This window comes from Capra hircus, chromosome 20 (genome assembly GCF_001704415.2).
Source record: "Capra hircus breed San Clemente chromosome 20, ASM170441v1, whole genome shotgun sequence".
Classification (NCBI taxonomy): Eukaryota; Metazoa; Chordata; class Mammalia; order Artiodactyla; family Bovidae; genus Capra; species Capra hircus.
In genome coordinates, this window is record NC_030827.1 from 18,574,507 (window position 1) to 18,718,685 (window position 144,179).

A 144,179-nucleotide genomic window follows, 5' to 3' on the forward strand; every position below is an offset into this window, starting at 1 on the left:
AGCTAATACATATTTAATGCGGGAAATGGAGGAAAGGTATTAATAGAGCATGGGCATCTGATCCCTGCCTTGTCTCTTTTTCATTATATCTCATCCAGAGTGATCGCTGATGGGACCAGATTTGAACTTTGAACTCGAGTGGTAGGTAGAGAATGACCTCAATCGTCCCTTTGAACAGTTGAAAATCAGATCATCAAGTCCTAGGGGGAAAATCCTGATAAACAAAAAACACCTCACAGCCCTGCGGCACAGGACTGAAAATTTCGGTCAAAGTTCCAGGGAAAGAGTACGTCACCAAAAGAGCAACACAGGAAGCTGAATGGGGCTCTTCTCCAGCTCTTTATTGTTCTTTCACGCTGTCGATACTCCCTGTGGGCAAGTGCTTTTATCTAGTTTTCACACGTCCCTCCACTTGAAGAGGCTGTCCACTCGCTCCCTTTCACTACCCACTTCTCCCAATCTGAGCCGCAAACGCTAGGTTCAACCGCGCACTGAAAGGGTGTACAGGGATTTGTCTATCCAGCCTAGCCGGGTTTCGGTCTCTGAAATACACAAGTTCAGAGCGACCCCTCAGCGGAGTCACCTTGCGTGCGCGCAGGCTGGGCAGGCGTGGGCACAGAGTCGAAAAGAGTCGGTTTCAAGCTTGTGGTTGGCTCCGCCGCTGGAGGTTCGTGAGGAGCCGCCCACCGCCCCCTCCTTGGGGCTCCGACAGCCCCGCCCCGCAGTTCCCGTCACGTGCCGCTGCGCCGCCCAATCAGCGCCTGCAGCGCGTGGGCTCGGGATTCAAACTGCGGCGCCTGGGACTCTCGGCGCTGGTCGCCGCCGTGGCGTGCGGGCCCATGGAGCACCGCATCGTGGGGCCCGGGCCATACCGGGCCACCAGGCTGGTGAGTGTGCGTGCGGGGGTCTGGGCGAAGCGAGCCCCCGGCCTTGTGGGCCGACCGCTGGCTCGTCAGTCCTCGCTTCTCCAGAGCTAGTCGGGCCGAGTTCTGGAGGCGGCGCTTGTTTCTGCTTGTGAGGCCAAATTTTAGATGATGCCTAAAGAAAGGCTAGCTCGGCCGCGGGCCCAGCCCGTCGAGGGTGGGCGCAGCTTGGATGCCGAGACGGTGGCTGGGTTCTCGCCAGTGAACTGCGACTCCGGGTTTAAAGCGCCCGGAAGAGCACGACGGCACCCTCCTCCCCTTTCCTGGTCCCCCTGAACCCTACGTCCCCCGCCGGGAGAGGAAAGACTCAGTCAGTCCGTCACTTTCGGGCCACCCGCCGCCTGTTACGGGCAGGGCGTGTCATCCTAAGTGTCACTTGTGGTGACACTTGAGGCTCTTTGCAACGGTACCCAGAGAGGTGGATCTCTCTGGCCACGTTTCCGGCTCCTGATGTTTCGTTTTCTGTCAGTACCTACCTAAATGAAGGGGAAGGGTGGGCCGGGACGGATGGCTTGAAAGAGCCTTTACAGCTTCCCTGGTGGCTCAGACGGTAAAGCGTCTGCCTGCAATGCGGGAGGCCCGGGTTCCATCCCTGGGTTGGAAAGATCCCCTGGAGAAGGAAATGGCAACCCACTCCAGTACTCTTGCCTGGAAAATCCCATGGACGGAGAAGCCTGGTGGGCTACAGTCCATGAGGTCTCAAAGAGTCGGACACGACTGAGCGACTTCACTTTCTTTCAGACCGCAGTGGTTCAGGGTGCTGCTTTCTTTTTCCTGGGAGAAGAGCGTTGATAATGAGTTCTGAGGCATACTTGATTTCTTTGTGACCTGAAGCAAGTGATCTTAGCGATTTCATAATGGAGTAAGTGGAGATAATTTGGTAATGTCCAGGGACGGTTTGGAAGAAAAGTTATGAGCAATCTAGATAGTATATTCAAAAGCAGAGACATTACTTTGCCGACTAAGGTCCGTCTAGTCAAGGCTATGCGTGGTCGTGGATGTGAGAGGTGGACTGTGAAGAAAGCTGAGTGCGGAAGAATTGATGCGTTTGAACTGTGCTGTTGGAGAAGACTCTTGAGGGTCCCTTGGACTGCAAGGAGATCCAACCAATCCATTCTGAAGATCAACCCTGGGATTTCTTTGGAAGGAATGATGCTAAAGCTGAAACTCCAGTACTTTGGCCACCTCATGTGAAGAGTTGACTCATTGGAAAAGACTCTGATGCTGGGAGGGATTGGGGGCAGGAGGAGAAGGGGACGACAGAGGATGAAATGGCTGGATGGCATCACGGACTTGATGGACGTGAGTCTGAGTGAACTCAGGGAGTTGGTGATGGACAGGGAGGCCTGGCGAGCTGCGATTCATGGGGTCGCAAAGAGTCGGACACGACTGAGCTACTGAACTGAACTGAACTGAGGGTCGGTTTTAGACGACTTTTTATGAAAGCTTATAGGTGATTTGGGAGGAAGAGACTGCACTCCTTGGTCTGTCACCACTTCTGGCCACAGCTAACTTGAGAATTAGACTTATTGTTTCTGGTACCCCTAAGGGATATCCAGGAAAAGATAAGAGGATGGAAGAAGTTATTGCCCTCATTTTTGCAAATAATCCACTTCAGACACCCATGAAAGGAAAGTGAAAGTGAAGTCGCTCAGTCGTGTCCGACTCTTTGCAACCCCATGGACTAGTAGCCTACCAGGCTCCTCCCTCCATGGGATTCTCCAGGCAAGAGTACTGGAGTAGGTTGCCATTTCCTTCTCCAGGGGATCTTCCCGATCCAGGGATCGAACCTGGGTACCCTGCATTCCAGGCAGATGCTTTAACCTCTGAGCCACCGGGGAAGCCCCATAATGATTTTTTAAAAATTTGTTAATTTTTTCATGTCAATGTATGGCAAAACCAATACAGTATTGTAAAGTAAAACAAAGTAAAAATAAAATTAAAAAAAATTTATTAATTTTTAATTGAAGGATGATTGCTTTACAGAATTTTATTGTTTTCTGTCAAACATCGACATGAATCAGCCATAGGTATACATATGACCCATAATGATTTATTCATTAAAAAAATTCATATAAATTTAGGTTTTCCTTTGGGCTCTGATAGCCAACTAGTCCATTCTAATGGAGATCAGCCCTGGGTGTTCTCTGGAAGGAATGATGCTAAAGCTGAAACTCCAGTACTTTGGCCACCTCACGTGAAGCGTTGACTCAGTGGAAAAGACTCTGATGCTGGGAGGGACTGGGGGCAGGAGAAGAAGGGGACGACAGAGGATGAGATGGTTGGATGGCATCACGGACTCGATGGACGTGAGTCTGAGTGAACTCCAGGAGTTGGTGATGGACAGGGAGGCCTGGCGTGCTGCGATTCATGGGGTCGCAAAGAGTTGGACACGACTGAGTGACTGAACTGAACTGAGTCTCTAAGAGGTATGGATGGTGGTGGCAGGGGACAAGTAAAGTTTTTTTTAAATAGTGTTTTAAATAGTGTTTCTTATCAAGTTCCATTTCACAGTGCCTCTACCACTTGAAACCATCTGGGGTCAAGGCTATTGGTTGGTCCATCTTTAGGGATGAGATGCAGATTGTGTTTTATCAGGGACATTCAAAAACTTGACTCTCTTTGGGACTGCCCTGGCTGTCCCGTGGTTAAGACGTTTCCTTCCAATGCAGGGGCTGTGGGTTTGATCCCTGGTCAGGGAGCTAAGAGCGCACATGCCTTAGGTGCCCCCCCATCCCTGCCCCCCCCAAAAAGGAAAAAGAACAACACCCTACACTCTCCAAACAAAAAAACATAAAGCAGAATCAACATTGTGACAAATTCATAAAGACTTTAAAAATGGCCCACATAAAAAAAAAATTAACAAAAAAAGCAGAAAAGCTTACTCTCCTTTGTGGAGGGAAAGTAATATGCTCATACTTCAGAAAGAGAAGAGGACAACAGTGGATGAGATGGTTGAATGGCATCACAGATTCAATGGACATGAACTTGGGCAAACTCCCAGAGATGGTGAGGGACAAGGAAGCCTGGTGTGCTGCAGTCCATATGACTTGGCGGCTGAACAACAACTGCCAATTTATTCACTGCACAGGGGAAACAGAGATGCTGGATCTTGGGGTGACTTGTTCACATTCTTCTAGCTTTAGACTAAAAAATAAATTACATGATAATTGAAACTTTTAAAATCTCATATTCACAGAATTGTATGAAGTAACTCTATAGATGGAGCCTGCCTATGTGAAAGACATTCTTGATTCTGAGTCACATTAAAATATTATCAAAAGAATTTATGAAGAAAAGTACTCTGTTCTTCAGAAATTTTCAGTTCCCAAGAAGCGATTTTCAAGTCACATTTAGCCAAGACTGATCAAGTTAAACAGGAAACTAAATTATGTCAATAATTGAAGAAAACACCTCAGTTTCACCAGAATTTTCTAAGTATCAATCAGTTCTTGACTTTATTCTGTTTGAGAATCTTGAACTTAAACTCAGGTTTTTGAAAACGCAGAAAGCGATAGGCTTTTTTTTTTTTAAAGTGAGAATTCCTGATTTATTGGTGATCTCTGTAGTCATTACAGGTACTTTTCCCCCTACCCCCCACTGTAAAATCTCTAAGTGTTATCAGCTTTTATCAGTTAAATCAGTTAGCCCTCTTTCTCTGCCTCAGCTCTGCTTACCTCCCTGGTTCCCAGTTTACCATTTCCGTCTTCTCCCACCATCACACTCAACCTAATCTTCAGAAAAGCCTGGGAAAAACCTAGTGGTACACAGTGAGCTGGCCTTTGCTTCCTCCTTTCATGGTTCACTATACTTTCTCAAACCATGTACAGCTCCATTTTCTAAGGTACCAAAGTCTTATCTGAAAACAACATTTTATGGACTAGGTAAATTTCTATGCTCAAAATCAAATGACAGACTCTGTAAGTCAATTAATGGTAAATATGAAAGCTAATTAGCAACGTACTCATCTTCACTGAAATAACTTTCATTTTTGTAATCCATGTACTAAATAGTTCTATAAACATTAGTTAACAAGAAATGAGAAAGAAAATTGATTTTTCTGAAAACAGCATAAATCTACCAGTCCTTTCTTTGAAGTTAATTCTGAGTTGTCTGTATCTTCTGATGTAACAGGTAAACTTTAAAAGACTTACAGGTGTTATTGAATCTGAGCGTTTGAATGGGCTCTAAAGATCCCAGTTCTCTCATTTTGTTGTTATTGTTTAGTCGCCAAGTCGTGTCCAACTCTTCGTGACCCCATAGACTGCAACATGCTGGGCTCTCTTGTCCTTCACTGTCTCCTGGAGTTTGATGCAATATTGTTCTTTACAGTATTGGACTTTACTTTCACCATCAGACACATCCACAACTAAGCATCGTTTCTGCTTTGGCCCAGCACTTTCATTCTTTCTGGAGCTATTAGTAATTGCCCCCTGCTCTTCCCCAGGGGGACACCTTCTGACCTGGGAGAGCTCCTCTTCTGGGTCATATCTTTTGTCTTTTTTTGTACTGTTCATGGGGTTTTTGCGGCAAGAATACTGGAGTGATTTGCCATCCCTTCCTCCAGGGGACCACGTTTTGTCAGAATTCTTCACTTTGATCTGTCTGTCTTGGATGGCTTTGCACAGCATGGCTCGTAGCTTCATTGAGTAAAGTAAGCCCCTTCACCACAACAAGGCTGTGATCTGTGAAGGGGACTCTCATTTTATTTAGGCCTAAAGTGGTGAACTGACATGGTCAAGTTCACACTGCCAGTGTGTGGCAGGTATACCTATATCTAGCACTTGTTTGTCTCTGAAGTGCTGTATTATAATTCCACTATCATAATATTTTTGATTCTAAGAAGTAAAGAAATGGAATAATGTTCAAGGGAAAAAAATAGGAAGCGCATTTCAATACTCAGAAAACTAAGATCATGGCATCTGGTCCCATCACTTCATGGCAAATAGGTGGGGAAACAGTGAAAACAGTGAGAGACTTTATTTTCTTGGGCTCCAAAATCACTGCAGATGGTGGCTGCAGCCATGAAATTAAAAGATGCTTGCTCCTTGGAAGAAAAGCTGTGACCAACTTAGACAGCATATTCAAAAGCAGAGACATTACTTTGCCAACAAAGGTCCGTCTAGTGAAAGCTATGGTTTTTCCAGTAGTCATGTATGGATGTGAGAGTTGGACTATAAAGAAAGCTGAGCGCAGAAGAATTGATGCTTTTGAACTGTGGTGTTGGAGAAGACTCTTGAGAGTCCCTTGGACTGCAAGGAGATCAAACCAGTCCATCCTAAAGAAAATCAGTCCTGAATATTCATTGGAAGGACTGATACTGAAACTCCAGTACTTTGGCTACCTGATGCAAAGAACTGACTCATTGGAAAAGACCCTGTTGCTGGGAAGGATTGGAGAAGGCAATGGCACCCCTCTCCAGTACTCTTGCCTGGAGAAACCCATGGACGGAGAAACCTGGTAGGCTGCAGTCCATGGGGTTGCTAAGAGTCGGACAGGACTGAGCGACTTCCCTTTCACTTTTATGCATTGGAGAAGGAAATGGCAACCCACTACAGTGTTCTTGCCTGGAGAATCCCAGGGGCAGCGGAGCCTGGTGGGCTGCTGTCTGTAGGGTCGCGCAGAGTCGGACACGACTGAAGAGACTTAGCAGCAGCAGCAGCTAGGAAAGATTGAAGGTGGGAGGAGAAGGGGACAACAGAGGATGAGATGGTTGGACGGCATCACTGACTTGATGGACAGGAGTTTGAGTAAGCTCCAGGAGTTGGTGATGGAGAGGGAAGCCTGGTGTGCTGCAGTCCATGGAGTCACAAAGAGTTGGACATGACTGAGTGACTGAACTGACTGACTTCAACCCTCAGTGTTGTGTTTTGTAATTTGTCTCATGTTGTGAAGCGAAAACAGTTATCAATGACATTTTATCTATGTTATTCATCTATGTTACTGCATGTAGCAGTAGTTTGTTTATTCTCATTACCTTACAGTATTCTGTTTCATGAATTTGTTTATCTATTCTTGTGTTGATGGACATTTGGGTTGCTTTTAATCTATTAAGTAAGAATAGTGCTATTTTGAACAGTGTGGCTTTTGGTTATCATATTTCTGCTGAATATGTATACACACTTAAGAATGGAATTTGTGGGTTATACAGTGTGCATATAGTTTCTGGTTGCTCCATGTTCTGATTGGCACCTAGCATTGCCCGTCTTTTTCATTTTAGTCATTCTGTAGGCATGTATATTATTGCATTGGGGATTTATTGCATTTCACTGCTAATTCATGAGATAGAACATCTCTGCATATACTATGGTAAATTTGGAGATTCTTTTATGTGAAGTGCCTGTTTAAGTGTTTTTTTTCATTTTTCTATTGAATGCCCTTTCTTGAGTTGAATTTTTCATTTTGTCTTAGAAATTCTGGTTATATGTTATCTTACTCTACAGATTGCATTGTTTTTGTGTGTGGTTTTAAGAGTTTAAAAATAGTTTAAATCTGGACCAACTTAATTTGAAGCATGGCTTATCATAGTGTCAAATGAAGTAGAAAGATTGATATGCAGAGGGCATAAAGATATTTGAATTTGGCCAGGAGGAAGACATGATTGAGAATCAGAGTAGAATTAAATTGCACGAAGTTAGGAGGTGGTTTAATAAAAATAGGCAAAGGGAAAGCCCAGTTGGGTGTTTTGTGTGTTGAGTACCTGCTGTGTGTTTGCGGTGCCCTGCGCCGCACGTCCAGGGAGCATGCGTGAATAGACCCGACCTGGGCCCTTGACGCACCTAGTGCTGTGTACTCAGGGACGGTTACTGTGCTTGTGAGAGGCTGTCTATCAAAGGGAGAAGTGAAATGGCCCATAGGTGCAGAGGTGATCGGCAGTGGAGAGTATAAAGAGAAACTCGGAAGAGAAAAACAAGGTTACAGTGTTGGGCAAAATAAAAAGAATATGTTGGGGTTAGAACTATCGTTGAAAGAAAAAGGAAGAACTGATTTCAGTAGGAAGGTAGGTAAAAAATAAGGTTCAGAGTCTGTAAATTAATAGACTTGAAAGAGGAGCATGAAAGAAGAGAGAATGGTTGTAAGAGTAAGACTGAGTTTTTGGAGCTTGCAGGACTGGTGGGATGACAGGGGTCCTAAGGAAATAGAGTAATTATGTAGGAAGAACATCACATGTGAACATTTCATTTAATTTCGGGATGACTGATAATGGCGTGGATATCTAGATTAAAAAATTTTTTTTCTTTTTAAAATTTGGCTGCATCATGTGGCATGTGAAATCTTAATTCCCTGAAAGGGATCAAACCCCTGGCCCCTGTATTAGAAGCTTGCTTGTATTGGAATAGGAAAGTATTGTGCAGAATTTTTAAACGTGCTTTGACCAGGCACTATATAAGGTTACCTTAGCATTTAAAGGTCGTAAATAGAAAAAAAAAACTTCGACTGCTTCTGTTATTAAGGCAGTCTTTTAAATGGAAAAACAGCATTCGTTGTCCTAAATATTTGGGATGCAGTAACCTTTTAAAAAATTCACTAAATGCTTTCCTCTGTTTTTGCCCCAAGTGGAATGAAACAGTTGAACTTTTTCGCGCCAAGATGCCATTACGGAAACATCGCTGTCGTTTCAAAAGTTACGAGCATTGCTTCACAGCGACTGAAGCTGTGGATTGGCTACACGAGCTGCTGAGGTGCAGCCAAAACTTTGGCCCTGAAGTGACCCGCAAACAAACGGTCCAGCTGCTAAAAAAATTCCTGAAGAACCACGTTATTGAAGACATCAAGGGAAAATGGGGCCAGGAAGACTTCGAGGACAACCGTCGCTTGTACAGGTAACGGCATGTCAGCCCTGATGGGGAGGAGCACGGGGAGCACGCATGGATCTGGTCAGTCTGATGAAATTCCTCCTGTGAGAGAACTTGCCTTGTCCCCAGGAGGGATGCTTGTACTTGTGATTTGTTGGGTGGAGAACTGCATCTGTTGCTATGAGAAAACTGATTGTGCTTGTTCTTGGCTTCATAGAGCACCCGTAAGTAGTCTTTTGTTGCAGTGGCTTTCAGTAATGGAACCTTTTCGTGCCTTCCGTAACCTGGAAGGATGGCTATCGTAGCAGAGTGCCTCTCCTGGGGAATCTGAAAGGGTGGAACAGTAGCTCTGGCTTGCACCTTTCTGAGCAACGGGAGGGTGTGTGTTCAGGGGGTTGGTGGCAGAGGCGTCTGATCTGCAAGTAGAGCTCAGGCTTATGAAGAATGGTGCTGGAATTCCCCCATGTCTCAGATTAACTCTGCAGTGCATGGCTGCTCCCCCCCATGTTTCAGTGCCCTTATGTGATTGCTTACTTACTATGTGATAATCTGAGGGCAAGGATGTCCCTCTGTTGACACTGCCCTTCTTTCTCATTGCACACTAGGCTGGTTTATTCCTGGAGGTGGAAAGGGCCTGCCTGAGATTCAGGGAATGGGGGAATACTTAAAGAAGAATGAAAAGAGGAATCGTTGAGTTATCTACATAGAGGGCTACCAGAACACCATGAACCTGTGAGGGATTAAAGGAAGAAATGAAGATGACGAGCCTTTAATATTTGCTGTTGTTTACTCCAACAGAAGAATAAGGAATGGTCTTATAGCACTTCAGTGAGGCATTTCGGGGCCACTGGGACACCTGGCTTTGAGCAGAGAAAACGTGACTGTTCCCTACCTGAGTCATGTCTTTGGTTCCTTTGGGACTAGCTGCTGAGGAAGGCTGTGGAGCAAGTGGAGGGTGGTCAGCAGCACTCAGGCTAACACCAGACAGTGGTGTATGTTTAACATCTAACTTCCTCATGGAATTTCATCAGCAATCTCCTCTTCCAGGCATCAGGATTGTCAGCTGGGCAATTATTTGTCTCTCCATTTGGCAGTTATTTCTGGCTTGGCTGATCCAACTTTTAATTAGAATCTTGGGTGGTATTAGCCTGTTCTGAGACCATAGTGCTTATTAGTATCAGGCAGTGGAGACTCTAGCCCTGGTTCCACATGACACACTTCATTGGGAATGCTTAAGTGATTGTTTCTCTTGGGAAGCTATACTTGCTTGTACCCCATCAAGAGGTAGCTCACACTTCTAGAAGGTTGTCTGGAGGAGTAACTTAGAGTCTGTTTTATTGTGACCTTATATTGGGTACCATCCAGTGAGTCCCATGAGGCTTTCAGAGATGCCAGGCGAGTAAAATAGGAGCCTGTTCTAGGAGCCAGTCCCCCAGTAGTGACTGTCAGAGCATGTTTCACCTCAGTATGAAGACTTAATCATTTGTCCTTTAAAAAATAAAGTGCACAGATAGATTACATTCAACCATGAAATAATGATTTTTTTTTACCCAGTTTCTCTTATAAAATACTTGTGAGTTGTAAAGGGTGTAGTACCTCTTTCATTATTTACCACTTGAAGACGCATAGCTTTCCGTTTTTCTAGTGTTAAGTCCTGTACGTTAACAACTGGTGTTTGATGTTCTCAGATTAATCAGTGGTGAAGTCTATTTAGACATTCAACGGTTTGTTAAGGGACCCATGCCCTGAGTTGAGAGTCAGCTCACTCAGAAGTGCAGAGGTGCCTGTCGGCATGAGGCAGCTTCCAGGACTGAGCATACAGCTCGGGATGGCATGCTGGCTCGCCAGTGCCCTGGGGAGGACTGGGGACAGGCTGCCCTCCCTGCTCAGTGCCCACCTGCTCCTTGTGGTCGAATAGTACCACTGCCAAACCACAGTAAGAGCCCTTGAGGGACATCAGGAGCTTGAGGCATATTAGATTTGAAAAATAGGTGGAGACTCTATAAGGTAAATGCCTACAATGCTTTGTGGAGGAGGAGCCTCTGTAAATAGTGTCAGAGTTGGAATGGGCAGCTCAGAGTTCTTGCTGGAAAGAAAGGAGCTAGCGTTGTGGAGTGCCTGTGATGGATCAGAGTCACTGCATCGTCATCATTTACCTCAGCACCTGCAGATGTCTCTTATCTAATCTTAAAAATAAGGGAATTAATGAGACCAAAGGTACCAACTTGTCCACAGTCACTCAGGTGGTAGTAAAAGAGAATTTGAACTGAGGGCTCTGCGTCTGAGGCCTGTGTTCTTGCCGTGTGCCAGACTGCCTCATTTCCACAGCATGAGGTTGACTAGCTTGTTAACTAATTTAAGGACTGAATGAGAAAACAGACAGAATAGGAAACAAAGAAATAGTTGGCGTAGTCAACATGTGTTCATATATTCACAGAATTCCAGGAATGTGTTAAGTACTATGTAATACATACTGAATGATCGACTGTCTTCTCAAATAGAGGAGGTAAGGTAAACACAATCAGCTGAAATACTTATGTAAATGTAGGGATGGGTGGTTGCCTGGGCCTGGGTTACAGAAAGGCATAGTTAGACAAAGCAACATGAAATATAAAGACTCTTAGAGTATTTTTTGAAGACAGAAATTACACACACACACAGAATTTTATAACAGAAATGATGAGTTATGTTTTTATTTTGTAGAGTATTAAATCTTATAACTAGTTTAAAAATGTATTTGTGTGATTGCATTCACATGTGTTTACTATGATTTTATTTTTCAAGAATCTAAGAATTAAATATCAGTTCAGTTCAGTCGCTCAGTCGTGTCCGACTCTTTGCGACCCCATGAATTGTAGCACGCCAGGCCTCCCTGTCCATCACCAACTCCCGGAATTCACTCAGACTCACGTCCATCGAGTCCGTGATGCCATCCAGCCATCTCATCCTCTGTCGTCCCCTTCTCCTCCTGCCCACATTCCCTCCCAGCATCAGAGTCTTTTCCAGTGAGTCAACTGTTCGCATGAGGTGGCCAAAGTACTGGAGTTTCAGCTTTAGCATCATTTCCTTCCAAAGAAATCCCAGGGTTGTTCTCCTTCAGAATGGACTGGTTGGATCTCCTTGCAGTATAGGAAATAGGATATAGTGAATTTTTGTATGTTAAAAAGAAAAATAAGATCCTAATATGAGAATGTCCCTAACAATCAGAGATGTTACAGAGAAAGGTCCAGAGCTATTTACTGAACCACTTCTTTGCTGTTGGTAACACGATGACTAGAAAGAGTGGCTAGATTTGCTACCAGTGAAGACAATTACATCATAGTCATTGGGGTCATCGTAGGGTCATCATTGTCCAGCCAGACAGATGCTATCATCTGTGTCTAACCAAGCTTTGTGGCCCTCGACTTCAGATTAAGAGAACCTGCACTACCTTGTATTTTTATGAGAAATTTCAGTTTATGTAGCAGTTCTCTTTTTGATCTCATTTGATCTTCATGACAACCCTGTGAAGTAGACAGAGTGGATATTTCATCCTCAGAGAACGAGACACTTGTCTCTTTGAAACATCTAAACAGAACACCAGGAAATTCCATGCTGATCCCTGAATTGCCCATTTATGTATGTGAACAGATATTTATGTGGGATTATTTGAACCTAATGCCAACAAAGGTCCATCTAGTCAAAGCTGTGGTTTTTCCAGCAGTCATGTATGGATGTGAGAGTTGGACCTTAAAGAAGGCTGAGCACCAAAGAACTGATGCTTTTGAACTGTGGTGCTGGAGAAGACTCTTGAGAGTCCCTTGGACTGCGGGGAGATCAAACCTGTAAATCCTAAAGGATATCAGTCTTGAATATTCATTGGAAGGACTGATACTGAAGCTCCAATACTTTGGCCACCTGATGCTAAAAACTGACTCCTTAGAAAAGACCCTGATGCTGGGAAAGATTGAAGGCAGGAGGAGAAGGGGACGACAGAGAATGAGATGGTTGGATGACATCACCGACTTGATGGACATGGGTGTGGGTGTACTCCAGGAGTAGGTGATGGACGGGGAGGCGTGGCGTGCTGCAGTCCATGGGGTCTCAAAGAGTCAGACAAGACTGAGCGACTGAACTGAATGTAGTGGATTATATAAAAATAGAAGTGTATACTGTGATCATTGCTTGTTTGGACTATCTAATAAGGAGAGCATTTGGTCTGTTTTAGATTTTTAGCAGGATAGGTCCTTGATCTGGAGCCTCCACCTGGCCCTCGCCCTGCTCTCATTACCAGTGCTAGCTCTGGAATGCAGTTGTAACTGGATGCTCATGGTTTACAGAAAGGAATTCACTAGTTCCAGCATAGTGTGTGCGAGCTAATGTGTTGTTGTTTAGTTGTTAAGTCGTGTCTGACTCTTTGCAACCCCATGGTCTATAGCCCACCAGGCTTCTCTGTCAGTGGGATTTCCCAGGCAAAAATACTGGAGTGGGTTGCTATTTCCTTCAGGGGATCTGCCTGATGCAGGGATTGGATCCTCGTCTCCTGCATTGGCAGGCAGTTCTTTACCACAGAGCCACCAGGGAAGCTCTGATCTAATGTGTAGTGGCGGGGTCCAGCCCAGGTGGATCCAGGGAATTCGAAGCGGGGATGGAGTCGGTGAGGAGAGACTTGTTTATTAGAGATATAAAGAGAGATTAGGAAAGAATAGTGTAGTAGGAAAATTAGTGGAGAAAAGAGGCTGAATAACTTGGTTTACGCGGAGAACCAATAAAACTCCAAGATAAGGAGTTTGCACCACGTATGTAGGCCACAGGTGTCTCTCCAGTCTGCCGAGGGAGTGGAGACACAAAGTGCCCCGCCCCCCTGTTCAGATCTTAGAAGCCCAGGCAAAATTAGTAGGCTTGGCGAGCCTCCGCACTCCAGATGGGAATTCAGCCTGAAAAGGGAGAAAAGAACGACATGGGGGAGCCAAGCATTGGTGCCAGACCCACAACTTTATTTTCAAAAGCAGCTTATATACCCCAAGTTGTACATAAAGAAATAATGGAACATGCAGAGTTATGCAGGGGCAGCAGTGCTGACCCTTATTGAGACCAGGCTTTCTTTTTGCATACCTTCCCATATACAAAAGGTCTTAGGTGGTTTTACATCATCTTCTGGCCAGGGGCCCTGTGAACATTTTTATAGCTCTTTTCCTAGATAAATGTTTATCAACCAGAAAACCCATTTTCCCTTGAAGTGTTTTTTCTTAATCTGCATCACCCTCAAAGTACTAAGTAAAGTTACATTCCTGTAGAACAAAGGTGCAGTGGGTTATAACAAAGAAAGTACTTAACTCAAAGATCTAATGTTGCTAATGCCAGGGCTACTACCTGTTTTTTCTATATACCAACTATAACTACAAATATAAGATATGAAAACTTGGCAGCAAGTATTGGCTCAACAAATGAAACCCTTAATCAGTCCTATTCTAATGATTTTGACTCCGTGGAAGCCCCTACATTCCTAGGATGTTTTAAGCTTCCTGTGCCTCTCGCGGTCAGGAGGCCGCAAACAATCACATGCGCAGCTTTAAGAGTCCAGACACACCTGTCAGGCAGGCTAGAAAGCCATCAGAGGGGTTTTTGGATTGAAACACTCTTATTATGCCCAGGAGACCTATTATCTAAAAGCTCTGAATTAACTTTTTCTAGAAAAAGGTGGTGGGGGGACAGCCCCCCTGTTAATGTCAGAAGAGTAGGTGGAAAGCATAACACAGTAAAGCAGGCAGACTCTGGTTTTGGAGGTAGATGCTCGAGAAAATACAGGGGGGACCCCTGAGGCCTGATCCCGCCTTTGCGTTTTGTCAGGCCCCCTTCCTCATGACCTTTGCCACGGGCGGGATTCCCCATGCTGGCTCCTGGCAGTGTGGGGAACCATTTTCTTTTTATTCTACTTTTGTCCCTCTGTCTCTTTATGTGTATCATCTCATGTTCCCAATTCTTTCCCCCTTTCTTTTCTTCTACTTAGTTTCTCCTTTTCTTTCTGTCTTTTCCCTTATATTTGCTTTTTTTCTGTTCTGGCTTATTTCCAACGTGGTTATTTTAATTTGAACCTAAAATTTGTCATGTAGATTTTGTCAGCTTTCTTGAATATAAGTTTCACAGTTCTTAATTAAAAAAACAGGAATCATGCTATGTAGTTTCAAAACTTACCCTATAAACCACAGTAATGAAGACTGGTATTGGTGAAGGAGTAGATGGATGCTTGGATCAATGGAACAAAATTGAGTCCAGAAACACACTTAAGAATATGGCCAGTTGACTTTTGATGAAGATGTAAAAGCTCCTTTAAAGGAAGAGATCAGTCTTTTTGTCAAATGATGTTGGAAGAATTGGAATGCAACTGTGCTCACCACTATACCACCGGCAGTCACAACACTGGAACAATTAAACATCTGTTTGTCTACATGCAAAAAAATGAAGCTCCACCTAAATCTCATTTTTTTATACAAAAATTCATTCAAAGTGAATTATAGATTTCAGTGTAAAACTATGAAAATTTTAGAAAAACAGGAGAAAATCTTTATACCCAAGGGTCAGAGAAGGAGCTTTTAGACATGACATCAAACGCATGATTTATAAAAGTAAAAACATGATAAATTGGACTTCATCAAAATTAGAGACTTTGCTGTATGAAAGGTGCTAGTGAGTCGATGAGAAGACTAGCGACTGTTGGGGAGAAAATATTTGTAAACCACGTGTAAGTGGACTAATATCAAGAATATATAAATGATTTGCAAAACTCAACTGTGAAAAAACAACTCAAAAAATAGATTTGAAAGGACACTTCATCATTAGAGCACTAGGGAAATGCAAATTAAAACCCTGGTGAGATACCTGTATATATCTAGTAGAATGGCTAAAATAAGAATACTGATAATGCCAGAATCTAGTGAGGGTGCAGAGCAATTGGAAATCTCATTCACTGATGGTGGAAAGTCTAGGCTGGTAAACACTTTGAAAAACAAAGTCACTTTGGGAACAATTTTTCAGTCTCTTTTCAAATTAAACATGTATTAGTTACATATGACTCCATATTCTGCTCCAGAGCATTTACCCTAGAGAAATGAAAACTTATGTTCACACAGAAACTTGCATGTGAATGTTTATAGCTGCTCCATTAACTCAACTTTTCCTCCTTGGGTGAATGGATAAACACTGAACATCTCTTTGGAATGCTGCTGTGTATATCGGGTGCAGTCAGCGGTATGACTAGACAGTCCGAGCAGGAGAGAGGTTCTTTGGTGAATAATGGAAATGTTTCCTAATTGGGATGGTGGTTACACAAGTGTCTGTTGATAGAGCAGTATACACATAGACACACACAATGGAAAAAATGATCAATTGTGCTATATGCTAATAACATTTTTTTAAAATATTGGAGATTTGAAAAGTTTTTATTTGTACCTCTAGTGAAAGAAATCCAAATGCTCCTGTGTTCCTGGAAAAAGTCTTCATTGGTACCATATGGACAGAGGAGCCTGGCGGGCTACATTCCTTGGTGCCACTAAAGAGTCCGACATGACACGATTTAGTGACTAAACAACAGCGTCTTTTGAAGGGGCAGATAAGAACTTCAAGTTAATGGACTGTTGGCTCCCTCTAGTGGACACCTTTTGTTCTTACAGTAAATTTCAAAATTGTGATTGTGATTTTGTTGTTCTTTTCTTTTTATTCATTTCCTCAAGTCTTGTGTTCTTATCCTGTGATGGCTAGATAAATTTTGTACCCTTCCTATGCATCAGTTATTTCATCCATAAAATGACAGGACTGGGACTAGTTCTTAAAACATGTATTTATTTTGGCTGTACTGGTCACTATTGCTGTGCACAGGCTTTCTTTGGTTGCAGTGAGTGGAGGCTACTCCCGTTTCGGTGCGTGGGATTCTCATTGCTGTGGCTTCTCTTGTTGCGGAGTGTGAGCTCTTGGGTACACAGGCTTCAGTAGTTGGCACACGGACTTGGCTGCCCCACAGCATGTGGGATCTTCTCAGTGTGTGTGCGTATGTGCTCAGTGGTGTCCAGCTCTTTGCAGCCCCATGGACTGTAGCATGCCAGGCTCCTCTGTCCATTGGATTTCCTGCAAGAATACTAGCGTGGGTAGCTAGTATTTCTTAGTCCAGGGGATCTTCCTGATCCAGGGATTGAACCCGCATCTCCTGCATTGGCAGGCAGATTCTTTATCAGCTGTGCCACCAGGGAAGGTGATCTTCCCGGGCCAGGGATCAAACCGATGTTCCTTGCATTGCAAGGCAGATTCTTAATCACTGGATCATCAGGGAAGCCCCTGAGCTAGATCTTTAAGGTCTTTTCCCATTCTAAACTTTCATCATCCCAAATATTGAGTGCTTATCACAGGGGTTTTCCAAGGCTTAGGTGATGAAGAAGGTAAGAAATAAATACGACATTCTTTTCCTCCTCAGTTTTGCAGTCTCTCTTAAGAGAAAGTATATACGTATGAAAAAGATCAGTGGCAGAACCAAGGCAGTATTGAGTTTAACCAAAATAAGAGGCACTGCATTGACAGTCCTTGGGTTAACATAGCTATTTTGTTTGACTAGCATTATGTTTTCAGTCATTGAAAAATTTTTTCTCATTTTTATTTTTCAATTTTGTGAAGGTGATGCATTCCTGTGTTTCAAAATTTACAAAGTACTGAAGAGTATATTCGAGGAGGGTGTGGTAACCCACTCCAGTATTCTAGCCTGGAGAATCCCATGGACAGAATCCCATGGACAGAGGAACCTGGTGGGCTAGTCCACGGGATCACAGAGAGTCGGACACAACTGAAGTGACTGAGCACAGCACAGAGAGTATATTCAGTGAAAATCTCCCTTCTACTTTGCTTCCCCAAGGTGGGGTTCAAGCCTTGAACTTGCATTGAATCTTTCTTATTTTTATTATTTATTCTGAAGTTGTGTTGGCTTTTTATACCCTAAATTACAGTTTGACCTGGATGTTCAGTTCAGTTCAGTTGCTCAGTTTTGTCTGACTCTTTGTGATCTCTTGGACTGCAGTATGCCATGGACAGGCTTCCCTGTCCATCACCAGCTCCCAGAGCTTGCTCAGACTCATGTCCATCGAATCTGTGATGTCGTCTAACCATCTCATCCTCTGTCATTCCCTTCTCCTCCTGCCTTTAATCTTTCCCAGCATCAGGGTCTTTTCCAATAAGTCATTTCTTTTGCATCAGATGGCCAAAGTATTGGATCTTTAACATCAGTCCTTCCAGTGAATATTCAGGACTGATTTCCTTTAGGATTGACTGGTTTGATCTCCTTGCAGTCCAAGGGACTCTCAAGAGTCTTCTCCAACACCACAATTCAAAAGCATCTGTTCTTCAGCACTCAGCTTTCTATATAGTCCAACTCTGACATCTATACATGACTGCTGGAAAAACCATAGGTTTGACTAGATGGACCTTTGTTGGCAAAGTAATATGCTTTTTAATATGCTGTCTAGGTTGGTCATAGCTTTTCTTCCAAGGAGCAAGCTGCAGTCACCATCTGCAGTGATTTTGGAGCCCAAGAAAATAGAGTCTGTCACTGTTTCCATGGTTTCTCCATCTATTTGCCATGGAATGATAAGACTGGATGCCATGATCTTAATTTTTTGAATGTTGAGTTTTAAGCCAGCTTTTTAACTTTCCTCTTTCACTTTCATCTAGAGGCTCTTTATTTTCTCTTTATTTTCTGTCAAAAGGGTGGTTCATCTGTGTATCTGAGGTTACTGATATTTCTCCTGGCAATCTTGATTCTAGCTTGTGGTTCATCCAGTCCAGCATTTTGCATGATGCACTCTGCCTATAAGTTAAATAAGCAGGGTGACAATATACAGCCTTGACATACTCCTTTCCCAATTTGGAACCAGTCCGTTGTTCCATGTCCAGTTCTAACTCTTGCTTCTTGACCTGCATACAGATTTCTCAGGAGGTAGGTAAGGTGTCTGGTATCCCTGTCTCTTGAAGAATTTTCCACACTGTGTTGTGATCAACACAGTCAGTTTTCGGCATAATCAATAAAGCAGGAGTAGATGTTTTTCTGTAACTCTCTTGCTTTTTTGATGATCCAGCGAATGTTGGCAATTTGATCTCTGGTTCTCTGCCTTTTCTGAAACCACCTTGAACATCTGAAAGTTCACAGTTCACATACTGTTGCAGCCTGGCTTGGAGAATTTTGAGCATAACTTTGCTGGCGTGTGAGACAAGTATAATCGTGTGGTAGTTTGAACATTCTTTGGCATTGCCTTTCTTTGGGATTAGAATGAAAACTGACCTTTTCCAGTCCTGTGTCCACTGCTGAGTTTTCCAGATTTGCTGGTGTATTGAGTGCAGCACTTTCACTGCATCACCTTTTAGGATTTGAAATAGCTCAACTGGAATTCTATCACCCCCACTAGCTTTGTTTGTAGTGATGCTTCCTAAAGCCCTCTTGACTTCCCATTCCAGGATGTCTGGCTCTAGGTGAGTGATCACACTATCATGGTCATCTGGGTCATGAAGATCCTTTTTGTATATTTCTTTCTGTGTATTGTTGCCACCTTTTAAAAAATGTCTTCTGCTTCTGTTAGGTCCATACCATTTCTGTCCTTTATTGTGCCCATCTTTGCATGAAATGTTCCTTTGGTATCTCTAATTTTCTTGAAGAGATCTTTAGTCTTTCTCATTCTGTTGCTTTCCTCTATTTCTTTGCATTGATCATTGAGGAAGGCTTTCTTATCTCTCCTTGCTATTCTTTGCAACTCTGCATTCAAATGGTTATCATCTTTCCTTTTCTCCTTTGCCTTTACCTTCTCTTCTTTTCTCAGCTCTTTGTAAGCCTTCCTCAGACAACCATTTTGCCTTTTTGCATTTCTTTTTCTTGGGAATGGTCTTGATCCCTGCCTCCTGTACAGTGTCATAAACCTCCGTCCATAGAAGTTCTTCAGGCACTCTATATTAGATCTAATCTCTTGAATCTGTTTGTCACTTCCACTGTATAATCGTTAAGGGATTTGATTTAGGTCATACCTGAATGGTCTAGTGGTTTTCTCTACTTTCTTCAAGTCTGAATTTGGCAATAAGGAGTTCATGATCTGAGCCGCAGTCAGCTCCCAGTCTTGTTTTTGCTGACTGTATAGATCTTCTCCATCTTTGGTTGCAAAGAATGTAATCAACCTGACCATCTGGTGATGTCCATGTGTAGAGTCTTCTCTTGTGCTGTTGAAAGAGGGTGTTTGCTATGCCCAGCATGTTCTCTTGGCAAAAAATCCTTTGCCCTGCTTCATTTTGTACTCCAAGGCCAAATTTGCCTGTTACTCCATATATCTCTTGACTTCCTACTTTTGCATTCCAATCCCTTGTGATGAAAAGGTCATCTTTTTTGGGTGTTAGTTCTAGAAGGTCTTGTTGGTCCTGTTAGAACCGTTCAGTTTCAGCTTCTTCAGCATTTCTGGTTGGGGCATAGACTTGGATTACCGTGATATTGAATGGTTTGCCTTGGAAACAAACAGAGATCATTTTGTTGTTTTTGATATTGCACCCAAATACTGTATTTAGGACTCTTTTGTTGACTATGATGGCTATTCCATTTCTTCCAAGGGATTCTTGCCCACAGTAGTAGATATAATGGTCATCTGAATTAAATTCGCCCATTCCAGTCCAGTTTAGTTCACTGATTGCTGTTTGACTAGTTCTAATTTACCTTGTTTCATGGACTAACATTCCAGGCTCCTGTGCAGTATTACTCTTTGCATTGGACTTTATCTCCATCACCAGTCATGTCCACGACTGGGTGGTGGTTTTGCTTTGGCTCTGCCTCTTCATTCTTTCTGGAGTTATTTCTCCACTCTTCTCCAGTAGCATATTGGGCACCTACCTAGGATCTGTCAGTATCATGTCTTGCCTTTTTATACTGTTCATGGGGTTCTCAAGGCAAGAATACTGAAGTGGTTTGCCATTCCCTTCTCCAGTGGACTACATTTTGTCAGAACTCTCCACTATGACCTGTCCATCTTGGGTGACCCTACATGGCATGGCTCATAGTTTCATTGAGTTAGACAAGGCATATTCAGTGAAAATCTTCCCTTCTACTTTGCATCCCCAAGGTGGGGTTCAAGCCTTGAACTTGCATTGAATCTTTCTTATTTTTATTATTTATTCTGAAGTTGTGTTAGCTTTTTATAACCTAAATTCCAGTTTGACTTGGATGAGAAGAAGTTAAATAACTTTCAAATGTGCAATAGCAGTAGAGGGGGAAGAGCAGATTAGAAAATACTTTATTGTTTCTTTTTTCCATATAAAAACTTTAGCAAAAAAATACAGAGAAGTCATAATGTTAACCGTAGCTATTTCTGGATAGAGGGTTTAAAGACAACACAAATTATTTTCTCTCTTTTTAATATTACTCATAGAATGTATATTGCTTTTATTTTCAGTTTTTTAAATCATAGCAGTAAAACAGGGATAAATCCTATTGTGTGAAAGTTTATAATGACATTTGTTGAGTCGCTAAGTCGTGCCTGAATCTTTGCAACCCCATGGACCCCAGCATGCCAGGCTTCCCTGTCATTCATCTCCCAGAGCTTGCTCAGTCTCATGTCCATTGAGTTGATGATGTCATCCAGCCATCTCCTCCTCTATCACCACCTTCTCCTCCTGCCCTCAGTCTTTCCCAGCCTCAAGGACAGAATGAATTCTTTTTGGCACCCCTGCTCCACACCGTTATCCCACTTGCTTCTGTGGACTAAGAAAGCCTCCTGCCATTGTCAGTAAACAGAGGATGTTGCAGCCATTGAGACTCAGGATGAGAAAGCAGAGGATGCTGGTCCCAGGTAGCTGAGGTGCATATCAGAGGAGTGAGTTCCATAAGCCCAGACTCTTGCATCTTCCCATATACATAAAAGTGCTAAATTAACTTGAGATATGTGATTCTCTTTAATTAACATGAATCTTTCATCATTTTCACTATCTGGACTTTGTCACAAAATTCCTATATCTTGGCTTTCCCCTAACCTCTTTGGAACAGTCTCTCAGAATAGTCTCTGAGAGTTATGGGTTTAGCTGACAAGAGTGAAAAAATTCATCCAGAAGAGAAAAGGCACAAAAGTAGCCAAAAAATCTTGGACAGGACTTTTTGCTTTATCAGAAACTAAAATGGCATGGGGCTGAACAGTGTGATAATAGACCTGGAATAAATAAATATGGAACTGAATAGAGTAGAGAAAAAGACAGACTCTCCACCCAGTTGCCTTTGCCACAGGCACCTAATATTATTAGCTTCTTTCAGCACAGGAAGAGGTTGTGAGCCAGTCAGTGTGGATGGAAGTTGTGCAGCCTCTTGGAATAATGAGTGGAGGACATCTGTCTGGGTCCTGAGAATGGGGTAGGGTCTGGATGATCAGATGGGAAAGGGAGGGGGTGGGTATTACAGGAGACAGGGATGGTGGTCAGGTATGCCTAAGGCAGCTCTACTGGGAGAAGAGGGAAGAAGGAGTTTTATTAATAGGAAATCATAAGGCCAAATTTGGTGATGTTTCTTAAACACCTGGCTGTGGCATTGATGTTTATGTAGAAGGAAAAAGTAGCCAAGGCCCATGCTTTGAGTAGAAATGAAGTCTGTGTTCTAGAATAGAGTTAACTGAATAGGAGAAGGCAACGGCATCCCACTCCAGTACTCTTGCCTGGAAAATCCCATGGATGGAGAGCCTGATAGGCTGCAGTCCATGGGGTCGCTGAGGGTCCGACACGACTGAGCGACTTCACTTTCCCTTTTCACTTTCATGCATTGGAGAAGGAAATGGCAACCCACTCCAGTGTTCTTGCCTGGAGAATCCCAGGGACGGGGGAGCCTGGTGGGCTGCCGTCTATGGGGTCGCAGAGTCGGACACGACTGAAGTGACTTAGCAGTAGCAGTAGCAGTAATAGAATAGTTAAGGCAGAGAAACTGGTGAGGTTTTCAGGTAACGGCAGTGGGGGAGGGTGTTGCCCAGATGAGAATGTCAGCAATGGGTTGAAGGGAAAGGAAGGACCCTTCTTTTATAGCCAAATTCCAAGCGAGCCCCTAACTGCTCTGTAGACCTTCAGGCTTGCCGGAAGTCTGATACTTTTTAAACGTGTTATCCATTAGTCTAAAATCGTTTTTGTTTAGAATCTTTGTGAATATTTAACATTTTCTTTTACTGATAACTGGAATGTAACAAAAGTTTTTCAAGGCAACCGTCAATCCATCATACCTTGTAGTTCTTCAAACACCTACAGTGTTCATTGGGGGTCTGAGTCTTTGGAATGGCTTTGTTCCTGTTTCCGGTCTCAAGGGCTCTGGGGCCTCAGGTACTGGATGAGCATCTCAGGGTGTCTGTCCCTGTGCCTCCCACACGGGTCAAGAATGAACGTCCAGGTTGTGGTGTCATAGTTGGGGAGCAATGATGGGAAAATATGCAGTAGGCATTTGACTTTTTTTTGCTGCCACACATTCTAAACTCCTTGTTTATTTTGCGGGGGGCCTTGTTTGTGGGAGCTTTGGTGGGAGACAGGCCCTTCCCCCCCGCCAACCCTAGTGGAAGCCTAGGTGGGTGAGACACTCTCTCCCAGCTCCTGAGTGGTTGGCATGCAGGCATGCCACCTGTCCTTGGTAGTTGGTGTGTTTTTGCTAGGACTTTAGACAGCTTAGAATTTCTTGAGATGGCAGTGGTAGCTGCGGGAGCAAGGACAAGCCACCATGGTGCTAGTGGCGCCTTTCACACTCACCTGTCACTTGTGGTTCCTACTGTGTGTGCTGGGGGACTTTCTTTTCTCCCTTGTCCTAGCTTTTTAAATTTTTAAAATTTTCTGATCCCAGTTTTCCAGACTCAAACTGATACAACAAGCAGTGCCTATGGAAGTGACAAAACTGGGGCAGCTTTCTGGGCCTAGGAAATAGTGCCGTACTTTCCGTGTGCCTCAGAGCCCAGCACTGGATCAGATTGACTAGAAGCCACCAGAGACTTGGGCACAGAGCTCAGGATCCCTGCGGCACAGTTGCAGAGTCTAAGAATGATGGTTACGCGTGGCCCGAGGGCTGAGAGTTCTGTATCAGTCTCGCTCAGTCTGAGGTTACATTATCACTGCCATCTTTGAATGTAAAAGATGCCAGCAGGGTGTGTGACACAGAAGGTTGAACTGGGTTGTCCTAACTCACGAAAGGCAACTCCTGGTAACTGATAAACTTTTGTTTTGTAATGTCCTTTTTTTAGGCTTTTGGTGATTAACTCATGCAAATTTTAAATTTGTGATTTATTTTTCTATCTTGGGTCTTCATTTTTGGTCATAGCTACATGTTCCCTGTCAGGTTACTTTATATCCCTTCCCTTTATATTTGTTTGTTTTATCCACTTGGTCTTCATGGACTTGCTCTTGAAATTTTTTCTTTTTAAATCCTTGCCCAGATTTCTTTTCTATGAATTTATGATGCCTGGTTATTATCATTAATAGGGAATGATGTGTCATTAATAGGGAATGGAGCAGTGGAATCTAGAAAAATCAAAGGTGCTCAGCTCACTGAATGCTCCCATTTCAGATGGGGAGAAAGCTCTTTTCAGTCAGAGAAGGTAGATTGAATAGTAGTTCTCAATACAGTTGACCTTGAGACAAAATAGAGTTAACCCTTGAACAACGTAGGGGTTAGGCGTGCAGACCTCCTGCACAGTCCAAAATCTGAGTCTAACTTTTGATTCCGCCTCTACCTGTCCCCCCCAAATTTAAGTACTGAGAGCCTACTGTTGACTGGAAGCCTTATTGAACTGTCAGTTAACACATATGTTGTATGTTATGTATCATACTCTGTATTTTTACAATGAAATAAGTTAAAACAAAGTGGTAAGAAAATCTTAAGGAAGAAAAAATGCATTTATAGTATTAAACTATATTTATAGGTTATATTCATTCTTTTTTTAAAAGATTCTACATGTACATGAAAACAAACATTATTTGTCTTTCTCTGTTAGACTTATTTTGCTAAGCATAATACCCTCCAGATCCAACCATGCTGTTGCAGATGGCAACATTTAATTTTTAATGACTGGATAATATTCCGCTGTGTGTGTGTATATATCCATTCATCTGTTGATGGACGCTTAGGTTGCTTCCATGTTTTGTGTGTTGTAAATGATGCTGCTATGAGACGGTTGGATGGCATCACTGACTCAATGGACATGAGTATGAGCAAACTCCTGGAAATGGTGAAGGACAGGGAAGCCTGGAGTGCTGCAGTTCATGAGATTGCAAAAAGAGTTGGACAGGACTGAGCAACATTGTGAACATTGGGGTGCATGTATCTTCCTTTTTAAAACATTTATTTATCAGGCTGCCTTGGGTCTTAGTTGCTGCATGTGGGGTTTTTGTTGTGTCATGCAGCATGTTCTGTTTGTGGCACACAGGCTTTCTAATTGTGGTGCTCAGGCTTCATTGCTCCATGGCATGTGGGATCTTAGTTCTCTGCTGCTGCTGCTAAGTTGCGTCAGTCATGTCCGACTCTTTGTGACCCCAGGGACGGCAGCCCACCAGGCTCCCCCATCCCTGGGATTCTTCAGGCAAGAACACTGGAGTGGGTTGCCATTTCCTTCTCCAATGCGTGAAAGTGAAAAGTGAAAGTGAAGTCGCTCAGTTGTGTCCGACTCTTAGCAACCCCATGGGCTGCAGCCTACCAGGCTCCTCCGTCCATGGATTTTCCAGGCAAGAGTACTGCAGTGGGGTGCCATTGCCTTCTCCTTTAGTTCTCTGACCAGGGATCAAACCCATATCCCCTGCATTGCAAAGTGGATTCTTAACCACTAGACCACCGGCGAAGTCCCCATATGTCGTCTTGAATTGGTGTTTTTATTTTCTTCAGAGATATACCCAGGAGTGGAATTACTAGGTCATTTGGTAGTTCTAGTTTTAGTTTTTTGAGGACCCTCCGTACTGTTTTCTGTAATGGCTATACCAATTTACATTCCCACCAGTAGTGCGTAGGGTTCACTTTTCTCCACATCCTCAATAACATTTATGTTTATATTTATAATTTTTATTATATTTATAGCGTTTATATTTGTTGCCTTTTTGACAGTAGCCATTTTGACAGGTGTGAGATGATAATCTGACTGTGGTTTTGATTTGCATCACCCTGATGACTAGCAGAGTTGAACATCTTTTCATGTGCCTGTTGTTTATAAAACTCCTAGGAGAAGGCGATGGCACCCCACTCCAGTACTCTTGCCTGGAAAATCCGTGGATGGAGGAGCCTGGTGGGCTGCAGTCCATGGCGTCGCTAAGAGTCAGACACGACTGAGCGACTTCCCTTTCACTTTTTACTTTCATGCATTGGAGAAGGAAATGGCAACCCACTCCAGTGTTCTTGCCTGGAGAATCCCAGGGACGGGGAAGCCTGATGGGCTGCCATCTCTGGGGTCGCGGAGTTGGACACGACTGAAGTGACTTAGCAGCAGCAGCAGAAGAAACCATAGGCAGTATACTCTTTGACATGTCTTAGCAATATTTTTTTTTTTTTTTTTGGGAGTCTGTCTCCTGAGGCAAGGAAAACAGAATAAAAAATAAACAAATAAGATCTAATTAAACTTGAAAGCTTTTGTCCAGCAAAGGAAGCCATTGATAAAATGAAGACATCCAACTGAATGGGAGAAAATATTTGCAAATAATATGTATGACAAAGGGTTAATACTCCAACTATATAAACAACTCTCACAACTCAATATCAAAAAAAACAACCTGTTTAAAAAATAGGCAGAAGACCTGAAAAGCCATTTTTCCAAAGAAGACATACTTATGGACTGTATTTATTGATACTGTTAGTTGATGCTCTCTGTTTATAGGATGAATTGTCTGTCAGCACCTCAATCAATATTGTCTTATGTGATACAAAACACTGTAGATGTTATATATATATCACTAACAATAAACACTAAAAATGAAGAGATAATATGAAAAAGAAATTAAATTTTATTTAATTTTATTTACAGGTATAACAGTTCATACTGATTCTTTGTGACCTCATGGACCATAGCCTGCCAGGTTCCTCTGTCCATGGGATTTTCCAGGCAAGAATACTGGAGTGGGTTGCCATTCCCTTTTCCAGGGGATCTTCCCAGCCCAGGGAAGATCTGAGCTACAAGTGCTTCAATCCCATGGATAGAGGAGCCTGGTGGGCTGTAGTCCATGGGGTCGTTGGAAGTTGGACACGACTGAGCGACTTCATTTTCACTTTTCACTTTCATGCATTGGAGAAGGAAATGGCAACCCACTCCAGTGTTCTTGCCTGGAGAATCCCAGGGACGGGGGAGCCTGGTGGGCTGCTGTCTGGGGGGTTGCACAGAGTTGGACATGACTGAAGCGACTTAGCAGCAGCAGCAGCAGCAGCAGTTTTATATTAATGATATAAAATAATATAAATATATATTTAGTATAAATACAAATAAACATACTATATTATATAAATATATAATTATGTTATATAATATAAACAACAAAATATTATATTTAATAATATATAATGATAATTATTATTTATTTACATTATTAGTTTTATATTAAATATCATCATCTTATGCCTGTCTAAGGATAGGCTATCCACTTCAATACGAGTCTTACACAAGGTGTTCTACAGGTGAATATTTAGGTGATGAGGATAATGATGTCTCACTAGATTTTCACATGGAGATAAGCTTATTAGCTGTAAGGTATAATGATTACTTACTGTTCACTAAGTAGAAGTGGATCATCATAAAGGCCTTCATCCTTGTCTTCACAGTGAGTAGGCTGGAGAGGAGGAAGGCGGGAGGGGTTGGTCTTGCTGTCTCAGTGGTGGCAGAGGTGGGAGAGGAGAGGAGGTGGTGGGAGGGGAGGCAGGAGAGGCAGGCACACCTGGTGAACTTGACAGAATGTATCATAATTTCTGACTTCTTTTTTTGCCTTTTCATTTGTCTAAAAATGTCTCTGTATCATGTCAGTCGTTCTGGTTTTATGCTACAGGCTTTAGTTTCAGTGCCTGTATCATAGATGGATCCATGTAGTGAAAGAAGTCAGAAGCAGTCTTGAGTAACTGAAATCCTCTGGCACTGCTTCTTCTCTATCTTCTTCCTTATCATCTGGCACAGGTTAGGGAGCATTTGTCTCCATCAAGTTGTCTTCTGTTAATTCTTCTAGTGTGACGTCTGTTAGCTCTTGAATTTCTCCAAGATCCATATCTTGAACCCTTCGCCCTCCGCGTTTTTTTCATATCCACAATATTTTTCATGATTTCCTTGATTGGCTCTGTTGTAAATTCCGTGAAGTCATGTACAACATCTAGACATACTTTTTCTTTAGCAGGGACTTTCTGTTTCAGATTTGAGAGCTTTCAGAGCTTTTACCATAACGATAATGGTATCAGTGGTGTAATCTTTCCAGACTTTCATGACCTTCTGTCAGGGTTCTCTTCCATAGTGTGACAATCCTTTCTATAGAATATCTTGTGTAAATTAGCCTTAAAGGCCCTTATGACCCCCTGATATACAGGCTGAATTAGAGACGTTGTATTTGAGGGTAAGTAGATCACTTTGACGGAGAAGGCAATGGCACCCCACTCCAGTACTCTTGCCTGGAAAATACCATGGACGGAGGAGCCTGGTGCTGCAGTCCCTGGGGTCGCTGCAGTCCCTGGGGTCGCTGCAGTCCCTGGGGTCGCTGCAGTCCCTGGGGTCGCTGCGAGTTGGACACGACTGAGTGGCTTCGCTTTCACTTTTCACTTTCATCATTGGAGAAGGAAATGGCAACCCACTCCAGTGTTCTTGCCTGGAGAATCCCAGGGACGGGGGAGCCTGTTGGGCTGCCGTCTATGGGGTTGCACAGAGTCGGACACGACTGAAGTGACTTAGCAGTAGCAGCAGATCACTTTGACGTCTTCAGTGTTGAACTCATGGGGTTCTGGGTGGCCAGGGGCCTTGTCCAGTATCAAAATAACTTTAAAAGGCAGTCCCTTACTGGCAAAATATTTCCAGGGACAAAGCACCAATGGAATTGGTCCAGAAAAGGGGTTCTTGTTGACCAGGCCTTCTTGTAAAACCAGAAGACTGGCAACTGATGTTTAGTTTTCCCTTCAAGACTCAGAGGTTAGCAGCTTTATAGACAAGGGCAGTCCTGATTGTAAGCTCTACCGTGTTTCCACACAACAGTAGAGTTACCCTGACCCTCCCTGCCTTGATCCTGGTGCTCCCGTCTCTTCCTTATTAATAAATGCCCTTTGTAGCATTCCCCACCCCCTCAATCCCAAATAATATAGACACTTTCATCTGTATTAAAAAGCTGTTAAGGCACATATCTGAGTTTCTCCTCAGTGATCTTAATGGTGTTGGGGAATTCACCTGCTGCTTCTTGGCAGCAGAAGCTGCTTGTCCTGTTATCTCTGCATTGTTGTTAAGCCAAACTTTTTCTGAAATTACCAAACCATTCTTTGCTGGCCTTAAATTCTCCGATTTTAGATCCTTCACCTTTCTTTTGCTTTAAGTTGTCCAAACAATGATTTTGCTTTTTCTCAAAACATATTAGAATCTATACATCATTCTTATAGCAATCCTGCACCTACATAAAAGCTACATTTTCAATATTTTTTTTTTAAAAAAGTATTTCTCAAAAAGTGCAGTGTTTTTGCACCTGCTGGCTTATTAGTGTCAGCAGCAGCTTCACGAATTTCTTTTTTTCCCTTTTTTTTTTTCTTAAAGCAATGATCCTTACACTGGATTCATTTATCTTGAGCAGCCACACCTTCAGACCTCAATCTCTGTGGTGCATAGCAAGCAGTTCAACTGTTTCTTGTCACATCATGACTTTTTTCTGCTTTTTAGGCATCACTTCCAGCATCACTGGCAGCATTTTGTATGGGTCCCATGGTGTTACACAAGGTTTATGGCACCAGACATGATAAAAAAAATACATGAGAACTGTGAGAGATCACTTTTTACTGTGAAACACAATTTGTTGGAGATATGAGCTGCTCACGTGGAGATGGTCAGTCACAGAGCATTGTAGCAGATACTGGGAGCATGAGCTCACTGTAATGGCAACAGGATGTGACTACAAATTGCTACAGTAGTACAGTGTGTACACAGTTTTATGTAGTTTTAATATTTCATTTTTATGTTGGTTAGCTTTTTCTCAACTGCAAATAGTACCATGTACAGTCTCTGAGTTTGTGTGTAAATTTTGATAAATTTTAACTTTTTATAGTAGATTTGTGTTTATTTTACAGTGGTAAATGATAAAATAGACTAGTCTCTACATATGGTTTATGCATTCAGGACACTCCCTAACTTTTTCCTCTTAATTTTTTTGATAGTTCTAGGCTACATGGTTCATCTGTGAGTTTTTTCAAATTGTTGCAAATCTCCCAAAAATTCCCACTATGTTTATTGAAAACAATCTGCTTGCAGGTGGACCCACACACTTGAAACCTGTGTTGTTTAAGTGATATCGATCATGTGGGCATCAATCAGTTCTTCTCAGTTAATCCTAAAACTAACTTTCTGAGAAGAGTGTGAATTTGCCTTGACACGCAGGTCGTTCATTGCGCATGCGTACTCAGTAGTGTCTGACTTTGCCCCCCCATGCGATGCCTCCAGGCTTCTTTGTCCATGAGATTTTTCAAGCAAGAATATTGGAGTGGGTTGCCATTTCCTCCTCCAGGGGATTTTCAGACCCAGGGACCGAACCCGAGTCTTCGGTGTCTCCTGCTTGGCAGGTAGATTCTTTACCACTGAGCCACCTGGGAAGCCTGTAGGTTATAAGACTAGGTTTACAGACGTCATGGAAACATGCCTGATACGCAGCATGCACTTAGATTGTTTGAATTGATTTGAAGGTATCACACAGAAAGGAGTGCACATTAATAGAAGATTCTGTTAGTTCAGGTCCTCCAAGAAGAGAAGGATTCACCAGGAAGGCAGTGAATATGTAGACATCATAATGCCAGGGTTGAGGGGAAGCACCTGGGAAAGATAAAGGAAAGAGGAGTTAAGAAACGAGGGCCAAGCCCACAGGGTTCAGTTCTGAAAAGGTCTCAGCCTCAGCCTGGCTGACGTGAGGGGAAGCCCTTGGGCAAGTGTCACCTGCTGGGGGAGTCTTGTGTCTTCCGGTGGGAGACTGACCTGGCTCCAGTACCCGCACTGTGCTCACTGACATGCTAGAAGCATCCTGGGGGAAGCCCGAGAGGTGCAACAGCTAGAGGCTGGAGGCTGTCCTGGAGGCTGCTGCTCTTGGAGGGGTGTGAGCCGTGCTTCTGCGTGTCCGGGCACCATCCCTTCTTGTGCCGCACAGATTGGCTTTTGGGTGCCTTTTTTTTTTTGAGGCAAAATCTAGGAGATGGAAATTACATTCTGCTGGAAGAGTACATTCTGCTGCTGTAGCTCATGGTCTCAGGGCTGAGACTGGTGCAGATTCTCTCCCTTCTCCACTCTCCGTGGTCGAGTCCTCCACCCTCAGCTGTCATGTTGGCAGACTTGGGTGGCTTACCTAGAAGTGTGACCTGGAAGTTCATTCTGAGAATCTAGACCCTTGGTAACTATTCGCTTCTCAGGCGTGATGTTTGTGTACGTGCCTATTCACAGTGCAGCGGGGGAAAGAGAGCAAGAGGTGCCCGGAGGTATTCATTCCTTCCTGCCCCCTGGGTAAGAGCAGCCATGCTTCCTTCTGCTGGTCAGGATCAATTACTCCTGCTACGATAAGGGGTTCCTCTTTCCTGCTGCTCCCTGCCAGATCCTGGCAGGAGAACTTCTCTTTGGAGGATGGGACTTCTAACTGCAGAGCTCAGGGTCCTAGGGATGAGAAACACAAAGTCCCCCAGTGGGTCATGGGAAAGATGGTAAGCAGGGCTGTTCCTGCTTCCACCGCTTGGTCCCGGGCAGGTGTTCATGTGTGTATTGGGCCCAGCACTGTATAGAGCCCTCTGACGTAACTCGCACACATTCCATCGTTCTGTGTGTCCACCTTGTCTCCAGTATCATGCTGTCTCCATTAGAGTAGGTTTCTAATGAATCTTGAATTCAGATGGTGTCCTCTGACTTTTCTTTTTTTTAAGTTGTTTTGGCTATTCTAATTCTTCTGCCTTTTCATATACATTTTAGAATCAAATTGTTTATTTCTGGAAAAATTTCTTTTGAGAATTTGGAATGAAATTGTGTGGAATCTGTAGGTTAGTTTGGGGGTTTTTGATAACAAAATTGAGTCTTCCAAATCACCATGGGCAGTGTTTATAGCTTTAAATATACAGATTGCACAAATTTTGTTAGATTTAGATCTAAGTAGTTCATTTTTTTGTGCTATTATAAATAGTGGTAGTTTTCCCTGTAGAAAACTTGTGCATTTCTTTATTTTTTTTATCAATATTTAATATATTTTATTCTGTTGTAAATGGAATTTATTTTCCAAGTAGTTATTGCTAATCCAAATCAAGAATTTATTTCAGATCAGATCATGTCTTTCCCCTCCTTAAGAATACTTAAACTTGATCATTTACTTATGGTGGAATCTTTATTCATACAGAATACGGAATAATCTCTGAGCTTATAGTTCAGAGTTCCGTAGTGTATCAAGTAACTTTTTCCAGCTTCATCTCTCCTGGATTTCTCTCATGGAATTCTCCAGGCCAGAATAGTAGAGTGGGCAGCCTTTCCCTTTTCCAGGGGATCTTCCTAACCCAGGGATTGAATCCAGGTCTCCCACATTGCAGGTGGTTTCTTTACCAGCTGAGCCACAAGGGAAGCCCAAGAACACTGGAGAGGGTGGCCTGTCCCTTCTCCAGCGGATCTTCCTGACCCAGGAATCAAACTTCGGTCTCCTGCATTGCAGGCAGATTCTTCCCCAACTGAGCTATCAGGGAAGCCTGTATCTCTCCTTCTTCCCTCAAATACTTTTAGTTCCCGCTACACATTTAAGCAGAATTGTGGGATGTAATCATTGGCAGTTTTTCAGCCTTTAAGTGATACAGGACTATATACTGTTATTGGGCTAAAAAAATCTGTTGAATGGGTTTATAGAGCGTAGCGAAACCCAGCAAAATACTGTAAACTTGCCTAACCTACGGGTTTCTGGGAAACAGCAGTCTCAGAGCGATCAGCTCCTATAATAATCACTCCTGGGCTGGTTTTTTTATACAAAGGCTTCAGGCTGCTAAGGCTGGGGATGCTGCAGATTTCTGCAGATGCTAAAGGAAAATTTTTAGCATGTATTGTGGAAAGAACTTTTAAGTCATTCCATCCCCTGCCATTTATGAATCAGATTTATAAAGATTGTTTTCCTTAGTGTTCAGATGCCCTGGAATGTTGATTGATTGATTAGGTAATAAATTCTATTTTATTTAGAGTACGTTTGTCAAAGGATAGTAATTTGGGTATGGATTATTATTTAATTGCTTTTTTCCAACTAGTATTTGGCGACTGAGGCAGCAGTAGGAGACCCGGGTTGCTTAGTTGGATGAATAACTGTGGTTAGTTCCTTTCCTTGCCTCAGAGTTTCCAGTGTACAGATGTGGAGTTTGTGCTAGATCATTTCTAAGGGGACTTTATAATTTTGGAATCCATGATTATCTTGGGATTAAATTTGTAGTTTGTCTTTTATTGTTTATTTTTTGACCCTGCTGTACAGGAATCCCAGCTCCTCAACCAGGGATCAAACCCAGGCTGTTGGCAGCGAAATCAGGGAATCCCAACCACTTGACTGCCAGGGAATTCCTTATAGTTTTTAAAATAAAGGCAAATGTTGCCCATTAGAAAGTGAAGGTGTTAGTTGCTCACTTGTGTCCAACTCTTTGTGACCCCATGGACTGTAGCCTGCTGGGCTCTTATCTCCATGGAATTCTCCAGGCAAGAATTATAGGGTGGGTAACCATGCCCTTCTCCAGGGGATCTTCCCAGGGTACGTAACCCAGCTCTCCTGAATTGTGTGCAGATTCTTTACTGTCTGAGCCACGATGGGAGCCCCCCCCTTACTAGAGAGAGGTCTGCTCTATTTGAATGTCCTCAATTTTGAGAAATACATTTTTCATGCAAGAGTGTATAAACTGTATTTTAACAATTTATATGGGAATAATAAAGCAAACACCTATTACCCACAGTTTCTTCTCTGGAGAGGTCCTCAATATCCCGACGTCTGCATTAATCACTTGCTTGCTTATTGTTTTAACACTTAGGTTTGTCTCCTTAAATACTATTTTTGTTACCGAAACACTTTTCTTTGCTTTGGACTTTACATTAAAGATATCAAAGAGTGTGTGTTCTCTGACTTGTTCTTTTGTTTTTCGTGGTTTTTGAGATCCATCCATATTGGTATACTTAATTACAGTTCTTGGAATTTCCTCAGCTGTATTATATGTTCTCTTATATCAGTATACTCTCTATAATCTGTCTTTTTCTCCTGTCAGTGGAGATTTGGGCCACTTTGAGTTCTTGCTTTTGTAAACAGAGCTGCCGTGAACATTCGTGGATTATGCATCCTTGTGTATGTGTGAGTGTACCTTTAGGGTACTCGGAGCTACTGAGCAGTGGGATTAGTATACAGGATATGTCTGTGTTCATGTGTGCCAGTTCAGCTTTACTAGGTCATGCTAATCGTTTTCCATAGTGAATATGCTTATCTTTATTTCAGTGAAAGTGAAAGTCGCTCAGTCATGTCCAACTTCTTGTGACCCCATGATACAGTCCATGAAATTCTCTAGGCCAGAATATTGGAGTGGGTAGCCTATCCACTTCTCTTTCCCTTTCTCTTCTCCAGGGGATCTTCCCAACCCAGAGATCAAACCCCAGTCTCATTCGTTGCAGGTGGATTCTTTACCAGCTGAGCCACAAGGGAAGCCCAAGAATACTGGAGTGGGTAGCCTATCCACTTCTCCAGCAGATCTTCCTGACCCAGGAATTGAACTGGGGTCTCCTGCATTGCAGGCGGATTCTTTACCAACTCAGCTATCAGGGAAGCCCTTTATTTCATAGCAGGAAGTAATTTGTTATTGACTGACTTTAGCTTTTGCAGATCTGTTAAGAGTGAAATGATACTTTATTGTGATGTTATTTTGAATTTCCTTAATTACTAATGAGATTGTGCTTGTGCTTGCACTCAGTCTCTTCAGTCGTGTCTAACTCTTTGCTACCCTATGGACCATAGCCCGCCAGGCTCCTCTGTCCATGGGATTCTCAGTGTCATTTTTTATTGAATTATAGTTGATTTATGATCTTGTATTAGTATCAGGTATACAACAACAAAGTGATTTGGTTTCATATATATAAATATATGTTCGGAGAAGGCAATGGCACCCCACTCCAGTGCTCTTGCCTGGAAAATCCATGGACGGAGGAGCCTGGTAGGCCGCAGTCCATGGGGTCGCTAAGGGTCGGACACAACTGAGCGACTTCGCTTTCACTTTTCACTTTCATGCATTGGAGAAGGAAATGGCAACCCACTCCAGTGTTCTTACCTGGAGAATTCCAGGGACGGGGAAGCCTGGTGGCTGCCGTCTCTGGGGTCGCACAGAGTTGGACACGACTGAAGCGACTTAGCAGCAGCATATATATATATATATATATATATATGTTAATTCTTTTCCGTTATTATTTCAAGATATTGAATGTAGTTCCTTGTGGTATACAGTAAATCTTGTTATCTATTTTATATATGATAGTATGTATCTGTTAACCCCATACTCCTAGTTTATCCCCCATAACCTAATTTATCCCCCACACTTCTAATTTATCCCCCACACTTCTAATTTATCCCCCACTCCATGTTTGTTTATCGTTCCTGATTCCCTACCTGGAAATGCCTGCTTCATGTCTTTTGTCTTCCCAATAGGATTTTGTTTTTTCTCATAAATCCTTAGCAGTTAAAAAAAATGTATTCTGGATATGAAACCTTTGTCAGTTATATAGATTACAAAATCTCCCTGTTTTTATTTTTTCACCTTATGGTGTCTTGATGAACAGAAAAATTTTTAATTGTGATGTGAATGAAGGTATCAGGCTTTTTCTTTATACCCTGTGGTTTTTAAATCTTGCTTAAAAAGAATTCCTTTATTGCCCAAGGTCCGAGAGATGTTGTCTTATATTGTGTGCTAAGGGTTTTCTCTTTTGGCTGTGCTAGGTCTTTGCTGTGGCCTGCAGGCTTCTCCAGTTGTGATGTGAGGGCTTCAGAGTGTGCAGGCTCAGTATTCTTAGTTCCCCAACCAGGGATTGAACCCACGTCCCCTGCACTGGAAGGTGAATTCTTAACCACTGGACTACCAGGGAAGCCCCAGTGCCCTGAATTTTATGGTTTTGCCCATGATTCTTATTCATAGTGTAAATTTGGGGTTATTCTGGTTTTCTATTGTTGAAAAAGTTTATCCCAAACTTTAGTGGCTGAAAGCAACCATTTTATTTAGCTCATGATTTTTGTGTCAAGAATTTAGAAAGAGCTCAGCTGGCGGTATGCCCCTTATCCACAAGGCATTAGTTGGGCTAGAAAATTCACTTCCAAGATGGCTCCTTTCTCTGCTCACAGATGTGGTGCCTTCGTGCATCTTGGCTCCTTTCTCTTTCTACATGAGCTTTTATCCTCTGGGGCATCTCTGTATGGGTTATGCTTCTTGCAGCATGATGGGCTTTGGGTAGTTGCTGTTCTTTTGTGGTTGTTGACTTCTGAGAGGTGTATTCCAAGAATGAGCATCCCAAGAGCTAGTCTTTAAAATAGGCAAGAAGAGGAAACTGCCAAGCAGCTAAGATCTATGCCTGGAGTTCGCGGCATCACTTCTGTCTGTTCTATTTGTTAAAAGAATCATGGGGCTCACTCACATTCAAAGGGGTAGAGAAAAATAACCTCCTCCTGTTGGTGGAGAGTGTCAAAGCCACACTGTGGAAGAAGCATAAAGAATGGGAGATATTATTGTGGTCATCTTTGAAAAATGCAGTCTGACCACAACAACATTTATTTTGAAACTACATTCACCCCCTTCGTCAAAATTCACAATTTATTTTTTTATGGCATCACATTTAGCAATTAGTAACCCGTAAGTCAACAAAGGTCCGTCTAGTCAAGGCTATGGTTTTTCCATTAGTCATGTATGGATGTGAGAGTTGTACTATAAAGAAAGCTGAGTGCCGAAGAATTGATGCTTTTAAACTGTGGTGTTGGAGAAGACTCTTGAGAGTCCCTTGGACTGCAAGGAGATCCAACCAGTCCATCCTAAAGGAGATCAGCCCTGGGTGTTCATTGGAAGGACTGATGCTGAAGCTGAAACTCCAATACTTTAGCCACCTGATGCGAAGAGTTAACTCATTAGAAAAGACCCTGATGCTGGGAAAGATTGAAGGCAGGAGAAGGGGATGACAGAGGATGAGATGGTTGGATGGCATCACCGACTCAATGGACATGAGTTTGAGTAAGCTCCGGGAGTTGGTGATGGACAGGGAAGCCTGGTGTGCTGCAGTCCATGGGATCGCAAAGAGCTGGACATGACTGAGCGACTGAACGGAACTGAACCCATAGGTAGCACTTATGTATTTGAAACTTGTCTGCTATTCCTTGATTAGGTCACAGTTCTGCCTCCTGGATTCTGTGTGGTTCCTGGCTTACCCTTGTACTCTTAGCTCTAAATTCTGAGTCATTTTGGTCCATGATTGCAGTGGAATAGCTTTCTAAGTTGCTTCCTGCTTATAAAAGCTTGAGATTTTTTTTTTTTATTGTTTAGTCCAAATGAATGTGCTGCTGGTGAATTTAAGGTTCTTTCTTTGTCTTAAAAGAATTTGGAGATAAAACAGGGAGGTTAAGCAAGTAAAGTGAGTTTATTTATGCAAGGACCTGCTCTCAGAGGGAGAGCAAGCAGACAGGCATGGAGCTGCTGCCCTAGGTTTCTTCGGCAAGTTGTTTATGAGGGGCATACAAATGAAGGGGTGGAATATTTACTGGGGAAGGAGGGATTTTGGGGGTTGTATTCCTTGATTTTCATCCCAGCTCCATCTTCCCAAGGGGAGGAGTGATTTTTGTCCTTATTTAGTTTACCTGGTGGCTTAGAAGTGTAGAATCTGCCTGCAATGCAGGAGACCTAGGGTTGATCCCTGGGTTGGGAATATCCCCTAGAGAAGGAAATGGCAACCCACTCCAGTGTTCTTGCTTGGAGAAGTCCATGGGCAGAAGAGCCTGGTGGCCTGTAGTCCAGAGTCGCAAAGAGTCGGACACAGCTGAGCGACTAACACTGACTTTTCACTTCAGCTTAGATCGGGGGTGTCATCGCATTGCTGCACAATGGGAACTTCTTATCTGTGAGTCTGCTTTTATTGTGACGGGACATAATGAGCAACAGGTTATGTTTGGACTCAGGAGATTCCCATCTTTCCACACATTTCTTTGTCTGCTTCCAGGACACTTAATGACCCAAAATATGTGGTTTCCTGTCAGTTTGGAGGTTCCTGCTTTTCTCTGGCTGCCCATGGGCACCTGCTGTTTCTAACGTGTATGATTTCCTGCCAGCTGTCCTCTGTCCCCGTTTCTCTGCTCATACCTAGCTACCTGCCTATTGAAACCAATGGTGATTCTGTTAGTACTATTTCTGTGAATCTTATTGTGCTTCAATCCATTAGACAAAAGTCACATTCATAAATCTCTTTGAGATAGGCTCTATTCTGTTATTAAGTCTGCTGGGGTACAACTCTCTTAAGATTCCTAAAGTGCTGCTTTATAAGGCACTGCCCTAAATCTTTCTGAGGTTATAGCAAAAGTTTTATAGCCACACGCTTGTGATTGCTCAGAGACAATAATTTATACTAGAAACAGCTTGAATTTGATATTTGTTGTAAGGCCATTTTTACTTTGAGAACCTTTTGCTGGGAGCGATTAGGGGTGGAAATAGCTTTACTTTTGAATCATCAAGTCATGACTCCTTTATAGTTCCTGTAAATTCTGCTTAAAAGCTAAAAAGTTCCTTTAGTTTATCTTTCTCTGTCTAAATCTTGTTATCAAGGCTAAAAGAAATAAGTTGGCACTTTCACTATTCATCCTGGAAGACTCCTTAGCCAGGCCTACCTTTTGTATTTACTTTGTTACTGAAAGTGCCAGTTGTAACTGAACTTTATGTAACTGTGTAACACGGGCCTTTCTCCATCTTCCAGTAACAACCTTTTTTTCCAGCCTTCACTAACATGTGTCTCTGAGACCCTTTAGGCCTCCACTCACTGCCTGGCCCTGATGCCACAATTTCTGTTCTGGTTATCTGTTGTTGTTTAATAAAGCTATGCTCAAACTTAGTGGCTTAAAACAATCATTGTAATTTTTATGTAATTTTGTGGGTTTTAGGAAGGGGTTAGCTGGACATCAGCTGGTACTGCTGAGGCCCATCCGCAAGCTTGGAACTTCTGTGCTCCTTGACCTCAATTTCTTTTCATGCAGACTCTTACCTTCTCAGGCTGCTTCCCTGTCGCTTAGGCATCTCACAGGGTAATGGGCTGGGCTCAGGGTGGTTGCATTTCTTACATGATGAATGGTTTCCAAGAGAGTTTTGCAAGAGTGAGTGATGAGCGCGAGTTCCAAGGGGCAGGAAGAAAAGTTTCAGGCCACTTAAAGGCTAGCGCCTAGAACTGTGGCTATCACTTCTGCCGTCTTCTTTTTTATCAAAGTAATTAGAGACGGCTCACCCTAACTCAAATCGACTCTCCTTCTTGTTAGGGAAGTGGCAGGATCACACTGCAGAAGCGCATGTAGGTGGGAGGTAATGTTGCAGAACATCTTTGGAGCTTATGTTGGCCACAGGGGTGCAGCCTCACTGTTCCCAAATGGATACCAATTGGATCAGAGTTCTTTTATTGAACAGTTGGTTCTCTTTCATTGATATGTAATGTCTGTTCTGTGGCAAATAAACATGTGTGTATTTGTTTTAGATTGCCTTTTGGCACTCTTGATTTTCACCTGGGGGTTATTCTGCAGGGGATAATACTGTCATACTTGGGAGAAGGTGCTACTAGCATCTAGTGAATAGAAGCCAGGCTTACTGCTGAGCATCATACAGTGTACAGAACTGCCTCCCGCAGCAAAGAATCATCCAGCCCCAAATGTCAATAATGCTGAAGTTGAGAAATCATGGTCCATACACCAGTATTGTCCTACCATATTATCTTAATTAGCTTAAAGTTGGTAGAGTAAGTCACCTCACTTTGCTTTTCATCTTTAAGAATGAATGTCTTAGTTATGTTTGGCCATTTGTGTATCCACATAAATTTTAGAATCAGTTTATCATGTCATGAAAAACCTTACATTTTGGTTGGAATTTCATTATAACTATATATCTTCATAAGGAGCATTGGGATTTTATGATATTGAATCCTCTTATTCACTAATATGATATTTCTGTCAGTTTAATTCTTTGATACCTTTTAATAAAACTATAATTTTCTTATTAAAACGTTTGCAAATCTTTTGTGCAAGGTTTACTCTCTTGGCCAGTTAGCTTCGAGGCTTATAATAAGTTGTGTTCCTCTTTTGGGCCTTAATTTCCCTAAGTGAAAAATGTGACATTTGATTAGATCATCTCTAACAGGTTTTCAAGCCCCAGATGACAAGATTAAAATGTTAGAAATTAAAAACTTTGAATACACAAAATACACGTAGTCCACTAGAGGGAGCTCTTCTGCACTTTGTCTCTTTTCAGATTGCCAGTCAGGTATGAAGGTAACTGCATCAGCTACTGATGTTAATAGCTGCAGATGTTGTAACCCAGACCTCATCTTGTCAGGGCAGGGGGAAGAACGTGGCTCCCTGGTATCTCTTTGGTCACAGTTCTCCACATAAGAAAGGTTGCCTTGGTCCAGGGAAGATATCATTTTTTTTTCTGAGTGTGGAAAGACAAGCAACATATTTTGAACCTAGGAGGAAATGTATGGATAATCCAATTTAATTCCTTTATTTAAAAGCGAAAAAGCTATGATTTAGAGATACTCACTTTCCAAAGGACAAACAGACAATTTGTGAGAGAGCCAAGGCTGGAACTCAAATTCATACTTTTCACACTATAGTGAGGGAATGGAGAAAAGAAGTAAGCAGTGGATTTGAGTGATGGAATGGGAGTAAGGATTATGTTTAATTTTTAGAGGACTGAGAGGTGGGTGGTCTGTGAATTCCCTGGAATTATTATATGTATGTCAGGGCTTCCCAGGTGGCACCAGTGGTCAAGAACCCTCCTGCCAATGCAGGAGACGTAAGAGATAGGGTTTTGATCCCTAGGTTAAAAAGATCCCCTTGAGGAGGACATGGCAACGCACTCCAGTATTCTTGCCTGGAGAATCCCATGGACAGAGGAGCCTGGCAGGCTACAGCCCATTGGGTTGCAAAGAGTTGGGGCACTACTGAAGCGACTTAGCATGCATGCACGCATATGTATATGAATGTGAGAGTTTGTGTGTGTTTGCACGTGTGTGCACACACTTGCTATATTTTGGATGTGATTGTTGGCTTCTGAGAAATAGGATTGGACTGTGGTAAGCTAGCCTTTACTTACAAAGCAGAATAACTTTCACCAGTTTTAGAGATTCATTTAATTTATAATTTATAATCATTTGGAAAATACCTGCCTTGGTAACTTGATTACCAAAAATTTAAGCTTTCAGTTTATTTATCTTTAATTTGATTTAATGATTTCCAGATCTCATTTTTTTCCTTACTCAAAACTGACTTTTCAAATAAAGTGCAGTTTTTTGATGTTCTTTTCAGAAGATAGAACTCAACTGCTCTCTGTTAGTCATCCTTTTTGAAGTCTATTGTGACTGTTTTTGAAATGTTTCTCCATAGTACTCTTATTATTTATAATTCTTCTGGTTTACCTTGATAGAGACTTTCCTTGCAAACTGTAGACATTTAAAATTTCCTTATTTCTACAGTTGCCTTATGAATAGTATCTTTATGTTTTATTTGGATTGCTTGTTTATGGATATCATGGACAAGATTTTAAGCCTTTAGTTTGGCTTACATAAATAAAAAATAAAAATAGAAGTCTTTACCTATTGATTTCTATGTCAGCCTTTAAGAACTAGAGTTCTTATGTTACTTTTTCAGTGCAGTACAATGTATCCTTCTGTAGCAAGCTAACAGAAAAAGATGCTCCGAGAACAATATGTATTTAATTGCCTCTGTTGTTTATCAGGTATGCCCTAGACCAGTTTAAAGAGAGTCAGATTGTGTTTAGACTTCTATGTATTTGTCCATGGAGTGATGATACCTAGGGTGGATAAAAGCAGAGAAGGGGTATAAATGGCAGAATAAGGATACTGGGACCTGGAGGAGGGCAAGGCAACCCACTCCAATATTCTTGACTGGAGAATCCCCAAGGACAGAGGATCCTGGCAGGCTGCAGTCTGAGGGGTCTCAGAAGGTTGGACTGAGAGACTAAGGACAGCGCAAGGATACTGGGAAGTTTTCTGTCTCCTCCGAGATGAAATTTGAGACTGTAGCTTCAAGCTCAGTGTGAGGTGTTAGATATTCAAGGAAAGGAGGGTTAATCTTTATTAGAAACAGTTATGAAAATAAATGTTAGGCCAAGTAATTTTTGTTCTAATGTTCATCTCCTCAGCAGGTGTTGCTTAAGTTTTATCTGTCAGTGATTTCAACCTGCACGTGTGCTTAGTCGCTCACTCATGTCCAACTCTTTGTGACCTTGTGGACTGTAGCTTGTAGGCTCCTCTGTTCATGGGGATTCTCCAGGCAAGAATACTGGAGTGGATTGCCATGCCCTCCTCTCGGGGATCTTCCCAACCCAGGGACTGAACCCACGTCTCCCACACTGCAGGCAGATTCTTTACCACCTAAGCTACCAGGGAAACTTACTTGCATACTTACCAGCTAAAAATTTCAGCTGGAGTTAGATGGCAGTAAGGGTTTTGAGCTGGGTGAAAGAAATGACTTTCTTTCTAGGGTTAGGGTTCCATTAAAAACATCCTTAATCATGAAAATCAAGTGACCGACCAAGGTTTATTTATTTAAAAATGCGTCACATGTTTGACACATCTCCTGTTTTTTCTTCATAAAGGTGATTTGATGGACATAGTGGATGAACGTTTTTAAAAAATCATATATTTTGGGTATAATTAGATGTGTGTAATGATTTAAGTATGAATGATTATCCAAAGTTTGGAATTATATAAATTCTCAAGGGTACAAGAAGTGGGGATTACTGTTAAAATATCTGTGTTTCCCACTGACTGCAATAATAGAAATTTTCTTCTTGGTTTTTAGATTTCCTCCTTCTTCACCTCTGAAGCCTTATCCAAAGAGGCCCCCATATCAAAAGGATGTTATTAAATTTCCAAAATGGGATGATCCCCCACCAGGCACTTCACAAGAGAACATTCCGGTGAGGCCACTTGTGATGGTAAGTGCCATTATGTGGACTAGCAGCGGGAGAGCTAGAAAAAGTCTGAACCATTAGGCTTAGTCCAGTTTCTTTTGTTGGTCCCTTGGAAATAGTGGTGTGAAAGCACTTTTAAACAAGATCTTAGCTGTCAGTAGCTGAGAGACGAGTAGCACAAGAAGATTGGCTTTTGCATTTTTTCACTCTTGCCCATTGACACTTTGACCGAATAGGTGGTAGCCGTTTTCATACATTTAGACTGAGCAGGTTTCTCATAAAACTCCCTTATAATTACCTTTTCTTTTCTATTCTGTAATTTCCTCAATTCCTTTTTTGTCTCCTTTTCCTGAACTTTGTTATAATTATTACCAGTTGAAAGTGTGAAGGTTGGGACATGGAGAATTGTGGGGTGAGCTCTGATAATATGAACAAAGGTATAGTTTGGAGAAACCTAAGCACACTGTAGAAGAAACTGCGTTTTTTGGGGAGTACTTTTCTCTTGAAATATCCCCAATAGAAAACTACTAAGATTGAGATAATGCTAAAAAGTAAAATGTAGACAAAAACTTCTGTAGGCAATTTTTTTTTTAAGAATTGTACTAACAACCATGTTTTAAGTTAATTTAGTCTTGTAGGACTAGATGTCCAGTTCCTACATGTGCAGAGGTGTGTTGTAAACATTTTTAGGCAATGAGATTGAATGTGATTATATTGTATCTCAGTTTGGACAGAATAATTAAGCAGCTTAGCCTTTATCAGAAATAATTCAGGAGTGAGACCAGTGTCAGAAATGGGGACTCCCTATGGACATGCAGATTTGTCAGGGACAGTGATGAATGTAGTTTTAATTACGCTGGATGATAAAGGTAGGTGATATTATATGGAAATGTCTAATAGGCAGATGGAGGTAATGGGCCTGGAAGTTAGATGAGAGGTCATATTTGAAAGTCATTAATTCATTCATTCAACGAACACTTATTGAGTGTTTGCTGTGTGCCATGCACTGTGCCAGGTTCTACAGATGCAGTTGAATGTGATACAGTTTTTCCTCCAGAAGAGCTCATACAGTGATAGGTGATTAGGAAACAGTGGGACTACTCTGAAAGAGTGAGCACAAAGGGTATTTGAGGATCATTTAATTCATTACTAATGAGGAGAAGTTAATTAAGCTCTAGCTGATAGTTTCTGTGCTTGAGAAAATTAAAATATAAGCTCCATGAAATCAGGTTAATTTTTTAAAAAAACATTTGTATTTAAACACCTAACATGACCCCAGTCAGTAGAGTGGTTACTAAGCAGATGTTTTTTCATTGTAAGATCATCTAGTGGTGTTTGTACAAAACAGGTAGAACCCCATATTAAACTAATGTGTATATATATCATCAATATGATAACTTTGCTTTTCTGTTCTTTCTGGTTCTGTGAACCTCTAGGAAGACCAGCTGCTCATTAGTCACTTTCATGCACCAACGAAGAAGACAGTGTCTTCTCTCTTCTCTCATTTGTTTTCAGTTTCTCATTTTCAGCAATCCTGAAGTCATCTGCCAGTGACTCTGATCCATCCCCTATCCCCCCCATAGCTTGTCATGTCCCTGATTATCTGTGTATTTCTGATAACCTTGTTCCTGTCTTTTCTTGCCTTAACCTTAAATTAAGTGGTGGAGGTTTGAGCTCCTCACTTGTTCCAGCTCCTCTAATGCTTGGGCTCTGCTTCTTGTGAAAGGGCAGAGTAGGATCTGTTTCCTCAGTTGGGCCTCAATGCAGTCGTTAGACTGATGATGTTAGTAGTCAACAGAGAAACAGTCCATCTTTCTTAAAGGACTTGGGTTCGTCTTCCTTTTTTTAATCTTACTTTCCCTCTTTCTATCCCTGCCTCCACTTTTCTTGTTGTTTTGTTTTTGTTCTGTCCTATCCTCTCTTGCCCAGCCATTATATAAAATAAGATGAAGTGCAGCAAATAAAACAGTTTCTTGTGTTTACTGACAGGCAGCAGGTAGAGAGTGAGCTCTGGAGACAGACTGCTGGGTTTGAATCTTGGTTTTTTGTTTATTAGCTATGCAAGCTTGTTTTTCTGTTTCATTTGCTGTGTCTGTGTCTAAGTTTTTCTTTTTGGTGAGAACGGGATGATAACACCCCCCTGGGGTAAGATGGTTATAAGACTCAAGTGACATCATATCTATAGTGTGTTTACAAGGGTGCCTAACACACAGGCTTTGGAAAACTGTTAATTGCTATTGCTGTTATTAATAGAGTTGTTCATAGAGACAAAAGAAAAAAATTACTCATAATATCATCCAGAGAGAATTAATATTAACTCTTTTATTTTTTTCCTATGCATTTTTTAAAAATGTTGTCATATTTGCAATATGGCCCCAGATCTAGCCCCTCACGGGGCCTGCTGGAAGGGAAGGTTGGCCATGCCACCCGGCGCCGGGATGTAGCCCATCTGGTTGTCCAAAGACACACTGCGCTGCCGCAGGTGGTGGGAAATCATGAGCTTCTGCTGGGGCAGGAGGCCCAGGAGGGAGCCCTGTGGGGAGCGCATGTCGGGGGGCTGGCTGTAGACCTTACTCCCCATGGCCTGCTGCTTCATCAACATGAAATTCTCTTGGTTATGAGGCTTTGTGGGGGTAGGGGGAACATGACCCCCTAGTGCAGGCTGTGGGGTACCATGCCCTGCTGTGGGGGCACACCTGTCCTGCCCAGCAAGGACATCTATCTGTCTGGGGTGGCACATAGACATGTTGAGCTCCCACTGCTATGCATGTTTTTAGCACTGTAATGAGATCATGCTGTGCTGTTTTGGTTGCCTATATTCTTCACTTAGAACAGTGTATGTGTCCATTTTTTTGTTATTAAGCATTCAGTATCATTTTTAATATCTGCCTCTTGTCTGTAAAGTACTATAGTTTATTTATCCAATCCTTAACGGTTAGATATGTATTATACCATGTTTTCAACTTTTTCGTTCTATGTGTAAACAATTTAATTAGCAGTATCTTTACAGATAAATAATTGAATGTTTGTTTAAGATAACTTTTGGAAGTGAATTGGCTAGGCAAATGCAACAACTGACCCTCCTACCTTCAAAAGAGAACACCTAATTTAGATAGTTAAAAAAAAGTACAAATCTGCATGATCTTCAAGTTTCTTTTGCAATTCAGTAGTTCTCAAAAGGAAACCCCAAATCATATCAAAGAACAGCTCTCCAACCTTTTATAAAAAAGCACTTTGTAGATGACTTCTTACATGTTTTGCCTTTAAAAGTTCAAATGTTCCTCTCTGTGATTACCAAAAGGGAGTTTTAAGACTTCTGTCTAGTAGCCTAAAGGTGAGAAGGGAGATGCTAAGAATATTGAAGTGTTAAAGCAGTGTGAGTTTGAGAGGTTAAATTACTTAACCTCTTTGGACTTTAGTTTTTCTTCCTGGCCATATCCAGATGGCCTTATAGAGCTCTTGTTTTTCCTGCCTTCTTCAGATGTCTAAGATCTTAGGACTGCTATCTAACATTGTATTGACTTGATCTTTTCTTTTTTTTTTTTTCCTAAAGAGTTCTAGAAAGTAATAGACTTTAATGTTATTGTAAGCAGGCACTTAATTTGAATAGTGTGTGAATTTGGATTGATATTCCTCAAGTTAATTTTGAAATAATGAAATTTTATCACTGCTACTTCACTGGTTAGTTGGCACTCCCACAGGAGAAAATAGCTAATGTCATGCTTATTGCTATAGTTCTTTGGCAATTCTTTACTATTCATTTATGATCTGATCTGATCTTTACGAGTTATGCTTTATTACTCTGTAGTCCATGCAAAGAAAGTTAGTTTATATTTAAAATGATTATTTAAATCAAGTTTAAAAAGAACCGAATCAAAGACGTTTTTATAAAATCATACCACTGTCTACTGAAATGTTTGTTCTCTCTTTCTGTCTTTCCCCGCTACCCTCACCCCCAATTAGAATCCTGAGATGTGGTATAAGCGTCACAGTATTGCTATTGGAGAGGTGCCGACTTGCCGTCTTATCCACCGCAGACAGCTGACAGAGGCCAATGTAGAAGAGATCTGGAAGTCGATGACATTATCATAGTATGTGCATGTGTTATTAATGAGAACTTTAATATTGTTTTTTTCTGTTTTGCTTCTCTGCTACTCTCTGCATACTTAATTTTCTGAAACTGTATAAAAATCTCAACTTTTGAGTGCGTTATTTGTACCTATCCTGCCTAGCAAGCAGACCTTAACTGAATTCAGGAAATGTTCTATTATTATTTATATACTAATTAAAAATAGAACTTTAAAAGTTCTTTTCTTTTTTTCTTTTGCCCACACGACCAAAAATATCTATTGGTTAAATATTTTTATTTTTAAAAATTTAACTGTAGTTGATTTAGAATATTGTGTTAGTTTCAGGTGTACAACTTCAGGTTCTTTTCCATTATCAGTTCAGTTCAGTTCAGTTCAGTTGCTCAGTTGTGTCTCACTCTTTGCGACCCCATGAACTGCAGCACCCCAGGCCTGCCTGTCCATCACCAACTGCCAGAGTCTGCCCAAACCCATGTCCATTGAGTCGGTGAAGCCAACCAACCATCTCATCCTCTGTCGACCACTTCTCCTCCTGCCCTCAATCTTTCCCAGCATTGGGGTCTTTTCCAATGAGTCAGCTCTTCACATCAGGTGGCCAGAGTATTGCAGTTTCAGCTTCAACATCAGTCCTTCCAATGAACACCCAGTTTCAGCTTCAGCATCAGTCCTTCCAATGAACACTCCTTTAGGATGGACTGGTTGGATCTCCTTGTAGTCCAAGGGACTCTCAAGAGTCTTCTCCAACACCACAGGTCAAAAGCATCAGTTCTTCAGTGCTCAGCTTTCTTTATAGTCCAACATTCAAGTCTATATATGACTACTGGAAAAACCATAGCCTTGACTAGATGGACCTTTGTTGACAAAGTGATGTCTCTGCTTTTGAATATGCTGTCTAGGTTGGTCATAACTTTCCTTTCAAGGACTAAGCATCTTTTAATTTCATGGCTGCAGTCACCATCTGCAGTGATTTTGGAGCCCAAAAAAATAAAGTCAGCCACTATTTCCTCTGTTTCCCCATCTAATTGCCATGAAGTGATGGGACCGGATGCGATGATCTTTGTTTTCTGAATGTGGAGCTTTAAGCCAACTTTTTCACTCTCCTCTTTCACTTTCATCAAGAGGCTCTTTAGTTCTTCTTCACTTTCTGCCATAAGGATGGTGTCATCTGCATATCTGAGGTTATTGATATTTCTCCTGGCAATCTTGATTCCAGCTTGTGCTTCCTCCAGTCCAGCATTTCTCATGATGTACTCTGCATACAAGTTAAATAAGCAGAGTGACAATATACTGCCTTGACGTACTCCTATTTGGAACCAGTCTTGTTGTTCCATGTCCAGTTCTAACTGTTGCTTCCTGACCTGCATATAGGTTTCTCAAGAGGCAGATCAGGGGGTCTGGTATTCCCATCTCTTTCAGAATTTTCCACACTTTATTGTGATCCACACAGTCAAAGGCTTTGGCATAGTCAATAAAGCAGAAATACATGTTTTTCTGGAACTCTCTTGTGTTTTCGATGATCCAGCGGATGTTGGCAATTTGATCTCTGGTTCCTCTGCCTTTCCTAAAACCAGCTTGTACATCTGGGAGTTCATGGTTCATGTATTGCTGAAGCCTGGCTTGGAGAATTTTGAGCATTACTTTACTTGCGTGTGAAAGTGAAGTTGCTCAGTTGTGTCCGACTCTTTGTGACCCAGTGGACTGTAGCCCACCAGGCTCCTCTGTCCATGGGATTCTCTGAGCAAGAATACTGGAGTGGGTTGCCATTTCTTCCCAACTGAGGAATCGAACCCAGGTCTCCTGCATTATAGGCAGATGCTTTAACCTCTGAACCACCAGAGATTTGTGCAATTGTGCGGTAGTTTGAGCATTCTTTGGCATTGCCTTTCTTTGGGATTGAAATAAAAACTGACCTTTTCCAGTCCTGTGGCCAGGACTGGAGTTTTCCAAATTGACTGCTGAGTTTTCCAAATTGACTGACATATTGAATGCAGCACTTTCACAGCATCATCTTTTACTATCTGAAAAGCTCAACTGGAATTCATCACCTCCACTAGCTTTGTTTGTAGTGATGCTTCCTAAGGCCCACTTGACTTCACATTCCAGGATGTCTGGCTCTAGATGAGTGTGAGTGATCACACCATTGTGATTGTCTCGGTTGTGATGATCTTTTTTGTACCGTTCTGTGTGTTCTTGCCACCTCTTCTTAATATCTTCTGCTTCTGTTAGGTGCATGCCACTTCTGTCTTTTATTGAGCCCATCTTTGCACGAAATGTTCCCTTGGTATCTCTAACTTTCTGGAAGTTACCTTTATACTTTGGTAACCATAAGTTTGTTTCTATGTCTGTGAGTCTGTTTCTGTTTTGTAAATAAGTTGATTTATATTATTTTTTTAGATTCCACATGTAAGTGATATCAGGTAATTATTTTTCTCTGTCTCACTTCTGTTAGTGTAATGGTCTATAGGTCTATCCATGTTGCTGCAAATGTCTGTATTTTTTTTCTTCCTTATGGCTGAGTAATATTCCCTTGTGTATATGTACCACGTCCTTATCCATTCATGTGTCAATGGACACTTAGGTTACTTCTGTGTCTTGGCTATTGTAAATATTGCTGCAGTGAACCTTGGGGTGCGTATATCTTTTTGAACTCGTTTTCATCTATTTTGGATATAAGCCCAGGAGTGGGATTGCTGGATGATATGGTAACTATTTTCAGTTTTTTAAGGAACTTACACCCTTTTCCATAGTGACTGTGCCAATTTACATTCCCATTTACAGTAGAGGAAAGTTCCCTTTTCTCCACACCCTCCATAGCATTTATTATTTGTAGACTTTTTTTTTTTTATAACAATATCTTTTTTTTTTTAAATTTTTTAAATTTTAAAATCTTTAATTCTTACATGCGTTCCCAAACATGAACCCCCCTCCCACCTCCCTCCCCACAACATCTCTCTGGGTCATCCCCACGCACCAGCCCCAAGCAAGCTGCACCCTACGTCAGACATGGACTGGCGATTCAATTCTTACATGACAGTATACATGTTAGAATTCCCATTCTCCCAAATCATCCCACCCTCTCCCTCTCCCTCTGAGTCCAAAAGTCCGTTATACACATCTGTGTCTTTTTTCCTGTCTTGCATACAGGGTCGTCATTGCCATCTTCCTAAATTCCATATATATGTGTTAGTATACTGTATTGGTGTTTTTCTTTCTGGCTTACTTCACTCTGTATAATTGGCTCCAGTTTCATCCATCTCATCAGAACTGATTCAAATGAATTCTTTTTAACGGCTGAGTAATACTCCATTGTGTATATGTACCACAGCTTTCTTATCCATTCATCTGCTGATGGACATCTAGGTTGTTTCCATGTCCTGGCTATTATAAACAGTGCTGCGATGAACATTGGGGTACATGTGTCTCTTTCAATTCTGGTTTCCTCAGTGTGTATGCCCAGCAGTGGGATTGCTGGGTCATAAGGTAGTTCTATTTGCAATTTTTTAAGGAATCTCCACACTGTTCTCCATAGTGGCTGTACTAGTTTGCATTCCCACCAACAGTGTAGGAGGGTTCCCTTTTCTCCACACCCTCTCCAGCATTTATTGCTTGCAGATTTTTGGATCGCAGCCATTCTGACTGGTGTGAAGTGGTACCTCATTGTGGTTTTGATTTGCATTTCTCTAATAATGAGTGATGTTGAGCATCTTTTCATGTGTTTGTTAGCCATCTGTATGTCTTCTTTGGAGAAATGTCTATTTAGTTCTTTGGCCCATTTTTTGATTGGGTCATTTATTTTTCTGGAATTGAGCTGCAGAAGTTGCTTGTATATTTTTGAGATTAGTTGTTTGTCAGTTGCTTCATTTGCTATTATTTTCTCCCATTCAGAAGGCTGTCTTTTCACCTTGCTTATATTTTCCTTTGTTGTGCAGAAACTTTTAATTTTAATTAGATCCCATTTGTTTATTTTTGCTTTTATTTCCAGAATTCTGGGAGGTGGATCATAGAGGATCCTGCTGTGATTTATGTCTGAGAGTGTTTTGCCTATGTTCTCCTCTAGGAGTTTTATAGTTTCTGATCTTACATTTAGATCTTTAATCCATTTTGAGTTTATTTTTGTGTACGGTGTTAGAAAGTGATCTAGTTTCATTCTTTTACAAGTGGTTGACCAGTTTTCCCAGCACCACTTGTTAAAGAGATTGTCTTTACTCCATTGTATATTCTTGCCTCCTTTGTCAAAGATAAGGTGTCCATATGTGTGTGGATTTATCTCTGGGCTTTCTATTTTGTTCCATTGATCTATATGTCTGTCTTTGTGCCAGTACCATACTGTCTTGATGACTGTGGCTTTGTAGTAGAGCCTGAAGTCAGGCAAGTTGATTCCTCCAGTTCCATTCTTCTTTCTCAAGATTGCTTTGGCTATTCGAGGTTTTTTGTATTTCCATACAGATCTTGAAATTATTTGTTCTAGTTCTGTGAAAAATGTGGCTGGTAGCTTGACAGGGATTGCATTGAATTTGTAAATTGCTTTGGGTAGTATACTCATTTTCACTATATTGATTCTTCCGATCCATGAACATGGTATATTTCTCCATCTGTTAGTGTCCTCTTTGATTTCTTTCATCAGTGTTTTATAGTTTTCTATATATAGGTCTTTGGTTTCTTTAGGTAGATATATTCCTAAGTATTTTATTCTTTTCGTTGCAATGGTGAATGTAATTGTTTCCTTAATTTCTTTTTCTACTTTCTCATTATTCGTGTATAGGAATGCAAGGGATTTCTGTGTGTTGATTTTATATCCTGCAACTTTACTATATTCATTGATTAGCTCTAGTAATTTTCTGGTGGAGTCTTTAGGGTTTTCCATGTAAAGGATCATGTCATCTGCAAACAGTGAGAGTTTTACTTCTTCTTTTCCAATTTGGATTCCTTTGATTTCTTTTTCTGCTCTGATTGCTGTGGCCAAAACTTCCAGAACTATGTTGAATAGTAGCGGTGAAAGTGGACACCCTTGTCTTGTTCCTGACTTTAGGGGAAATGCTTTCAATTTTTCACCATTGAGGATAATGTTTGCTGTGGGTTTGTCATATATAGCTTTTATTATGTTGAGGTATGTTCCTTCTATTCCTGCTTTCTGGAGAGTTTTTATCATAAATGGATGTTGAATTTTGTCAAAGGCCTTCTCTGCATCTATTGAGATAATCATATGGTTTTTATTTTTCAATTTGTTAATGTGGTGAATTACATTGATTGATTTGCGGATATTGAAGAATCCTTGCATCCCTGGGATAAAGCCCACTTGGTCATGGTGTATGATCTTTTTAATGTGTTGTTGGATTCTGATTGCTAGAATTTTGTTGAGGATTTTTGCATCTATGTTCATCAGTGATATTGGCCTGTAGTTTTCTTTTTTTGTGACATCTTTGTCAGGTTTTGGTATTAGGGTGATGGTGGCCTCATAGAATGAGTTTGGAAGTTTACCTTCCTCTGCAATTTTCTGGAAGAGTTTCAGTAGGATAGGTGTTAGCTCTTCTCGAAATTTTTGGTAGAATTCAGCTGTGAAGCTGTCTGGACCTGGGCTTTTGTTTGCTGGAAGATTTCTGATTACATTTTCAATTTCCGTGCTTGTGATGGGTCTGTTAAGATTTTCTATTTCTTCCTGGTTCAGTTTTGGAAAATTGTACTTTTCTAAGAATTTGTCCATTTCTTCCACGTTGTCCATTTTATTGGCATACAACTGCTGATAGTAGTCTCTTATGATCCTTTGTATTTCTGTGTTGTCTGTTGTGATCTCTCCATTTTCTTTTCTAATTTTATTGATTTGATTTTTCTCTCTTTGCTTCTTGATGAGTCTGGCTAATGGTTTGTCAATTTTATTTATCCTTTCAAAGAACCAGCTTTGGGCTTTGTTGATTTTTGCTATGGTCTCTTTTGTTTCTTTTGCATTTATTTCTGCCCTAATTTTTAAGATTTCTTTCCTTCTACTCACTCTGGGGCTCTCCAACTCTTCCTTTTCTAGTTGCTTTAGTTGTAGAGTTAGGTTATTTATTTGACTTTTTTCTTGTTTCTTGAGGTATGCCTGTATTGCTATGAACTTTCCTCTTAGCACTGCTTTTATAGTGTCCCACAGGTTTTGGGTTGTTGTGTTTTCATTTTCATTCGTTTCTATGCATATTTTGATTTCTTTTTTGATTTCTTCTGTGATTTATTGGTTATTCAGAAGTGTGTTGTTCATCCTCCATATGTTGGAATTTTTAATAGTTTTTCTCCTGTAATTGAGATCTAATCTTAATGCATTATGGTGAGAAAAGATGCTTGGAATGATTTCGATTTTTTTGAATTTATCAAGTTTAGATTTATGGCCCAGGATGTGATCTATCCTGGAGAAGGTTCCATGAGCACTTGAAAAAAAGGTGAAATTCATTGTTTTGGGGTGAAATGTCCTATAGATATCAATTAGGTCTAACTGGTCTAATGTATCATTTAAAGTTTGCGTTTCTTTGTTAATTTTCTGTTTAGTTGATCTGTCCATAGGTGTGAGTGGGGTATTAAAGTCTCCCACTATTATTGTGTTATTGTTGATTTCCCCTTTCATACTTGTTAGCATTTGTCTTACATATTGCAGTGCTCCTATATTGGGTGCATATATATTTATAATTGTTATATCTTCTTCTTGGATTGTTCCTTTGATCATTATGTAGTGGCCTTCTTTGTCTCTTTTCACAGCCTTTGTTTTAAAGTCTATTTTATCGGATATGAGTATTGCCACTCCTGCTTTCTTTTGGTCTCTGTTTGCGTGGTATATCTTTTTCCAGCCCTTCACTTTCAGTCTGTATGTTTCCCTTGTTTTGAGGTGGGTCTCTTGTAGGCAGCATATAGAGGGGTCTTGTTTTTGTATCCATTCGGCCAGTCTTTGTCTTTTGGTTGGGGCGTTCAACCCATTTACATTTAAGGTAATTATAATGAGAAAGTAGAAAAAGAAATTAAGGAAACAATTCCATTCACCATTGCAACGAAAAGAATAAAATACTTAGGAATATATCTACCTAAAGAAACTAAAGACCTATATATAGAAAACTATAAAACACTGATGAAAGAAATCAGAGGACACTAATAGATGGAGAAATATACCATGTTCATGGATTGGAAGAATCAATATAGTGAAAATGAATATACTACCCAAAGCAATTTACAAATTCAATGCAATCCCTATCAAGCTACCAGTATCCGCAAATACCATGTTCATGGATTGGAAGAATCAATATAGTGAAAATGAATATACTACCCAAAGCAATTTACAAATTCAATGCAATCCCTATCAAGCTACCAATATCCGCAAATCAATCAATGTATTTGTAGACTTTTTGATGATGGTCATTCTGACTAGTGTGAGGTGGTGACTTGTTATGATTTGCATTTCTCTAATAATTAGTTTTGTAAAGTTTTAAAACTTTTTAGTTACACTGAAATCTTAAGCTTAATGAAATATATAATGGAAAATTTGGTCTTCTAGATATATGGTATATACTAGGTAACTAAATGATTATACAGTAGAAGTGAGAAATAGATTTAAGGGACTAGATCTGATAGACAGAGTGCCTGATGAACTATGGACAGAGGTTTGTGACATTGTACAGGAGATAGGGATCAAGACCATCCCCGTGGAAAAGAAATGCAAAAAAGCAAAATGACTGTCTGGGGAGGCCTTACAAATAGCTGTGAAAAGAAGAGAGGTGAAAAACAAAGGAGAAAAGGAAAGATATAAGCATCTGAATGCAGAGTTCCAAAGACTAGCAAGAAGAGATAAGAAAGCCTTTTCAGTGATCAATGCAAAGAAATAGAGGAAAACAACAGAATGGGAAAGACTAGAGATCTCTTCAAGAAAATTAGAGATACCAAGAGAACATTTTGTGCAAAGATGGGCTCGATAAAGGACAGAAATGGTATGGGCCTAACAGAAGCAGAAGATATTAAGAAGAGGTGGCAAGAGTACACAGAAGAACTGTACAAAAAAGATTCACGACCCCGATAATCATGATGGTGTGATCATTCATCTAGAGCCAGACATCCTGGAATGTGAAGTCAAGTGGGCCTTAGGAAGCATCACTATGAACAAAGCTAGTGGAGGTGATGGAATTCCAGTTGAGCTATTTCAGATCCTGAAAGATGATGCTGTGAAAGTGCTGTACTCAATATGCCAGCACATTTGGAAAACTCAGCAGTGGCCACAGGACTGGAAAGGTTAGTTTTCATTCCAATCCCAAAGAAAGGCAATGCCAAAGAATGCTCAAACTACCGCACAATTGCACTCATCTCACATGCTAGTAAAGTAATGCTCAAAATTCTCCAAGCCAGGCTTCAGCAATATGTGAACCATGAACTTCCTGATGTTCAAGCTGGTTTTAGAAAAGGCAGAGGAACCAGAGATCAAATTGCCAACTTCTGCTGGATCATGGAAAAAGCAAGAGAGTTCCAGAAAAACATCTATTTCTGCTTTATTGACTATGCCAAAGCGTTTGACTGTGTGGATCACAGTAAAGTGTGGAAAATTCTGAAAGAGATGGGCATACCAGACCCCCTGACCTGCCTCTTGAGAAATCTGTATGCAGGTCAGGAAGCAACAGTTAGAAATGGACATGGAACAACAGACTGGTTCCAAACAGGAAAAGGAGTACGTCAAGGCTGTATATTGTCACCTGCTTATTTAACTTATATGCAGAGTACATCATGAGAAACGCTGGACTGGAAAAAGCACAAGCTGGAATCAAGATTGCCGGGAGAAATATCAATCACCTCAGATATGCAGATGACACCATCCTTATGGCAGAAAGTGAAGAAGAACTAAAAAGCTTCTTGATGAAAATGAAGGAGGAGAGTGAAAAAGTTGGCTTAAAGCTCAACATTCAGAAAACGAAGATCATGGCATCTGGTCCCATCACTTCATGGGAAATAGACGGGGAAACAGTGGAAACAGTGTCACACTTTATTTTTGGGGGCTCCAAAAGCACTGCAGATGGTGACTGCAGCCATGAAATTTAAAGATGCTTACTCCTTGGAAGGAAAGTTATGACCAAGCTAGATAGCATATTCAGAATCAGAGACGTTACTTTGCCAACAAAGGTCCATCTAGTCAAGGCTATGATTTTTCCAATGGTCATTTATGGATGTGAGAGTTGGACTATAAAGAAGGCTGAGCTCCGCAGAATTGATGCTTTTGAACTGTGGTGTTGGAGAAGACTCTTGAGATCCCTTTGACTGCAAGGAGATCTAACCAGTCTATTCTGAAGGAGATCAGTCTTTGGAGTTCTTTGGAAGGAATGATGCTAAAGCTGAAACTCCAATACTTTGGCCACCTCATGCGAAGAGTTGACTCGTTGGAAAAGACTCTGATGCTGGGAGGGATTGAGGGCAGGAGGAGAAGGGGACGACCCAGGATGAGATGGCTGGATGGCATCACCGACTCAATGGATGTGAGTCTGCGTGAACTCTGGGAGTTGGTGATGGACAGGGAGGCCTGTTGTGCTGCAATTCATGCGGTCACAAAGAGTCGGACATGACTGAGAGACTGAACTGAAATGAGGTAACTAAAGTTAACAATGTCATAGGTTTTTTAAAAGAAATTTTATAAAGATATACTCATGCAGTTTCCTATCATTGGTTAAGCTAGTTTTTGTTATTATAATATTTATGGTAAAATTAATTTTCTTGACATTCAGTGTGTTATGCTTTTAAATTGGTGAAATACTACATTAATGACAAAAGGGTCTCTCTTAAGTTTGTTTTATATACTCAATGTCTGGCCTTTTTGCCCCATAAAAATCAGGTGAAATACATGAAAACAGCACATTTTAAAGATCTTCCATCGTGCTGGGCCTTGGGCAGATGATTTTTAAAATGCAGTTAATATAATTATTGTTTATGTTTTTAGTTTACAGAAAATCCTTGGCCTGGATTCCTTAGAAGAGGTTTTAGACATTAAACTTGTCAACTCCAAGTTCATCATCCATAATGTATACAGTGTGAGCAAGCAAGGAGTTGTTATCCTTGATGACAAGTCAAGTAAGTGCATAAAAGCCATTTTGTTCTCAGTTGGCCTAGTACATCGGCTGTACAGGTCCATCTGCTTCTGTTTGACCTTTCCGTAAACCCTACATATAAGTTTACCCGCTCATTATGTATAGCTTCAGTTTACTTCCAAAGACCTTTATACAAATTGTTTGTATTCAGGAAATGTCATAGGAAGATGAATACCCAGGATTGAAGATCTAAGCCATATCCATCTAGAAGCTAGTTCAGTGGTAGCCACGTTGTAGTATAAAGTGGTTCTTTATCATCCCCAGAAAATCCCTGAGAAGTGGGTAAGTTTAATGCCTAACAGATTTTTTGAGTCAACTTTTAGGTGGTCCTGGGGCCTGACTGTTTATCAGAGCTCTCATTGACCTTTTCATTATGGTGTCTTTGTGTCAGATTTTCTGAGATAGTCTTGGTTTATATCATTACCCCCCTCCCTTTTTTTTTTTTAACAAAGGTAGCATTTTAGATGTTGAAGGTGCTTTAATTTTTTTATACCTTTTTACTCTAAGCCAGTTTACAAATTGGGGAAAAATAAACATTTAGCAACTCCCTGTCCTGGTTTTTGATTAAGAAAAATAAAGTGCTTCTAACTGTAGTGAGCCAGAGTCCCCAGACTGATTTAAAAATTCCTTCCCCTGAATAAGAGATGGATCCACATTGGATGCTGTGAAAGGGCTGCACTCAATATGCCAGCAAATTTGGAAAACTCAGCAGTAGCCACAGGACTGGAAAAGGTCTGTTTTCATTCCAATCCCAAAGAAAGGCAATGCCAAAGAATGCTCAAGTGAAGTCACTCAGTCGTGTCCGACTCTTTGTGACCCCATGGACTGTAGCCTGTCAGGCTCCTCCATCCATGGGATTCTCCAGGCAGGAATACTGGAGTGGGTTGCCATTTCCTGCTCCAGGAGATCTTCCCAATCCAGGGATTGAACACGGGTCTCCCAAACAATGCTCAAACTACCGCACAATTGCACTCATCTCACATGCTAGTAAAGTAATGCTCAAAATTCTCCAAGCCAGGCTTCAGCAATACGTGAACCGTGAACTTCCTGATGTTCAAACTGGGTTTAGAAAAGGCAGAGGAACCAGAGATCAAATTGCCAACATCCGCTGGATCATTGAAAACGCAAGAGAGTTCCAGAAAAACATCTATTTCTGCTTTATTGACTATGTCAAAGCCTTTGACTGTGTGGATCACAATAAACTGTGGAAAATTCTGAAAGAGATGGGAATACCAGACCCCCTGATCTGCCTCTTGAGAAACCTATATGCAGGTCAGGAAGCAACAGTCAGAACTGGACATGGAGCAACAAAACTGGTTCCAAAGAGGAAAAGGAGTACGTCAAGGCTTTATATTGTCACCCTGCTTATTTAACTTGTATGCAGAGTACATCATGAGAAATGCTGGGCTGGAGGAAGCACAAGCTGGAATCAAGATTGCCGGGAGAAATATCAATAACCTCATAGATCAGATGACACCACCCTTATTGCAGAAAGTGAAGAGGAACTAAAGAGCCTCTTGATGAAAGTGGAAGAGGAGAGTGAAAAAGTTGGTTTAAAGCTCCACATTCAGAAAACGATCATGGCATCCGGTCCCATCACTTCATGGGAAATAGATGGGGAAACAGTGGAAGCATTGTCAGACTTTATTTTTGGGGGCTCCAAAATCACTGCAGATGGTGATTACAGCCATGAAATTAAAAGACGCTTACTTCTTGAAAGGAAAGTTATGGCCAACCTAGACAGCATATTAAAAAGTAGAGATACCACTTTGTCAACAAAGGTCCGTCTACTCAAGGCTATGGTTTTTCCAGTGGTCATGTATGGATGTGAGAGTTGGACTGTGAAGAAAGCTGAGCACTGAAGAATTGATGCTTTTGAACTGTGGTGTTGGAGAAGACTCTTGAGAGTCCCTTGGACTGCAAGGAGATCCAACCAGTCCATCCTAAAGGAGATCAGTCCTGGGTGTTCATTGGAAGGACTGATGATGAAGCTGAAACTGCAATACTTTGGCCACCTGATATGAAGAGCTGACTCATTGGAAAAGACCCTGGTGCTAGGAAAGATTGAAAGCGAGAGGAGAAGTGGACGACAGAGGTTGAGATGGTTGGATGGCATCACCGACTCAATGGACATGGTTTGGGTGGACTCCGGGAGTTGGTGATGGACAGGGAGGCCTTGCGTGCTGCGGTTCATAGGGTTGCAAAGAGTCGAACACGACTGAGCAACTGAACTGAACTTACTTCAAACTCTTGATCCTAGGAATTAGCTGGAGCTAGAATGACCTTTGGTTGTGGGAATATGGTATAATACTTTCGGGATTTTATAAGTTAATGTTAAATGAAGCGCTGGAGGCTCCTGGGCAGCAAGCAGAGCTGGCCTAGAAGGAGTATGAGCAGTGAGAAGGGAAGAGATTTTTCTAGGTCATGTTTCTTGACAGGAGCAAAATGAAACCTGAAACAGTTTTCCTTTAAAGCCCATGTATCAGGAATGGAGAATGTTAGGAAACAGAAATAAACAACTTTGTGACTTCTTGAATTGTCAGGTTAATATCAGTGTATAAAATTAAGTTATGTAGAATGAGAGGGCTATTGCCTTTGAAATACATCTAGAATCCTTCTACATTCTCCTGAGTACAGCAGACATTAATACTTCAGCTATAGCTGGATGATCAGTTTTATTTTAGTAAGTACATACTTGAGAAAGAAGAGAGGACTTCATAAACTTCAGGTTCATTAGCTCTAACACAAGTCAACCAGTGTCTTTGCAGTTTCACAGACAGTGGAGAAGGTATCAAGTAGAAGCATGAGTGCTGGTCCATCAGATGTCTGTTGCAGGGCCAGAGGAAGAGACCCTGTACCAAAAAGTTCAGCTGGGGTTTTTGTAGCAATGCTAACCATTATTATTTTGAGTGAGTGAGCGAAGTTGCTCAGTCATGTCTGACTCTTCGCGACCCCATAGACTGTAGGAGCCTACCATGCTCCTCTGTCCGTGGGATTTTCCAGGCAAGAGTACTGGAGTGGGTTGCGATTACCTTCTGCAGAAGATCTTCCCAACTCAGGGATTGAACCCGGGTCTTCCACATTGTAGGCAGATGCTCCACTGTCTGAGCCACCAGGGAAGTCATTATTATTTTAAGGCTGTCCTGTTACTGATAGCCTGTACTGATATGTCAGTGGCACTTCATTGTCTTAAGATATTTTGAAAATTGAAACTTGTAAAGTGATTGAACATTGGACATAACAGAATTCACCTTTTTGTTTTTTTAAAGATATTTGGTGAACTGGTTTCATAAATGCATTTGATGACTCATAATTTTGCTTTTTCTGTGTTTTTCTTTTTCTGTATAATTCTTAGGATAATTGATTTGTTTCTTTGAACAAACTATCAAATTTCTTCTTTTCCCTAAAGCTTTACAAGTACATCTTGTCTTTAGAGAAATTTACAGGCATGGTTTATATAAGAATGAGTCGTAACATTGCTGCTAAGGAAAAATTTTTATCTTTTCAGTGTTCTGATTCATAAGTAAGTGATTTGTGATTAGCCAATAAGTTTCATATTACTTCAGACAAGTGTCATTCTTATGATACTAGGTGTGTATATAATACTTTGAGTTACATATAATTGAATAAAACATCTTTTTATTTTCCTTTTTCTGCAGAAGAACTTCCTCATTGGGTACTGTCAGCTATGAAGTGTTTGGCAAATTGTGAGTACTAATTATCAGCCATTTTTATGAAATTGACAGAAATTAGTGCCCTGAATTACAAAATATTTTGCTCAATGGCATGAACATTGATTTGACACCTGTGAGACTGGCAGTTAACTGGGGATTCCTGTGCTTTCAGTGATAAATTTGTGACTCAGTGGAAGGGCTGAGTTATAGAGCATTTTAAAAGGGATTTTTGTACTTCTGTTTTCTTGTGGGTAAAATCACACTGCAAATAGCATCCACACTGCTTCTTTTGAATGCTTCATCACAGAAAAGAATAATTAGTAATATTGAAAACAATATTGTAATAGATAAATGCCTGTCAGTAGTTTATTCCTAAAGCATGTATTCCTAAGTATGCCTTATAGTTACATCATTAGTTTACTCAGCAGATTCTGTTTCCCACTGGCTTATTATAGGGCAATGGTTTAATTTGGAGGAAAATGTTTTAGAAGACAAATCTAATTAGCGTGCAGCAGAGTTTGGAAGGAGAAGAACCTATATAAAGAGAAACAAGAAAGACTGTTTAAGTAATTTGGCTATCAGATGAAGGGCCTGGACAAGACAATCCCTCTGAAGTTTTTCGTAGGCATTTGAAGTCTTCTTCCTAGGATATCAGGGGCACTGTGAAGAAATGAGTAATTAGAGTATTTCACTAACACTACTGTTTCTTTGGAATTTTTAGAAGTCTTAACTCAAAGAAGGGATTCTAATGGTTAATGGCTTAAACCAAACAAGTGATTGTAATAATTCTAGTTATCTTAGCTGACTGGTAATGGTGGTATTTGGTCTATAGAGTCTTTAGAGTCTCAAAGATCACCTCAGAGAGGTAGTTTCTTTCCTCCCTTTTGAGTAAGAAGACTAGCATGTTTAGAGATTGCTGTATAAATTATTAAATTAGTAGTCTCTGAATTATTAATTTCACTGATTAGTTTTATTTGATTATAGAATGAAACTAAAATAACTTCACTGTGGGTGATCTAAATGATGATATACTATCATCCTGAAAATGAATAGCAATGTTAGTTTGTGTGAGGACCAAAGTTCTCTGAGTTTATTAAGATTTTCATTGGGTTTTGGTTCATATTTTAGAATAGCCGAGATGTAGAGTCCTGTGGTTTTAGTTTGGAGGAATGTTTTTTATTCTTGCTTAATCATTTTAAAGAAATTAGTCTAAATTATATGTTTGGCCAGAGTTGGCAAAGACAAAATAGAAGCTATGAATGGGTTAAATGACCCGTGTATGACTTTTTGGAAAACCAAGGATCTTGAAAGTTGGTCAACTGGGAGTGAACAGAGGAAGCTAGTATAACAAATCTAAGCTATAATATGTTGTAAAGTATATATTAAGGTGTAGTTATGATGTTGAATTCTCATTGGTGATCAAAATGTAGTGAAGAGTGTAATTTCCGCTCAAGAGAGATGTATATATAATCCGTGAAACTTCTGCAGAAAGGTCAGGCTAACTGAGATTACCAGCGGAGAGAAAAGATATGAGGATTGACTTATGTTCTCCACATGTGTGAGGTAGTGTTAGGTTAGGTGGAAATTCTTGGGAATGGGGACCTGTCTTACATGTATCAAGTGCAGTACTTTAGAAATGGTTGGCACATCCATAAAGATGCTTGCTTGTGTGTCAAAGAAAAGGTGGCCAAAGAGTGAGGTCAGCCTTTTGAATAATTTTATAAAATTATTGATTTTTCCAAATTCTCATTCCCCATCTCCTGAATTTACTAGGAGTCTGTCAGAGTCATAGTCTCTTGCTTATCCTTATCCTTACTGAATTTGGGTTTCCATTATTGTTGGCAATAGGGAACAGAAAAGATATGAGGCCTTTGGAGGCCTCGTGCCTCTTACTCTGGAGGTTTACTGCTTATCTCTTCCTTGGGGGTGACCTGTTGCAGACCTAGGGGCTTTCATGGTTGGCCATAGGTGAGGGACTGATAGTTAAATAAATAATACAAAACCAGGTTAGCTGTTTTTCTTCCTTGTGCACGTAGATTTCAAGAATTCAATAAAAGATGTAAACAGTTCTTTTCCAGAGTCTTTCAGGAATAACATTTATAAAAACTGGATTTAAAAATATATTCTGAAATTCAACATGATAGAAAAACAAAAAATCTTTGAACTTAGCCTTCTCTCATGGGCTTGCTATGCACTGGCATTTGAAAGAAAACTTTTTCTTGGCTTATTTTTGCGTATTTTTTTCAAGAATGATAAAGTGTTCTGTAAGAGATACAACTGCTTAGAATGAACTGCATACTTATCCTTAGAGGGAATAAATAGTTCAAGGTAACATGTATTACTTGCTAAGACATGTCACGCAATTTCGACTGACTAAGCTTGGGATATTTCAGAAAAGGAAGCAAGTAAAAATGGCTATGTTTGCCACTAGGTTAATGAGGTACCACACATTTAATAATTTTCATTATTTTAATCCAGGTTATTTATAAGCAGCATATAGAACATTAAAAGGTAAGAGACTTTTTAAGGAGACTGACAAAAAGCGGTTTTCACAATGTTTCAATGGCTTGGAGATGTGAAGGCCCAGAATCCTTAACTGTCTTTTTTTGTTTGACCCTTTCTCATTAGTTACAGTGATTCTGTAGGAAGAATTTCCTTTCAGTTTTTACTGGCTGCTTCTGCTGTCCTGAGGGTAGAAATCTGTTCGGGTACAGTTGTTTGGTCTTGTGTTCTGCTGGCCCAGAGCTGACCAGTGCAGTCAACATCACTTTCTTCCATGCTGTGATGGAAATAGACAGGGTTGGCCAACCACAATGGCAGTGGACCACTTGCTGTTTCCCTCAGGCATGGGCAGATCCAGTTAGTTGCTCTCTCTGCTTGGAGATGTAAATCCTTCCATCTGTATATGGATTGCTGTGGGTCTTTGCTGCCAGCCCGGTAGAGAGCTTGGGGCTTCTCTGATGGCTCAGATGGTAAAAATCCGCCTGCAGTGCAGGAGACTTGGGTTCAATCCCTGGGTAAAGAAGATTCCCCTGGAGAAAGGAATGGCAACCCACTCCAGTATTCTTTCCTGGAGAATTCCATGGACAGAGGAGCCTGGCAGACTATGGTCCATGGGGTCATGAAGAATCAGACATGACTGAGTGACTAACACTTTCACTTTCACCATAGAGAGCTAAGCATTTCTTGTTCCTCTTTGGTCCTGGTACAAGGGAATCTTTGCTTCACTTATCCCAAGCTTCTTGGTTTCTTGGTTGTTCCAAGTTTCTTAGAACTTATTTCTTAGAAATGTATTTCTTTGCAATATGGTTCTGCTTGATAAATTATCTTTTATTTTTAAACTTCTTTTTAACAGAAAACATCAGTTTGATTCTGCTTTGGTATTATTTTCTATTATAATTTTGTTCAATAAAAATTCATTAAATGCTACTATTCACTCAAAAGCAGTGGGTAAATAAAATCTAGACTCTTAGATCAAAAAATTGAATAGGAACTTAGAGGCCACTTTACCTAGTCTTCCATGGTCTCTGTTTGAGCAGCTTTAACATTAAAAAAATTTTTTTTAATACACATTATCTTTTGATGGTGATCAAATGGAGAATTTTATAATCAGAATGAATTTAAGACACAATGTAAAATCTCCTTTTCAGAATATCTTCAGGAAAAAGAGTATACATTCTTATGAGTCAAATTTAGAGGCAGAATTATTTATTTCACTCAACTCTGATTCTAGAACTTTATAATATAGCAGTGCTAAAATAATTATAAGCTTTAAAAATTATTTTATAGATTATGTTATATATGTGAGGTAGTTACTGTATTAGACTAGGCAAATATTATATATTTCAAAGAAAATTGTCACTGTCTGCATTTAATAAAAATATCTTTCAGAAGGTCACAAAAGAGTCGGTTTTTTTTTTTGAAAATGGAAGTAAGCCAGTGTTTTCCTCATTGTTGTATAATAGATTTTAATTTAGACATAAAGCATATTTATATAAGTAAAATGTATAATATCAATTTTACCCTTGAAAACTTTTCTGATTTTGCATATCTGTATGTACCACATATATGCACAGAGACTAATATCAATACTTGCAGGTGATTGCCTTACTAATGTTTCTCTTTCTCTTTTCTAACAGGGCCTAATTGTTCAGATTTGCAGCAGCCTATGTATTCAGGATTTGAAAAAGATGTCTTTAAAACTATAGCTGATTACTATGGTCACTTGAAAGAGCCTCTGCTTACGTTTCACCTTTTTGATGCCTTTGTCAGTGTATTGGGTAAGTTGGAACATAGTGAACGCATATCTTCATTATTGATATGCAAACGTTTCATGTTCTTTATCTTGAGACTTCCGCTAGCCCGATTTCCATAGTGTTTTTGAAATAAAAACAAATGGGCTGCTTGCCTAGTTGGAGTCTTGCTCTATGCAGGAAGGACAGGGAGGCCTGGTGTGCTGCAATTCATGGGGTCGAAAGAGTCAGACACGACTGAGCGACTGAACTGAACTGAACTGATTAATAAACCTAAACATGGACCAGTAGTTTTTATTTCTTAGGAAACAGTAATATGTTCATATCATTTTTATACCAAAAATAATGTATACTGATAGAGAATAATGTAAATTTGACATTTACTGTTTATGACTACTCTGGATATGACTTCATGAATAGTCAACTGTGAGAGATAATCATTTAGAAATCTTCTTTTTATAGAAGTAACAGCTTTGTAGGATTATTTGTTATTTGTGACATGTGAAATAAATATAGTAACTATTATTCTCTAAAACTTATTGCAATTTCTTACATATATTTATATTTCAAAATGTTGTACACTGTCAAACATGGTAAAAGAGGGAAAAATTAATATTATTGGTGTAGATCTTTCTGATATTGTTCCTTTCTCCTTGGAAATCAGTTTTTTCTGTTCCTGTTGTGATTGTTGAATAAGTATTATTGTTTTCTTGTAAACAAATGTTTGCTTTAATGACCAAATCACAGTGTGGGTAAATTTTTATGTAAATTTGTAGAAATTAATGTCCTTTTGGTTTTGAGTGTCGTGGAGTTTAGCAATCTTCACCTTCCCATTCTTCCTTCTCTTTCTCATTCTTGCTTCCCATTCTCTTCCCTTTCTCCTGTCCTGTTTTCTTCTTAGAAAGTATGTATGCTGCCATAGTATGCTAACAAAGTATCAGCAACATGTGAATAATATACCTAGTCTCTTAGCACAGTGCTTTAAATTTTAAGATTTCATAGGATTTTTGATAATAAACAACATGGAACAATTTTAAATCATGTATCTAAGAGGGAGTTTGTTTCAGAGAGATCAATAGTAAGAACTGGAAGTCCCAATATTAAGAACAGATGAAGGGTTTAGGCCTGTTACTGTTTTGAGACCACTGGGTCTTCTTGATATTTTGTTTTCCACCAAGGAATATTGGAGGCTTGTGTACTTGAGAATATCATGCCTAATTGTGAATACTGCTGCTGCTACTGCTAAGTCGCTTCAGTTGTGTCTGACTCTGTGCGACCCCATAGACTGCAGTCTACCTGCCTCTGCCGTCCCTGGGATTTTCCAGGCAAGAACACTGGAGCGGGTTGCCATTTACTTCAATGCGTGAAAGTGAAGTCGCTCAGTCGTGTCCGACTCTTAGCAACCCCATGGACTGCAGCCTACCAGGCTCCTCCGTCCATGGCATTCTCCAGGCAAGAGTACTGGAGTGGCATGCCATCGCCTTCTCCGAATGATGAGTACTAGCTGTTGTTAGTGCCTTTATTCCACTGGTAAAATAATTCCAAAGACAAGATTAAAAACCAGTTCTTAGATTTTCTTGCTATTTTCCATTTTCATAATGTTTTATGGTAAAGTGATCTGATTTTGAAACAAAAGAACTTGGAATTTTAAAAAAAATTGTATTTAAAAAATTTATTTTATGTTGGAGTATATGTGATTAACAATGTTGTTAGTTTCAGATGTATAGCAAAGTAGTTCAGTTATGCATAAACATAACTGTATCCATTGTTTTTTTACCCATTTAGGCAATTCCAGAGTATTGAGCAGAGTTCTCTGTGCTGTACAGTAGGTCCCTGTTGGTTATCTATTTAAATGCAGGAGTATGTACATGGTAGTTCCAGATTCACAGTCTACCCCTCCCTCCTGCCCATCCTCTGGTAACCATAAGTTTGTTCTCTAAGTCTGGGAGTCTGTTTCTGTTTTGTAAATAAGTTCATTTGTATCATTTTTTTAAGATTTCAGATATAAGCAATAGCATGTTATCTCCCTTTCTCTGTCTTACTTCACTCAGTATGATAATCTCTAGGTCCATCTAGGTTGCTGCAAATGACATTTCATTCCTTTTAATGCCTGAGTAGGTCCATTTATGTATGTACCACACTTCTTTTCCCATTCATCTATCGATGGACATTTAGGTTGCTTTCATGTCTTGGCTCTTGTAAACAGTGCCACAGTGAACACTGGGGTGCATGTATCCTTTCAAACCATGTTTTTCTCTGGATATATGGCCAGATAGCTGGATCCCACTCTAGCTCTGTTTTTAAGGTAGCTCTATTTTTACTTCTTAAGGAACCTCCATACTTGTCTCCATAGTGGCTGTATCAATTTACATTCCCACCAACAGTGTAGGAGGGTTCCGTTTTCTCCAGGCCCTCTCCAATATTTATTGTTTGTAGATTTTTTTTGATAATGGCCATTCCGACTGGTCTGAGGTGATATCTCATTGTAGTTTTGATTTGCATTTCTTTAATAATTATTGATGTTGATTATCTTTTCATATGCCTCTTGGCCATCTGTATTCTTGGAGAAATGTGGAGACTTCTGCCCATTTTTTGATTGGATTGTTTTTTTTATATTTAGCCACATGAACTGTTTGTAAATTTTGGAGATTAATCCCTTTGATCACATTATTTGCAAATATTTTCTCCCATCTGTGGGTTGTTGTTTTGTTTTCTTTGTGGTTTCTTTCGCTGTGCTTGTGTGCTAAGTTGCAACTCTTTGTGACCTGCCAGGCTCCTCTGTCCATGAGATTCTCCAGGCAAGAATATCGGAGTGGGTTGCCATGCCCTCCTCCAGGGGATCTTCCCAACCCAGGAATTGAGCCTGCATCCCTTACGTCTCCTGCATTGGGAGGCGACTTCTTTACCACTAGTGCCACCTGGGAAGCCCCCATTCTTTTTTTTAATTTTTAATTGAAGGATAATTGCCTTACAGAATTTTGTTTTCTATCAAATGTCAACATGAATCAGCCATAGGTGTACATATGTCCCCTCCCTCGCCACCGTTTGTTTGGTTTACAAAAGCTTTTGAGTTTAATCAGGTCCCATTTGTTTGTTTTTATTGCTGTTACTCTAGGAGATGGCTTGAAAAAGATATTGTTGCAATTTATGTCACAGTGTTCTGCCTATATTTTTCTCTAAGAATGTTATAGTGTCCTTACTTATATTTAGGTCTTTAATTCATTTTGAGTTTATTTTTGTGCATGGTGTCAAACAGTGTTCTAATTTTGTTTTTTTATATGTGGCTGTCCAGTTTTCTCAGCACCATTTATTGAAGGGATTGTCATTTCCCCACTGCATGGCTTTTCCTTTTTTGTTATAGATTAATTGACCATAGGTGTGTAGTTTATTTCTGGGCTTTCTTTCCTGTTCTATTGATTTATTTTCTGTTTTTGTGCCAGTTCTGTACTGTTTTGATGACAGCAGCTTTGTAGTATAAGCAGAATTTAGGGAACCTGATTCCTGCAGCTCTGTTCTTTTTTCTCAAAATTGCTTTGGCTATTTGTGCTTCCATACAGATTTAAAGTTTTTTGTTCTAGTTTTGTGAAAAATGCCATTTTATAGAAATTGCACTGAATCTCTATATTGCCTTGGATAGTATAGTCATTTTGACAGTATTGATTCTTCTAATCCATGAACAAGGTATATCTTTCTATTTTTTGTTATCTTTAATTTCTTTATGAGCACCTTACCATTTTTAGAGTACAGGTCTTTTGCCTCCTTAGATAGGTTTATTCCTAGGTATTTTCTTCTTTTCGTTGCAGTGGTAACTGGGATTATCTGTTTTTGATCTTTCATTGTTAGCATATGGAAATGCAACAGATTTCTGTGTATTAATTTTGTATCCTGCAACTTTACTGAGTTCATTGATGAGCACTAGTAGTTTTCTAGTAGCATCTTTAGGATTTTCTATGTAAAGTATCTTGTCATCTGCAAACACTGACAGCTTTATTTCTTTCCTAATTTGGATTTCTTTTATTTCTTCTCTGATTGCTGTTGCTAGGACTTCTAAAACTGTGTTGAAAAAAGTGGCAAGAGTGGACATCCTTGTCTTATACCTGATCTTAGCGGAAATGTTTTCAGCTTTTCACTGTTGAGTATGGTGTTTGCTGTAGGTTTGTCATATATGGCTTTTATTATGTTGAGGTATGTTCCCTGTATGGGAACAGTCCATAGGGGTCGCAAAAAGTCGGACTCGACTAGGTGACTGAACAACAACAATGTTCCTTCTGTGCCCACTTTCTGGAGAGTTTTTTTTTTTTTAATCATAAATGGATGTTGAATTTTGTCCAAAGCTTTCTCTGCATCTACTGAGATGATATGGTTTTTATTCTTCAGTTTGTTGATATGGTATACAACACTGATTTGTGAATATGGAAAAATCCTGTATCACTGGGATAAATCCCTCTTGATTATGGTATTTGATCCTTTTCGTGCATTGTTCCTTTCAGTCTGCTAGGATGTTGTTGAGGATTTTTGCATCTGTATTCAGCAGTGATATTGGCCTGTAGTTTTCTTTTTTTGTGACATCTTTGTCTAGTTTTGGTATCAGGGTGCTGGTGGCCTCATAGAATGATTTTGGGGGTGTTCCTTCCTCAGCACTCTTTTGGAATAGTTTCAGAAGGATAGATCTTAACTCTTCTTTAAATGTCCGATAGAATTGTTTGTTGGGAGTTTTCAAATCAGTTTCAGTACTTGTGATTGGTCAGTTCATATTTTCTAACTGGTTCAATATTCGGAAATTGTTATCTTTCTAAAAATTTGTCCATTTCTCTAGATTTTCCATTTTATTGGCATATAGTTGCTTGTAATAGTCTCTTGTGATCCTTTGTATTTCTGTGGTGTTCATTGTAACTTCTTCTTTTTCATTTCTAGTTTTATTGATTTGAGCCTTTTCTTTTTCTTGATAAATCTGGCTAAAGGTTTTTTTGTTTGTTTGTTTGTTTGTCTTTTCAAAGAACCAGCTTTTAGTTTCATTGATCGTTTCTGTTGTCTGTACTTCTCTTATTTTTGTATATTATTTTCATATATATATATAATATTTATGATTTCTTTCCTTCTACTAACTTTGGGTGTTTGGTCTTCTTTCTCTGCTTGCTTGTGGTTTAAGGTCAGATTGTTTATTTGAGATTTTTCTTGTTTCCTGAGGTAAGACTGTATTGCCATACGCTTAGATCTTAGAGGGGCTTCCCCGGTGGTGCTAGTGGTAAAGAACCTGCCTGCCAGAGCAGGAGATGTAAGAGATGTGGATTTGATCCCTGGATTGAGAAGATTCCCTAACGGAAGAAAAGGCAACACACTGCAGTATTCTTGCTTGGAAAATCCTATGGACAGAGGATTGGCAGGCTGCAGTCCATAGGGTTGCACAGATTAGAACAGCTTTTGCCGTGTTCCATGGATTTTGGATTGTTGTGTTTTGTTTTCATTTGTCTGTGGGTAATTTTTCAATTTCCTCTTTGATTTCTTCAGTGACTCATTGGTTTTTTAGTAGTGTATTATTTAGCCTCCATTTGTTTGTGTGTGTGTGTGGTTTTTTTTTTACAGTTTTAAAATTTGTAGTGGATCTCTGATTTCATAGCATTGTGGTCAGAAAAGATACTTGATATTATTTCACTTTACTTAAATTTACTGAGGCTTGCTTTGTGGCCAACATGTGGTCAACCCTGGAGAATGTTCTGTGTGCACATGAGAAGAATGCGTGTTCTGCTGCTTTTGAATGGAATGCTCTATAAATAGCAATTAAATCATCTTGTCTGATGTGTCACTCAAGGCCTGTATTTCCTTACTGATTTTCTGTCTGGATTATCTGTCCATTGATCCAAGAATGGTGTTAAAGTCCTCCACTACTGTTGTGTTACTGTCATTTCTCCTTTTGTGGCTGTTACATTTGCTTCATATATTGAGATGCTTGTATTGGAGCTGGGTACATATATATATTTACAATTGTTATATCATCTCCTTGGGTTGATCCCTTGATCATTATGTAGTGTCTCTATTAATTGATTTTGTCTGGTATGAGTATTGCTACTCCAACTTTCTTTTGATTTTCGTTTTCATAGAAAACCTTTTTCCATACCCTCATTTTCAGTCTGTGTATGCTCCTACATCTGAAGTGGATCTCTTATAAACATCTTATATACGTGCCTTGTTATTATATCCATTCAGCTAATCTGTGTCTTTTAGTTGGAGCATTTAATCCATTTATGCTTAAGGTAACTATGGGTATGTATGGTCTTATTGCCATTTTGTTAATTGTTTTGGCTTTTTTTTTTTGTAATCGGATTTGTTTTTGTAGGTGTTTTTTCTTCTCTTCCTCTTTTGTCCTCTTGTGATTTGTTGACTAACTTTAGTGTTGTGTTTTGGTTGTGTGTCTATTGTAAATTTTCAGTTTGCAGTTACTAGGAGGTTTTGATATAGCAATCTGTATATAAACAAGATTGTTTTAAGTTTCTGGTCTTTTAATTCCAAATGTGTTTCCAATACTCTGCATTAGTTTCTCTGCACGGTTGCTGATTTTGATAACATATTTGTGTGTAGATGATTTCCAACCTTTACTCTATGTTTTCCTTTATTGGTGAGCTTTTTCATTGGTAATTTTCTTGTTTCTAGTTGTGGTCTTTTCTACCTAAGGAAGTTCCTATAGCAAATATCGCAAAGCTGGTTTGGTGGTGCTGAATTCTCTTAGCTTTTGCTTATCTGTAAAACGTTTGATTTCTCCATGGAATCTGAATGAGAGCCTTGCTGGGTAGAGTATTCTTGGTTGTAGGATCTTCCCTTTCATCACTTTACATATAGTGTTCCAGTTCTTTCTGGGCTGCAGAGTTTCTCCTGAGATATCACCTGATAACCTTGGGAATTCCCTTGTATATTATTTGTTGTTTTTCCATTTTTGTTTTTAATATTTTTTCTTTGTACTTAGTTTTGTCAATTTGACAACCATATGTCTCAGTGTGATCCTTCTTGGGTTTATCTTGCCTGGTACTCTGTGTGTTTTGTGGACTTGGGTGACTGTTTCCTTTCCCATGTTGGGACATTTTCAGCTATTATCTCTTCAGATATTTTCTCAGGTCCTTTCTCTCTCTCTTCTGCTTCTGGGACCCCTATAATATGAATGTTGGTACATTTAATTGCTGTCCTAGAGGTCTCTTAGACTGCCCTCATTTTTTTCAGTCTTTTTTTTTCGTTTATTCTATTCCATGGCAGTGATTTCTACCATTCTGTCTTTCAGTTCACTCATTCGTTCCTTTCCCTCAGTTATTCTGCTATTGATTCCTTCCTGTGTATTTTCATTTCAGTTATTGTAATGTTCATCTTTGTTTATTCTCTGTCTCTTCGTTAAACATCTCTTGTATCTTTTCAATCAGTGCATCCAGTCTTTTTCTGAGCTCTTCGATCATCTTTACTGTCAGTACCCTGAGTTCTTTTTTTAGGTAGATTGCCTAGCTCCCTTCATTTAGTTGTTCTTGTGGGTTTTTATCTTGTTCCTTCATCTAGGACATATTTTCTGCTGTCTTATTTTGTCTAACTTTCTGTGGTTATGGTTTCTGTTCCACAAGCTGCAGAGTTGTAGTTCTTCTTGCCTCTGCTGTCTGTTGGCTAGTGGATGAGGCTGTCTGAGACGCTTGTTCAGGCTTCCTGGTGGGAGGTGGTGGTTTTGCCTACTGGTGGGTGAGTCTTGTCCCTCTTGGGGGCAGAGCCATGTCAGAGGGTGTGTTTATCTGGAAGTTGTGTGTTCAGGAAGACTAAATAGCCTATCTGCTGATGAGTGTGGCTCAATTTCCACCTTGGTGGTTTGGCCTGAGGTGTGCTAGCATTGGAGCCTGGGTGCAGTTGAATGGGATGAAGTCTTGGTGAGAAAATGGTGGCCTCCAAGAGGGCTTAGACCAATGGGTACTCCCTAGGACTGCCGCCACCACTGTCCTTGCCCGTACAGTGAGCTGCAGCTGCCCCCTACCTCCACAGGAGACCTTCAGTTCTCGCAGGTAAGTCTGGCCCAGGCTCTTATGATGTCACCGCTTATTTTCCCCCTGGGTCCTGATGAGCATGAGACCCTGTGTGCACCCTCAAAGAGGAGAGTTTCTGTCTCCCCAGTCCTGTGAATTCCGATGATCAAACCCCACTGGCCTTCAAAGCCAGATTCTTAGAAAGTCTTCTGTTGCCAGATCCCCAGACTGGAAGCTTTACATGGACCTCACAGTTTTCACTCCTGTGGGGGAGCTTCTGTGGTGTAGTACTTTTCAGTTTGTGGGTCGCTTACCCAGGATGTATGGGATTTGATTTTATCGTATCCCTGCTACCATCTTGTTGTGGCTTCCTCTTTGTCTTTCGATGTAGGGTATCTTTGGGGTAGGTTCCAGCATTTATTGTTGATGTTTGTTCAGCAGTTAGTTGTGATTTTGGTGTTTCTGTAAGAAGAGATGAGCTCATGTCCTTCCACTCTGCCGTTTTGTCTCCTCTCCCCATATGGAAAATTTAAACTTGTTGTAAGTGATATTGAACCATTATTCTCTGTAACCTAATAACACAGCTAACATCCTTTCAAATTTATTTTTATTTTGAGTTCTGTCTCTTCTGAAGATGACTGTGATGGTTGAGGACATCAAATCTGGTTCAGCAGAGACACGTGGGTCACCACTGGATATGCTCTGTATAGTCTAAATGACGTAAAGGAAGCACAAGATCATGGGAGCAAGGAAGGGTGTTTTGGAAAATTGACTGGCTTGTTGTGTATGCATTAAAAGCTGAGATCTTAGACTATGGGCCAAATGTGTCTCATAAATACATCTGGCTTAACCTGTGTATAGTCTAAATGACAGGAGGCTTGCACTGCAGCCTGGACTTGTGATACAACTTCTTTGGTTCTTGACACCCCTGAAATTGGCAGGGTCAGTTGGAAGCTTGGTTGAAGCTGACTGAAAAAATTCTCATTTGAGCAACTGGCTTCTAGAAAATCAAATGGAAGGTGTTTTAAAATGTATGAAATCCAATTTGAATCAGTTATATTTGTGATGTCACTTGTCTATCCCTAACCCCAGTTGCTCATTTTGATCTCATCTAGGATTTGAAGCTGTTGTTTCTAAATTGATGGCAGAATCAGCCACCATCTAAAATATTACCTATAGAGAGTTTGAGGTGGAGAAGGATGGTTAGAATGGAGAATTTATTATACTTAGATGTCAGCAATAATAGACTAATGTGTATAGTAATATATTAACTGTCCCTGATTAGTCATTCTCAAGTGAATATATTTCAGACACCCTGCACTGAAAACTGTATTTTTTAGATCTTTACATAGTGAAAATGTACGATGTAGTTATGGAAGACCATAATTTGTTTATATGGATAACAGGTTATCTAATATAGCAATCCTGTTAGAATCTGGGAAAGCCTGTCATATCTAAGTACATGCAAACTAGTTGTGTAGGTTGAATCCCAGAAGGACTGACTCGTTCCTTAAATTTTTTCTTACTTTGATTGAAATAGGATACCCTTAGACAAAATACTTTAAAGTAGGTAATCAGTCTGCTTTGTGTAGAAGCTAATTGTATAGCAGTTTCAATGGAAATGGATTTCTTTTGAGGGTCATTCCTTTGCTTCTTGCATGAAATAATACTAGCTTGTTGCCAGAAATGTGACCCTGAGAACAGTCATTGACAGGTGGAATAGGATATTGAAGAGCTCTTAGAGAAAAAAAATGAAACAAAGGAAAAAAAAAACATTTTTTGAGGTTTAAGACTTCCTGTTATAATTAAGAAAATGATTTACTTTGGCTCAGCAGTCTGACCTAACAACATAACTGAGTACTAATCTTCTTTTCCAAAATGGCAGTTTCTTGTATCAACACCAGAATTTGGATGATTCTTGAACAGGGTGAATGAGACAGCGTAGCAGCCTTTACTTACACTTCTCATGCACTCACCTTTCACATGCTCCCTGGAATCCACTGAGTTGTGTAGCTTGCGATAAGTTGGCATACTGAGGAAGGAACAAGACGTAAAGGAAGCACAGAAGATCATAGGAGCAAGGAAGGGTGTTTTGGAAAATTGACTGGCTTGTTGTGTATGCATTAAAAGCTGAGATCTTAGACTATGGGCCAAATGTGTCTCATAAATACATCTGGCTTAACCTGTGTGTTTTAAAAAGAAAATTTAATATAATTAATTGTAGAACGTTAAGAAATGGGAAATTTACGTAAGGATTTATGATTTGGTTTCATTAAAAAATTGGAAGATCTGGCAGTTTTGGATCTTGAATTTTCAGTAGTATAAGCTGCTTATAGCTGTGTAATGAGTGCCTCCACTAGAGGGAGCCAGTGTTTTAGGGACATGAATTCCAATTTACCAAGACTCCAGGGCTCCCTGTTGTTCTCAGTTGGTGAAGTCAAGTTCACTTGACCCCTTTTGCTGCTCATTTATTCCGTTTGTCTGCTCCTATAGGCAGGTGGGCTTGTGGCTCCCAATTTATGTGCTAATAGTCCAGAAGGCTGCACAGCCCTTTGCTGTTCCTTTTCTCGTAGAGTTGAAATTTACAAAGTGCCATTGGAATTCACTAGACTGGTTATCTCGGAGGAGGCAATGGCAACCCATTCCAGTACTCTTGCCTGGAAAATCCCATGGATGGAGGAGCCTGGTATGCTGCAGTCCATGGGATCGCTAGGAGTTGAACACGACTGAGCGACTTCACTTTCACTTTTCACTTTCATGCATTGGAGAAGGAAATGGCAACCCACTCCAGTGTTCTTGCCTGGAGAATCCCAGGAACAGGGGAGCCTGGTGGGCTGCTGTCTATGGGATCGCACAGAGTCGGACATGACTGAAGCAACTTAGCAGCAGACTGGGTATCTAACTCCTGGTGGCTCAGTTGGTAAAGTCTGCCTGCAGTGCGGGAGACCCAGGTTTGGTCTCTGGTTCGGGAAGATCCCTTGGAGAAAGAAATGGCAACCTGCTTCCATATTCTTGCCTGGAGAATTCTGTGGACGGAGGAGCCTGGTGGGCCACAGTCCATAGGGTCACAAAGAGTCTGACGCTACAGAGAAACTAACTTTCACTTTCAGACTACATGTGATCATCTAGCTCAAAGGCTGAGATCTCCGCCTGTGTTGTTTAATCTAGAGATATCTGTGAAGATAGGTTTTCTGCTTTTTGATTCTTGTGTATAGTGACTTGCAGAGATCCTCTGGAGCTGTGTGCCATCTCTCTTTGTCCCCATGCTTCAGATGGTCTCAGGGTCCTTATCTCATGGTAATCCTTAGGGAAAAACAGTTCTTTTTTTCAGAGAGTGCCTATTTGGTGCACTTGACCAGAGAGAGGGGCTCTTGCCCATGCCAGTCCGAAGTTCTTGCCGGTGCTCTCTGCTGTCAGGTCCCAGGGCTTATGGCCCAAGCTTTTGAAATTGCCAGTGGGCCAAGTAAGCATACTGAATCACCTCCAAATGTAATGACTACTGTTATGTCAGGACTGTTGGAATAAAGTGAGTTAGGTAGTTCTTAAAGATAGAAATTTAGGCAATGCCTAGACATTCGCTAGCTATAACTAAACACATGCATTATTTATAAGTATACTGGTAATCATCAGAATAATTGACAAAACCTGGGGAACAATTAAGACCTTTTTTAGACTATTCAGCAGGATTAATTCCAGCTGGATTAGAGAATTAAATTTTTTAAATGCAAATCTAAAATAATTGATATTTATCTGATGTTGGGTTGGGTGAAAGACTTTCATAAAAGCTAAAGAACTCATAAAAAATGTTATAGTAGTTTGGGACACTTTTGTCGGAAAGGGGGCGTCATCTTGTTTGTGCATGACTCTGTATCTGCCTTTAAGCCAGTTCACAAAGGCAACTTGCTTGCTTTTCCTTAAAAGTCTCCGGAGGAATAGTCTCACTTACTGTGTCTCTTTTTAGGCAGAGAGTTCTTTTCTTTTTTAAAAAAATTTTTATTTTATATTGCAGCATAGCTGATTAACAATGTTGTGATAGTTTCAGGCTGACAGCCAAGGGACTCAGTCATACATATACATGTATCCACTCTCCCCAAACTCCCCTTCCCATCTCCACTGCCACATAACATTTGTAGGCAGGGAGTTCTTACCAATTGGTGTATAGATTGAATTCTTATAGCTTAGAATAAACCATTTCCTTTTTATACCTCTTCTCAGTGGAAATGAAACTGTGACTTAACTTTATATTCTTTTGGTTGTTCGAAAACTATAGTGAACCCTTCTCAAGTCTCTTGTATTCTCTGGCTGAACAGATATGGTCCACTGACCTTTTAGAAACTCCAGCCCTTCTCAAAAGTATATAAATTTCACTTTCATTTTGATGCTCCCATAAGGAATAGCTTACTGTATATGTTAATGGAATGATCAGGTCTACTTTGCAAAAATGAAAATTTGTGTTCCTAATGATTTGAAAATAGAAATCTAATATCATCTTTGGAGAGTGGGAAGGAGGGTGACAAAGATAGGTGTCACATAAAGCACTGGAGAATTCTGAACCTGTCACTTGGTCATTATGGGCAAAAGCATCACCTAACTTCTAAAACATAGAACATTACAAATTCCCATTGACTTTTATTTTATTACTTTCGTAAGGAGCAGTTGGGTTTCTTTTATTCACTTAGCCTTCCTTAGTTTAGCTAAATAACAGAATGTTTCTCTGATTGAAAAAAGTCTCAGATGAATTGCTTAAGTAATTTGGCAACTAGTTTATTTTTTCATTATTTTATTCTTATTTCACCAATGGAAACATAAAGCTCAGGTGACTTATTGGTTTGTTGACCTAGTTGTACCCACTCTGGTAAATTGCTCTTCTTTTCTGGGCCTGTTTTCTCATTGTGATAAATAGCAATAATGCCTATCATACTTATGGGTAGGAAAATATGGAACTTAAAGTGATGGGTGACACATTTTCTATTAGGTATTTTTTGTTTGTTTCATTTTGAAAACTACAAAGTGTTGGAACAATGCATAAGTTGAGATAGGATAATCATATGTTGCTATCTAGCCATGTCTTCTCTCAAATGATAGGAAGATTTTTTTATGTAAAACTATTTGTGATAGAGCTTTATAGTCTATAATTAGGATAAGCACTGTTATATCATTCTGAAGTGGCAGTAACAAGTTACCTCTGAGGCTATAGAAGGTCCTTGTTATTTTCTCAAGAGAAGGAGGATTCAGTGATTTTGTGATGATGAGATTTTAGAAATAATGAAAGATGAAAAAAATTACTCTTTTAGTTTTTATTTAGTAAAATGAGATGAGTCCAAAGAATAAAATAGCTAAAGCATTGAAACTCTTTTGAACCTTAAACAAAAATCAAGAAGCTCTTTGAAATCAGTGAGTACTTCAAGTACTTGTTGAAGATGTCTCAAGTTCAACTGTAGAATGTCATGGATATTTGAAAGCTAAATTCTCTTGCAAAAAGACTAGGTAATGGTTAGCAATGAGAAAGAAGTTAGGAAATAGAAACAGACAGCTCAAATGAAAGAGTTTTTGGAAATTTGAGTATTCCTACATGTATTTGAACTAAGAAAAGCAGTACAGAGCACTCCAAGATTCAAAGGCAGAACTGAAAATGTTGACATTTGAACAGATTGAAAAATAATGTCCTTGGGACAGGATGCCCAGAAGGACTTAAATATTACAGAGATACCAAATCTTCTCTTTGATCACATCTTTAGCACTTCATGGATCCCCTACCCATGAGGATTTTCAGTTCTTATCTTCAACTCGGATCTACCTCCTAAATTCAAGACTAGAATATCTATTTGACTTCTGACTGTGTATTCCTGGATATTTGTTATATGAAGACCTCAGTTCAGATTTAGTAGTTCATAGGCCATTGTTTGGAGAAGGCAATGGCACCCCACTCCAGTACTCTTGCCTGGAAAATCCCATGGACGGAGGAGCCTGGTAGGCTGTAGTCCATGGGGTCATGAAGAGTCGGACATGACTGAGTGACTTCACTTTCACTTTTCACTTTAATGCATTGGAGAAGGAAATGGCAAGCCACTCCAGTGTTCTTGCCTGGGGAATCCCAGGGACGGGAGAGCCTGGTGGGCTGCTATCTATGGGGTCGCACAGAGTCAGAGACGACTGAAGCAACTTAGCAGCAGCAGGCCATTGTTTCAGAAACTATCATTTTGGATATGAATTCTATATAGTAGAACAGCATTAAAAAACAAACAAACTGATAAACCCATAGAATAGTGTATAAAATGTCAGAGTGCACTGTATAAAATAAGAATAGGCATGTTTATAAACTTTTTTGTTTTAAATACCTATGTATTTGTATATATATTATTGTGGTATAAGATGTATTTCTTAATTTTAGTTGTAGTAAAACATTTTTGGAAAAAACTACTCTAAATTTCATCTCTACCTACCTACATAGTAAGATGATTGTGGGGACTTATGTGAGGTTTCCACAATCTTATGTGATTGTCCCCACAGTGTGAAGACTTCTCAGAAAATATTGTTCAGATATTATTGGTATTAATAGATAGCTGTGAAAAATGCTTGCCTTTTACACATGGTCTATCCTTTACACATGATTTAAAAAATCACATGATTTGTCCTTTACATTTAGATAAAAATACCTTTTACCTATGGCTCATATTTTATAGGGTTATATTCGGATTTTCATCCCTAATCTTTGTGGGAGGGGAACTGGCAGTCGTTTTTATTTTGAAACCAGCTTCCATTTTGAATTCTCAAGAAAATGGTTTTCTGGACCCTCTTGTAAAAGAGCTAGTTTCAAATATAGCTTCATTGAGAAATTCTCCATTCTTTTCATTCTCTAATCCTTGCCTCAAGTTGAAGAATGCCATTTTATTTGTCTATCTGTTTATTGAATATTTGTGCATATTCTTTGAACCAACATTTCTGTTTCTATGAATTTATCCTTAGGAAGTAAGTGGCTGGTAGACTCAAATTCTTCTCTATCATTGACTAGCTATGTGATTTGGGCAAATAATATAATCTTTTAAGCCTCATTTTCCTTTATATGTAAATAAAAATTATAATAGTATCTACCTCATAGAGATTATTGTAAAATTAAATGGGCTACGATTAGAGTTTAGAACACTATTAGATTCATAATAAAATGCTTAATAAATGTTAGCTATTTTCATCATCTTTATAAATTAGGTTTATCATTATGAATGTTAGTTGTTCTTAGTTTTAATTTCAATTAAAATTTTTTTAAAATTCGAATATAATTACAATGTTGTGTTAGTTTCTGCTGTACAACAACGTGACTCAGTTGTCTGTGTACATATATCCCCTCCCTCTTGAACATCCCTCCCACCCCTCTAGGTCATCATGGAGCACCTCGCTGGGCTCCCTTTGCTTGTTTAGCAGCTCCCCACTAGCTGCCCTGTGCACGGCAGTGTACGCATGGCAGTGCTCCTCTCCTAATTCGTTCTGCCTGCTCCTTCCCCACTGTGTTCACAGGCCCATTCTCCATTCCGTTTGCATCTCTATTCCTGCCCTATGTTAATATGTGTGTAGAGTATGGTATTAAGTAGAGAGTGAAGTAATTTTAATTGATAATTAATAATTGCTGACCATTCACTTTTAATACCAAATTAAAACCAAGTTGGACTTATTGAGAGGAAGTTGTTAATTACATATTTAAGGGATTCACAGGTTTGAATCTTAGCTATGAAAAAGGCTAAAGGTCTTAACTACTTTGGGCTTTGGTTTTGTTTGCAAAATAGGGCAATATTTCCTACGTTACAGGATAGTCAAAATGATTAAATGTGAACAGATAAAATTGCTAAATATATAGTAACTGGGGCCTAGAAGGTTCAGTAATGTTCAGTCTTCCAAGATAGGGGAGCAGAATTTTAAAAATCTCATTTGATTGTTAAACAGACAAAATAGCGGTATAACTGATCTCCCAAGTATTTTTAGTCACATAATATACTAAATTTAGCACCTATAATGTTCTTGACATCAGAGCAGAAAATAAAAATTATATACTTGCCATACAAACTGTGAAACATTCTTCAAGAGATGGGAATACCAGACCACCTTACCTGCCTTCTGAGAAACCTGTATGAAGGTCAGGAAGCAACAGTTAGAACTGGACATGGAACAACAGACTGGTTCAAAATTAGGAAAGGAGTATGTCAAGGCTGTATATTGTTGCTGTGCTTATTTAACTTATATGCAGAGTACATCATGCGAAATGCTGGGCTGGATGAAGCACAAGCCAGAATCAAGATTACCGGGAGAAATATCAATAACCTCAGATATGCAGATGACACCACCCTTAAGGCAGAAAATGAAGAGGAACTAAAGAGCCTCTTGATGAAAGTGAAAGAGAACACAAATAGATGGGGAAACAGTGGCTGACTTTATTTTCTTGGGCTCCAAAATCACTGCAGATGGTGACTGCAGCCATGAAATTAAAAGACACTTGCTCCTTAGAAGAAAAGCTATGACCAACCTAGACAACATATTAAAAAGCAGAGACATTACTTTGCTCAGAAAGGTCCATCTAGTCAAAGCTATGGTTTTTCCAGTAGTCCTGTATGGATGTGAGAGTTGGATCATAAAGAAAGCTGAGTGCTGAAGAATTGATGCTTTTGAACTGTGGTGTTGGAGAAGACTCTTGAGAGTCCTTTGGACTGCAAGGAGATAAAACAAGTTAATCCTCGAGGAAATCAACCTGAATATTCATTGGAAGGACTGATGCTGAAGCTGAAACTGCATTTCTTTCACTACCTGATGTGAAGAACTGACTCATTTGAAAAGACCCTGATGCTGGGAAAGATTAAAGGCAGTGAGAAGGGGACGACAGAGAACACAATGGTTGGATGGCATCACTGACTCAATGGACGTGAATTTGAACAAGCTGTAGAAGTTGGTGAAGGACAGGGAAGCCTGGCATGCTGCAGTCCATGGGGTTGTGAAGAGTTGGACACGACTGAGCAACTGAACTGAACTGATACTTGGCAGAATCAAGCCTTGAAGTGTATAAAGTCTCCCTGAATTATGTATTTAATTTTAATAAACATACAGATATTCTCGTACATTGTGAATAAAAGAATATTGTTCAAAATTTTGGACACACTTTTATAGTATTGTTTTTGTAACCTCCACAATACCCCTGTGAGGTTGGTATTAGTATTATTGCCATTTCCAGATGAGGAAAATCTCAGTGGACCATAAAAGTTGAGTAGTTTTTCCAAAGTCGTTTGGTTCTATATCATTTACCATTCTCCTTACATCTCCACTTTCCTAATGTTGAGTATATAAGTGACAGGGCTTTTGGCCACCTGATACGAAGAGCTGACTCATTTGAAAAGACCCTGATGTTGGGAAAGATTGAGGGCAAGAGGAGAAGGGGACGGCAGAGGATGAGATGGTTGGATGGCATCACTGACTCAATGGACATGGGTTTGGGTGGACTCCAGGAGTTGGTGATGACAGGGAGGCCTGGTGTGCTGCGGTTTCTTGGGGTCACAAAGAGTCGACATGACTGAGTGACTGAACTGAACTGAATGTTTTGAATAATTTCTGCAACTTGTTCAAGCTCCAGCTTCTCCACTTAAAAGCTGTGTGACTTGGCCTTAGTCCAATATGACTGGTGTCCTAATAAAAAGAGGAGATTAATTTTGGACACAGACTGAGGGATGACATGGAGGTCAGAACAAGAAATCAGCCATCTGTAAGCCACAGAGAGAGCCCTCAGGAGAAACCATACCTACTGAAACCTTGATCATAGTTTCTAGCCTCCAAAACTGAGAGAAAAAAATCTGTTGTTTAAGCCACCCAGTCTGTGATATATTGTTATGGCAGCACTAGCAAACTAATATAAAGCAATTATATAGAGAAAAAGCTCCATGACTTTGCATGGGAATCTCCTTGAATCTGTTGCTGAATACACACTAAGCTGTGCATCTCTAGGGTGATAGTCCTCAAAATAGGGCAAATCATAACCACAATGAGATACCCACTAGGATGGCTATATAAGAAAGATGGTTAACAAGTATTAATGAGAATGTAGAGAAATTGGAACCATCATATATTACAGGTGGGAATATAAAATGGCAGAGCCATTTTGTAAAACAGTTCTGTAGCTCCTTAAAAAGGTAATCGTAGAGTTACCATGTGATTCAACAGTTTCACCCTTAGGCACATACCCAAGGCAATTGAAAGTATATGTCACTACAACTTGTACATGAATGTTCATAGCAGCATTACTCGGAATAGTAAAAAAAAAAAAAAAAAAACTCCATCAAATGATAAATGCAAAAACAGTATATTTATACAATGGTCTATTGTTGAGCCATCAAAAGGAATGAAGTGCTGTTAACATGCTACAATGTGGGTGAATCTTGAAAACATTCTCAGTGAAAAAAAGCCAGACCCAAAAAAATCACATATTGTATGATTCCATTTATATGAAATATTCAGAACAGGCAAATCTATAGAGACAGAGATTAGTGACTTCCAGGGACTGAGGGGAGGAGAAAATGAGGAGTGACTGCTAATAGGTATGGAGATTTCTTTTTGCAGTGACAAAAATGTTCTAGAAGTAAGATGGTGGTAATGGGCATAATTTAGTGGGTATACCAAAACCTATTGAATTGTATATGTGTTTTTTTTTTTTTAAAGATCATAAAAAAAGAACAAAGAAGAAAGAACCAAATTGGACTTTAGGAGTTAAAAAGACTAGCGGTAGAGGGAATTAAACTGAATATAGCCCCATGACATATAGAATAATATCAAGTAGTCTAATTACAGGACTTCCCTGGTGTCTTAGATAGTAAAGAATCTGCCTGCAACCCATGAGACCCAGTAGACTTGGGTTCGATCCTTGGGTTGGGAAGATCCCCTGGAGGAGGGCATAGCAATCCACTCCAGTATTCTTGCCTGGAGAATCCCATGGACGGAGGAGCCTGGCGAGCTACAGTCATAGGGTTGCACAGAGTTGGACGTGACGGAAGCGACTTGGCACAGCACAGTCTAATACACATGTATTTGGAATCCTGGGGGAGGGGTTCCTTCAGAATGGCTCATGTGGCCTTTTGCCATGTCTTGAGCATTCTTGAAGCACTTTATTTTTACCACTACAGGCTCAACTTTTACTTTCTGTCACCAACCCTGGAGTCGGCCATTTCTTTAAGAATTCTTGGTTTCTTTTTGTAGGGAATGACACTTACAAGCCAAGATCTAGTGCCAAATGTAGGAAATGGCAACCCACTCCAGTGTTCTTGCCTGGAGAATCCCAGGGACAGGGAGCCTGGTGGGCTGGCGTCTCTGGGGTCGCACAGTCGGACACGGCTGAAGCGGCTTAGCAGGAGCAGCAGCAGCAGTGCCAGATGTACTCATTGTTTTTGGTGGTATTGTTCATAGAAAGGAAACATTCTCAAATAGCACTTTAGAAAGTAACCCTGCAGGACTTCCATGGTCCCCAGCGAAGTCCAGTGAAGAATCTGCCTGTCTGTGCAGAGGACTCGGGTTCAGTCACTGCTCTGGGAGGAGTCCACGTGCTGTGGGGCAACAAAGCCTGTAAGCTGCAGCTACTGAAGTGTGCCGTGGAGCCCGAGCTCTGCTGCAGGAGAAGTGACTGCAGTGAGAAGCCCGTGCACCACAACGAAGACCCAGCACAGCAGAAAGAGTAACCCTGCAATTTAATTTCTAAATTTTCACCAAAAGTACTGTTTGGAAGGAGGGTGGTATAGTAGACATCCATGTGCCCGCCACCCTGACCCAGTACATTTTGCAAGGTTGCAAAGATATCCATGTATTTCTGTGTATCCTGAAGCAGAATCACTAAATTTGATATTCGTGTCTTTACTGGTTCTAGCAAATTTCTTTCCAGAGTTGTTCTGGCAATTTACACATCCATTCGTGATATATTCCTATTTGATTGTTTCCTTACCAATCCTTTAATTTCATTAATCTGATGGGTATGAAAAGGAATCTTCTTACTGTTTATTGGTCATGTGGGTTTCTTCTTGAGTAAAATTTTTTTTTTCTATCCTTTACTCAATTTTTTTCTTTTGGTTGTTCTTTTTTGTCATTCTAAAAATACATTCTAGGTACTGATCCTTAAGTCTGGTGAATATAATTTCATAGTCTGTGACTTGTCTTTTGATTGTAATCACAAGGTAAAAAGCTTTTATGCTTTACTTTGGTCAGATTAATTTGTATCAAGAAATCTTATAATCATATAATAAGGAATAGATGAGATCATGGGGTGAATGAAATGAACCACCACCTACCACACCAGGGGCCTTCTTGCCTTCTGAAGATCATGTTGTGTATATGGTGGGCTTGGAAGGGAATCCTTTATTATGAGCTTCTTCCAGAAAACCAATCAATTAATTCCAACAAGTACAGCTCTGAATTAGACTGACTGAAAGCAGCACTTGACAAAAAGTGTCCAGAATTAGTCATAAGAAAATGCATAATCTTCCATCAGAAAGACTTCCTGTTTCTCTGATGACCAGGCAAAAATTGTTACAGTTGGCTGGGAAGTTCTGACTTAGACATCATATTCACCAGACATTGCATCTTTGGATTTCCATTTGTTTTGGTCTTTACAAAATTCTCTTAATGGCAAAAATTTCAATTCCCTGGTAGACTGTAAAAGGCATCTGGAACAGTTTTTTGCTCAAAAAGATAAAAAGTTTTGGGAAGATGGGATTATGATGTTGCCTGAAAAAATGGCAGAAGGTAGCAGAACAAAATGGCAAATACGTTGTTCAATAAAGTTCTTGGTGAAAATGAGAAGTGTGTCTTTTATTTTTACTTAAAAACCAAGGGAACATTTTGGCTAACCCAATATCTATATCTGTATCTACATACACACATACCTTCTTTATCTGTTCATCCATTGATGGGCACTTCGATTGACGTTGGAATGGAACAGGGGGGCATGCATCTTTTATACATTAGTGTTTTTGTTTTATTCAGATAGATACCTTAGAGTGGAATTGTAAGATTATATGATAGTTCTGTTTTTTAATTTTTGAGAGTATCTTCTCCCATTCAGTAATTGGTGTTTTCATTTTGTTGATAGTTTTCTTCACTGTACAAAGGCCTTTTAATTTGATATAGTCCCATTTGTCTAATTTGCTTTTGTTTTTTGGAGATATACCCCTTCAAATATAATAAAGACTAATGTCAAAGAGCATACTGCTTATTTTCTTCTAGAATTTTATGGCTTCAGGTCTCACATTTTAGTCTTTAGTTGATTTTGAATTTATTTTTATGCATAGTATGAGAGAGTACTCCAGTTTGATTCTTTTGCATTAAGTTGTCCAATTTCCCCAGAAACAATTATTGAAGTGGCTGTCTTTTCCCCATTGTGTGGCATGCCTCCTTTATTGTAGATTAATTGCCCATATAAGTGCGGTTCATTTCTAGGCTCTCTGTTCTGTTCCATTGATCTGTGTGTCTGTTTTTGTTTTAGTACCATACTGGTTTGATGACTGAAGCTTTGTAGTATTGTTTGAAATCAGGGTATACGATACCTCCATCTTTGTTCTTCCTTCTCAAGATTGATTGAGGCATTCAGAGTCTTATGTGTTTCCATAAAAATTTCCTCTCTAACCTTGTTTCTGACTTGAATATTCTTTGCACTCTGCTCTGTCTTCACACTACTCTCATTGCTGTTCCTCAAACACTCCAAACATATTCCCTTGTCATAATCTTTGTAATTGCTATTTCCTTCACCTTGAAAATTTGTCTCTGTGATATTTACCAGGCTTGCTCTCATTTTCTTTGGATCTCTGCTCAAATGTCCTTAGAGAGTAACCACCAAAACTCTTGGAGTACTTTCCGATCATTCCGCAGCTCCTTTTTCTTTTTAACTTTTCTTCATACCCAAAGTCCTTAGTCTAGCATTCAAGACCTTCCAAGGTCTCATCTCTGCCGACCTTTGTAGCTTATTTTCTACTGGGCTCTCACAGCCTATGCTACTGTCCTGTTGAGTGACTTATAGTTTCCCTGATATGCCCCTTGCAGATGTTTCTTGCAGCGCCCCTCACGTTTTGCTGCTTCGTGGGCCTCTACTTCTCATGGTGCACAAGCTCTTCAAAGAGAGCTAGCATTGTTCCTGGCATGTTGTGTGTGGCCAGTAAATATCTGCTGAATGTAAAAGGTGATTTGGTCTCTTAAGTCAGAGACTAGTTGGAACTTGAAAGGGTTGGGTATGGACCAATACATTGGTGAAAGCAATTTCATCTCTTTAGAAGGCTTGAAGATGGACAAATACGATTGAAGAGAACATAGTATTAGAATACCCTAATTTTTAGCCAAATCATACTGGCTGAGGAGGGTTGACATGTAACACAATTGAATCAGCACAGTTAGCTAGAAAAAATAGCTAAATTAGGAGGAAGGATTATTTGACAGGTGTTATTTAGAAGTAGAGTCTGTGGCAGTGGAATGATCCCAAGAGCATTAGTCCTGTTATTTAGTCCATGAGAGTCAGGAAATATGGTGACTCTGCTCATCATAAGGAAATAGTACAGAAGGGGAGACCTCAGGACAGGGGTGGCACATTCATGTTCTTGCCCATGCTGTCTTGGGTCTCTTACACTATCTGAGTGTTGAGTGTTACATTAGGCTTAACCTGACTGCTCTTGATTCAATGGGAAAGAACTCTATGAAAATTTAGTTTTAACTGTCAAGTTGTGGGAGGGAAAAATGGCTGTGTTTGTTTTATATATTTGCCGTGCCTAGTTGATGGTTTGTATTTTCTATGCTCATTTGTGAGCAATTAGCAATCTGTAGCAATTAGCCCAGTATAGTTGAACATGTGAATGTGCTTTATATAATTTTAGCAATACATATTTTATAAAAATGTGAACATAATAGAGTCAGGTAGGCTATAGATTTTTAAAGGAGTAAAACCTTTTATTTTTCCTCCCCTAAATCAGGTTTGTTACAGAAAGAGAAAATGGCCATCGAAGCCTTCCAAATTTGCTGCCTCCTCCTGCCCCCTGAAAATAGGAGAAAGTTGCAGCTGTTGATGAGGATGATGGCAAGGATCTGCTTAAATAAGGAGATGCCACCACTGTGTGATGGCTTTGGCACCCGAACACTGGTAGGTTGATATCTGACATCTAAGAGGATTGGGGTTTGGGAGATAAAATTCACTCGAGTCAAGTTTACTAGTTTGGCAACCAGAGGAAAGTACAAGGCAGGCTGCCTTAAAGAGCCATGGCTTGAAATCCGCTCAGGTTGGTATTATTCTTTTGGTCTTAGTGACTTAAAGAACATTTGTTGTTCAGTCCCTTCGTCATGTCCGACTCTCTGTGACCCCATGGACTGCAGCATGCCAGGCTTCCCCTGTCCTTCACTATCTCCTGGAGTTTGCTCAAATTCATGTCCATTGAGTTGGCAATGCTATCTAACCATCTTATCTTCTGACGTCCACTTCTCTTTTGCCTTCAATCTTTTCCAGCATCAGGGTCTATTCCAGTGAGTCAGCTCTTCACATCAGGTGGCCAAAGTGTTAAAGAACGTGATGAGAAGTAAAGAATGAGTAGGGCTAGACTCTGAGTGTAGAGATAGCTGCATCCTGCCTGCCGTCAACACAAAGAGAAGAACGTGTGGCCAGGAAAGGTCACTGGCCTCTCAAGAAACCACATTCTCTCCTTCAGGACAAAAAGGGTTGCAAAGCCGTTGTTAACATAACTAGTAGAATAGATGCACTATACATCATAGATTAAAAAAGGAAGAAATGAAATAGAGTTGGACCAGACAACTTGGAAAGAGAGAATATGTGTATCTTTCGGGCTATGATCCAAGGGTCCATGAGTGAGGATATTTCTTAATATATTCTCAATTTTGCCTAAAAAAGCAGGCTGATTTTGATTTCTCCTTTATTGTGTCAGCGTGTGTTTTAAAATAGGGTTTAGGTTTAGAGTTATTTACCAGTAAGTTTTTTAATTTTCCTCGGAAAATACAAAGCAAAATTGATGTCTCATTGGTATACACATCCTTCCTATATGCTGTTGGATCACTGTGTATGTCAGGGTTTACTGGCCCACTTTTAGATGTGTGGCACAAGATCAGAGGACCAGTCAGTGCCCAGAGAGTGATTCTTAACTCTTTCTGGGTAGGTGGATGTGTAGGTGGGCTAATGGACCTTTCTGAAATGCTAAAGAAGTCTTTGCACCTATTTCCCAGAAGAATGTATATGTAAAATTTGCATACAATTTCAAGGCATTCCCAAATCCCTGGGGTCTATAGTCCCCAGAAAAAGAGTGTCTGTGTGTGTCTCTTCCTCTGTGCATGTATGTGAGTGAAGATAAAGTATCCCCTATAGTAGGTGGATGAAATGAAATCTTATTAAACAAAATTACCTTATGTCATGTGTATTGGTGTTTTTAAAATTGAAGTATAGTTGATGTACAATTTTAAGTTGCAGGTGTACAATATAGTGATTTACAATTTTTAAAGGTTATAGTCCTTTTATAGTTACAAAATATTGGTGATATTTCTTGTGCTTTGCAATATACACCTGTAGCTTATTTTATACATAATAGTTTGTAGTTCTTAATCCCATTGCCCTTCTCTCCTTCCCTCTCCACACTGGTAGCCATGCACTTTTTCCTCTGTCTGTGAATCTGTTTCTTTTTTGTTGTATTTGTTAGTTGTATGTTTTGGATTCCACATGTAAGTGATATCATACAGTATTTGTCTTTCTCTGCCTGACATTTACATGCTTATTGGTTTTGAGATAAGATTGTCAGCAATAAAATTTGTAGGAAAAGGGGAAAAAAATCCATCATCCGAAAGGAGATCAGTTTTGGGTGTTCATTGGAGGGACTGATTTTGAAGCTGAAACTCCAATACTTTGGCCGCCTTATGTGAAGAGCTGACTCATTTGAAAAGGCCCTGATGCTGGGAAGGATTGAGGGCAGGAGGAGAAGGGGACGACAGAGGATGAGATGGTTGGATGGCATCACCGACTCAGTGGACATGGGTTTGGGTAAACTCTGGGAGTTGGTGATGGACAGGGAGGCCAGGCGTACTGTGGTTCGTGGGTTCACAAAGAGGTGGACACGACTGAGCGACTGAACTGAACTGAAAGGATTGTATTAAGAATGGAGTAGTTAAAATGAATTCTGTGGAAGCAACTGCTATATTTTTTATATTTCATTACTTAATGCACTTCTGATGGTTTTGTTCAAAGATGATTGTCAGTGCACTTACAAAATCCTGGAGAAAATAACAGTTAACTAGGAAAAACTATAATGTTTGAAGCACACAGATTGTGCTAGCAGATTTTTAAGTAAAATAATAATGAAATTAGGATATTATTAGGCTAAATGGTTATAAAGTACTTTGAACTTAAGAGTGCTACATGGATTCAAGTCACGATGGTGATGATAATTTTCAGAACTTGTTTAATACATATTTAAAACATCTATAAAAGGAGATGTCTTTAAAAACTGCTCAGACAAGCATCTCTGCTAAGTCCCTGTGAGATGTGAGGCACATTCTGTTCATGATGGTTGATGAGATTACCCCATCTGAGATGACCAGGTGTGTCCATGTGACAGGTAAGATGGGCTCTCTGTGCTGTGGGTCATTTCTCACTGACTAGTCAGTTACTTTTTTGCAAAATAGTTCAGAGCAGGTAAAAAACCAAACCAAAACAAAATCCTCATCTTGTGTTTATTTAAAAATGTACTCCCTTAACCTGTTTTTTTTTTTTTTTTTTTTTTTTTTTTTAAGATGGTTCAGACATTTTCCCATTGCATCTTGTGTTCCAAAGATGAAGTGGACTTGGATGACTTACTAGCTGCTAGGTTGGTGACATTTCTGATGGACAATTACCAAGAGATTCTGAAAGTCCCTTTGGCCTTGCAGACCTCCATAGAGGAGCGTGTGGCCCATCTACGAAGAGTCCAGGTAAAGGAAGGGGTGTTACCAGTCCTATAAAATTGCCTGCAAAAAGTCATGTACATTTGCTAGGCTTCTTGGCATTTTTTTGTTAATGAAGATTCAGTTAATTTGTACAAAGTGCTTACAACTGGACTTGGTACATCGTAGGCACTGCATGTGTTTGTTCTTGCCTTTGAGAAATGTATGGAATACCCCCGAGGTTTTGTGGTGTCAGTCAGTGCTGCATACTTTTGTTTGCAAATTCCTTCAATGGGTTTGTTCAGACTCTGCATATACTTCCTGATGGAAGTGACTTATGTGGAATAATGCCTTGATTCCGAGTAGCCTTGCCACCTAGACACTATTTTTCGAATGAGAAAGCTGAGGCCCAGAGAACGTAGGTAATTTGTCCAAGGTTACAGAGCTGAGATTCACACTGATGAACTCATTCTGCAGAATCAGTGCTCTGAACTACCCTGCCATACTGCCTCGCCGTAAGCCATAGAGTGGTAGAACTCGCCTGGCTTCAGAGCCATAGGACCTGGGCCAGAGCCCTGGCTCCCCACTTGCCTGATTGTTTGGTTCTGAGCAAGTTTCTTAACCTCTCTGGATTTCAGTTTCTGCAAGTGTTGAAATAGTCCATACCTACTCTATGAAGTTGTTGTAAAGAGTAGATGCTACATTATAAAACCCTTGGCACAGATGTCTGTCATATGGCAAATACTTTTTCAAAGGTAGCTATTTTTATTGTTTTTATTGTCATTGTGGTTACTATATTAAAATGATGCAAAAGAACTATAGTGTATTACTATCATGTGGGCCCCACAGTAGAGTTTGTATGTCAGCCTGTGGGAGCAGGAACTCTGGGTAAAGGCAGGCAGAAGGTCTGCTTGGCTCCTTCTGAATGACTGGATCTCTTTTTCATTAAGCATTTTTTGAGGCTCCACAAATAAAGACCAGTGAACTGCTATCTCCCAAAGTATCATTAAATAATTATCTGTTTTTTAATGTGCAATTTAAGAATTAAAATCAAAGGTGTTTTTTTTTTCTATTTTTTGGTAATTACCAACCTAATACATTGAAAGAATTTGGAAAATATAGAAAATACACCCAAAATATCAGAGTAACTCTAAATGTTGAGTCAGTGTTAGAGTCTTTTTAGATGTTCTTCTATTTCCCCTTCTCCCTCCTTTCCTTCCATCTCTCCTTCTTTTATTCCTCTTTTATAACTTGCGTTATAAGAAAGTTACCTACTTTCTCTTAACAATACAGCAAGAGAAGTTCCCACATCATTAAATCCCAAAATGGCCAGGAGCACAGACTCAAGCTAAACAGTATTTGAATTTCTGATGTGCCCTTTATTAGCTGTGTGACTGTGGCATGTTTTCTAATGTCTCTTGGGGCTTCCCTGGTAGCTTAGCTGGTAAAGAACCCGCCTGCAATGCAGGAGACCCCAGTTTGATTCCTGGGTCGGAAAGAAGCCCTTGAGGAGGGATAGGCTGCCCACTCCCATTCTTGGGCTTCCCTCGTGGCTCAGATCGTAAAGAATCTACCTGCAATGTGGGAGACCTAGGTTTGATCCCTGGGTTGGGAAGATACCCTGAAGGAGGACATGGCAACCCATTCCAGTATTCTTGCCTGGAGAATCCCCATGGACAGAGGAGCCTGGCGGGCTGCACTCCATAGGGTCACAGTCAGACACGACTGAGCAACTAAGGACACACACACACACATAACGTCTCTCAGCTTTAGCATCTGTCTCAACATTTCTCATCCGTAAAATGGGATAACAATAGTTAATACCTACCTCTAGGGCTATTTTGAGGATTGAATGGTTTAACACATATGAAGTGCTTAGAATAATGTTTATCACATAGTTAGCCCTCATTTAGTACTGCTGTTGTTATTATCAACATTATTGTTAGATTATTCCATAATATCATTATAATTAGTAATATTCTATAATATTATAATTAGTAATATTCTGTAATAGAGATATGCCATATTTTATTTTAAGTGGTTTTCTTTGCTTTAGTATTTAGATGGTTTTCATTTGTTTTCTATTTTGCAAGCTTTATAACAATAACTTTTTTATAGCTAAGTTTTTTTCTTGTTTAGCTCCTCTGATTATTTTCTAGGAATAAATTCCTAGGCATGGCATTGGGTGGTCAAAGATCATGAATGTGTGTTAAGCATTGATTGCATACTGTCAAATTTCTGTTTTGAGTGATTGTTCCAGTTTGCATTCCCATTGTTGGTAAGAAAATATTCATTTCTTTACACCCTTGCCTACTGTGGGTATTAATAAATAATACGTAATAACACACATACTTTTGTCATTTGAATGAGTGAAAGTGTAATCTTACTGTTGTTTTAGTTTAATCTCCCACCTCCCCTTGATATTTTATGAGCCAAACTTAAAAAAAAAAAAAGAAAACGTAATAACTTTCACTGCGTTTCTGCAAGCAACACTGCAGGCAGTGACTCTGTTGCTCTGTGTCTTGGACTTGTGTGTTCACACCGCACAGATGGGTGTTGCAGGAACTTAGCCATGTGAGCCCTTCTCTGTCAGCTGAGGAGCAGAAGGCTGAGAGGTGATGAACTTAACTGCAGAGCAGTGTGATCCTGTGAAGGGGCACAATAACTATCTGATTGTCCAGTTACATTTTCTCTCTTAGAAGCACACACTCAAATGGCCAAACAGTTGTTTTTGCCCTCAGAATCTATAGATTGCTGTTCTCTCACACAGGCCTCTCTGTCATATAACATTTGGGGTCGTGCCTTTCTGAAAATGAAGTGTTACCTGGACTGTTCTGGTGAATTGTTTGGGGCAGTTTCATGGTTGACCCTGATAAGCAGTGAGATCTGCATTGTTTTTGACACCTGCCTTCTGTTGGCCTCGTCTGTAACCCTCTTCCTCTTGCATAGGTATCTGTTGTTTTTCTCATTTCCTAGGCTTCAGCCTGGCACATTATACTTGGGCCTCACCGTTTATTCTGGCTCTTCTGGTGCTTTTTCTGGACTTCCTGGTTCAAATAAAAATTAAGTGTTGTGTGTGTGCCCCTTTTCTTTATGGGTCTGTTCTCTCTCTCTCTCTCTCTCTCTCTCTCTCTCTCTCTCTCTCTCCTTGTCTAAATGACCTGGTAAACTGGTGCCAAGGCATGGAATGTACTTGATGAAATAACCCTTCTTGGCAACACATTTATTTTTAACTGTGGCCTCTGGAAAAAAAATGTTAAACCAAAGATGTGAATGTAATAATAGGAATCTTATCCACCACAGAAGAACAATAGGTGATATATATATATATATATATGTATATGTATATTGGTGCTATATTTTTGAGAAGATGAACTAAGTTAAGTGTTTTTAATGCATGTTTTTATCTTCTATTTTATAGATCTTGGTGCCTTCTCCCTCCATGTCTCCCTTCTCCCTTTTGCCCTGTGCAGTGTCTGCACATTTGTTTTCACTTGTTTCCTGCTGTGAACGTGTTTGGAGATGGGTGGGTGCAGTACTCTCCTGTCCACAATGTCTGGGCTAGAACTTGTGCCTCTGCCCGTCCCCAAGGGATGGGGGAGCAGACTCTGCAGATGTGAGAAGAACTTGCAGAGTTCATCTTGTGTGTTTGGAATCATTTTAGTCAACGTGTTTATTACTTTATGTGTAAATTTCAGATCTTATTAGTAGAGGGCACAAGGTTTATTTGCTTATGAAAATGGCTTTTAGGTTTAAAGAGGCAAAAACTCTTGTTTAAAACAGTGGCTTATATGAAGTTTTTTGACATTATGGAAGGACTTTTCTTTTTTATAAATTCATTTTATTTATTATTTAATTTTTAAAATTTATTTATTTTTAATTGAAAGATAATTGCTTTACAGCATTGCATTCAGTTCAGTTCAGTTCAGTCGCTCAGTCGTGTCCGACTCTTTGCAACCCCATGAATCGCAGCACGCCAGGCCTCCCTGTCCATCACCAACTCCCGGAGTTCACTCAGACTCACGTTGATTGAGTCAGTGATGCCATCCAGCCATCTCATCCTCTGTCGTCCCCTTCTCCTCCTGCCCCCAATCCCTCCCAGCATCAGAGTCTTTTCCAATGAGTCAACTCTTTGCATGAGGTGGCCAAAGTATTGGAGTTTCAGCTTAAAGCCAACTTTTTTTCACTCTCCTCTTTCACTTTCATCAAGAGGCTTTTTAGTTCCTCTTCACTTTCTGCCATAAGGGTGGTGTCATCTGCATATCTGAGGTTATTGATATTTCTCCCGGCAATCTTGAGTCCAGCTTGTGTTTCTTCCAGTCCAGCGTTTCTCATGATGTACTCTGCATAGAACTTAAATAAGCAGGGTGACAATATACAGCCTTGACGTACTCCTTTTTCTATTTGGAACCAGTCTGTTGTTCCATGTCCAGTTCGAACTGTTGCTTCCTGACTTGCATAGAGATTTCTCAAGAGGCAGGTCAGGGGGTCTGGTATGCCCATCTCTTTCAGAATTTTACACAGTTTATTCTGATCCACACAGTCAAAGGAATTGGCATAGTCTATAAAGCAGAAATAGATGTTTTTCTGGAACTCTCTTGTTTTTCCATAATCCAGTGGATGTTGGCAATTTGATCTCTGGTTCCTCTGCCTTTTCTAAAACCAGCTTGAATATCAGGAAGTTCATGGTTCACGTATTGCTGAAGCCTGGCTTGGAGAATTTTGAGCATGACTTTACTAGCATGTGAGATGAGTGCAACTGTGCAGTAGTTTGAGCATTCTTTGGCATTGCCTTTCTTTGGGATTGGAATGAAAATGGACCTTTTCCAGTCCTGTGGCCACTGCTGAGTTTTCCAAATGGGCTGGCATATTGAGTTCAGCACTTTCACAGCATCATCTTTCAGGATTTGAAACAGCTCAACTGGAATTCTGTCACCTCCACTAGCTTTGTTCGTAGTGATGCTTTCTAAGGCCCACTTAACTTCACATTCCAGGACGTCTGGCTCTAGGTGAGTGATCACACCTAGATCATTTGGGTTGTGAAGCTCTGTTTTGTACAGTTCTTCTGTGTATTCTTGCCACCTTTTCTTAATATCTTCTGCTTCTGTTAGGTCCATACCATTTCTGTCCTTTATCGAGCCCATCTTTGCATGAAATGTTCCCTTGGAATCTCTAATTTTCTTGAAGAGATCTCTAGTCTTTCCCATTCTGTTGTTTTCCTCTATTTCTTTGCATTGATCGCTGAAGAAGGGTTTCTTATCTCTTCTTGCTGTTCTTTGGAACTCTGCATTCAGATGCTTGTATCTTTCCTTTTCTCCTTTGCTTTTCACTTCTTATCTTTTCACAGCTATTTGTAAGGCCTCCCCAGACAGCCATTTTGCTTTTTTGCATTTCTTTTCCACGGGGATGGTCTTGATCCCTGTCTCCTCTACAATGTCACGAACCTCATTCCATAGTTCATCAGGCACTCTTATCTATCAGATCTAGGCCCTTAAATCTATTTCTCACTTCCACTGTATAATCATAAGGGATTTGATTTAGGTCATACCTGAATGGTCTAGCAGTCTTCCCTACTTTTGTCAATTTTAGTCTGAATTTGGTAATAAGGAGTTCATGATCTGAGCCACAGTCAGCTCCTGGTCTTGTTTTTGTTGACTGTATAGAGCTTCTCCATCTTTGGCTGCAAAGAATATAATCAGTCTGATTTCAGTGTTGACCATCTGGTGATGTCCATGTGTAGAGTCTTCTCTTGTGTTGTTGGAAGAGGGTGTTTGCTATGACCAGTGCATTTTCTTGGCAAAACTCTATTAGTCTTTGCCCTGCTTCATTGAGTATTCCAAGGCCAAATTTGCCTGTTACTCCAGGTGTTTCTTGACTTCCTACTTTTGCATTCCAGTCCCCTATAATGAAAAGGACATCTTTTTTGGGTGTTAGTTCTAAAAGGTCTTGTAGGTCTTCATAGGACCATTCAGCTTCTTCAGCATTACTGGTTGGGGCATAGACTTGCATAACTGTGATATTGAATGGTTTGCCTTGGAGATGAACAGAGATCATTCTGTCGTTTTTGAGATGCATCCAAGTACTGCATTTTGGACTCTTTTGTTGACCATGATGGCTACTTCATTTCTTCTGAGGGGTTCCTGCCTGCAGTAGTAGATATGATGTTATCTGAGTTAAATTCACCCATTCTAGTCCATTTTAGTTCGCTGATTCCTAGAATGTCGACGTTCACTCTTGCCATCTCTTGTTTGACCACTTCCAATTTGCCTTGATTCATGGACCTGACATTCCAGGTTCCTATGCAATATTGCTCTTTACATTGGATCTTGCTTCTCTCACCAGTCACATCCACAGCTGGGTATTGTTTTTGCTTTGGCTCCATCCCTTCATTCTTTCTGGAGTTATTTCTCCACTATTCTCCAGTAGCATATTGGGCACCTACTGACCTGGGGAGTTCCTCTTTCAGTATCCTATCATTTTGCCTTTTCATACTGTTCATGGGGTTCTCAAGGCAAGAATACTGAAGTGGTTTGCCATTCCCTTCTCCAGTGGACCACATTCTGTCAGACCTCTCCACCATGACCCACCTGTCTTGGGTTGCCCTGCGGGCATGGATTAGTTTCATTGAGTTAGACAAGACTGTAATCCTAGTGTGATTAGATTGACTAGTTTTCTGTGAGTGTGGTTTCAGTGTGTCTGCCCTCTGATGCCCTCTTGCAACACCTACCATCTTACTTGGGTTTCTCTTACCTTGGGCGTGGGGTATCTCTTCTCAGCTGCTCCAGCATAGTGCAGCTGCTGCTCCTTACCTTGGATGAGGGGTATCTCCTTACCACCGCCCTTCCTGACCTTCAACGTGGGATAGCTCCATCAAACATCAACATGAATCAGCCATTGGTTTACTTATGTCCCCTCCTACTTGAACGTCCCTCCTACCTCCCTCCCCATCCCACCCCTCTAGGTTGTTACCGAGCCTGTTTGAGTTTCCCACATCATACAGCAAATTCCCGCTGGCTATCTATTTTACGTGTTACTCTCTACATACCTCCCACCGTCTCCTTCTCCTCCCCGTGACAAGCTATGACCATAAGTCTGTTCTCGATGTCTGTGTTTCCATTGCTGCTCTGCAAATAGATTGATCAGTACCATCTTTCTAGATTCCATATATATGTGTTAGTATATGATAATTGTTTTTCTCTTTCTGACTTACCTCACTCTGTATAATAGGCTCTGGGTTCATCCACCTCATTAGGACTGATTCAAATGCATTCCTTTTAATGGCTGAGTAATATTCCATCACATATATATTACAGCCTTTTTATTCATTCAGCTGTTGATGAACATCTAGGTTGCTTCTATGTCCCAGCTATTGTAAATAGAGCTGCAATGAACATTGGGTTACGTGTGTCTTTTTGAACTTTGGTTTCCTCAGCGTATATACCTAATAGTGAGATTGCTGGGTCATATGGTGGTTTTATTCCTAGTTTTTAAAGGAAACTCCATACTGTTCTCCATAGTGGCTGTATCAATTTGCATTCTCACCAACCATGCAAGAGAGTTCCATTTTCTTCACACCCACTCCAGCATTTATTGTTTGTAGATTTTTTGATGATGGTCATTCTGACTGGTGTGAGGTGATATCTTACTGTAGTTTTGATTTGCATTTCTCTAATAACGAGCAATGTTGAGCATCTTTTCATATGTTTACTAGCCATCTGTATGTCTTCTTTGGAGAAATGTTTGTTTAGGTCTTTTGCCCATTTTTTGTTTGCATTGCTTGTTTTTCTGGTATTGACTTGTATGAGTTGCTTGTATACTTTTGAAATTAATTCTTTGTCAGTAGTTTCATTTGCTATTATTTTTTCTCATTCTGAGGGTCGTCTTTTCACCTTGTTTATAGTTTGCTGTGAAAGCTTTTAAGTTAAATTAGGCCCACTTGTTTATTTTTTGTTTTATTTTCATTACTCTAGGAGGTGGGTCATAGAGTATCTTTCTGTGATTTATGTCATAGAGTATTCTGCCTATGTTTTCCTCTAGGAATTCTACAGTTTCTGGTCTTACATTTAGGCCTTTAATCCATTTTGAGTTTATCTTTGTGTATGGTGTTAGGAAGTGTTCTAATTTCATTTTTTTACATGTAGCTGTCCAGTTTTGCCAGCACCACTTACTGAAGAGACTAACTTTGCCCCATTGTATGTTTTTGCCTCCTTTGTCAAAAATAAGGTAGCCATAGGTGCATGGGTTTATCTCTGAGCTTTCTATCTCGTACCACTGGTCTGTATTTGGTTTTGTGCCATTACCACACTGTTTTGATGACTATAGCTTTGTAGTGTAGCCTGAAGTCAGGAAGGTTGATTTCTCCAGCTCCATTCTTCTTTCTCAAGATTGCTTTGGCTATTAGGGGTCTTCTGTGTTTCCATATGAACTGTGAGATTTTTTTGTTCCAGTTTTCTGAAAACTGCCATTGGTAATTTGATAGGGATTGCATTGAATCTGTAGATTACATTTGGTAGTACAGTTATTTTCAGAACACTTACTTTTCATTATAGAGTTTTTCCCAGTCAAGTTGAATGTCATAGCATTCCTTCTAGGAGATATGCTGTACTATCTAAACTAATTTTTGAATTTATTTGAAAATGTACTTTCACTAATAATCCATTTGCCTCAGATAAAATACCCAGGAGCTGACATGGATATTACTTTATCTGCTCCATCATTTTGCCGTCAAATCAGCCCAGAGGAGTTTGAATACCAAAGAGCATATGGCTCCCAGGAACCTCTGGCAGCCTTGTTGGAGGAAGTCATCACAGATGCCAAACTCTCCAGCAAAGAAAAGAAGAAAAAATTGAAGCAGGTAAAAGGGGTATTCTTCCTAAGTCGTTTCTTCTCCCTACCTTTCTGATGTTGTTTTTTCCTTTTTATTCTCTAAGAGATTTCATATGAATCTTATCTTCTGAGACAGAGCAGTTTTGAAAGTATTATTATTCATTTCATGTATTAATTTACACAACTGTGGTCAGTTTTCCAGATCTTTATTCTCCACTGTAGATCTTTTACCATTATTGAGATCCTCATTTATGAGGCTATTCTCTAATATTTGACCTTGGTTTTGATATGTGGTTTGATGTGAATTTATTGTAATCCCTCTTGGAGGAGATCACCATTAACCCCACCATAGAGCTGCCAGAACTTACACAGGACTGGGATATAGACTCTTGCAGGGCACAAACAGACCATTGTGCACCAGGACCCAGGAGAAAGCAGCAGTGAGCCCACAGGAAACCAACCCAGACTTGCCTGAGTGTCCAGGAGCCTCCAGCGGAGGCGTGGGTTGGTGGTGGCCTGCTGCAGGGGTGGGGGCACTGAGAGCAGCAGTGCACGCATGGGATCTTTTGAGGGAGGTCACTATTATCTTCATTACCTCCACCATAGTTTGGCCCCAGGTGGATAGCAGGGAGGGAACACAGTTCCACCTATCAACAGAAAATTGGATTAAAGATTTACTGAGCATGGCCCCTCAGAACAAGAGCCAGTATCCCCCTCAGTCAGTCTCTCCCATCAGGAAGCTTCCATATGCCTCTTATCCTTCTCCATCAGAGGGCAGACAGAGTGAAAACCACAATCACAGAAAACTAACCAGTCTAAACACATGGACCACAGCCTTGTCTAACTCAGTGAGCCATGCTGTGCAGGGCCACCCAAGATGGACGGGTCATGGTGGAGAGTTCTGACAAAATGTGGTCCACTGGAGAAGGGAATGGCAAATCACTTCTGTATTCTTGCCTTGAAAACCCCATGAACAGTATGAAAAGGCGAAAAGATGGGACGCTGAAAGATGAACTCCCCAGGTCGGTAGGTGCCCAATATGCTACTGGAGATCAGAGGAGAAATAAATCCAGAAAGAATGAAGGGATGGAGCCAAAGCAAAAACAATACCCAGCTGTGGATGTGACTGGTGAGAGAAACAAGGTCCGATGCTATAAAGAACAATATTGCATAGGAACCTGGAATGTTAGGTCCATGAATCAAGGCAAATTGGAAGTGGTCAAATAGGAGATGGCAAGAGTGAACATTGACATTTTAGGAATCCGTGAACTAAAATGGACTAGAATGGGTGAATTTAACTCAGATGACCATTATATCTACTTCTGTGGACAAGAGTCCCACATAGTCAACATAGTCATCATAGTGAACAAAAGAGTCCAAAATGCAGTACTTGGATGCAATCTCAAAAATGACGGAATGGTCTCTGATCATTTCCAAGACAAACCATTCAATATCACGGTAATCTAAGTCTATGTCCCAAACAGTAATGCTGAAGAAGCTGAAATTGAATGGTTCTGTGAAGACTTACAAGACCTTCTAGAACTAACATCCAAAAAAGATGTCCTTTTCATTATAGGAGCCTGGAATGCAAAAGTAGGAAATCAAGAAACACCTGGAGTAGTAGGCAGATTTGGCCTTGGAATGCGGAATGAAGCAGGGCAAAGGCTAATGTTGAGTTTTACCAAGAGAACACACCACTCATAGGAAACGCCCTCTTCCAACAATACAAGAGAAGAATCTACACATGGACATCACCAGATGGTCAACACTGAAATCAGATTGATTATATTCTTTTCAGCCAAAGATGGAGAAGCTCTATACAGTCAGCAAAAATAAGACCAGGAGCTGACTGTGGCTCAGATTATGAATTTCTTATTACCAAATTCAGACTAAAATTGAAGAAAGTAGGGAAAATCACCAGACCATTCAGGTATGAGCTAAATCAAATTCATTACGATTCTACAGTGGAAGTGAGAAATAGATTTAAGGGACTAGATCTGATAGACAGAGTGTTTGATAAACTATGGGGGGAGGTTTGTGACATTGTACAGGAGATAGGGCTTAAGACTATCTCCAAGAAAAAGAAATGCAAAAAAGCAAAATGGCTGTCTGGGGAGGCCTTACAAATAGCTGTGAAAAGAAGAGAAGCGAAAAGCAAAGGAGAAAAGGAAAGATATACCCCATTTGAATGCAGAGTTCCAAAGAATAGCAAGGAGAGATAAAAAAGCCTTCCTCAGTGATTAGTGCAAAGAAATAGAGGAAAACAATAGAATGGGAAAGACTAGAGATCTCTTTAAGAAAATTAGAGATACCAAGGAAATATTTCGTGCAAAGATGGGCTCAATAAAGGACAGAAGTGGTATGGAACTAACAGAAGCAGAAGATATTATGAAGAGGTGGCAAGAGTTCACAGAAGAACTATACAAAAAATGTCTTCATGACCGAGATAATCATGATGGTGTTATCACTCACCTAGAGCCAGACATCCTGAATGTGAAGTCAAGTGGGCCTTAGGAAGTATCACTACTAACAAAGCTACTGGAGGTGACAGAATTCCAGTTGAGCTATTTCATATCCTAAAAGATGATGCTGTGAAAGTGCTGCACTCAATATGCCAGCAAATCTGGAAAACTCAGCAGTAGCCACAGGACTGGAAAAGGTCTGTTTTAATTCCAATCCCAAAGAAAGGCAATGCCACAGAATGTTCAAACTCTCCCACAGAATTGCACTCATCTCACATGCTAGTAAAGTAATGCTCAAAATTTTCCAAGCCAAGCCTTAACAATACATGAACCATGAACTTCCAGATGTTCAAGTGGTTTTAGAAAAGGCAGAGGAACCAGAGATCAAATTGCCAACATCCGCTGGATCATTGAAAACGCAAGAGAGTTCCAGAAAAACATCTGTTTCTGCTTTATTGATTATGCCAAAGCCTTTGACTGTGTGGATCACAACAAACTGTGGAAAATTCTGAAAGAGATGGGAATACCAGACCACCTGACCTGCCTCTTGAGAAACCTGTATGCAGGTCAGGAAGCAACAGTTCAAACTGGACATGGAACAATAGACTGGTTCCAAATAGGAAAAGGAGTACGTCAAGGCTGTATATTGTCACCTTGCTTATTTAACTTGTATGCAGAGTACATCATGAGAAACACTGGACTGGAAGAAGCACAAGCTGGAATCAAGATTGCCAGGAGAAATATCAATAACCTCAGATATGCAGATGACACCACCCTTATGGCAGAAAGTGAAGAGGAACTAAAAAGCCTCTTGATGAAAGTGAAAGAAGAGAGTGAAAAAGTTGGTTTAAAGCTCAACATTCAGAAAACGAAGATCATGGCATTGGTCCCATCACTTCATGGGAAATAGATGGGGAAACAGTGGAAACAGTGTCAGACTTTATTTTTGGGGGCTCCAAAATCACTGCAGATGGTTGCTGCAGCCATGAAAGTAAAAGACGCTTACACCTTGGAAGAAAAGTTATGACCAACCTAGATAGCATATTGAAAAGCAGAGACATTATTTTGCCAACTAAGATCCGTCTAGTCAAGGCTGTGGTTTTTCCAGTAGTCATAAATGGATGTGAGAGTTGGACTATGAAGAAGGCTGAGTGCCAAAGAATTGATGCTTCTGAACTGTGGTGTTGGAGAAGACTCTTGAGAGTCCCTTGGACTGCAAGGAGATCCAACCAGTCCATCGTAAAGAAATCAATCCTGAATATCATTGGAAGGACTAATGTTAAAGCTGAAACTGCAATACTTGGCCACCTTTTGCAAAGAGCTGACTCATTTGAAAAGACCCTGATGCTGGGAAAGATTAAAGGTAGGTGGAGGAGGGGATGACAGAGGATGAGAAGGTTGGATGGCATCAGTGACTCAGTGGACATGAGTTTGAGTAAACTCTGGGGGTTGTCATGGACAGGGTGGCCTGGCTTGCTGTGGTCCATGGGGTCACAAAGCATTCGACACGACTGAGTGACTGAACTGAACTGAACTGATTATGTGAATTAGTGGAGCAGTTGCTTTAAATTCAGAGAAGCTATAAATGGGGACAGTTTCTTTCTTTCTTTTTTTTTTAAAGGCAAGTCAGACTGAGTTCACAAGTGTAAAATGTCCAGAATTTTGAAAGTCTTCTGTCTTAGATAGCCAGTATCAAGTTGGTTTCTTGTCTCAGGCATCACTAAAAGTTTTAGTTCCTATTAAAGAACAAGGCTTTCAACAGTTTGATTATTTTTCAACTGAGAATACCTCTAACTTGATTTTTTTTAAAGAATTGAAGTGTAGCTGATTTACAGTGTTGTGTTAGTTCAGAGTCTATCTTCATCATTTTTAAAGTATTGATTCAGGAGCATGTCAGTGGTATTTATTTTTAGAGAGTGAATCCTGCATAGCTTCATCTCCGATCACACCTTATACATACACATATGTATACATAGGGCATGAGAGTTACATAGGGAATGTATGTATACATAGGACATGTATGTGTACACACATAGGGCATGAGGTTTCTAGACTCCCATTATATTTTTCTCAGAGTAATTTTGGAGAAGAGTTCAGTGGTGAGGATCAAAGGAAATACATCCTCCTTATTCATAAACTTTTTGTAAAATAGTATATACCAGCATGCTTTTTCTTCCATTTGGGCAGAAGCAGGTGGGGCTGAGTTTGAGAAGCAGGGAGATAGGGAAATTTTTTTTAACATTTTCTTTAAAGATTTTCTTTAACCATGTAGAGCATCAGTCAGAGTTACTTGTGTCTGTTTTAGAAGGGAGGTCTATTTATAGTTAGTAGGGGAGAAATTTTAAGAGGTATGGCTAAGTGAGACATTTATTTGACTATTAGATCAAATTAAAGATGAATCAGATCTGTAGAAAGTAGAATTCAGTGATTTATTTAACAAAATGAGATGGATTTGTATTGATGAGAACTTGTGATCTGTTTTCTTCTTATTCTCTCTTCTGATGGAAAGCAGTAAATATTAAAACCAAACAAAAATAGGAAAGTATTAGATCAGAAAGTTTTTTTAAAATTATTAAACTTATTTTAAAATTACAGTACCCAATTTTATTGATTTTTATCTTTTTTTTTGACTCTTCTTGGATCTTTTTTGTTTTTTAGTTTCAAAAATCATATCCTGAAGTCTATCAAGAACGATTTCCTACACCAGAAAGTGAAGCACTTCTGTTTCCTGAAAAACCTAAAGCAAAACCACAGCTGCTGATGTGGGTGCTAAAAAATCCCTTCCAACCATTTCAAAGAACTAGAAGTTTTCGGATGTAATACTTGGATAGAGACCTCTGTTGTTGCTGTTGTTTTGAGTAAATGATTGGCTATAGGATTCTGGTGGTGGAAGAACAAGGCACATAAACCACAGACTACTGAATTATAAATATAAAGATTTCCTGCCTCCAAGAAACATTGAGCCATTATCAGTATTTTTATAAAACTCAGTGCTATTTTTAAAGGGTACAAATCTATTAAAAATAATGAGACAACTATATATAGTGGTAATGTTAACATGTTTGTAATTGTTAAAAACGTAAGGTATCTTCATTTTTTAATTTGTTTTCTATTGTGTTTGTAAAATATTTGTGTGTACATCCTAGTTACTGATGTCTGTGATGATCGTGACTGAAAATTATTGTATATACTTGAATAAGAAAGACACTGGGTACTGTTACTGTGATGCTATTGACCTAATAGCTAGTTGTAGTTTCTAGTATATAAATTGTTTCTCACTGTTGCACCAAGATTCTTCATGTTCTTTATTACAGTAGCTGTCTTTTATTGCAGGTTTGTTGGATGTTGTGACAGATTTTATGAAAGCTGGTTCTTCTATGATGTATATATTAGTTGGTGTTTATTTGTATGTGAAGTAGATTTTCATGTGCCTACAGTGGTATAATTTCAGTCTTGGCTAAAGATGGAAAATTGAACTGGATAAATTCTTTCAGTCTCATTAGCCCTGTGATTCTAAGTCAAATCTTTGTTGTTTCATGAAAAACAAATGGGTTAAGTAAAATGAGACTACTTCCTTTATAAGTATATTTTCCCCAACGTCCTTAACCTTTTAAAGTAAATGGAAGGTAAATAAAAGCCATTCTTTTTAATACTGTACTTGGCGTTTCTTTTTTGGCATTTATTTAGGTCAGTCAGAGAGCATCTTCAAATGCTAAGCATCATTGCCTTTAGCCAGTGTTTTCATATCAATCATTTATTTATATGATAAAGTAAGAAGTGAGTTTGGGCTTTTGTACTAGACTTATAATAGGAGATGATTTGTCTATTTCTTTTCCTTTGCTTTGCCCTCTTGCAAATAGTGGTACACTTAAATTACAGAGCATCTGAAAGCTTTTTCTAAAGAGTGATTACCCAAAAAGCTAAAAGAGCAACACTCAAGTAATTGGCGTGCTCTGCTATTTGAACTAATTTTTCCTTGCACTTGAGATCTGCCCCTGTTCTTTTGTAGCAGAATGCCTCTTGCAATTGACTCTGATACTGCCCCCTCAGAGATGAAAAGGAGTGTTCCTTTTGGTTTGAGTACCCCTTATTTTGCCAATAAGGAAAGTACTGGGAAATTGTTAGTGTTTCAGCATTTATTCTTCGACCTTGGAATTGTGTTTAGAGTGAAGAGTAAGGACTTTTTGCTTTATTTTTTATTTATTCCCCAAGGTAGAATTGACTTCAAAGTCTCCTCTTCTATTGCTTATCTTTGGAAATATATGTTACTGTTTTCTGTTTTATTTATTTTTTTCCGCTTAAAATTACTGTTTTTGTTGTTATGTATAACATACTTATGGAGAGATCATAAAACATAACCACACCTACCTGTGAAATTGAGGAGTGGATAAAACCAGTTTTGCAAAGTTGTTGTGCCCCAGTTAATCATCAGCAGTGTACCATCCTCACCAAAACTTGGTATCGTCAGAGCGTGAATTGTCAGTGTGGTAGATGTGTAATGGTATCTCATGATGGTTTTACATTGCATTATTAATATGGCTTTGTCATCAGTTCGTGGTTTTTGGGCTTCTTTTACCTTTGTTCAGATCTTAATAGCTTATCAAGCTACACACACATGCACACACAGAGTTGAGATTTTGATTGTATTGAACGTATAAATCTATTTGGAGAGAATTGTTATCTTTGCAATATTAAGTTTTCTAGTCCATGAACTTAGTTTATCCCTCCATTTTAGAATAAGTGAGAAATTTAACTTTCTCTGTAAAGGTTTGCAGTTTTTAAATTAGATTTCTTGGCAGATATTAATTCCCTAGCATCAGTGGTTATTATTTACCTTCAAAATACCTTAATGCTCGACCCTATTGTAAATGGAATTATTTTAAAATTTCCATTTTCTTTTTGTTGCTTATATATTGTAAATATAAACTAATCTTTGTGTACAGATTTTTGTAGTCAGCAACCTTACTACACTTTCCTATTAGCTCTAAATATCTAGTGTGAGTCTTCTGGATTTTCTGCATTTACCACATAATAAGCAATAGTGCCGCTTCTTGTTTTTCATTTCTGTAGTTGATAGCGTCTGAAATGCCTGTTTCTTAGTGTTTATGCTCTTGTATAATCTCTCCTTGATTGTGGTTTGGATCTCATGACGCTTTTAACAAATAGAATATGGCAAAAGGGATTAGGCTATCATCTTTGAGATTAGATTACAAAGAGCCTGGCTTCCATCTTGCTTGCCCTCTCTTTTATTCTCTCCCTGGCTTGCTCTGAGGGAAGCCAACTGTTCTCTCTTGAACTGTCCTATGGAGAGGCCCCTCAGGCAAGGAACTGACGTCTCTACGGAATAGCTGTGAGGATGGGAGGCCCGCCAACAGCTGTGTGAGTGATCTTGGAAGTGGATCTTCTGACGCCTGCCAGCAGCCATGTGGGTGTTAGAAGTGAATTCTCTGTTGGTTGAGCCTTGTGATGAAGACAGCCTTCACTGACACCTTGATTGTAGCCTGTGAGAGACGGCTTAACTATGCTTGGATCTGGAACCACAGAAAATATGAGATAATGTTTGTTGTTATAAGCCATTTAATCCTAGGGTGATTTGTTATGAAGCAACAGATACAATACACTTTGTACTTCTTCCTTTCCTCCCTCCCTGCATCCTTCCCTCTTTCACTTTTTTAAAGAAAACCATTGTGAAATGTCACTGTCTCTAGTGATGCGTTTGTTTGCCGTGTTTCTGCATTCTTACAGTTTAGTTATTTTCCTTATAAACAACATATAATTGGAATATTTTTAAAAATAAGCCAACTTGATAGTCTTTATTTTCAATTGTAAGATTTAGACAATTATATTTAATTACTTTATGTTTTGGTATAAAACTTTATTGATATTTTGTCTAACACTTTGTCTCTACTGTCTTGCCTTTGTTTGAAGTTAAAAAATAATTTCATGTTTTCTTCTATTAACTAGAAACGTAAGCATCTCACTTCTAATCTTATTGGATCTCCTAGAAACTACATCTTGCATATTAATTTATCAAAGTTTAAAGTTAGTCATTACCTTTTAACCCGCCTCAGACTCTTCAGAAACTTGAAAGCACTAAGAACACTCTCCCAAATTAGATATTATTGTTATGATATATTTTAACTTTATTGTGTTTAAACGTCATAATACGTTAGGCTTACTTGCATAATTTACCACTTTTTTTCTTCTGAAAGTACATTCTTAAGAATATATGTTTAGTAAGTTGTTGGTTTTGTTTCTCTGAAAATGTTTTACTCTGCTATTCTTTCATAAAACAGCTTTGTTGTGATACAATTCACATACGATACAATGAACCCCTTTAAAGTGTGGTTAGCACCATAATTAAATGGTTTCTGGTATGTGACATTTAACATTTTTTAAAGTTGTGGTAAAATCTAGGTAAGATAAAATTGGCCATTTTAACCATTTTTAAGTGTATACTTGCTATAAGGGATGCCCTCATTTTTTATTTCTGCTGCATGTAGAATTCCAGATTGATAGTTATTTTATTTCAGTATATTCAGTTCAGTTGCTCAGTCGTGTCCGATATTTGTGACCCCATGAATCGCAGCACGCCAGGCCTCCCTGTCCATCACCAACTCCCGGAGTTCACTCAAACTCACATCCATCGAGTCGGTGATGCCATCCAGCCATCTCATCCTCTGTCGTCCCCTTCTCCTCCTGCCCCCAATCCCTCCCAGCATCAAAGTCTTTTACGAGTCAACTCTGCATGAGGTAGCCAAAGTATTGGAGTTTCAGCTTTATCATCAGTCTTTCCAATGAACACCCAGGTCTGATCTCCTTTAGAATGGACTGGTTGGTTCTCCTTGCAGTCCAAGGGACTCTCAAGAGTCTTCTCCAACACCACAGTTCAAAAGCATCAATTTTTCGGCACTCAGCTTTCTTTACAGTCCAACTCTCACATCCATACATGACCACTGGAAAAACCATAGCCTTGACTAGACAGACCTTTGTTGGCAAAGTAACGTCTCTGCTTTTCAATATGCTATCTAGGTTGGTCATAACTTTCCTTCCAAGGAGTAAGTGTCTTTTAATTTCATGGCTGTAATCACCATCTGCAGTGATTTTGGAGCCCAAAAAAATAAAGTCTGACACTGTTTCCACTGTTTCCCCATCTATTACCCATGAAGTGATGGGACCGGATGCCATGATCTTAAGTTTTCTGAATGTTGAGCTTTAAGCCAACTTTTTCACTTTCCTCTTTTCACTTTGATCAAGAGGCTTTTGAGTTCCTCTTCACTTTCTGCCATAAGGGTGATATCATCTGCATATCTGAGGTTATTGATACTTCTCCTGGCTATCTTGATTCCAGCTTGTGCTTCTTCCAGCCCAGTGTTTCTCATGATGTACTCTGCATATAAGTTAAATAAGCAGGGTGACAATATATTACACTTATCATTTCTTTGTTAGCTGGCTTGTGTTATGGTGAGAAGTAAACTGCCACTCTGTCATTCCTCTGTAGATAATGTATCTTTTCTGTGCAAACTGCTTTTTTTCATATTTTCTCATTGTCTTTGGTGATCTGCAGGTTTTGATGCTATATCTAACTTAACATGATGTGTTTTTTAAGTAACTATTCTACTTGAGATTTATAGGACCTTTTAAGAGGATTGAAATCTTCTGTCACTTTAAATACTGCCTTTGTCACAATCTCAACTCTGCTTTTGAATCTCTTTTAAATATGTTTTACATCTTTTCTATGCTCTGTCTTTCTCCAGCTTCCATAATTTTGTCTTTCTGTGCTGCATTCTGGATAATTTCTTCAGTTTTTCTTCTATTTCAACACTTTTCCCTTTCGGTGTGTCTAGTTTCCTATTAAATACCTGTATGAAATTTACATCCATTTCACAGCTCAGGAAACAGACTGAGTAAGACTCGGTAACTTCCCCAAGACTACCCATCTTGTAAGTAACATAATAAGCAGTCACAACCAACTCTGTCTGACTGCACAGCCCAGGTTCCTTACTAAGATGTCTTATTATCTCCCAGGGAGACAATGTGCTTTATATTTTTATGAGCATTTTTAAGATGTTATGTATAAGCTCACATGTTATTTTTCAACCTGTCTAAAATTTAATATCTCGAATTTCCTTTTGATTTGCAGTGTTTTTACTGTCAATCTAGCATTTTGCCAAATTTCACTTCTGGTTTCTTCTGGTCACTTCCTACAGATAACTGCTGAAGGTTTTCCATTGTCTTTTCCATAAATTCCCACAAAAAAATACATCAACAATGATGAAAACAAGCTGTTTCTTTCAAGCTGTATGGATGCAATCATGTATTTACTTATAGGTATGATTTTTAAGGTATTTTTAATATTTATGTATAATTGCTTTTATCTTTAGGTATAATCAGTAGAAAATATTCAAGAGATTATCATTGCTCTGAGAGACTTGGTAAGGAATTTATCAAATGAGTGTTCTGTATAGAAAATCTGAGATTACCACAGCAATTTTTTCAGGTTGAATATACCACGTGTATGAGCTTGGTCATGAATTCAGTCATTCATCATTCTAATTTCTCTCATCACTTCGTGTTCCTGCGTCTTCCTTCAAGGAAGTCACATCTGCAGTCTAGCAAATGTAACAGACATAAGGGTCATGGCTTAGCATTTGTGTTGTCCAGGAGCTTGATTCTGCTTCCCACCTCTAGAAGAGAGTTTCTGTACTTTCTTATAGAAAATGTAACTTAAAAAGAGCTGGTTTTTGTGAACTGTTAATGTACAAGAAGAGGAAACTAAATATTCCTATCTTGAAGTGTCACAAAAATCTTTCATCATGATTAAAAGAGGAATCAGTTAAAGAGACATTTTCCTATATAGGCTTAGCTGTATCATGTTATATCTTTATTTTTACACTCAAGAATAAAAGTCTACAAACATTAAAGTCTTGAAGTAAAGTAAGAGTGTTATTACCTACTAAAGTCAGAGACAATTTAGCTGTGTGTCTATCCATCATCATAGTATTTGCCTGTTTGAAGTATTCACTTCACAATGACACATTGTTGTTGTTCAGTTGTTAAGTCATATCTGACTCTTTGACTTCATGGACTGCAGCACACCAGGCTCCTCTGTCCTTCATTATCTCCTGGAGTTTGCTCAGATTCATGTCCACTGAGTAGGTGATGCTATCTAACCACCTCATCCCCTACTGTCCCCTTCTCCTCTTGCCTTCAGTCTTTCCCACGGTCTTTTCTATTGAGTTGGCTCTTTGCATCAGGCTGCCAAAGTATTGAAGCTTCAGCATCAGTCCTTCCAATGAATATTCAGGGTTGATTTCTTTGGATTTTCTAATTTTATGGCATTTGGAATCATTGTTGCATTTCCTTGTTTAAAGCCATGTAACCTGCAAAAAAGTATAATACCTTGATATCATTGCATATTGAATCTTCCACACACACAAATTCCTGTAAAATGTAAACTGTGACTATCAAGCCTTAGAGAAATTATTTACCTGGAAATCCCTAGGCTCAGTGGTTAAAGAATGCCTGCCAATTCAGGAGTTGCAAGAAACTCCGGTTTGATTCCTGGGCTGGAAAGATCCCCTGGAGGAGGAAATGGCAGCCCACTCTAGTATTTTACCAGGGAAATCCCATGGACAGAAGAGCCTGTCCATGTCCATGGGGTCATAAAGAGTCAGACATGACTTAGTGACGAAACAACAACATAAACTGATGATTGAGCCTTAGAGAAATTATTTGCTCCTGGGTATTCAACGATTTGAAATTTGGGACCACATTCATTAACGGAGAATTTGCTTATTTTCAACTGAAAATGCATTTATTATTGAATCTTATATAAAAAATACACCACCTGGAATAAGTGGAGGATATATTCAGTAATTTAATAGTATAATGAGTAACTTCTGATGGACTTTTTGTGTTTCAGTTTCTACTTAAGATTAATTTTCAAACTTTTTTAATTTTAAGAAATAAAATGGGAAGAATAATGGGATTAAAGGGTACTAGCCCAATAAAAAATGTCACTTTCAGTTGTTTAGGGCATATTTGTGTTGCTACATAAGTATCATCATTTCTAGTGCATCTAAGATTTAGTTAAAAATCTGTTTACAGTTTTGGTAAATTCTATCTTGGAGAATTGTTATGTGAATTGTTTGCTTCAAGAATCTAGAATGTGTTTTTTATAAACTGTGCTTATTTCAAAATAGAAAAGAATCTATGTATTTGTCTACGTCCTGTCAGTTTATCATACCTCTTTTGGGGCTCCTCGCCAAGACTGAGGACACTTACAGTACTCAGAGCCTTTTGTAGCGAATGTAACAAGTTATTCTCTTCTCTTCCATCCCCCACAGATTTTGCACATTGCTGCCAGCATCTCTGTGATAGTAATAACATGGTAGTCTTCTTAAGTAGTCTAGTAAAACAAAGTCTTCTTTTTTTTAAGGACCAAAGATTAGTTCTATAGGTAGAGTATGTTTGATTTTTTAAATTGGAGTACTTTAATTTTGATCAGTTAGTAAGGCTAATCCAACATGGGAGTAAAGAAGCCTTTTGCTCACTGTTTCCGCTAAGAACTTGTGACCTTTTGAAGGATCTTAGCAACGGTGATAACTTAACCATGATAGCAGAACAGTGTGCTGGTAAAAATAGTTTTACTGGGATAAAATGCAATCTCTGACTTTCTGAGAGCCTATGAGTTCTGACTTTCTGAGAGCCCATGAGTCCAGTTTATCTCCAATTACTGATACCTTTATTTATGTACCTAAGTTTTAAAATCAGGTGTGTTTTAGAATCATTATTAAAAACAAAACAAAAAAAACTAAGCCAAACCATGGAAAACTCTTTTGAAGATTAGAGTCATGTGGTGGAAAAACTACTTCATGTAAGATCTGAACACAGAAAACAAAAAAATGATATCAGCCTTCTTGCTTACTGATTCTGCATAATTTATTCAATGTGGATTTTGTCCATATGCAAATTTGGCCTAAAAGACTCCAACCCTTTAAAAGCTTTTTGATACTAGAAAGGATTTTAAGACTTTTCTAAATAGAATGTATAGGGTGTTCAAATCTGATTGGGTAATACTGCTTCAGTGTTTGATCTGAAGCAATAATGAACATTTACTGACAAATTAACATTTAATTAACATTTAATAAATGTTAAAAACATATACTAGTAAAAAACATACTAATAAAAAACATATACTGATATTGGGGTCGCAAAGAGTCGGACACGACTGAGCGACTGAACTGAACTGATATCATTTGTAAATTTCCTAAAACTTCCTACTTATTGGAGAAGGAAATGGCAACCCACTCCGGTACTCTTACCTGGAAAATCCCATGGACGGGTTGTAAAGAGTTGGACACAACTGAGCAACTTCACTTTCACTTTCCTACTTATTAAACTACTAAGTATAATTAGGTACAATTTAAGATGATAGTTTTGATTTCAAAAGTTTCTTTTGCCTTTTCACAGAGAATTGAATTAAGTCATCTCTTAAGGCGGTGTCTCTTGAGGTGTCTAGTTTAGGCTATTTCACTTTTCCCAAGTCATGATCCATATAACAAGAACAAATATTCCCAGTAGGGGTCAGTCTTGTGTTGGTAATTATTGTACCAAAAGAAAAACTGAGGATTTTACTTAAAAGGGAAGTATATTTGAGTAGTTACTAAGCCATTAATTGTGGAAAGAAGAAACTTAAAAATAATCATCTCTATTGCAACTAAAGTAACTGTGGGTAATATTTTGGCTCCTCTATTATCATATTTTCCCCCAAAGCTTCAGAAGGCTTGCTAATTACTATCCCAGAGTGAGCTATAAATGGTAAAAAGGAGCAGTTATCTAGATGCAGCAGCAGATAATTTGAGATAAATATCAGATTATTAGACTTTAAAGTGGAAACATTTGCCTGCAGGATTGAGGTTAGGGAGAAATCCCACAGCGGTGGGATAATTTTGTGCAAGTCAGTTGCTTGCCTTAGCTGCCTTCTACAGTGTGGGAATAACTGCCTGTCCTCTTTCCTTAACATAAATCTTGTTTTACTCTCATCCCTGAGACTAAGTTAATCTTTTGATCTCTAAACCAAGCACTTTATAATAGACGCAGAGATGGAAATCTGGGATAAAACGTGTGTTTTCAGATAATGCCTTTGGTGGTGCTGATGTCAACATACTATAAGCAGCCAGACAGGCATTGCCCAGAAACCATCTTAGAGGTTCCTGAGATAATCAGTGTGTTGGCAACGGCAGTGATAGCACAGGATAGCTCGGGGAGGCTTTCATCTGCCACACCTGAAACAAACATGATAAAGCAAATATAACCTCAAGGCAAGATGCTTAGTCCTTTCTTTCCTATTAAATTATTACCCCAGGGTCCTTCCCACTATAGAATTTGTAGTGCCAGTATTGTTAGAAATGAGAGCATTTGGTTTAATTTCTGGCATTACTAGTAAACAGTTGGGCATGAGGACCTGAGCAAGTCACAAGCTCAATAACAGCAGAAAAGTGTTGAATGCCTCCTGTTGGTCAAACTAATCCTAAGTGTAGACGTGAAGATCTTTGGCTTAGGTGATTTTGTAATAGGGAAAAACCATTGTTTTCTACTACAAGTTAATCACTAGAGGGGCATTGTCTATAAGGTTAAATTAAATACACTGGCCCATCTCTGGAAACCCTGCCTCCCAAGTAATAAAGCATTAACCTAAAGTACCTTTGTTTAGTTCACAGAGAACACCAGGTCCAGCTGTAAACAACTGAAGGGAGAAAGAAGTTAACACATCTCCTTCAGAGGCTGGCCTGACCCGGAAATGTTTCCCTTGATCCCTTCCTCTTTCGGTATAAAGCCTGAATTCTAACTCAGGCAAGCTGGTTCCCTGGGGTACAAGTTCACTATCTTCTCTGTCTGCTGGCTTTCCAAATAAAGTTGCTCTTCCTTGTCCCAACAACTCGTCCTTTGGTTTATTGGCCTGTAATGTGGCAAGCCGTATGAGCTTGGACTCAGTAACAATTTGTAAGGTTGCTTCCAGTTCTAGTGTTTTGTGATTTTTTTTTTTTTTAACCATTTCGCACACTTAGCTCTTCATTGCCTTGTGCTTATTTTTCTACCTACATCCTTTTTTCTTCTGAGTGGAGCAGCTTCTCATGTCGGCAAGCTCAGTTCTGCATCAAATAGAATAAAAGCTGATCAGGGTGGTTTTAAAGTCAATGCTAATGCTTCATGAAATGCTTTTTCTGAGAAATGTTATCCTCATCCTTAGCTTGTATATATACCTAACTTCTCTGCCCCTGTTTATGTTATTGTGCCATTTGGTTTAATCCACAATAGCTAATGAGTGCTTTCCGTCATTAGGGTCAATATTTGTGTGTTATATATCTGTACCTGTTTCATCAAAGTTGTTGATAAAATACTCAGGAAATTTTGGTAGGCTTTGTGCCAACTAGATTGGTGGAGCTAACCTTCAGTCTCCTTACATATGTTCTGTTTTCACTAGCAGGTTGCTTTTCACCTACATTGTCTCCAACAAGACCAAAACAAATATACTTTTCATTCCATGAGCACTTCTTACAGTGATTTCACTTGTATTTTCTGGCTTAATCCTTGTGAATCCCAGACAGATGCAGATGAGGAAACTGGGTTCAGAGTGGTACCCAACTACAAACACAAAACTCTGGTTTTCTCTTTAATGATCTGGTACTTTTCCACTTCACGACACTATCCCTGTGGAATCCTATCACTGTCAGGCAAGGTGTGTAGCCTTGATCCAAACAAATCTATGAAAGTGGCCCGGGGAGGGGGCGGGGGTGGTGCTTATTTTTGGTTCCCCATATCCTCCACCTGTGCCTCTTCTTTCTTATTGGAGTCCTTTTCTCTTCATCCCCCCACCTCCATGGCTGTGCTCATATGTATATTGAACATTGGTTTTGTATGAAATACCTTTTAGAAGCTGGTGAAACAGCTTACTGCCCACATGGTACTGCCCTCTCACTTCAGGGTACTGATGCTGACCTTTGCCCTCAGTATAACTTATCCGGGCTGCACTACATTTCTTTACAAATATTGGCTAGCTAGCCAAGTAGTTAGAGATCTTTGACTCAGTCATGTTTTTGTGTTGTTGTTTGGTTTTTTAAAGAGTATTAATATGCCACATCGAAAGAAGATGGCTATAACTCTCAAGGAACCTTACCCCACTTAGGAAGATGAACTTGTCTACATGTAACTCTAGATGATGACCTCAGTGCCACAGAGCCTGGTAGAGTGCAAGAGTCACAGAGAGAAAGGCAGTTTTTCCAAGGCAGTTGGAGAAATATGGAAAATGTCACTCAGCAGCTGATACTTAAGCTGAGTCCTGAAGAATGTGTCCACCAGTGAGGAAGGCAAGGCAGAAGGCGTTTCCTCAGTGGGACCAGCATGAAATAAGGCCCTAGTGGCAGCTAGAAATAATTCCACATTGTCCCTATAATATTAATATTTTAATAGAGCATCTTAAATGACTTTATCTAAAGGCACGAGTAATGAGATTTCATGAATGCGACAGAGTGAGCAGGGGAATTACTGTAGGTGAGGAGTTTCGTGGCATCTCTCCAGTACCTTTTCCAAGGTGACTTCCTCTTCTTATTCCAGATTCCAGTGCTCCTTGGAGTTGACTTTTGGATCCTTTTTATGTTGCTACTACGCCATGGTTTCTCTTTCTCAGTGTTCCCAGGGCATGCCAGTGTTTATTTGTACCAATGCTTTTCCAAAAGTTGCAAAAAATTGTTGCTTTTGATGAATCTTCTTGTGCTTTACTTATAAGAGTGATCCTTTTTATTTGCCCATTTCTATTTTTCCATCAACAGCCTGATATTCCATGCCTCTGGGTCTGTACTGTTCCATTTCATAATTGTTTAATGAATGTTAGAACTGGCTCTGCAAATGCATTGCCTTAATCTTGTTGCCTGCAGTGAGACGCTTTTAATATTTTCTCCACATGTGAACTCAGTGTTTTCCTTTAGCTTTTCTTTAATTTCCATGTAGTTAATCCCCTTCTACTGCAGGGAGCCTGGATATTTATAGATTTCTCCCTTTCACTCTATCTTCAATAATTTGCTTTTTGCATTCAGTGAACACATCCATCACAATAAATGCTCCTTTCCCTGTTTGTATTGACTGGAACTTATATAAACCCGCTTCATTTTCACATCAGTATTAATATTCATGGTAATCCTGAGTAGTTTGGGAAGGTGGGATTAGAGCTGCCACAGGGCTTCAAGTTGTCCTGTTAGATCCAGTGACTCGTGCCATGACTCCTGGTTTCAGATTTTATCATTAAGTCAAAACCGAGGTTATTTGTTTTTTTCCCTTAATTGACAATATAAAATGAGATTATTAAATAAGCACCTCTAAATTATTCCTCATTTCATTAAAATGTTTTTGATTAGCCTTGTGTGAACCAGAAGATGCAGAATATTCCTGTTATCAATGTGAAATATTTTCACAATCAAAAGCCCAGTTGTATAAACTTTTGTTAAATCCTTAGTAGATAGAAATAGGGGATTATAAGCAGCTAACATTTTTCATACTTAGATGCTATGGCTTTCTGATTGTTCAGTTTGTTTTGACAGAGTCTAGAATGATGAAGTCGTAAAAATTTTTATATTCTTTTTATGTTTTATTTGTATTATTTTAATGAAAGGTAATTTTTTCTATCATTTACTCATGTCATGGGTATGCAGATAGTAAGAAAGGATAATTGGCAGGGATTAGATTGCTATTCTTTAAGCAGAACCAAACTGGGTATAGTGATCATAAAACTTTCTATAGCTTGGGCACATTTCCCAGAAAATACCTTCAAAGTAGCTCTGTGTTTCTGAGAATTTCTTGGGCCAGTCATTCTGCTGTAAGACAGGCCTATATTTTCCTATTAACTAGGCACTTTGATTGTTCAGCACCCTCTTCAAGTATCAGCAGAATTTCCATGATTCAGTTTCTCTGAAACTAGGATACATTTTTCAATTGATTCTGTGTCACAGTTTAATTGGTAGCATTAAACATTTTTTTTTAAGTGCACAAAAATGAAAGGTATCCTCGATTTTATAAAATGTGGCATTTTATTTTTCTCTTTCCTTTAAACTACTTTGTTGAGTTATGATTGACATAAAAAAGCTATACAATTTCAGTGTATACAACTTTATGGTTTAGTAGATAAATGTACATTCATGGACTAGCACCATATCTGTGCCATAAACTTCTATCACCTCCAAAAGTTTCCTCCTGCCCTCTTTACTTAATATTATTTTTGTGTGTATGATAAGAACACTTAACATAAGATCTACCCTCTTAGCAAATATTTAAGTACAGAATATGGCATTGTTACCTACTGGCACTACGTTACTTAGTAGCTCTCTAGGATATGTCCATCTTGCATGACTGAAACTTTGTGCCCTTTGACTAATACCTCTCTGTTTTTGCCTCCCCTAATCCCCTGGTAATCACCTACGCCCTCCTCCTTTGTTTGTTGTGGATTTCTCATATAAGTGGTATCATGTAGTAAATGATTATTCTTCTGTGTCTGGCTTATTTTGTATCATGTCCTCCAGGTTTATCCATGTCACAAATGGCAAGATTTTCTTTTTAAGGCTAAATAGTATTCCATTGTATGCATATACCACAGTTTCTTCATCCACTTGTCCATCAATGGGTACTTGGGTGGCTCCCATATCTTGGAGTGTGACTGATGTTCCAGTGAACACTGGAGTGCAAATATCTCTTCAAGAGCCTGATGTCAAATTCCTTTGGATATGTTTTTATTTTCTAGGGACAGATATTCATGGTCTCAGTGACTTTGTGTATTGAGTAAACGTTCTTGAATGTTCTCTGAGCTTTTCTGTTTCAGTCTTTCTTCACAAGATAAACTTCCAACTTGTTCATTTATTCTCTTCAGTTAATGAAAGTTAACAGGAGGTAAAGTTTTTGAAATATACTTTGTATTCTCCTCTCTTGAATGTCTATGACCTTATTCCTAGTCAGGTGGAGATATCTTTCTGTAGCTGTGGGTGGGAAAATGGGAAATTCTAGAACTAAGAGTGAGTTAGGATTTTTTAATAAGAATGCAAAGAAAAAAGTCAATGATCAGCCTTTAGTTATAATAGGATGTTTTTCAATAGCACTGGCAGCATGGAAGTGTTGATTTTGTCAAGAAAAAAAGAATTTCCCAAATTTCTTTACAGCCCTGGAACATATGAAAAGAAAAATTTGGTAGGGCTAGATCATAGACTTACCAGGGGACACTAGTGGTAAAGAACCCACTTGCCAATGCAGGAGATGTAAGTGACTTGGGTTTGATCCCTGGGTGGGGAAGATCTCCTGGAGGAGGGCATGGCAACCCACTCCAGTATTCTTGCCTGGAGAATCCCATGGACAAAGGCTCATGGGGTCCATGGGGTCACAAAGAGTTGGACATGACTGAAGCGACTTAGCTCACTTAGATCAGAGCATAGACTATCCTTTCTGAGTCCAGAGGGTTTGATTTCTCTAGGAAGAAGGATTTGGATTAGAGCAAGCAGAGGCTTTACCCTTTTGGTTTTATAAGATAATGGTTCCTGCTTTTTCTTTAAGGTCTTTGATTTCTCCATCTTAGAACTGTGAGTCAAATGGAGAGAGTATAGAAACGTCAGGAAAGGCACGGTTAGGGGTCTGAGAATGTTTGGTCTAGTGCTCTGCTCCCTGTCAAAGCATGAGGGAGGGCAAGGACTCTGGGTCTTAGTCAACGCAAACCTGTCACTCTGGGCAATGACCAGTGCAGTGTGAGAGCACCATCATGGAGTTACCTTGGAGGAACCTGGAGGAAGAAGACTGAGGCTGTGTGCCTGGCTCCCCAGGGCCTGTGCTTGGTGGACAGGGATCATGTCTAAAGTTTTCCGCAGCCTCAGAGGTGCTGTAAAGGCCTGAGGACCTCAGTGGGCTAGCTCAGAGTGAAAAGACTGTAGTGTGAGGACCCTGTAAGAGCAGAGACCCACTACCACATAGAATCCTGGCACAGAAGCTGCCTGCTTACAGGCAGAAGTGAGGAATTGCAGCAGTGATCAAATGGCCCACAAGGCCAAAAATATTTCCAGTCTGTTCTTTTCCAGAAAAATTTTGCCAGTTCCTGCTGTAGGAAATTTTGAATTTTAAGACTATAATCATAAATATAGTAATTGATCTGAGACAATTGAAGGTACTAATGACTTCATAGGAAGGCATAAAAGAATGGATTATTTAATTTGCTTGGCTTCTGTAACAAATTACCAAAGACTCAGGTGGCTTAAAGAGCAAACATTTATTTCTCATAGTTCTGGAGGCTGGAAAGTCCAAGATCAAGGTGCTGGCAGCTCTGCTGTCTGGTGAGATCCCACTTTCAGGCTTGCAGACTGCCAGCTTCTTGTTGTGTCCTTACATGGCGAAAAGAAAGCTAGCTTGTTGCCTCTTCTTATAAGGGCACTAATGCCGTTCATGAGAGTGGAGACTTCCCAAGTTAATTTCTTCCCACAGGCCCATCTCCTAATACAATCTCATTGAAATTAGAGTTTCAACATATAGATTTTGTTGGGGGATACAAACATTCAGATCATAGTGACATGAATAATGAACAAATCATATATTCTCTGAATTAAGCTAATTGATCTGTTTGGAGAAAAAGAAGCAAAGAGAATCAAATTCAGAACTAGCAGTAGCCAGTGATGCCCTACATTTCACCATTAATATTAAGTTTCAGACAGAATCAATATTATAATGAAAAAGTGGAAGGACTATGTGATGAAAAAGCATATATCATCTTGACAGGCTGAAAGGACTCATTTTATTAAATATATATGGTTTAAATGGAAATAATTATAGCTATTTGTTAAGTATTTCGTGATTCCTCACTTGACTTTTAAATCAAATATCAGTCTTGATTATGTCAGATAAGGCATCTGATATATTTAAATTTTATATTTGTCCAGCATTACTGGGCAAATCCTGACTTTCTTAGTGCCCATAGGGTAGAGCATTATAGTCAGATTGGACCAGCTACCATAAATAAATTACTTTGCTTTCCTTTCCCTCTCACCTCGTGCCATTTCTGTGGAGGGCGGATGAATTTGCTACCCCAAAGCTACATGCTTTGGGTGTATCAGGTAAAATAATCACAATATGGATTTGTACATAATTTGAGAGGGAGTTCCTCTTCTGTCCCTCTTCCTTTGGCTGATGCCTCTTAAGTCACAGCTGTGTTGGGTGAACAACTGCAAATATATTAAAAACCGTTGAATTTTACCCTTCAATGGGTGAACTGTATGGTATGTGAAACATATTTCAATAAAATCAGAAAACTCACAGGAGAAAATAAAAAACTTAGTGTCCACTTCATGGCATAGAACTAAAAAGAAAAATATGGCTCAGCACCTCCTGCTAGAAACAGATAGATAAGAGTATCAAAAGTGCATGGTAATTTGAAACAAGATAATTCAAACATTTGCTTCTATTGAAGATCATAAAAATGCTATTCTAAATAGTGTATTTAGGTAGGTAAACAAACCATCAGGACAAAGATAATTTGCTTTATTACAGTGTAAGGAGTATAATACTAGGCAGAATAGAGCAGAGTTGTTATTTTCTAGGTTTAGTAATTAAATTATGTATCGGGAAGCCTAGCTTTGTCATATCAATTATGTAGTATTTCTAGGGTCTCTGTGAGGTCCTGTTGTGTCTGGGCTGAGATGAGTAGCACACTAAGTAGGCAGTAATGAGATGATTTTAATTTACAAATACAAGAATAAACATTCAAATTAGTTCCATCCTTTTAAAGAGTGATATTAAGAAGTGTTAAAATGCACTCATTTTAACAATGTTTCCGTTGCTCAAAACATTTTTGGCATCATTTTCTTTGTCTTTTTCAGGCAGGGAAATGTCAAAACTTTATAATCGTATCTCATTTGTCTGTATGAATGTGTTTGTCCATATATAGTATGAATTAGTATCATTGCTTGTTTCCAAATGTTTTTTGGCTGTTTCAAAAGTCAGATCTACCCTTAAAGGGAAAACGTTTGCCACTATTGAGAATATTCCAAAGTATGGGCTGAAAGGGGCTCACAAAACTGTTTGGAAGATTAAGACTGAAGCACGAGGCTTGGGAATTTGGCAGGGCCTTGGTACAAGAGGTCACAGGAGAGGTCACACCACTAAGTAACGTGGCTTTGCGTGTTCCTACTAGCAAGTTCGCTGTTGGGACTTTCACCTCCACGGCTGCCAACTGGCCATGGAGTCTTGTATCACTTCCTTGGGATGTAATAGTCCCAGTAGGAGTGCTGGTGCAGCCTGAGCATGGGAGGGTGGGAGGGTGGGGAGATGGGGAGATGGTATGTGTGAATCCTTTGTCTTGCTCTTTGAATCTGATCCCACCTAAATTCATACAACAGAAGATTTCCCCACAAATGTTCATTACAGATTTATTTAAACATTACTGATATTATAGATGCATCTTTGGATTCTTTTGTTAAAATGAGCATTTATCAAATGCTTATAGTTTAAATAAGTAGAAAAAACAATTGTAAAAAGATGTTTTTCAAAAAAAGGCAGAGTTTGCACCTGTGCCTTGATATTGGGGAGACAGGAGAGAAGGCTACTATACCCCCAGCCCAATGCTCTTCTGTCCCCCAAAGGGTGGGCAGAGCCTTGACCTATAGAAAATTCTACTTGGTGGTGCTATCACCTGGACACAGTGTGAGAAATCAGGTAAAAAGGAGAGAGAAGTGTAAAGTGTGCTCACGTTTCTTTATCCTCTCCCTTACCAATTATCATTGCAGTGTCACGTAGAACTTCAGTTTAATCTCTTGTCTGATTTGGAAGGGAGAAAGTACATTAAAAAAATAAAAAGGAACAACAAGAAAACATAGCTGGAAAGGCAAGGGTTCTGTTCTTTGTTAAGAGATTAATGTTCCTAAACTCCCAGGAGACTCTCCTGGCTATTGTGACCACTTTTGTTTTTTTTTAAGTTGAAAAATTGTGATCTTGGGGAAACTCAGGGGAAACATTTTTCTTCATTTTCTTCTCAAAATAGAGGCAGGAATAAGGCAGAGGAAAGTGTAGATGAGTAAATATAGCCACTGTTACCTTAACATAATTGGTGATAAAGTGCTGGTGCATCTTATTTTTATTCTATTGAGTCATTTTTTAATTGGCTGTCCTTGAAATAGTGGTTGTTTGTTGTTCTTTTTTTCAGCTGACTTCTTCACTTCTGTTTTTCTGCTAATGACCTTTTATCAGGGGTGGGACAACTATACTCTGGTGAATGATCAAATATTCAGGCAAGTATTTCTTGGTGTTATAAGCTCATTAAATCTGTCATTTCTTGCAGTATGCTGGGAAGTGCTGCTTACAGCCCCTTTTCTCAGTGTAGAACCTGTCTTCTGTTGAGAGCTACGGAAACTCCTCCTCTGATAACCCATCTCCTGCGTTATCAGAGCCAAACTCTGCAAAAACTTCCAGCACCTGTGGATGTGCTGAACCCTATGAGTTGCCTAAAGCTAGTACTGCAGGTAACATTTTGAGGTGCTTCTGGAAGACTTTCTCAACTCAGAGCAGTGGTTCTCAAATACCAGCATGCATTAGAATCACCTGGAGGGCTTGTTAAGCCCCATTGCAGGGCTCCATCTGGAGAGACTGACTCAGTAGGTGTGGGAGGCAGCCTGAGAATTTTTGTATTTAACAAATCCAGGTGCCGCTGCCGCTGCTGCTGATCTTAATACCATACTCCAAGATCCACGGAGATTTATGGCTCAAATGGGTGTGTAAACACCCTAGGTAAAATGGAGAAACCAGGGCAGTAAATCTTTGAATTAACGTTTGTGAAATATCACAGAGTGCAGAGTATTAACATGAGGAGTTTGGGGAGTGTTTCAGGTAAGTGTATACAATTCCTGCCACCTAGGATCTTCACGGTAACTTTAAGACTTTTGCAAGTAACTTTATTAATCTCATGGAGAAGGTTATTTAACAAAATTCTTCTACTTTTAGTATAAAATAGTAATCGGATTGTTTCTTGTTCAGTGTAAAATGAAATATTATTTCAATTAAGCAGCAATTTACTATTTTTTCAGTATTTTCCCTATAAAATAATAACTTGAGAGTTACTCTCACATAGAAAAGATGTGAACTTCAAAAACTTAGCCAATATGTTGCAACAAGAATGATGTCACTGTTGAGTGCATTTATAAAAGCCGATTTCATTTAAATTTCTGGCTCCATCTTCTATAAGCAGTCAAAGTTGCTTTTATTAAGATCATGTGCTTCAAGGGCCGCAGGACTAGATGGTGGCTATGGGTTGTTCTTTAGACTGTAGCCTGAGAGCTTTGCTTAGGAAGCCAAGGAGCTTTGGGCTGGTATCTCCCTCTGTTACTTAGGCAAATTGTGTATCCCCTTGTGAAGAAACAGTCCTAGGGTTTGCTGATTTCTCTATTGTGTGTTTGTTTCTTTACCTTGTGTTCGTGTTTTTATTTCTTTTATTCTGTTTCTTTGACTTTACTGTTATTTCAACTTTGTGAAATTAATGCTTTAGATCATTGATTATCAGATTTTTGTATTTTCTTCTGTGTGCATAAAAAGCTGTAAATTATCCTTTAAGCACACCTTTAGTAACTCCCATGAATTTTGATGTTTATTGTTTTTATTATGTCAGTTTAAGATGTATTCTAGTTTTTATCATTTCTTGGGTCTATGAGTTATATAGAAGTTTATTTTTAAACATGGGGGTTATTTAATGTCTTTGAGCATAAAAGTTCTTTATCTTTAAAACACAATAGTTGTTAGGAGGAATAAATGAGCTAATATAATCAAAATGCTTGGAACAGTGTCTGGCAAAGAGAATTTTCAACAAAGAGTTCGGTTCAGTCGCTCAGTTGTGTCCGACTCTTTGTGACCCCATGGACTGCAGCATGCCAGGCCTCTCTGTCCATCACCAACTCCCGGAATTTACTCAGACTCATGTCCATTGAGTCGGTGATACTATCCAACCATCTCATCCTCTGTCATCCCCTTCTCCCACCTTCAATCTTTCTCAGCATCAGGGTCTTTTCTTCTTCACCTCAGGTGGCCAGAGTGTTGCAGTTTCAGCTTTAGCATCAGACCTTCCAATGAATATTCAGGACTGATTTCCTTTAGGATGGACTGATTTGATCTCCCTGCAGTCCAAGGGACTCTCAAGAGTCTTCTCCAACACCACAGTTGAAAAGCATCAATTCTTCAGTGCTCAGCTTTCTTTATAGTCCAACTCTCACATCCATACATGACCACTGGAAAAACCATAGCTTTGACTTGAAGGACCTTTGTTGGCAAAGTAATGTCTCTGCTTTTTAATAAAGATTAGTTATTGCTATTATTATTGTTTGAAATATGCTCCAAGGGTTCAAGATAGAAAACATAGATAGCTTACTTTCCTATAAATAGTTTGGGTTGGGGGAAAAAATTTCCACAATATATATGAAACACCATATTTGTTGTACTCTACAGATTTACTCTATGGACATTTACTGATTAATGGATTTAGCCATTCTTTTCAAGGGTTCACTTTTCTGTTGACTTTATTATATAGTAAAAGCCCTGAGAAAGTGTGATTCTTGTCTTTAAGTGACTTTATATCCTAAAGTCTAAAATACATGATTTTATTTTTTAAAAAGTAAGATGCATCTAAATTCTTGAGTATACTTAATGTATTATTAGTTTAACTCACAAAACTTTAAGTTAACATTGTAACATTTGTTGATGTCTTTTATGGAAAGAAAATACAATTTGTTGTTGCTGGTTTTGACTCACAAAATTGACTTTATGACTCACAAGTGTATCATATTCCATAGCTTAGAAAGTGCTGACTTACATATATCATAATTTGTTTCCTGGGGCTGGCAGATTGCTATACAGGGTTACTGAGCCAGGAAGGTGGACAAGTGGTTATTAGGCATATATTCAACAATATCCTACTACAAGAGTCCCAGTGTGGTAACATGGCTTTGACCTCTCTGTCTTCCTTTTGGTAAGTGCCTCCTACCACCTGTTTCCATCTCATGGCCCCTGCTATTGTAAGATCTCCAACAGGGATGTTTTAATTCAGCAGCTTTCATTTTAATTCAAATGGCTTGCTGACAAGTATGAGCAATTCAAATGATTCTGAGTCATTTCACTTTTCTTCAGGACTGTCTCATGTCTCGTCTTCCCAGAGCTGGAGAAGATATTACATATGGGTTAGGGCAGGACTCTATCTCAGTACTACCAGCTATCACGGCTTTGGCTGGCTGGTGCAACTCCACTCAAACATTCTGGGGGAGATGTTTGGTGGAGTCACCTTTTTTTTTTTTTTTTTTTTTCCCAGGTTTTTTTTTTTTTTTTTTAATCTCTTTCAGTCAAGTTTTCCCATGACATTTAATTGCCAGTGGAAAAAATTTACCCAGGTGATTCCAGTGTGCAGCCAGGATCAAAAGCCACTGAGAAGCTGATCTAGGATGTTTCATTTTCCCTTCTTTGACTTTCTTAGCCAGTCTCCCCTCAAAATAACTCTACATGACCATGTAAAGAAAGTTGCTTTTTATTCTTCACTTAATGACAAAGTTCAAATTGCAAAAACCCCTGGGAGTTCCTCAGAATTAAACATAATATTATCATTGAACCAGCAATTCTACCAAATGAACACAGGCATTCAAACAAAAACTTATACATGAGTGTGATATTGTGATTTATAATAAGAAATATATATTTGGTTTTCACCCCATTTGTGGATCACAGCTCCTAAAACCTTTGGAATTTCTTATATGAGGAGTCTTAAAGTGACTTCTGGAAATCTCCTGATGACCAGGGCTTGTTGGGAGGAAAACAGATATTGGAACATTCAGGCCCATCCCCCTGACGACCTGGTGGAGGAGAGGGGCTGGAAGTTGAGTCAATAAATGGCCAGTGACAATCATGTTTATGTAATGTGTGTGTGCTAGTTGTGTCTGACTCTTTGTGACCTCGTGAGCTGTAACCCACCAGGTCCTCTGTCCATGGGATTTTCCAGGCAATACAGGGGTGGGTTGGTATTTCCTACTTCAGGGGATCTTCTCAACCCAGGGATTGAACAGGAGTTTCCTACATTGGCTGGCAGATTCTTTATCAACTGCACCACCTGTGAAGGCACCTATGTAATGAAAGTGAAAGTGAAGTCACTCAGTATTGTCCGACTCTTTGTGACCCCATGGACTGTAGCCCATCAGGCTCCTCCGTCCATGGGATTCTCCAGGCAAGAATACTGGAGTGGGTTGTCAGTTCCTTCTCCAGGGGATCTTCCCGACCCAGGGATTGAACCCAGGTCTCCCACATTGCGGGCAGACGCTTTAACCTCTGAGCCACCAGGAGTCACCATAAAAACCCCAAATGAGGCATTTTGGAGAACTTCCAGGTTGGTAAGCACATGGAGATTTGGGGAGCCTCTGCCCCTTCCCAACACTTTGTCCTTCATGTCTCTTCCATCCTGCTGTTCCTGAGCTATGTACTTTTAAAACTTTATTTATTTAATTAGCTGCACTGGGTCTTAGTTGAGGCATGCAGAATCTTCAGCTGTGATATGTGAACTCTTCATTGTGACATGTGAGATCTAGTTCCATGACCAGGAATCAAACTTGGCCCTCCTACTTTGGGAGCACAGAGTCTTAGCCACTGGACCACCAGGGAAGTCCCATGAGCTATATTCTTTTGTAACAAGCTGGTCAAGGTAAGTAAACTGGTTCTTTGAGTTCTGTGAGCCACTCTAGCAAATTAACTGAACTAAGGAGAGGTTGTTGGAAGCTTTAATCTGTAGTCAGAAGCACAGGTTGCAACCTGGGCTTGAAACTGGCATCTAGAGTTGTGGGGCAATCTTGTAGGACTGAACCCTTGGGTTGTGGAATCTAATGATATCTCTGGGTAGAGAGGGTCAGGATTCAATTATAAGATAAGTCAATCAGTCCAACTAGTGTAGAATTATGCAATGGTATAGGGAAAACATACAGGATGATATTGGGTGGAGAATGCTTACAAATGTTTGTAATGGCATTATTCATAGTAGCTAAAAGATGGAAATGATTCAAGTGTCTGATGAATGGATAAACACATGTATTCTATTCATGCAATGGAAAGTTATTCAGCCATAAAAAAGAATGAAGTGATACATGATCAATAGTCAGTCTCTCCCATCAGGAAGCTTCAAGAAGCTTATTACCCTTATCCATCAGAGGGCAGAAAAGAATGAAAACCACAATCACAGAAAACTAACCAAACTGATCACAGCCTTGTCTAACTCAATGAAACTATGAGCCATGCCGTGTAGGGCCAGCCAAGATGGATGAGTCATAGTGGAGAGTTCTGGCAAAACATGGTCCACTGGAGAAGAGAATGGCAAACCATTTCAGTATTCTTGCCTTGAGAGCCCCATGAACAGTATGAAAAGGCCAAAGATATGACACTGAAAGATGAACTCCCTAGGTCAGTAGGTGCCCAATATGCCACTGGAGAAGAGTGGAGAAATAGCTCCAGAAAGAAAGAAGAGATGGAGCCAAGGTGAAAACAACGCCCAGTTGTGGATGTGACTGGTGATGGAAGGAAAGTCCAATGCTGTGAAGAACAATATTGCATAGCAACCTGGAATGTTAGGTCCATGAATTAAGGTAAATTGGAAGTGGTCAAACAGGAGATGGTGAGAGTGAACATCGATATTTTAGGAATCAGTGAACTAAAATGGACCAGAATGGGTGAATTTAATTCAAATGACCATTATATCTACTACTGTGGGCAAGAATCCCTTAGAAGAAATGGAGTAGCCAACATAGTCTGAAATGCAGTACTTGGAAGCAATTCCAAAAATGACAGAATGATCTCTGTTCATCTCCAAGGCAAACCATTCAGTATCACAGTAATCCAAGTCTATGCCCCAACTTCTAATGCTGAAGAAGCTGAAGTTGAATGGTTCTGTGAATACCTACAGACCTTCTAGAACTAACACCAAAAAAGATGTCCTTTTCATCATAGGAGACTGGAATGCCAATGTAGGAAGTTAAGAGATACCTGGAGTAACAGGCAAGTTTGACCTTGGAGTACAAAATGAAGCAGGGCAAAGGCTAACAGAGTTTTATCAAGAGAACATGCTGGTCATAGCAAACACCCTCTTCCAACAATACAAGAGAAGACTACACATGGCCATCATCAGATGGTCAGTACTCAAATCAGATTGATTATATTCTTTGCAGCCAAAGATGGAGAAGCTCTATACAGTCAGCAAAAATAAGACCGGGAGCTGACTGTGGTTCAGATTATCAACTCCTTATTGCCAAATTCAGACTTAAATTGAAGAAAGTAGGGAAAACCACTAGACCATTCAGGTATGATCTAAATCAAATCCCTTACAATTGTACAAATGACAAATAGATTCCAGGGATTATATCTGACAGAGTGCCTGAAAAACTGTGGACAGAGGTTCATGACACTGTACAGGAGGCAGAGATCAAGACCATCCCCAAGAAAAAGAAATGGTTGTCTGAGGAGGCCTTACAAATGGCTGAGAAAAGAAGAGAAGTAAAAGGCAAAGGAGAAAAGGAAAGATATAAGTATCTGAATGCAGAGTTCCAAAGAATAACAAGGAGAGGTAAGAAAGCCTTTCTCAGTGATCAATGCAAAGAAATAGAGGAAAACAATAGAATGGAAAAGACTAGAGCTCTCTTCAAGAAAATTAGAGATACCAAGGGAACATATCATGCAAAGATGAGCACAATAAAGGACAGAAATGGTATGGACCTAATAGAAGCAGAAGACATTAAGAAGAGGTGGCAAGAATGCACAGAACTATATAGGAAAGATCTTAATGACCCAGATAACCATGATGGTGTGATCACTCACCTAGAGCCAGACATCCTGGAGTGTGAAGTCAATTGGAACTTAGGAAGAATCACTACAAACAAAGCTAGTGAAGGTGATGGAATTCCAGGGGAGCTATTTCAGATCCTGAAAGATGATGCTGTGAAAGTGCTGTACTCAATATGCCAGCACATTTGGAAAACTCAGCAGTGGCCACAGGACTGGAAAAGGTCAGTTTTCATTCTAATCCCAAAGAAAGGCAATGCCAAAGAATGCTCAAACTACCGCACAATTGCACTCATCTCACATGCTAGAAAAGTAATGCTCAAAATTCTCCAAGCCAGGCTTCAACAGTATGTGAACTGAGAACTTCCAGATGTTCAAGCTGGATTTAGAAAAGGCAGAGGAACCAGAGGTCAAATTGCCAACATCCGCTGGATCACTGGAAAAGCAAGAGAGTTCCAGAAAAACATCTATTTCTGCTTTATTGACTAGGCCAAAGCCTTTGACTGTGTGGATCAGAAAAAACTGGAAAATTCTTAAAGAGATGGGAATACCAGGCCACCTTACCTGCCTCCTGAGATGTCTGTATGCAGGTCAAGAGGCAACAGGTAGAACCAGAAATGGAACAACAGACTGGTTCCAAATTGGGAAAGGAGTACATCAAGGCTGTATATTGTCACCCTACTTACTTAACTTCTATGCAGAGTATATCATGCAAAATGCCAGGCTGGATGAAACACAAGCTGGAATCAAGATTGCTGAGAGAAATATACATAACCTCAGATATGCAGATGATACCACCCTTATGGAAGAAAGTGAAGAGAAAATAAACCTCTTGATGGCAGGTGAAAGAGGAGAATGAAAAAGCTGGCTTAAAACCCAACATTCAAAAACTTAGATCAGGGAATATGGTTCCACCACTCATGGCAAATAGAAGGGAAAAAAATGGAAACAGTGACAGACTTTATTTGCTTGGGCTCCAACATCACTGCATATAGTGACTGCAGCCATGAAATTAAAAGATGCTTGTTCCTTGGAAGAAAAGCTATGACTAACCTAGACAGCATATTAAAAAGCAGGGACATTACTTTGCCAACAAAAGTCCGTCTAGTCAAAGCTATGGTTTTTCCAGTAGTCATGTGTGGATATAAAGAAAGCTGAGTGTCGAAGAATTGATGCTTTTGAACTATTGAGTTGGTGAAGACTCTTGAGAGTTCCTTGGACTGCAGGGAGATCAAACCAGTCTATCCTGAAGGAAATCAATATTCATTGGGAGGTCTGATGCTGAAGCTGAGGCTCCAGTACTTTGGCCACCTGATGCAAAGAACTGACTCATTGGAAAAGACCCTGATGCTAGGTAAGATTGAAGGCAGGAGGAAAAGGGGACGACAGAGGATGAGATGTTTGGATGACATTACTAACTTGATGGACATGAGTTTGAGCAAGCTCTGGGAGTTGGTGATGCACAGGGAAGAAGCCTGTCGTGCTGCAGTCCATGGGGTTGCAAAGAGTCAGACATGACTGAGCAACTGAACTGAACTGATACATGATACAATATGATGAACCTTGAAAACTATGCCAAGTGAAAGAAGTCAAACACAAAATGTCACACAGTGTGTGATTCCATTTATATAGAACATCTGGAATGGGTAAATCCACAGAGGTGGAAAACAGGTTATTGGTTTCCAGTGGAAAATGGAAAATGACTTCTTAATGAAGTCATTTTCTTTTGAGGTGATGAAAATATTTTGGAACTAGAGAGGTGATGTTTGGGCTTCTCAGGTAGAGCTAGTAGTAATGAATTAGCCTGCCAATGCAGGAGACATAAGAGATGTGGGTTTGATTCCTGGGTCAGGAAGATCCCCTGGAGGGCATGACAACCTACTCCAGTATTCTTGCCTGGAGAATCTCATGGACAGAGGAGCCTGGCAGGCTACAGTCCATAGGGTCACAAAGAGTCAGACATGACTGAAGCAACTAAGCATGCATGCAGAAGTGATGTTCACGTAGCACTGTGGATGGAGTGAAATGTACTGAACTGTAGGTTATGTGAATTTTACCTCAGTTAAAAAAAATGAGCAAAAGAAGATAGTACTAGAAAATCTGCATAGAGATACCTTTGACTACAAGTATAGTCTCTCTTATTTACTACCAAGAACACAAAAACACAACGCTGGGAGAGGTAAATAGTACGTTAGAGAAGGATTTCCCTGCAGCTGCTGCAGCTTTAGTCAGAGGGTCCCTCATGCTCATGCTCCTATTTTGAGTTCCTGTTTGGGGCACTTGTACTGTCTTTGAAACTAAAGTACTTCATCTATAAAACCTAAGTTGTGATGATTGAGTTGATATAATAAAGTCCTAGATTTTATAAAAATTAAACAAATAATATATTCTAACTTCAATTAGTTGAGACTGCTCTTTCTGCTCTAACTTTTGGGTCATGTTTCCCTTCGGATTATGATGGCTAAGTGGCCATGGACACTTTTGGAATTAAGCTAATGGGAGTTTGAATTGGATATTTACCTAATTTGGGTTATGTGTGATTCATACATGTTACATTATAAAACTTAGATAGTGTGGCAGGCTGTACAGTGGCCCCCAGAGATGTCTAGGTCCTATCTCCTGGAACCTGTGAATGTTACCTTATATTCAAAGGAGACTGCAGATATGATTAAGAATTTTGAGGCAGGGAGACTGTATGAGAAGGCCCTAAAAGCAATCACAAGTGAACCTATAAAAAGGAGGCAGAGGAAGATTTGACACAAAAAGAGGGCAAAATGGCCACTGAAGCAAGATGCTACACTGCTGGTTTTGAAGATGGAGGAAAGGTTTCACAAGCCAAGGGATGCTGGAAAAGGCAAGGAAATGAATTCTCCCCTACAGCCTCTTGAGGGAGGGTGGCCTGCTTGATCTTGACCCAGTGAAACTGATTTCACATTTCTGACCTCTGGAACCATAAGGGAATGTGTTTGTGTTCTGAGCCACCACACGTGTGGTAACTTGTTAGAGCAGTCATAGGAAACTAATATACAGGGAAAGCTAAGTTGCTGCTAGCTACACTGGTGTTGGAATGGCTTCTATAAACTGTGTGACATGTTTCTTCTTGCCAGGTTATTGGATTATTTTAGCATTTCAGATGCATGTTGTCCTGCTAAAATCCTGTGGTTCCGGGTGACATGGCACACCCAAAATGGCAGCTGTGATTAAAAAAACCTGAAGAGGGAAGTATTCAAGTGGCCAAACCCCTAACATTCAGTAATAAGTCAATGTGTACAGTATTAACTATAAGAGTAAGTATACCAGCTTCCCTGGTGGTTTAGATGGTAAAGAATCCTCCTGCAATGTGAGAGACCTGGGTTTGATCCCCGGCTTGGGAAGATCCCCTAGAGGAGGGTGTGACAACCCACTCCAGTATTCTTGCCTGGAGAATTCCCATGGACAGAGGGGCCTGGCAGGCTACATGGGGTCACAAAGAGTCGGATATGACTGAGCAACTAAACACAACCAGGAATTATAGTTAATAAAAGTGGAGGCAGAAGACATAAAGATGTTGATAAGAACTAGGACCTTCTCAAGCGAGAAGTGAAAAAGTGGCAGGAAGATGAAAAGGACAGAAAAGAAAATGTCAGTTTGTACAGCACAGAAGGACATGAAGATCAGCCATAACTGGTCATTGATTTTGATACACACTCTTGGTTTCCCTGGTGGCTCAGACAGTAAAGGATCCATCTGCAATGCAAGAGACCTGGGTTTGATCCCTGGGTTGGGAAGATGCCTGGGAGAAGGGAGTGCAACCCACTCCAGTATTCTCACCTGGAGAATACTATGGACAGAGGAGCCTACAGTCTATGGGGTCGCAAAGAATGGGAAACAACAGCAACTAACACTCACTCAACTTCCATTATGAGTTATGATAAGCACTACTCCATTCAACGATGGCTAATGACTTTTTTCAGAAAAATCATGATCCCATAATATTTATGAAACACCAAACAGGACATAAATGGACAAAAATATGATGCTTCTTAGATATTTTGGAAAAAAAATCATTGCTATAAGATGGGGCAAGCTAAAGCTGTAGGAGTACAAGTATTCTATTAATGGAAATGTATCAGGCAGTTAATTAGTAAAAGTATTATACATTTCTTCTGGATTTTGTAACATGCTCTTTGCCACTTTTTAGAAGTTTGTACTTTAACAATTTCTTTTTTTTATTTTAAATAAGTACTCACTTGAATTTAATATTTTACAGTCTCTGTCTAATGCATCTCATATTCTGTCCCTGGGTCAAATAGTCTACATGTACTTTTATATTCATTTTATTAAAATATCTTTATATTTTATAGTTGTATTCACTTTATATTCATTTATACTTTATGTTACTCAGATAAAGGGTAAGTGTCTAGTTTCCTTTTTTATTCTGTGGGTAGAAGATTTTCATTCACTGAACAGCTGACCAATTTACATACATAGTAAAAAAAAAATGAGGTGAAATTTAAGGGAATAAACTTGAATTAAAAAAAATTCCTTGAGCAATGTCTAGCTTACAATTCATTCAAGTAAACAGATAATGCTTAAGCAATTTTCAAAGCCTTGATAAGATGCCATCAACATGATTTAAACATGAGATTAGCTAATGTAAGTGGCAATTAGATTTAGCTTATACATTTGGAGCTATGGTGGAAAGCTCCTGTGGGTACTCTTTTATTGCACACAAAAAGAAAGATGAGAAAGAGTTGTGTTCCCCTGTATTTTTCCTAAGGTGCACTGCTTTGCAAGATCCTCAGCAAAAGGATAGATGAGTTATATGAAAGAAACCTATATAGAGGATTTAATTATTTCAAAGTTGCCCACTTTTTTTCCCACCAGCAATAACTACAGAAGCCTTCATTTAAAAAAGTCAATTTTCCTAGGGAAAACAGCAAATAAATATAGCATCTAACTATAATAAGTAACTTTGTACCCTCCTTCAAAGGTTTTCATTCTGAAGAGTCAGGTTAGTTTTAATTCCCTTCTAGCCTCTAGTGTGCTATTTGACTGATTCCCTAAAGAATAGTAGCATTGATGACCTTGGAGAGACTGTGCTCCCAGGCATATCTGATGGTCATTTAGGCCATTGCATTTCAGCATTCAACATCAAAAATTTACCTCCACTGCCAAATTTGCTTCGATTTCACCCAGATTTGCCTTTGCCTCCCATCCTTGATATATGAATATTAATTAACAACTACATGATCATCTCACACATCCAGAATGTCAGAGACACAAAGACCCTCAGAGACCATCTCTTTCAACACTCGCATTTTTATAACAGATGAGAAGGGAGGCCCAGGGTGGTGGAGGTGCCTTCTGACACACTGGCCTTTATTTGTAGACATAGAGCCAGAAGAACACCCTGTGGCATTTCCCATCACGTTTCCTGATTATTACCTTTCATGAGCTGGGCTGTGACATGGATTCAGAGTCATTACATGTGAAATCACAGTCATAAAGCGTACCCTTCAGGCCCTCTGATGAAACAGCCTATTATAAAACAGCTGAGAAAAAGTCATCCATTGTTCTCTCAGATGTTTCTCAAACAATTTTTATTAAAAGCAAATCAAATGAAACGTAAGTATCCAGTTATATCCTTTAAAATAGAGATTTTTGTGATTGTGTTAATTCCTTCAGTTTCAGCTGCACTTTGATACATTTCATGAAGTAGAGCTGCAGAGTGAAAGCCACTTAAAAGGCAAATTTTTAAAAGAGATTCATGAACTAATTCACATACATTTAAATTTATTTAAATCTTATAGTTCACCTTTTTAAGCATATTCACAGAATTGAACAAATAGCACCACAATATAATTTTAGAACATTTTCATCACCTCCCCCCCTACCAAAGTAATCCCATATCCATTAGCAATCACTCTCCATTCCTGCCCATCCACTCCCCCAACCTGAGGCAAGAGCTAATGAACTTTCTGTCTGTATAGATTTGTCTGTTCTAGACATTTCACATGAATGAAATCCATACAAAATGTGGTATTTTATGACTGGCTCTGGTTTCTCTCACTCAGCACAGCATTGTCAAGTTTCAGTCATGTTATGACATGTAAATACATCATTGCCTTCTATGTCTAAATAATGTTCTGTTGTATGCATAAACCATGTTTTATTTATACATTCATCAGTTGGTGAATATCTGGATGGTTTCTACTTTTTTGGCTAGTATGAATAATATTGCTATGAACATTTGTAGATAAGTTTTTGGGTGGCATATGTTTTCATTTCTCTTGGGAATATACCTAAAAGTGGAATTTCTGGATCACATGGTAACTGTATGTTTAACATTTTGAGAAACTGCCAGACTGTTTTCCAAAGTGACTGTGCTATTTTATAATTTCACCAGCAGTATATGAAGCTTCCAATTTCTCCCCGTCTTGGAAAAGGCCAATTTTACAATTTTAACTGGCAAATATTCAGTTATTGATTGAGTATCTCCTAGGTGAAAGATCCTAGGTGCTGTAATATTGGAAATCAGCCCTGAATATTCACTGGAAGGACTGATCCTGAAACTGAAGCTCTAATACTTTGGTCACCTGCTATGAAGAGCCAACTAATTAGAAAAGACCTTGATGCTGGGAAAGATTGAAGTCAGGAGGAGAAGGGGATGATTGAGGATGAGATGGTTGGATGGCATCACCGACTCAATGGACATGAGTTTGAGTAAGTTCTGGGAGACGGTAAAGGACAGGAAAGCCTGGTGTGCTACAATCCATGGGGTCACAAAGAGCTGGACATGACTGAGAGACTGAACAACAAAAATTTTGGAAATACTTTTCAATTCATTTGTGGGAAAACTTAGATCTTTTCTAAAGTGGATTCCTTCCTGAAGGGAATTATGTCAGTGTCTAATGAAGAGATGGAAATTACACTGGTAGTATGAATAGGGAAAATTTCATATTAAATAATTATTAAGTAGTAAAAGATAATTAACTACAAAAGTGAAAATTGCTCAGTTGTGTCCAACTTTTTGCGACCCCAATGGACTGTATAGTCCACGGAATTCTCCAGGACAGAATACTGGAGTGGGTAACCGTTTCCTTCTCCAGGGGATTTTCCCAACCTAGGAATCGAACCCAGATCTCCCGCATTGCAGGTGGATTCTGTACCAGGGAAGTGCAAAGGGGTAAGTTAAATGCTAGAGAACACAGGAATAGAAAGCATAGGGAGCAGCTATGCCTTCTAGGGCTGAGCAAGAATACCCAAGGGAGAAATAAACTTGGGAAAGCATTACCCTCCTCTGAGGGCTGAGATCTAGACCTTGTTGGAGAGAGAGAAGAGAGGCTGTGGTCCACTGGATGGTGACGTTTGATGAGCTGCCATTCGCCAGGGCTGCCAAGCAGTGAGCCAGGAAAGCCCTACTAGGATCTGGCAAAACCTATGGGAAGGTGGGTACCACTGAGTCTTCCACATACTGTTGCCAAGCAAGCTGCCTATTCACCGGGAAACTCAGTGGGAAGCGCCCACTGGACAGTGATGCCACTGTGGGGGATCATCCACACACCGCAGATGGCAAGCCACAGGAGCAAGAAGGATGAGGAGGAATGAAGAAGGAAAGTGATTTCCTCTGCTATACCTTGCAGTATCCCTCCTACACTCTACCAACAAAACATAATATAGCACCAGATGGCAAGAGAGATGTGTTTACAAAGTCCAGATTAGGGCAAAAAGTGGAAGAAAGTGAAAGTCGCTCAGTTGTGTCCGACTTCTTGTTAATTATCCATGGAATTCTCCAGGGAAGGATACTGGAATGGGTAGACATTCTCTTCTCCTGGGGATCTTCCCAACCCAGGAATTGAACGCAGTTCTCCAATATTGCAGATGGATTCTTTGCCATCTGAGCCACCAGCGAAGCCCAGATTAGGGCAACACAGGTGGATTTAGATTTGAGAGGCTATAAGCCAATAACTAGCAGTCACCTCTTTGGCTACTGACTTCCACATGCATCCTTTTAATCATATTTGAACTTTGTCAACACAAAGCTTCATAGAACTCTGTTCTTCATTTCTCACTTCTGCCTCCAGTGAGGAGATACAGTTTCAACAGTCATTTATATCCTCCACTGGTGATGTTACTTACTGTTCAAATTTACTTACAGTTCTCTTAAGCATTCTCTTACCTAAAAGCTAAATTGCAGTATTTACATTCAACAATTTATATGTAAAATAATGAAGGGAAGAAAGAAAAAAAGAAAATGGTTAAATAAATGGTATACAAATGGTAACATACAAATACATAAAGTACAAAAAACATGTAAAACTGCAGTTCTCATTTCTGTGATTGATAAAGAGGCTAGAGTTAAAATGTATGGCTTTCTCCTTTTTCTACTATTTATTCCACATACCCATGGCCCTTAGATGGTCAGGGTTCTATACCTGGTGGGGTGATCCAAACCTTCATTTCCAAGAATCTGAGTTCTCAACAATCCTCACTTTAAAAAGTTTTGATTCCTGTAGTTTACTCAGTAGCCTTTACTACTGGTACCCCCAGAAAATCCCCTGCTTTCCATAGTCCTTGCCTCCTTTGTGAAGTGAAAGTGAAGTCGCTCAGTCGTGTCCAACTCTTTGTGTATTTGCACCCTAAATTCACCCTGGTAACCAGAGTCAGTCACACCAGCCAACAGAATTACCCCCTTTTCTGGGTTTTGATTCAGTGGCATAAGGAGTACAAAATGACCTGATGACATTCTCATCCTATGACTTAATGGAACCATTGTATATCCTTTGGTGGATATTCTATATATAATATATATTCTTTTTCAGATTCTTTTCCAGTAAAGATTACAAGATGTTGAATATAGTTCCCTGTACTACACAGTAGGATTTTGTTTATCCATTTTGCATATAGTAACATGTATTTGTTAATCCCAGATTCCTAATTTATCCCTCCCCTCATCTTCCCCCTCTGGCAAACATAAGTTTGTTTTCTATGTCTGTGAATCCATTTCTGTTTTGTAAAATAAGTTCCGTTGTGTTACTGTTTTCAGGTTCCATCTATAAGGGATATCATATGTCTTTCTCTGTCTGACTTACTTCACTTATTATGATAATCTCTAGGTCCAGCCATGTTGCTGCAAATAGCATTATTTCATTTATTCATGACTGAGTAGTATTCTCTTGTATGCAAATACCACTTCTTCTTCATCCATTCATCTGTTGATGGGCATTTAGATTGTTACCATGTCTTAGCTATTGTGAATAGTGCTGCTATGAACATTGGGTGCATGTATCTTTTAGAATGTAGAGTTTTCATCTTTTCTGGATATATTCCCGGGAGTGGGATTTCTGGATCATAACTCTGTTTTTTGTTTTTTTAAAAAAATATATTTTATTGAAGTATAATTGATTTATAATGTGTTAATTTCTGCTATACAGCAAGGTGATTCAATTATGCATATATGTATACATATTCTTTTTCATTATGGTTTATTACAGGATATTGAATGTGGTTCCTTGTGCTATACAGTAGAGCCTTGTTGCTTATCCATTCTATATATAATAGTTTGCATCTATATACAGAGCTTCTCAAGGATACAGGTGCTCCACCTAATTAAATATTTATCAGTAACTTAATGAAGGGAGTATATTCTGGGTCTTCTTGGGGAATATAACTGGGAGGTAGGTGTAGAGGTCATACATAGTAAATCTCCAACACTAATGTTTCCCTTAGCTTTTGTAGACCGCTCTTGAGAGCAGGTTTCAGGCAACCAGCACACCAATTGTTAGAGCTACTTCTAGCTGCACAAGCTAACATATGAAATCCAAAATTGCTATTAAGTATACCCATATCAATGAATTTGGCTCGATCTAATTATATTCCATCTTCTTTGTTCTAACACCCTTATAATCGATTTCCACATGTATTCTCTAGGTTTATGCCCATACATTTAGCAAAATTTTGCAATTCTTATGGAGAGTGAGCTATTTTCTTCAGTGTTATAGTGTGTGCCCAGCTCCCTGGAGCATGCAGAGAATTAGCCCTGGTTGTGGATCTAGTGGCCACAAGAGGTAGTTGTAATTGTGGTAGGTCTTGAAAAGAGGGATCATTCTATTTCAAGTCATCTTCTCCAGATGATGTTACCACAGACTTTTCAATCAAAGAAAGGCTAGTGTCCTCAAACGAAGGCAAGCTACTTCCACTGGTAAGAAAGACTCTGGTTGACTTGAGATTTGAGGATTGTCCATTTCATTTCAATACAACCAGATGTCCTCAGTCCACATTTTAGGTCTTCATTCTTTCCAAATTATTGCCCAGAAACTTAGTGAGTTTAACATCAGAAACTTAGTGAGACTGTGAGTTCAACTGATGTAGAAAATTCAACAACCCAACTGCTGAATTATTGTGATTTTTTTTAGCAATGTCAGCTGATTGGCTACAATAAATTAGAGACAGCAAGTGTCTCTGGATTTTCTGATGCTTAATCATTAAATAATACTTATTTTGGTCATAAGATGTCTTGTCTTATGGTATTGTGGTTAGATTGCTTTCTGAGGACCACAGGGTTCATTAAAAAATAGAACTACATTCAGTTCTGTCATCACTAACCTGCTCTTTCTTTTTGATTTTGATACCTCAGTGTTATTAAATACACTTTGCAGATAGACTTTTCCTCCTGACCTCCAAATAGGGACACTGTGATTCTGTAAACATTTGTAGGTTTTAAGCATCCTCACAAGGCACTAGTTTCATAATGCAATAAAATAGATAAGCTCAATGCAGCGAAGAACATAAATATCTGTCGAATTAGTTGAGGCTTCATGTTGAAGGTGGCTCTTCTGCTCCCGCGCAGTTGTTTCTGAGTGCCTGTGCTCCTGGCTCCTTGGGCCTCCTGGGTTGCTGTTGAAGCATTCCTGGTACCTGTCTGCGGGGCATGGTTACTTCTGGTGGGTCATCCTACTGTGTTTATGTCGTACATGAACTTGGGGGACTGTGTCATTCCAGTTTCTTCTCTGACGTGAGGGGGTGGGGCTGGGGTGGGGGGAATCCAGAAACACTGCAGGATGCTGGAAGCACCTCCATTTTTTCCGGAGATTTATCATCCAGGACCCCGCTCCAGTTTCTGTTCCTCTCTAATCTGGGGGAATATGTTTTCTTCTAGGGCTGTGGAGGCTAAGTAAGAACTTATTGTCCTTTTTCCTTTTTCTCAGACACTTGAGTGGCCTTGGTTCATTTTCTTGGCTTTAAGGGCTTAGTTCTTACACTCCCTCCCGCTGCCCACCTCAGAAATCATTTCGGGGAAATCTCACAGGCTTTGTCTGCTTTCTGCCTCAACTTACCTCTAGTGAAAAAAGCTAACATTAAGCTTGTGAAGGGGGAATATAGTAAAAAATGAACACAATGTAATACCCCACAACTCTTTTCTCACCTTTTAAATAACTATTGGGAAATTTTAAAAATAGTTGACTAGTTGGAAGTTCACCAAGTAATTAAATTCTAGCAATTAATACATTGTTTATTTATTAAATAATGCATATGTTCTAAATGTCATTATCTGTGGTATAAATATACATTGTAACCACTTCCTTTTAAGCATTTTCTCCGGAACTTTAACATTTGAATTGGATTCAGAACACAGAACAAGCACATCTCTTAAAAGTGTTAGATTTACTTGATTTCTTTTTGGCTCTGTGAAAAAGTAAATACAATATAAAACACCCATTTAATTATAGAGGTTAAGAATGTGCTCTAAGTAATTTATGCTTAAAAAATTCCCAAGTTATATAAACTTGTAGATTAAAAATGAGCTATGGTCATTTGTAGATGGCTGCAGAGCAATTGGCGGGTTAAAGGATTTACATGCAAAGGTGAAGACTTCTTGAAACAACCAGAGTTTCCTTGCAAGTCTAACTCCTGGAGTAATTTATTTCTAAAATCTTGAAATGTTATGCAGGAAGACGTTCAAGGGTAGGTAAAATTATCCAATCTGCTTTGATTATGCTGAATCGGAGGACAGGTCAAGAGTGTAACAAAAGCTAAAACAGGAGGAAATGAAATGAGCTTATTGTGAACATGGACTTCCTGTTTTAAAAAAGAGGATAGTTTATGCTATTTTGAGAATTGTGAAGTGGGAGAAGCAGATTAGTGTTTCATGATTCTGAAATAGAATTTTCCTGGCCCCACTTCTCTCTCATTACTTGCCCCCTGTTCTTAAAAAAAAAAACAAAACCTTCCTACATTTCTTCTGGAATAATTTCATAGTTGCGTTTGCCAGATATTTAAGCATGCATGTGATAAGCAGTGCAAAGACCTTACTCTGTGGTGGTGTGAAATGACTGAGAAAATACCGTTTTGGTAATGTTTGTCTTCTGTCCTTATTCTCCATCCCTACTAGTTGAGCGTAGCTGGAGGGAGGGTTCTGTGTGGACGTCTTAGTGCCCCTTTCTCCAGGAGAGAGTTCAGAGGGTTTTGCTGCACTGACCTCTTTTCCTGGGCCTGGTGCACTGGACTATCGCTGAGGCAACACTGGGAAGCTGGAGGGGGAGGTTGAACCACAGAGGATGGTGGAATGTTGAGACCCCTGGTGGTCATGAGAGACACTGTCTTTCAAAGTCAGGGCAAAGACCTGTGGGGTGGATCCTGTGAACAGCAGTCACCCATCACAAAATGAGCCAGTTGTGTGGGACAATAGACTTCAAGATTCTGCAACCAAGATAGACAGAGGGCCAGACCAGAGACTCTTCCCAAAATGGGTTTCAAAAGCCCCAGTGTTCTTATATCGATGGGTGGGGTACATCGTGGTCTGAAAATGATTGAGATTGGATTTCACAAACCTCATGGGAAAGGGCTCATCCAGTGAGAATTTGGAAAAGTAACGAAGTGTGACATTTCATGGACCTGGGGGTTGTAGAACAAAACCTATACCCATTACATTTGCTTCAAAAGCATAAGCAGTAGGTCCTGCCTTCTCCCTCGATCTGCTTGTTACATATAGCCAAGGCAAGACCATTTCAGGTTCCCTGTTGGGCCAGAAGATTAAATTCTGTAAAGTGTTGAGGAATGTCAACAATTTAAAACTAGAGTTTACTGACTAACTACTTTGTTAGGCTGGTAGGTATTACCTTCTAGGTACTGCACATATGAAGAGAAATATGTACTATCTGCTCTTGAGGAAGCAGAGCTTATACAGTAAATCTATAAAGTATTAACGACATCAGTAAAAGGTCTGTATAATGGATGTGGCCAGGGCTGGGGCTGGGAGGCCCAGCCCAGAAAGTAGTGCAGAATAATGTCTTCAGTCATGTTTGATGGAGAAGGCACGTATTTAGGCCCAAGGAAACAGAAGGGAATGTACAGAAATCTTATTTCTGTTTTGCAATGCCAGTTTCCCCGTTATAAAAACCTAAAATCATATAAAATGCAGTCTTTAGTACATGAGGCATCAGCAAGGTTGTTTATTATGAAAATCTGGAGACAGGTATGGATGAGGTTGATATTCTGAAGCTTATAGAATTTGCTAACATATTATTACTTAGGAAAAAAAGAGAAGACTGTTACTTGAAGAAAAAATGTGAATTATCCTAGGAAGAAAAGGAAGTCAGAAATCTTGAAGGCTCCCTTGGAGAAAATCAGATCTGTAGTTCTAACCCTGAATCAAATGATATTGGTTGAGAGTTAATGTGCTCTGTGCTAGAGAAACAAATGAATGTCAGTCTTTCCAAGGGAGATGGTAGGCAATAATCCTCTAATTATCTTCAACTAGAAAAAATAAATTCAATAACCCACACTATTCAGCAACCCACACTATTCTTCAAGCCACTATCTCAAATCTTTGCCTCCCTCCTTTAGATTAAACTTCTAAAAATGGCAAAGAGATATTACTCTGAAAGATTTGTTAATGAACAGGTTCCTTTTGATAGAAGTCTAGGCAGGAATAGAGCTAATGAGAGAAATGTAATGGGCCAGATGTAAAACAGAGACTACAGTATTCAAGAATTCTACCAAGAGAAGTATAGCAGGGGG

At 39.7% G+C, this 144,179-nt stretch overlaps 1 protein-coding gene across 1 annotated transcript; it reads left to right on the forward strand.

Annotated features, from left to right (window-relative positions):
- Positions 788–105,983, forward strand: DEPDC1B (DEP domain containing 1B). Its single transcript, XM_018065797.1, has 11 exons — positions 788–887; positions 8,481–8,746; positions 42,956–43,091; positions 47,031–47,158; positions 57,081–57,211; positions 60,888–60,935; positions 65,042–65,182; positions 88,101–88,267; positions 90,910–91,086; positions 99,707–99,892; positions 104,985–105,983. Exons 1-11 carry the CDS (start codon positions 840–842, stop codon positions 105,144–105,146), a joined length of 1,590 nt encoding a protein of 529 aa, XP_017921286.1. The 5' UTR covers positions 788–839; the 3' UTR covers positions 105,147–105,983.

What these genes read in the sequence shown, in the direction of transcription:
- DEPDC1B (XM_018065797.1), top strand. Translation starts at nt 840, where the DNA reads ATGGAGCACCGCATCGTGGGGCCCGGGCCATACCGGGCCACCAGGCTG. An exon ending in AAGTCGATGACATTATCATA is followed by an intron (nt 47,159 to 57,080) that starts GTATGTGCATGT and finishes TTATGTTTTTAG; the next exon opens with TTTACAGAAAATCCTTGGCC. An exon ending in GCTTTGGCACCCGAACACTG is followed by an intron (nt 88,268 to 90,909) that starts GTAGGTTGATAT and finishes TTTTTTTTTAAG; the next exon opens with ATGGTTCAGACATTTTCCCA.